Source organism: Balaenoptera physalus (genome assembly GCF_965194825.1).
Source record: "Balaenoptera physalus genome assembly, chromosome: 1".
NCBI lineage: Eukaryota > Metazoa > Chordata > Mammalia > Artiodactyla > Balaenopteridae > Balaenoptera > Balaenoptera physalus.
In genome coordinates, this window is record NC_138882.1 from 94422529 (window position 1) to 94566707 (window position 144179).

Here is a 144179-nt window from a genome sequence, read left to right on the forward strand (position 1 = left end):
CATTGACACTCCTTGATTGAAGAGTGATGTCTATGTTCCCTGCCCTGAGACCTGGGCAGAACTTCGTGACCACCCAGCTAGACTAGGTCATAAGAGGAGATACTGCTTTGCTTGGCTCTTTTTCCTTGTGGGACGTGTGCCTTGGGGGCCCTGAGCCGATATATAAGAGTAGTTGGCCCACGTGGAAAGGAGCTGACAGTCAGCTCCACTTGGCCAGTTTGATTAATTAACTTCCTGACTTCAAATGATTCAGGTCCCAGCCTTAGAACTGACCCAGGTGACACCATGTGGAGCAGAGAAAAGCTTTCCCTGCTGAGCTGTGCCCAAATTGTGAAACAGTAAGCAAAATCAGTATTGTTGTGCTAAGCCACAAAGTTTTGGGATGATTTGTTCTAGAAAATGAGAAAGATGAAGTGAAAAATATTTCTAAAATTATTTTACTTTATTAACGGTACAAAAACCTCTTAGAGTCTTTTAATGTTATAATTCATAATATTTTTAGTGAGAGCAATATAGTTGGATACACGTTGTTAAAAATCAAACAAACAGGGGCTTCCCTGGTGGCGCAGTGGTTGAGAATCTCCTTGCCAACGCAGGGGACACGGGTTCGAGCCCTGGTCTGGGAAGATCCCACATGCCGCGGAGCAACTAGGCCCGTGAGCCACAACTACTGAGCCTGCGCGTCTGGAGCCTGTGCTCCGCAACAAGAGAGGCCGCGAAAGTGAGAGGCCCGTGCACCGCGATGAAGAGTGGCCCCCACTTGCCGCAACTAGAGAAAGCCCTCGCACAGAAACGAAGATACAACACAGCCATAAATAAATAAATAAATAAACCCAAAAGTTAAAAAAAAAAAAAAATCAAACAAACAAACTTGGTTTAACATTTTACAATGCAGTGATTCAAAACGTGGTTCTATGCCCAGTTTATTTTCCCACTAGATTTTTTTTATTGAGATATAGTTGACATATAACAGTATATTAGCTTCAGGTGTACAACATAATAATTTGATATTTGTATATGTTGCAAAATGATTACCACAATAAGTCTAGTTAACATCCATCACCACACACAGTTACAATATTTTTTCTCTTGTGATGAGACATTTTAAGATCTATTCTCTTAGCAACTTTCAAGTATACAATACAGTATTATTAACTATAGTCACGATGCAGTACATCACATCCCCAGGACTGACTTATTCTATAACTGGAAGTTCATACCTTTTGACTTCCCTCTAGATTTTCATGGCAGACATGGCTGAAACGACACCTCACTTTTTGAACAGACAATATACACTATAACTGTACCCTGTGGTTAGTGTTACAAATTTGCTCATTCAAGAGTCTTGATAATTTCTAATTTGGGGGCTTTTTGTCAGAGCTAATCATGTTGTTTTTGTTTTTACCCCATAATGTGGCTGACAGAAAGTTCCAGAGTAGAGGAGTGACCTTGCCCTTCTCCTGTCTGCTTTGGTCTGCTGTTTCTATGCAGGAATCTCTTAATGCCACTCATTCATCTCGTGACGAAGAGTTTGGTTAAATCAGATACAGACTATAAGCACTACTGTCGCAGTGATCCGCTCTGGTCCTCCCTGTTTATCACCTCCAGCGCCTCCTCATCACCCTCAGGATAAATCTCCAAGCCCCAAACCTGGCAGACCACACCCTCCACTCCCGCACATGCACCTGGGTACCAGCCTTTCCAAATCACCTGCAGCCTCTGTTCAGTCTCTCACAATGAACGATTATGGAATGTATTGATACACAGGCATTTAAGTCAAATGGTCAGAAGACAGCAACTCTTTCAAACGTATATACATCTTGCCAATGATGGCAGAGAGAAGGGGTCCAATTTACTTGTATGACTACCTTCTTACACAAAACAATGGCAAAAACCAACAAAACGTTCCTTAAAGGTGTCTGAAATTTTATGGTTGGGAGCTGGGGCAGGGGATCTCTTGTCATAACTACCACAGTATACTTGTCTCTTGTGACTTAGTAGGGACAGTATAATGAGAGTCACCCAACAATTAGCCTTGATCAACTTTCCTTTAAATGCATGATCTTTAACAGCTTTATTATCTTTTAAGTATGGTTTCTATTATCCCCGAGAGCGAGGCTTTTCATCTGGTGCAGAACTTTGGTTTTCAGATAGAAAACCATGGCAAAACAGAATTCTGTTCACCCAAAATTTACATTTGTAGCCAAGCCTTTAAGAACTCATCTATTCTGTAAAGTAGGTATAATTATATTCCTCTTTTCCTTTAGGGATGGAGGAGGGAGATGGGTAGGCAAATGCATTCAGCTCACCAGTTATTAATGTTGTGGATTATATTCTCTGTGGATTATAAGGGGTGTGTTTTTTATTCTGGGCCAACACTGACCGAGGTACCTAGGGAATAAAAACTCATTTTAAAATTAGCCCAAGTGAAAATAAATAATGAGGAAAGAAAATGCATTGTAAAAAAGAACAATATGATGCATGTGAAAGCCAGATAATACAGTTTTGATCAATCACCACTCTGGACTGTCTTTTCCCTGCTTTCCTTTCTATTTACATGAATAATTGAATGTTGAATACGTGATGAAAAGGAACACTTATGAGAAAATATTGCTACCAAGATGATCAAGATTTGTAAAACTTGTGCCTTACTAAACTTCAAGGATCCCCTCTCAGGAAATTTCTCTTGTTTTCAGAGTCTGTGCCTCCTTAGATTTTAGGTCTGATTTGCCTTTCACGCTGATGGACCTTCTAGGGGGTGAAGTAGCTCTCCACACCTCTGTGTGTCCTAGGGATCTCTAATAGCATTTCCTTATGAAGTTTCCTCAGACATTCACAATTCCCAGGAGATTCTAAAATGACATTTCTTAACAACACTCACATTCTCTTTTTAATTTCCACTTCCTTTCTCTTTTTCATCCTTTGGAAAATAGTTTGAAGATGTGGTCTCCTTTCTTTCTTAAGTATATAGTGACCTAAACAGCCTTGGTGATCTCTGTGACTCTCTCCCTCCCTTTCTTATTTTCCTTGTCACAGGAGTGAAAGCATCAGAGTTCACTCAAGAGGAGAAGACAGACTTCATTTTACACAATTTCAAAAGAATGATCAGGCTGTCTGTACATGATGGCAACACGGCTATTGTGATGAATCATTTATTAAAACATAAGATTTGTAATACCGATAAAAGAAAATTAATCGTTTGATGGCAAATTCACTTTCCCCACTGTGGTTAAGAACATCCAATAGCTCAGGCCTGGAGTTAGTGGCGTAATATCCAGTAAGTCTTTCTGATGTATCAGAGCATCAGGAAACCTTGTAGAATAATCCCTTGAGGATGTCCCATTGGTATTCAGGGAGCCACCTCTAGGAGCCAGTCAACCTCAATGAACTGTTCAGGGGAAAGTTCTTAGACCTTCCGGAGAGATGCTTTCCAGGCTTCTGTTGACAAGCTATTGATCTGAAGGGCAGAGGGCAATCTGTTTTCCTGTCCACCACTGGAAATTCCAATATTTTCATAGACTCTCTTTAGGAAGAGTGGGAAGTGCCTTCTTTTACTCCTTTTGTGATCCTATTAATTACTAGGACCTTGAACTTGATGCAAAGTAAGTGAAAACTGTTCTTCTACAACTCCTTACACAGGTGGGTTACTCAGCAGATTTCACTACAGCCAAATTGCTTTTATCCCCTTACATGTTTTCCATTTTTTAATCTAGACTTACAAATACAGTCATTGGAAAAAAAGAAAAACAACACTAGCCTTTGGGCCTAATGTATTTTTTTTTTAATAATGATTTTTTTTAATGGAACCTACATTGGCCTGACTTCCTTTTGTCTGAATAAAAGCTCTAGCACAGTATAAAAGGGTTGCATGTGCTGAAATGTTGCCCAAGGATATGTGTTATTATTCCTCCCCCCTTGACCAGCAGGGTCTCAGTTCTCTTTCCCTTTCAGCCTTTTGTTTGAACAGATGGGATTGGGGAAGCGAGGGAAAGAAAGCCATTCTGTTCTCATTAACTCTCCCCATACACAAACACAAACCTGGCCTTCTGGGACTCAGAAACGGGACAGCTCCCTCTCCATCGCCATTGAGACCTGATGTAGTGTAATACAAAGAAAGCCAGGCCGAGGACCACATCACCATTTCAATGAGACAGCTCACCAGTGAAATCACATTTATATATGTTTTTATAAATACATTTGCAAAAATATGTGCCTATGTAATATACAACACAAGCAAATATTGCGTGTGCAGAATAAATCAATTTACTATGTATGCTATATAGAATATATTATTTTCATAAATCCCTTTATCATGTATAATGACATCTTAAGAATACAAATAACATTTGTGATGATAGATAAAGGTATTCTGTGAGCTATAAAATTCTTTTCCCTTTTGTCATATCTTCTCTCTATACAATAGAGTTAAAATATATTGAGAAGAGGGGGGTTCTTACTATTTCATGCTTTTTGTTCAGTTGTAATGTAAAAAATATTATTAAGGTTTCCAGTTTGGATGGTTTTGTTTGTTAAAGCACTCCTGGCCAAGAAAAATGTCACAAAAAATTTTAAAATATGGTCCAAATATTGAAGGCTCTCCCTTTGAGTCCTTATAAAACATAAGACATATATATATATATATATATATATATATATATATATATATATATATACATTTTACACACACACATATATATATATATAGAGAGAGGGAAAGTGAAAGGTATTACAGAACTAGAGGTTGTTTCCCCCTTGCTGAGCAAATTCTGAGAAGTGCTATCTTTTGTTCTGGATGCTGGATGAGGAAGTGGTCTGGCCTATTTGTTAGATCATATTTGCTTTTAAATCTCCGTCCATCCTCATTACTATGATGAGGGTACTGAGGCAAAGATAAACAGAGCCTGAAAAGATGTCTTCTCATGGCCAGATGCTACCACCTGAGCTTTTGACTCCATAAGCGCCACGTCTCGGGAGGGCAAAGAAAAAAGAACTCTGTCCAGGAACAGATGAATTCAAATTTCATAGCACATTCATACACTCAGAATGCAGTCCCAGAGCAGTGAGATGCTACTTTTATTCTTCTAGGACTTCTAAAAGTGTGGTATATGCAGAATAAAAACACAATGGATAAAACTATGGAGACTGTAAAAGGATAAGTGGGTGCTGGGGTGTTAGGGGGAAGGACAGATGAATAGGCAGAGCACAGAGGATTTTTAGGGCAGTGAAACTATTCTGTGTGATATCATAATGGTGGATACATGTCATTATACATTTGTCAAAACCCATAGAAGGTACACCACCAAGAGCGAACGCTAATGTAAACTATGGGGTTTGGGTGGTAATGATGTGTCAATGTAGGTTCATGGATTGTAAGAAATGTACCTCTCTGGTGGGGGATGTTGATGGGGGAGGGCAGAGGATACATGGGAAATCTCTGGACCTTCCACTCCATTTTGATGTGAACGTCAAACTGCTCTAAAAAATAAAGTCTATTTTTAAAAGAATTTTAAAAGTCTATTTAAGAAAAAATAGATCTTAAGCTGGGACAAAGTGAGAGAGTGGCATGGACATATATACACTACCAAATGTAAAATAGATAGCTAGTGGCAAGCAGCTGCATAGCACAGGGAGATCAGCTCGGTGCTTTGTGACCACCTAGAGGGGTGGGTTAGGGAAGGTGGGAGGGAGGGAGATGCAAGAGGGAAGAGATATGGGAACATATGTATATGTATAACTGATTCAATTTGTTATAAAGCAGAAACTGACAGACCATTGTAAAGCAATTATACTCTAATAAAGATGTTAAAAAAAGAAAAAAAAAAAAGCCATCACTTAAAAAAAAAAAAAAAGATCACCATGGCATCTCTCTAGGTGGAATCCCCAAACATGGGGGAATATTTGTGTCAAAAGACAGAAGCATTTCTAGGTGGTAAACAATCCTTTGTAGGTCTATCAAATACTTCCTTGGAGTTTGTTATAAACACAAATTTGTCAGTTTTCTTTTTTTTAATACTGGAAAAAACTGGAGCATAAAATGGTCCAAGCCTGAGTGAGAAACTGAGTGAAACTTTTACTCTTTATTAGCAATTGTTAGCTCATGAACACAGGATTGCAAAGAACCTGTTGAAAATAAAACATTTCATCAACTCTCTAGATCACATCAAAATATGCTGATATTTAATATCTTGTTAGGAAAAAAAGGACTCTGTTATATACCATAATTATTTCCTGCTGTACAGGAAAAAAACACAGATTTGGACTTCAACTACAAAATTTTGGAATATCTTTCAACGTTTTTATTTTCAAAATCGGTTTAAATTGACTAGGCTGAGGACAGAGGGAGATGACTATAAATTGGCCAAACAACTGCAGGAAAAAAAAAAGGCCAGTGATAAAAGGCAGCCAATCCCAAGGGGGGTTGTCTAGCAGGGCGCTGCAGGGGTCAGCACTGGGTTTAGTCTTGTTTAATATTTTTATTACCAACCTGAAGGGGGAGGGGAGGCTGCATAAAAATGAAATCTGCAGATGGCTACTCATTACAGAGGATTTGCAGACCCCAGGAAGAGCAGGGATGAAATTCAGAGGTTCATTTGGAAAGGTGGTTAGAAAAGGACAAAGAAGGCTGGAAAGCAGGGAAATGGTGAATCCGAGGGCAGGAACTCCAATGCGGTAGGTGAAAGGCATCTCAGGCTGCAAGAATTCTGAAAGCGTCCTGGCAACGGTCGTTAACACAAGCAACCCCTGCATGTCAGGGAACACATCCATCATTTTAGGAGTTTGGACTGGCAAGGCAAAGGTCTATGAGATTGTCTTTAGAATGCTGAATTTAATCATAAGAAGACAAAGGGAATTTAAGTTAGGATCTCTGCCTTCTTAATTGCAGGTGCTCCTGCTGAGGGGTGTTTTAAGGCATATGGATGATCAAAAAGATCAGTATGCAATCAAGTCCGTGCCATTCTTTGATGTGCACAGACAGCCCCTTGTCCTCAGAGCCTGTCACTCTGTGCAGCTTGGCTCCTTGGAGGCACAGTTAGCATAGCACAAAGTCTTTCTTAGGAAGAGCCCTACCCACCAGTCTGGCTCCCCTTTCCAATGGCCCACTCATAGTTTGAATGGCTGCCCCTGAAACTTCTGCAAGTGTTTATTCGGCCTTTCTTATTCACTCAACAGAGAAGTCATCATTCACTGATACGACTTCCCTATTGCTTTGAACCCTCTGTGGCCCTCCACTGCCTGGAGAAAATTGGCATTCATCGGCCTAGGATTCTGACTATCTCCCAAATAGTGTATCAGCTACCACACAACCCCCGGAATCAGACCGATTGGCTTCAAATTGCATGATTCAGAAATGCCCATTGTTTTAGGCACTTTCAGCTACCAGATGGGGATGGTAATAATATCTGCCTTCTGGTGTTGTTCTGAGGGTTAAGTGAGGTAAACATACATCAAGTGCATACATCGTGCCTGGCACGTCATATGTGCTCAGTGATGCCGGGCCCAAATTTCCATTTGACAATTATTCTCAATCCAGCCTTAATCCCATTTTATAAAAGGATCTTTTAGAAGTTATCTTCCTTGGATAAAGAAGATGTGGTACATATATACAATGGAATATTATTCAGCCATTAAAAAGAACAAAATAATGCCATTTGCAGCTACATGGATGGACCTAGAGATTGTCTTACTGAGTGAAGTAAGCCAGACAGAGAAAGACAAATACCGTATGATATCACTTATATGTGGAATCTAAAATACAACACAAATGAACACATCTATGAAACAAAAACAGACTCACAGATACAGAGAACACCCTTGTGGTTGCCAAGGGGGAGGGAGGTGGGGGAGGGGAGGATTGGGAGTTTGGGATTGGCAGATGCAAACTGTTATATATAAGATGGATAAACAACAAGGTCCTACTGTGTAGCACAGGGAACTATATTGAGTATCCTGTGATCAACCATAATGGAAAAGAATATGAAAAAGAATATATATATGTATAACTGAGTCACTTCGCTATACAACAGAAATTAAACACAACATTGTAAATCAACTATACTTCAATAAAATTATAAAAAAATTAAAAGTTTTCTTCCTTGGTTCATCTATGACATATACTTTATCTATCAGAAATTGATATATCCAGGAGAAATATTTGATCTATCATATAAAAGTGATATTTTCTTATAGACGCTTGATGATCTGCTCCATGTTCCAACGGGTGTTGACGCTGGTGACTGCCTTCCTCACAGTGGACTAGCTTATCATATAACATCATTCACCTCTGATCCCAGCCCTATTTTCCAGCCTTATTTTCACCCTTCTCCTTCCCCAGGCCTCTCCTAGTGTGTCTTCCAGGCACAGCTGATTGCTGCCCTTTCTCCACTCACCACGATCGGGTTACCTACCCATGCTGTTTCCCCACCTCACACACCTCGAGTTTTCATGCCTCTGTGTTACTCACAATGTTCCCTCTGTCCTTCCATCACTTCCTTATTTGGAAAAATAAATCTCAGTTACTCTTTAAGGCCCAATCAAGATGGCACATTTTCCATGAAGCCTTCCCAGATCTACTCTGTTCTGTCGTTCTCTGAGAAAAGGAATCTCTTCTCCTGGGCTCCCAAGACTACAACTCCCCACACTGCATATCTGTCTGCATCTCCACTGTGAGAGATCCTGGGGTCACCTTCACTTCCTTGCACAGAAGTTCTCAATCATCGTTTGTGAGTGTGGTCAAGCTTGTTAAATTCACGAATGGGAGGCTGTTTTCACGAGAGTATGTAAGACACACACACACACACACACACACACACACACACACACCCTGCCCCCCCCCCCCCACTGGAAGTCCAAGGATTGCCTAGGAAAGGGGCAGATCTGAGGTCTGTAGAGAGAGGATAGCCTGGTTTAACCCACTAGGACCTCCTGCTGGAGAGAGAAAGCCAGCGCAGGTAGCTTTGAAATTAACGGTGGAACCAGGGAGCCCTTTGTCCCCTGGAACGGGGTCTGGGTTAGCCCCAGAGAGGTGTCGGAAGTGAGACTCCAAGATGCAATTTCACAGTAGGAGCTACCTCCATCCTCCAGCGCGGCCGCGGCACGTCTGTCCTGGGACAGGCACACAGACTGTGTAATCAGGCTCAGCTGGTAATCAATGAGCTGCCAAACAGACGTGAGACGAAGTTACCTCCCTGTCCCAGACAAAGTGGCCTTCTTGATGAGGGTTAAAACCAGCGATGGTGGAAAAACAAAGGAAGGGAAGCGGCAGCTGCTACCAAACACCTGGCCAGTGGACGGCTCCCAATCCGTCCCTACTCGCCTGCAGACCCTCTAAAGCCGGTGCTGCTTAACGAGGATAAGGCGTTTCAGACCAAAGGTATTTGGTGCCAAAGTCATCATTAGACGAGGAAGACAATGTATGACCATGGTGACAACAAAAGGGCAGAACCAATTTCCTGTCAACAGCTATAACACTTGCCAATGTTGGCCAAGTAAACTCACTGGGACAATGTGCCTCAGTTTCCCTCTTTATTAACCGAGAGGCAGGTGCCCTCACTTCCATGCGGATGATGAGACCTTTTTGTGAGAGAAGATTCCATTTCTTTTCCTGCATGTGTGACCTTGAGGGACCAGAAGGGACCTTGTAATTACCGTCAGAACCATACGAGTTCATGAGCTGTGGGATTAAAAAGTGCAAGAGAGGGGCTTCCCTGGTGGCGCAGTGGTTGAGAATCTGCCTGCTAATGCAGGGGACACGGGTTCGAGCCCTGGTCTGGGAGGATCCCACATGCCGCGGAGCAACTGGCCCACGTGAGCCACAACTACTGAACCTGCGTGTCCGGAGCCTGTGCTCCACAACAAGAGATGCCGCGACAGTGAGAGGCCCGCGCACAGCGATGAAGAGTGGCCCCTGCTTGCCGCATCTAGAGAAAGCCTGTGCATGGAAACGAAGACCCAACACAGCCAAAAATAAATAAATAAATAAATTTATTAAAAAAAAAAAAAAGTGCGAGAGAAAGGAAAAAAAGTCCAGGAAATCAAATAATTACCTAGGAAAGGGGCACTTCTGAGGGTTGGGAGAGACAAGAGCTTGCTCTATTCAATTGATATTTACTAAGGCTCTGCATGCCAGGTACATGCTGGGCACGGAGCATGCAGTGGTGAAAAGAAAACAACCAGAAGCCTACCCTTGGCTTCATGAAGCTTATAGTCTGGGGGACAAATAGACATTAAACAAATCAAATGTGAAACTGCACCTCTAAGTGCTCTGAAGAAGCAAAGAGCTACGGGAGTGGCTAGTGGGGGACTTGACTCATTGGTGAAGGCCACTGAGAAAGTGGCAACTGAGTTGAGAGCTGAAGGACAAGTGGCATTAACTCCCTGAGGGAGGGAAGGATGAGCATTCCTGCTGGAGCAGCATGGGCCAAAACAGCTTCTTCAATTGCAGGTATTCACTGCATCAATTATTGTCTGGTTCACACATTTTATGCTATAGGTCTACAGTATACAACCAACGCTGTCTGCAAGGCAAGGCTGCTTTCCACTGAGAAGTGAGGTGATGAGGCAGGGGTTCTTCCTGAGTAGGATGGTAAACTTCCCCCTCTGCAGGGGGCGGAAGGCAGGTCCTGTGTTTCACTCAGTTGTCTGTCTAACAGGAACAAGGTCAAGATGTCCTGATACAGCTCTTGGGTAGCAGACAGTACGATGTGCAGGACTTGCTCTAAGGGAGGGATTTCGACAGGGCCTGTGACATTGGATCGTCTGTATCAGTCAGCTTTTGTCACAATGCTGCTGAAAAACAAGTCAGTCCAGCACTCAGTGAGTCACCACACCCGAATTTATGCTTGTGCTCATGGTCTGCAGTTTTTCTGCAGTTCGGCTGATCTAGAATGGGCTGCCTGAGAGGCTCTGCTGTGGGTCAGCTAGGCAAGGCTCCTGGCTTCAGGAGGGGTTCAGATCTATTCCATGTGTCATCCTAGGGTCCAGGCTGAAGAGGCAATGCTACCCAAGGCATGTTCTTCTTGTGGCTGATCACTGGATGCAAAAATCAGCCATGCAAGCACATTTAAGGCCTCTGCTCATGTTGCATCTGTTAACATGTCAGTGGTCAAAGAAAGCCACATGGTCAAGGTCAATATCAATGGGACAGGATGTATATTCCATCCACAGTGAGAGGGGGGAGGGAATGAGTATTTTCTGAACAATAATCCAAATTATTACCCCATCCTTAAGGCCAGTGTTTGGTTATCTTAGGATTAGAAAACTTGTGCTCTGGAAACTCGCTATTTGTATTGTCTGCTATTATTTCCTTTTTGTTCTCCCTTAGTATTTAGTTAAATTCTTTTTGAAAATGTCAGATTGTCTCAGCTGTGCTGTGAAGAACCAAGGGAAATAATTTTGTCCACCCTCGAGCCTGAGTTTAAATGGAAACTGATGTCCCCTGTGGTGAAAATCCCAAGCGGGAGGTGAAACTCAGGGGAACTGTTTCTGACAATTCTTGTTCACAGCCCCTCCCCCCAGCCTTCTTCTCTGCTCACCCCTTGGAGGGTTCTATGGTTTGATTTTATAAGAAAACAGATCCTTGCAGTGTGCATGACGTGTCAGACTCCAGCATGCTGGATACAGTGTGTTTCCATCCTGGACCAAGATGCTTCCAGTTGACTTGCCATCAGCAAGGCAAGCCTCCATAAGTCTCACTAGTCATTCTGACCACCAAGGCAGGGCTCTATGCACCAGGTTCCAGGCATGTCTTCATGCCCAGCCAGGCAAGTGAAGTTTACCAGTGCTCCTTGGGACCTATTTCTGTGGACAGAAGAGTAGAGTATGTTCTGTGGTGGGCAGAATCCGCTGGAGCCACGTGTCTGGGTCCAATGGAAGGCTGTTATAAGAAGAAGGGGGAAAGAGGAAGGGACAAGAAAAAGAGCAGACGTCCACTACACTTGACATTCACAGCTTTGCTCAGTCTGGGTCCCATGTATGTTCACAGCATTATTGCTCATGAAGGCTGCACACAACCTTCACTCCAGCCAGAATGCCTCTTGGAATAACCTAGCGAAGAGTAGGGAGTCTGAAATATATACCTATAGATCATCTAGCTCATTAGTTGTGTCACCTCAGGAAAGTCACTTAATTTCTCCGAGTTTAAGGAGTAAGCGATAATATTAACTGAATGTGTAGGAATTTGTTGGGGCAGCAAACAGGTGGAGCAGATTATTCGTGGCCAGGGGGCCCCTCTGTCAAGTTGTACAACCTCACCAGTTTGGAAGCTGGTTTTAGTTATGAGTCAGAGTGAGGATTAGCCGTCCTTCTGCCCTTGGGAGGAGTGGCAAAAGAATGCTTCTGGGTGTCACAAACCCAGACCACCCATTGCCAGATAGAGTAGCTATTCCTGGAACGTTGCTGACATGATGGTCTAGAGGGGATCATCCCTGCTATAAAGCCCCCATGTCTCAGGGTGTCACTGATCTGCCCCTGCCCCACTTTGGTCATATGTCCATGCCTCCATTAGGCCTGAGAACTCTGCCACGGGACACAATCCCACAAGAGCTTGAGTACCTCCACCCCATCAGGCTGGTCATGTGCTGAGGATGGACAATCAGGGTGTTTCAGGCAGTGGGTAGCTACCATCACAGGACTCAGCAAACAGGACAGGCAGAAAGAGTAATCAGAGGACCATATTAAAGGATAACCCCGGGAAGACTAAAAGAATCACGTAGGCTGTGATGACTCATCTTGGAACAGCTAAGAATAGAGTGTCCTTCCCAGTTGAAACCTATCCTGTGGCCCATGAGGCAAAGAGACAGAGCTGTAACGAGCAACAAACTCTACAGCTGGGGCTAGAGATGCAGGCAAAGCCAGTGCTCTTGCACAAACAAGGAGTGTGTCGCCTCCTCTTCAGTTCCTGTGCGCAGGGTTAAGAGCACTGCTACTCAAGTCACAAAGACCAAAACGCTAGGGAGGGTCCACAGAGGAGACTGTCAACCAGCCCATCATGGTCTCTGTGTCAGGTTCCACCTCAACACTAGCGGCATTTGGGGATCAGACAATTCCTTGCTGTGAGGAACTGTCTCGTGCATTGAAAGTTCAGTGCACCGTTGGCTTCTGGCTACTAGGTACCAGTAACACCCCGAACCCTTCCGCCAGAGTAGTGACAACTGAAAATGTTTCCTGGCATTGCCAAATGTCTCCCGGGTCTTCAAATCATCTTTGGCTGAGAATCACTGATCGGGCCGTCTGGACTTAAGCCTCAGAAGAACTGCTAGCGCTTGCAATAATATTTCCTGAGACAAGAGCTTGCTGTGAAATACAGGGACCTCTTATGTTGGTTTATGTATAGCTGTGAAGCCAACAGCCATTATTTGTACAAAAATTTGCCCCAAGCACTTCACAGAGGCTTACAGTGTAGTGGTTAATTATACATACTCTACAGCAAGAATCCCAGCTTCTCCGATCCCAGCTTCACCACGTATTGTTGGCTGACATTGGACAAGGGACTTTCATTGCTTTGTGCCTCAGTTTCTTTATCCATAAACTGTGGATAATCACAGGGACAACCTCACAGGGTATCTGAGACTATATATCTGCAGTTACGTGTAAAGTGCTCCCACAGCACTTGGCATGTGGTGAGCCCTAGAGATGACCTATGCTAGCACTTCTCAGCTGGGGGCTATGACACTCTTCGAAGTGTTCGTGATATGATGGCATTAAGACTGCTTTTTCAATTTTGTTCTTTTAAGTATCTAAAATACTAACTTAAAATCTTGCCACATAAAATAAAACTGCTTGGGAGCCTCCAATTAAGTATCAGTGTACATGCCCTTTAGTGGGGTCAGATAAGCCAGCTCCTGACTCAGGCACTCAGAGTATCCCTCAGCTGCCACTGTGGTTTTGGTTATGGCAGAGCTTTCAATAATCTTTATTCTTAGTCATCACCTTCAAATTTGTGCCTACAATGCACTGTTGTAAAAAGACAAGAAATACAAGGGACATTGGTGCTGAAACACACATTAAGAAGAAGCATATAAGTATTCATTAATTCTGTGAATGCATCTGGAGGTGATCTATATATATAACTCCCCAATAATTTATCTGACCCAAATCCTAATTTACATATCCAGACATATCCAAAATTTCTAAAGCTGGAATCCAATAAATACTATCATAATTATGATGAATTGGGGTTTTTATTTATTAGGAATAGACTACTCATACTTATGCTGTATTATTTGTTCCAAAGTACTTATAAATAGCCTGCTGCACACCCAGGTGGACACTGTGATTGCTTCCCCACATTCCTCTGACACTGTTGTTTGGGTATCCCACCCCTTCCTGGCAGCCCAGGGCTTTGAGGAAAGCTGACCCCACCAGAGTCCCAGTGATTCACTGTAAGTGAACCCCCTGGACTCTAGTTTTCAGAGGTGGGCATGTGACCTACTTTTAGCTCAGGAGACTAACGAAGATGGTTGCTGGTGGTTTCTGGGAAAAATACCCACACTGTCTTCCTGGAAGTGGAAGAGAAAGCATGAAGCCCAAGAGTGGTTTGCAGTCATCTATCAACAACCAGGCACAGCCAATAATATGATGAGGATTTAAGACAAGAGAAGGCAGAGCAGAGAGATGAAACCAGAAAAGATCCTGATGACACTGTCAAGCAGATGAATCAAACCAACCCTACAGCCTTCCCTGCCTCCAGTAATACAAGTTAAGCCAGCTTGCATGGGCTTTTTGTTACTTGCACCCTAGCATAATCTCACTGCTATACCTTTAGCTTTTATAATTCTTTATAAATAAACTAAAAAAATTATAAAAATTAATTTGTTGAGATAAGTGCAGTCTACAAGAATGACCCACATCATTATCATAGAAGCAGTTGTTGTCTAGTCTTGCTTGTATAATCCATAGCTAAATTTCAATTTTCAATTTGCTCTGGTTCTGCCAAAAAAGAAAATCTTAAAATTAAGACCAGAATGGATTAAACTGTTTCCAAAAAATTAACTTCATCACAGAACAAAGTTTAAGAAGACTTATACAAAATTTAAAAATAAAGCACTTTATTTAAAAATGAAGATGTATAAACATTTAAAAAATAATTCACAAAGTCTGGCAGCCAATCAAATATTATCAAGCATTCAAAGAAGCAAGAAAATATGACGGATAATGACGAGAATAATAATAATTGAAACTGACCCAGAATCGACACAGATGTCAGAATTAGCGGACAAGGATCTTAAGATAGTTATTATAATTAGAAATAAGATAGTTATTAAACACGATCAAGATCTCAATGGACTTTTTTTTTTTTTAACTTGATGACCTGATTCTGAAGTTCACATGGAAATGTGAGGACCTGGACATCTTGGGGAGTGGATCGAGGGGGCAGGATTCTGCCCGTCACAATCTCCATTTGGACACTTTGACGTAACCTCTATATCCAGGTGATTTTTGGTTTTGGTTTTGGTTTTGTTTTTCTGTTCTTTTACTGTTTTTCCTGAGAAGTCTATACTTCCTTCTAGTTCCAGGACAAATAAACCTTAAGCTTTCCTTTTATCTGCTCTCATGTACATTTTTTTCTGAACTAAATTTCTCATTTTCTTTCTTTCTTCTCTCTTTTCCAATTGTTCCTCTTTTCTCTCTTGTAAAAAAAAAAAAAAAAGCTGGTTTCTTTTTATTTTCTTGTCCTTTAAATTTTCTCTAAGTTTTTCTATTTTTGTTTTTCCCTGAAGGAGACAGAGAAGGGTCCCCTTCCTTATGCAGAATAGCCTGGGATCATGACAAGCCAGACAGAACAGGGTCCAAATCCAGTCTCTGCTACTTATCAGCTGTATTAATTTGGTAGAGTACTTGATCTTGAATTCCAGTCTCCTCATCTGTGAAATGGAAGGAATAATACTTAGCTTGATAGAACTTTAAGTGAGATGATGTATAAAATGTAATGAGCCCAATGACCGGCTCATAGCAAGCACTGAAAACATTAGTTCCCTTCTTGCTTTTCCTCTTATACACACAGAGAGCACAGGAGGTGACTCAGTACAGGGTCAAAACCCAGAACATGTCCACAAATGAGCAGTCTCACATTGTGGGCAGCCATTTATGGTTCTGAAGCAATTTCTGGCTTGTCCAAGTGACTTCATGAGCCCCCTGAGAGAGGCATCTAGCTGTTGTTGCAAGTGGTAGAGAAAACAGAAACAAAGCACAACGTCCACCTTCTGGGTTCAAACCCCAGCTCTGCTATTACTAGCCACGTGACCCTGTGCAAGTTAGTTAACCTCTCTGTACCTCGGCTTACCCATCTGGGAATACTAAAGCTATCAACCTCCTGGGTTTTTAAGAAGAATAAGTTAAATTTTGCAAAGTACTTAAAATAAGACCTGGTACAAAGTTAGTGCTTCACATTTATTTAACAAATATTTAATGCGAACTACTATTGGCAAGGCCAGTTGCAAGGAATACTTTGAACAGATGCTGTCCCGGCTCCTATAAGGCTCAGTCTAGCTGGGGAAAAAAGAATCCCCAATGGGAGGGATGTTCCCAAGGAGAAGTATGGTTGGTACCTAAGGGGAGTGAATGTCAGCTCCTGGTCTACCCTGAGGGCCTCCCTGAGGAAGTGACATTCGTTAAGATCTGGACGGTTATACAACCTAGCTCTTTTTAAACCTAGCATTGATCTTTCTCTGCTCGGTTCTATTTAGGAGTTTTCTGGTGCTGGGGACCAGGGAAGGCTCCTGGAGCTGCCTGATATTCAGAGTCAAGAGGAAAAGGAAGGCCTTGGGGTTGCTGGCAGGACCGTTCTGATTTGACCAGAGGAAGCCTCGAGCACCCGGCTGTAGACACAGGCATTTCTGGGACTTTCTCTTCCAGGCCAGCATGCTGACTCCCCTGGCCCGTGGCGCAGCGGAATGGAAGGAATGGGCTCAAAGAAAGAAAGATGCCATACTCCGCTTTGTCCACTGGGTGGAGTATTTTAGCCAAAGAAGGGGCTTTTGGAGGCGGTGAAGTCCTCTACCTCTGCCTTGGAGGAGACGCAAGCTTGGACTTGTGAGAGTCACGCCCATCAAACCCTCTTCCGCAGGTAACAGTCAACGAACTTCCTCAAACCTGTGGCCTGTGCCAGGGCCTATCCTGGGAAAGAAAATATTCTATGGGCAGAACAAATTCTAGAAGTTTAGAGCCAGAAAGCGGCCATGGGAGACCAGTGAGTCTGACCCTCTTTTCCACAAATTGGAAATGTGAGGGCCGAGAGGTGAGGAGACTCACCAAGGTCACACATCTGGGTTGAGCTTTGTCAGACCAGCCCAGAATCCAGGTGTCCTGACTTCCGGGTCACAGCCCTCTCTGAGCTGCCTCCGAGTCGTTCAGATAGGTTCCCTACCCTGTGGACCCACCCATGTAGGTGTGAGCCCATATGTCTTATTAACAGACAGAAAAGTCTGAGAGAGAAAACTGATGCTTTCATCGGAGGAAGGAGGAGGTGGATGCAACGCCCCCTAGTGGTGGAATCCCCGTAGGTCTCAGCGCGGAAGCACCTGCTTCTCCCTGGAAGAAGCTTGCTCTCTGCCTCACCCCTGTGCTCCCTGCTGCTCCTAGGTTCCCTCCTTGAAGATGCTTTCCTTCACCCCCGGTCCAAAACGGCCACCTCCCACCCACTGTCGCAGGCTCTCCCTTGTCCTTCTCAACTGCTCTTTAGAGCACGTGCCTCTATTTGAAGTCCTATTTTACATGGGTGCACACACATATACCCCTTAAGTACATTGATTATTTATTGCTCATCTCCCCTCCCGGATGTAAACTCAGTGAGTTCAGATGGATGTGTCCAACCCCAGTACCCAGTAGAGTGTCTGGTACATAGAATGTGCCCCATAAAAATGTATTTAATTAACAAATAAATGAAAGATCATGGCTTCAAATCCTGATTCATCTGTAAAATGAGTTATGTGAAGATCCAGTTAAATAATATATGCAAAACGGTCCTGCCACCTGTCAAGGGTAAACAAGTGAAAGGGGGAGGTTAGAATACAGGATTCTAGGGAGTGGCCACTTGGAGTGAGGGACTGGAAATTGTTAGCAAAAACAAGGGGCCTATGTCATATATCGTGACAATAGTTAACATACATTTATATTGATTTCTTTCCTCTGTTTTATCCTTTCTTGTTTAAAAACAAAGACAAAAAATACCTGCTAATGGTACATAAAGACACATGTACAATTCAGCACAGTCACATAAACTAGGCATGTGTAGGTGACACCCTGACCTGGGTAGCTGCTAAAACTGGAATGAAAAGCTGATTTGCTAGATGCCAACTTGACTCAGACATGTCAGAAGCATTCCTTGTTTACAAAATAAATACATTAAGGTTGGTGAGCAAGAAGGCAAAGGAAAAACAAAAACAATAAAAAGCAGTCAGAAAAAAATGGCTGGGACATAAAAAGTCGATCAGGCAAAACCTAACCTTACTAAGAGGGGGGCACGCATGTCAGCCCCCGTGTCTAGGTGTGGGTGGACGGTGGGAAACCTCATCACCACAACACGTGTGAGTGGCCATGCCGTCCTCAGGGCTGGGCTTTGCGGCCCCAAATTGAGCCAGGATTTAGGGACAGGAACTTTCCACACTGGAGCTTTTTTTCTGTTAATACACAGTTGGTCATAAGCCAGACTTGAGGGCTAAACTGAATTTTTAAAAATTATCCCTTTACCCTGGTACTTTTCATCAGTTGCAAGTCAGTGGGAAATTCAAAGACTCTGACTTTAAACATCTCTCAGTTTTTTGGTGACATTTCAAAAAAGCATATATTAAGAGACGTGGAGCAAATTCTAAATAAAGATAAGCCAATGAGATTGAGACAACTGGGAACAGTTTTTGGAAGCTGACCTTGAAAAGACAAGACATACATTGTTTCACTCAAAAATCATTTTCCCCTTAAATTTTCTAAAGAAATCAGAGATCTCGCACGCTTGCAAGTGACCTGAAAAGCTAACCACATCTTAGAATGGCTATTCTTGGCTCTATCTTTAAAAGCCTAGAGAATTCACCATCAGAAAGAACTGAATGCTGTCATGGGTTTCAGCGAGGGGTTCCCCAAGGTCCTGGCTTCCTGGACATGAACCTGTCCTAAAGACAACTCCTGTCAGCCTGACTGTCAGCCTCAGGACCTCTAGCTGCAGTAGAGGGGCTTGCTTTCACTCATGTAGGCCACTGAACTTCTTTTTTCCTTCTGTTCCCTGCAAAGTTTGTATGGGACAAAGTCCTTGCTATTTCCAAAGCTGATTTTCCAACCAGAAGAAGAAAAAATTGTGGCCTAAATCATGGGAGCCATTAGACTACTCTAAAGAGTGGAAAGACATGGGTGGACTGTTGTTTGACCAGAAAAGATGGAGCCACGTAAGAAAAGAGGTGTCTGTGGGGGAACTGCCCCATCAGAGTGAAAACACCCAGGAACACCAGGCTCCAAGGCAGAGCTGAACCCTCACTCAAGCAGTTGGGAATGCGATCTCTGACAAGGTGCTGAGCTCCCTGAAGCTCAGTTAGCTCCCCTGTGCAATGAGCCCTAATCACGTCTGCCCCAGTTGCCTGCTGGATTCAAGAAGGCAGAGAGAAAAGGGTTCACAAACCATTACTATTAGAAACTGAGAAGTAATTATTATAATAACCTATGTTCCACCATCTCCAGGAAGAATGAAGTAACTATAATAGCTGCCGTGTTTGGGTAACTGCTTTGTACCATGCCTTCCCATCTCTGTGTTCCAAGCCTTACAATATAGTCGTAATTGTCCCCATTTTACATGGTGGGCATCGGGGGTGGGGGAGGGAGATTGAGAATCAGAGAGGGTGAGTGACCCTCCAAAGTCTGTTCAGCCATTAAGAGGCAGAGCACGGATTTGAACTCAGATCTGTTCGGCTCCTGGACTCTCTACATCAGTCTGTCTCTAATGAAGAGGAAAGGGGGAAAAATGATACATTGGGGGTTCATGTTAAAAAAGAAAGATGACGGGGATGATAGCGAAAAGCCTAAGAGGGTTTCTGAGGAAGGCTGTTGAACTTTTATTTTATTTAATTTTAGAACGGGTCAGGATCTCCTGGTGTCAGCGGCGTTCAGCTGTGAGCAGGGGCAGAAGGAGAGGAAATGTGACCCCGGGTGGGCTGGGCTCCTGGAGCGCTTTCCGTGGAGAAAGGGTGACCCTACATCCCTCGCCCAGTGACTGGCAGAGCCACGGGGACATGGCGCAACGGGCAGCCAGGGAAAGGCAGGTGCAGAACGTCAAGTCCACCTGGGGGTCCGGCTGGTCCCCAGGTCAGCAGTGAGTAGGTAGGGGATGAACAGCCTGCCGGGAAGGGACAGACTGAAATAGTTCCCGGGGGTAATAGACCGATTCAATAGTGTCTGAGTGGCCCTGTGCATATCCTGAGTGGCATCCAAGCGCCACGTCTCTCTCCTCTCCTTTTCTCCTCCTCCCTCTGAGTGAATTTCTCTCCTCTGACCTTCCCGCCCTCCTTATTTCATGTGCACACGTGCCCCCGTCTCCCTCCCATCTCCTCCTCCACCGGCCTGACAAACTGTATCAGCGAATCCCTCAACGGTGCCATATCTAACTTTTTAATTCATTGCATGATTTATTTTTAGCCTGAAACAACTGCATCCTAAAAATGGAGTTCCTGATGAGACAGGGGCTGGGCAGAGCTATGCGAGGTATCTGGGGCTGGGCCGCCTAGCCTGGCTCTGGTTCTACACACGCATGGGTGTGAGCCTCTGCACGCTTCGTCCCAAGCCCACGATTACAGTCAGCAGCCGGAGGAGGTGAAGAAGGGGTTCTCGGGCCCAGGAAGGGCCAAGGAGAGAGACGAGATCGGCCTCTCTGCTCCCCACTGCTCCCAGCAAGTCCTCTAAGGCACCAGCCTCTTTCCTACACACGGTGTTTCTGGGAAAGAAAAACAAAACTTCGCCCAGATGAAGAGAACCCACCTGTTTGTGATGGCGGTCTACCTGCTGTCCTCCTGCAGGGCAGAGGAGGGGCTGAACTTCCCCACCTATGACGGCAAGGACCGCGTGGTCAGTCTAACCGAGAAGAACTTCAAGCAGGTTTTGAAGAAATACGACTTGCTCTGCCTCTACTACCATGAGCCCGTGTCTTCAGATAAAGCCGCGCAGAAACAGTTCCAACTGAAAGAAATCGTGCTGGAGGTGAGTGGGGGGCCCCCAGACCACGTGGTCCAAGGGAGCGGGAGCTGGCCAGTGGTCGGCATGTGAGGACCTGAGGGCGCTGAGAATGTATCCTGAAGTCTTGCCCCATTTCAGTCTCAGGCAAATCTGAAGATATTCTTGTTGCAAAGCTGGGATGTGTGAAAAACAGGGGTGGGTCCAGACTCTTAAGATGGGACAATTGAATGTGCTGCATGGTGCATAATAGTCTGTAAAGATGTAACGTCTGTCATCTGATGGTCCTCTTGATTTCTCAAGGGCAATAGTTCCAGCTACTCTTTTTCTCAGAGAATGTTAAAGCTATTGTTAAAAAGCCTGACTGAAATGAAATTCAGGGTTATTTGCAGGTTTCATTCGGCGTGCTTATTTCCTACTCCTTGTTCCGTTAAGTCTCCCCATGATCCTGATGAAGCAGGAGTCATTTGACCTTGACTGTCCTCGTGGGTCAGACGGGGAATATCACTAAGCGATGAGCCTCTCTTGTGACTTGGTTTTAGTCAGCATCGCACAGTGTAGATGTGGGAAGATTTTAGCTGCGCGTTCATTAATGGGAATATTTCTTTTTCTCAGAAAGTTCTTGGTGTGAGTTCAGGGAAGATGCTGAAGTCAGTTCTTATTTCATCTGCATTACATGGCCTGTCCGTAAACCTGGCGCTGGGACTCGTTCTCTAATCCTGTGTGAGTGCCCCAGGAACTCCTCCCACAGTTCCTCCTGGACAGTTTCAGATCGCTTACACTCAGGAACACCTGTGAGTGCCAAGAATTCTAATAGGCACCAAGATCCCTTATCAGTCCCCAGGTCCCGCTCAGCCCAGGCACAAATCTGTGAAAAGGACTACTGGAGAACTACAGCAGTTTATTAACCGGCACAGCCAGAAAGTTCAGCTCAATCAGATGCCTTATTTTCTTTCTTTTTTTTCCAGTGTTATTGAGACATAACTGGCATACTTTGTAATCAAAGACTCTGATGAACAGAATTACCATGTAAAACCCATGTGCATTTTAATTCTCAAAAAAAAATTGGCTGTAATAAAATCCAGGAAAACCACCCCAAACACATCAAAATATCTTTGATAATTAAAAAAGTATTGCAGAATCCTGTGTCTCCCGATCATCATACACATATCTATTTTCAGAGGATTTATATATGGCAGTGTGGTCATTACAGAGAGCTCTGGTGGACAAAAAACCTCTGTGGGTTACAAGTGAGGAAAAAGCAGGGACCGTTATCAGGTCTTTGTACTATATATACGGGAAAATTACAGGCTGGGAAAAACCGGGACATACAGCACAGCTGCTGCCCAGCCCATGAAACCCTCACTAACATGATTATCTCCATCTCAAACTGCCCTACTCAATTATAGAGACATATTTATGAAAAGTTAATTGAAGGCATAAGGATTCTACCATATATGCTCATCACTGGCCACTTAGCCTAGAACTCAGAAAGAATGCCAGTGCAAGCAATGACCCCATTTCTGATTCCCTGTTATATTAACACACACACACACACACACACTCACACACACACAAACTCCCCCAAGAATCTGTCTCCCCCAAAGATGAATTCTGTACTCCCAAGGAAAATCCTGAGAAGGAGCTTTGCCCTGAACTCTCCATCCTTCCAGCCACCTTTGATCCAAGAGTGCCCGGCAGAGACTGACAAGGGGGAAGTTCAGCACAGGAGGTAGTCTGATGCCCTGCAGACTCCTAAATCGCTAAGGGAAAGAGATCACAGAACTTGGAGTCAGGAGTTCCTGATTTATATTCTGGCTTTGCCTCTACTGGACACATGACATAGGGCAGGTTACTTAATTTCTCTGAGCCTCATTTTCTTATGTATAAATCTGAAAAAAATAATAACTATCATACAGGTTTATGAGATGATTAAATAATAATAATCAACATCTATTGAATGCTTCCTGTGTGCAGGGATTGTATGTGGTAGCTGGTTTGATCTTTACAGTACTTCTCTGATGTAGATACAGTTACTATCCCCCTTTGACAGATGGGGAAACTGAGGCACAGAGAGGCTAAGTTGCCCAAGATTACTCTACTCATGCAGGTGAAGGCAGTTTTAGCCCCTGTACTGCGTTACTGCTGGAATCAAATGAGACAATGTACAAGGAGTTGGTGGATACCCTGTTCAGTATTATTTCAAGAGTCTTCCTTAAATAGAGCACTCAGCCTGTGGGCCTGGGCCTGATGATGCCAGCTGTATCACCAACAGGGCTGAGAGGCACAGAGCCCCAGAGGCACTGCTTATTCAAATGTCCACACCCTGGGGGAGGTAGGGCTCCCTCCGTGTGGGTCGGGGAGGGGAGGGGTGGGTCTTTGTTGAGATACCTGTCAGGTGCAAGCTGTTCCTCAGCATCTAGGACAAAACTGGTTCCAGGAATCCCATGACTGATAAGAGAGGGTAGATGTGAACCTCTAAATTTTCTTTGTGGTCAGAAAAGCCTATTTTGTCCTCTTAATTCCCTGGACTCCAAACCTACACTAAGGAAAATATCCTGCCCATCCCAGAGCTGTGTCTGTTTGGGATAGAAGGAGGGGAGGAGACAGTGAAATCTCAGCCCTGGGCAGACAGCACGGGAAGGGGTGGGCTCCTTCCCTCCCAATAGTTTGGGAAGGTGGCTTTCTTTCTTCTTTTTTTTTTTTTTGGATTTTTGAATTTTATTTTATTTATTTTTTATACAGCTGGTTCTTATTAGTTATCTATTTTATACATATTAGTGTATATATGTCAATCCCAATCTCCCAATTCATCCCACCACCACCCCCCCGGGGAAGGAGGCTGTCCATGTTTTTTATCATAACTCACTGTGACCTAATGTGTACAGACACATACACAGGTGAAACAAAAGTTTCATAGGACAACACATTATTATTTGGGGAATACTTGGATTTAAAATACTTTTGTCTTCTATTTTATTGTTCTTTTCTATTCTTCTATTGTATTTCATTAAAAAAAAAATACTAATCCCAACCTATTAAATTGATTTCCCTCTCCGGTGATGAGTTGCCATCCTCAGGTTGAAAACCCTGGGGAATTTCTAAGGGTTAGAAGGTTAGGAATTAGAAGTTCATAACTCGTCACATAAGGGCCATCCCATTCTGATAAAAAAATCCAAAGGTACTATGGTCAATGTTGTGTCTGCTGCTGTAAGGACTGACGTTGAAACACCCAGAAACAGCCCCATCCACAGGGTAAGGAGGTCACTGCCTGACTTGGGGCCTTGAAATGCAGATCATTTAGTCATACATCTGTCACTTACTCTAGGTTGGGCCTTGGGGTGCACGCTGTGGATACTGGGAACGTGAGGCACTCAGGTGGCTCATAGCCTGATGTGGAAATTACAGTGCAATACAAATGAAAAGCCACAGTGCAACGGGGTCACTGTAATAGTAGGGCAACGTAAGGTCCTCTGGGAGAGCAGAGGAAAGAGGAAACACGCCGCCCTCTGGGAGAGATGTGGAAGGCATGACAAGGAAGAATTGATTTGTGAAAATGAGTAGAATTTACCAGACAAATAAGCGAGGGTCGGGGAGGGAACCGCAAGAGCTAAGGTTCTGATAGCTCCCAAATCTTTTCCCACCCCACTAGCTTTTTCCTAAAATTTGGCCACGAGGGCCTCGTTCCTTTAGGTAAAATTTTTATCCCTACTTAGTCAAGCCTCTCTGGGAGAAGCCGTCTTTTAAGACATTGCTATTCATTTACACTTCCATCTGATCAAGTTTGAGTTTTGTGTTGAAAGCAGGGTTTGATAAGGGGAAGAGGAGAAAGGGAAGAATATGAGACCATTAAAAGCTTAGGCAGAAAAAGGGCAAATCAAATGGCACCGCGAGGCATCACACTCAAACTTTGCTTTGAGTTTCGTTGGGGTCTAATTCTGGGGGACCCCAGTGTTGGTGCATTGTACGTAGCTCTATACAGATGTTCTGTAAATGCTTGTTGAATGAATGAGTGAAGTGTTAGAGTTCAAAAGAACCTTGAGAACCATCTAGATTTTACTGAACCTCTCATGTCATACATACGGCCTTGCAGTGTTGTGACTTACACAGCTGGTAATCCTGATTCTTGGTTGGGCATTTCATCCACAAAGTAACAACACACTCATGTAAGAATATGTTAGACTATGTGGAAAAGACAAAGCAGGCAACAAGAACTGCCACCCAGAACTAAATATGGTTAATGTTCTGATAGAGTTCTTTCCAGTATTTTTTTTCTATGCATAAAATCACATTTTCCAATTAGGTTTATACCATTTTTATAGTTTTGTTTCCTGCTTATTTTGTTTCAGTATATTGTGAGTGTTCCTATGTCACTAAATAGCTTTAAATTCTTGACAAACATGTTAATGCTGGCATAGTATTCCATTGTATGATCATACATATTTTTAAGATAATTTCTCTGTTTTTTCCTTTTAATTTTTTAAAAAAATTTTTATTGGAGTATAGTTGATTTACAATGTTGTGTTAGTTTCAGGTGTACAGCATAGTGAATCAGTTATACATATACGTATATTCACTCTTTTTTAGATTCTTTTCCCATATAGGCCATTACAGAATTTCTCTCTTTTTGGATACTGACACAATATTCAGGGTTTTAAAAACCTTTGTCTATTTATATTTTTATTGTTGTTTTAATGGACATTCTTTGATTTCTAGTTAGGCTGAATTTTTCATAAAATTATTTGCCATTTACACTTTTTCTTATTTTTCTATGCCTTTTCCCCATTTTTTCTATTGAGGTGTCAACTCAGATTATAAAGGGAGTTGCAATTTTGTATACTATTTCCTTTAGCTTTGGCCAAGTCAGCAAACGTAGTCATACCACAATGGCTGAATCCTGTTAGTACTGCAGGACTCAGAGACACAAGAGAAGGATACGGGCACTGAATTTGATTCTTCCTTGTTCCTTTGTTGCCTGCTTCCACCTTCGCCTTGAAACTGCAGTGCAAGTGCTATGCCTATCATGTTCTATAAATATTGCCAGAGAAAGTCCTCCCACATTCGACATCACTGACCTCTCTCAGGTTGAAATGCTTGAGAGGTGATGTGCTCTAACATGGGCTTCCAAATCAGATAGACCTGGGTTTAATTCCCAAGGAAGTCTGTCTGTGTTCAGGTTCCTTACTTGTGATGTGAGATGCTGGAGACGGTGTGAGGATTCAGTGGGGCAGGACGGCAAGAGCTCAGCTTCTGGCACACAGAAGGTACTGGACAAATGCTGACTCCTTTCAGCCCACACTGCCTTTCAGTCGGGATTTTAGATACAGCCCAGCCTGACCCATCACTTTAGAGACTGAGGACCCCGGGCCACTTTCAGAGAGCTCAGGACTGGTGATGTGATGCCATGTTGCTTATTCACAGCCAGCCACGCCCAGAAAGGTGGAGTGACTTTCCCTGATCACAGACCCTCTCCCTCTGATCGCCAAGGCTTACGGAGCCTGTGTCTGATAGATTCAACAACATTATCAGCGTCAATTCTTAAATTAGGCCCCTTCCGCATTTTCGGTCACACTGCAGCCTCCATCCATTTAAGAAGTTCTTCCACTTCCTTCAGGCTCCTTCTAACTCACTCTTTCTCTCCTTGGAGACATATGTTGGAGTTCTCCCCCTAGATTGGAAGCTTCCTGAAGGCAACTGAATTCAAAGCAAACTTGGTAAGGGGGGAAGTTAAAAAAAAAAAAAAGAAACAAAAAAACACAGATGGAATCAAGTTCCTATGGACAAGGGCAAAAAAACTGCTTGTGAGCCAAAAACACAACTGAATGAATGGCCTGGTTGTGTGACAGAGGATGCCTTGATGTCAGAAGGAACCCCAGCAGTATGGTGTCCACACTGTGAGTTCCTGAGCTCTCTGGAAACGGTGTCATGGTCCTGCCAAATGCCTAGGCCAGGTGTGGGGAACCATTTACTTCTTCCTCTTCCCCTCCTGCCTTCACACAGATCTTATCCCCCAGGCCAAGGCCCATTTCCTTTCCTCTACGCCACTCCACCTCTAGGAAACCAGCATTCCAACCTGAAAAAGAAGGAAGGAAAAGGGGAAAACTTTTCCTAGTGAGATTCATGCTTACGTAGAAATGATTTCATGGCCACTTAAACATCTCTAGAGGGAAAGGAGAAAGGAGGCCTCAGTGTTGGAATCGCTGGACACTCTGATCACATTCATCTCCAGAGCTGAGGCTGTGCACTGTGTATATATGTCCTATGGGAGCAGCTAAACACACCAACCTGTAACCAATATACATTTACAGGATTAGGAAAAACTACAGGGGATTTTTCTCAGGCAAGTTAGTGTGTGTTTCAGAACATGAAAATACGTACTGTGAATCCTTGAATAGAAATACTCATTCGTCAAATATCTGTTGCTCGTAGTGGGACTCTCAGGAATCATAGCATGAATGAATGAGTCACTGAATAGATGGTGAACAAGCAATGCTTTCCACACTGTGAACAGTACATATCACTTGATTTGTTTAGGGTGACTGGTCCCTGGGACTGGCAGGCAACCTGGGGTCCTGGCACAGAAATAGCCACATCACCCCGGTAGCTGCCCGCCAGGTTGACCAGCTGCACCTGTTGTTTCTCGGGAGGTCCGAGGCTGCTTCCCCTCTGCATCCCCTCTGATGCTTCCCCAGAGGATTCCCTCTGCAGGGCCTTCTTTTCCTGCTTACGGAGGTCCCACTTCACTCACCACAAAAAAGCCACTGCCATCCCCACACATGACCTGCCCAGGGGCTCTCTCCCAAGCCCTCTTGGATATCAAATGGCAAGATCACTACCTAAAAATTATTGGAAATGGCCGGTCCACCAGCAGGGAGGGTTATTGTTATGACTGATTGTCGAGGGCTGGTAAGCAGGTTATTTCCCAATACTTTTTAGACAGTGATTCCAGAACAGATCATCCGTTAGCCCCTACAGGGGAGGAGGAGGCTGGTTCCGTCATCTATGGCAGAACCAAGAACCTGAATCCCGTGCAGTGCAGGCTTCTGGGTTCTGCTAAGTGTCCTAATGCCGCTGCTCTCAGTCTGCCAAGGCCCACAACAGACTGAGCTCCCTTCTCTATTCAGGTCTCAGTTTCCTAATCAATCTATATATCAGTGAGAAATCTTTGGTGGGGTGACTGCAGCCTCTTTAGACTCTGCCATATGCCCAGTGTCGTCGACATGACTTTTGTGCACAGCCATCCTCGTGTACCCAACTTCAGATGAGGTTGCAGTGCTTGGGCAAAACAGACAGCTGCGGGTCAGAGTAACTGAATTTCTCTTTCATTTATTATTTGATCCTGGGCAAGTCACAAATATGCATCGCATTTTACTCATCTAAAAAATCAACTGTGTGCTTTCTACCTCAGTGAATTAAGAGAATTCAATGAAAGCAGGTGAATAAAAATTTCTCGTAAGATTATAAGAAGCTGTACAAGTGTCAGGTATTATTACTTTGTTACGTTGTTTACTATTTAGGAACTATGTAGACTGCTGAGTGCCTGAAATACAGCTGGTGCTTATCAAATGCTAATTCCCTTCACCTGTAACTTGAAATGTAACCCCTGTTCTTGGCCTGTTGCAGTAGTTCTCAACCTTGGCTGCACGTTGGACTCACCTATGGTGTTTTAAAAAATCACCTATGCCTGGGTCTTTCCCACCACCCGCCACCCCCTCCCCAGCACTGATTTAACTGGTCATAGGGGAAGGGATGATATCCCGGTGCTACAGTTTTTAAAAGCTCCCTGGGTGGTTCTAATGTGCAGCCAAGTTTGTGGACCACTTGAGGCTTGATGCTCAAAATGTGGACGGCAGACCACACCAGCGGCAATGGTATAGCCAGGGTGTTTGTTACATTTAAACAGGATCCACAGGTGATTCATAGGCATGTTAAAGTTTGCAAGGCACTATACTGGTCTGTTGGGTTGGAGAAATTTTCCAGATGACCATAATCATGTTGCACCTGCTTGACCTTTGGTCTGTTGACTCTCCTGAATGACAATGGACTTGTCAGCATTCCTCTGATTTGGAGGACTGCTGAGACATGAAGTTGGTCTGGGGGCTGCAGGGATTCAGGTCTGCTCTAGGGACTCTGCCAGGTCTCCCAGTCTTCTCCCACGGTCCCTTCACTCACACAGTCAGTGATTAATACTTTGGACCTCCTAAGAAAGGGAAGATCTGGGCCCATGGGAAGCCTCCCCCTCCTTGAGAGGTTTCCAGTGGAATTACAGGGGTTTCTAAGGCCAGATCAGAAGGTGCCTTAAGAATCTTAGGTCAGGGTCCAGGATTTACCTTCAGAAAGGGAGGAAAAGCATCTATTTGGTTGCCATGGCACACTTCCCTTTTCTCCAAAAGAGATGACAAATCTGAGAACCCTGGGGGTATATGAATATGGGATACTAACATGTTAGCATGTTTAACAGAAAAGTATGGGAAAGCTTCTCAGAGAAAACTGGTGAGTGTTCTATAACGTGGAACTAAGTCTTGTGAACACCCAAAGAGAAATATTCATTCTCTCATTTATTTGTCAAATACTCATGCACTGCTTACTTAGAAAATGAAGATGACATGGTCCCTGGTAACTAAGGAGTTGGTCTTCTTTTGTTGATGATGAGAACTCACTTCCTTTAGGTCTATGCTTAAGTGTCATCTCATGAAAGAAGTTATCTTGACCACCTTTATAAATCACACTCTCCAAGCACCCCCCTTATCCCTTCAACCTTACTTTATTCTTCTCCATAGCACTTGGCTGACATAGTGCATATTGTTTTACACTGCTGTAGAGTGTGAAACCCACAGAGGCAAGGACCTTGTTCTCCTCATTGCTGTACTCCAGCACCTAGATCAGTGTCTGATTCACAGTGGGCTCTCAACGGTGTTTGCTGAATGAATGTTAAATGAACAGAAGGGGATGGAGGAGTAGGGAAATGGCACTTATTATGAACTTACCATAAAACATGTCCCATATGGGTGCTTTGCATATGTCATTCTGTTGAATTCTTACAACGTATTCTCACATTATGTACAAAGAAATGATTCCATAGAGTTGAGTAGAAATTGCCCAAAGTCACAAAGCAATAAAATGGCACAGCATGAAGCAGGATTTGAACCCACATCTACTTGTTTCCAAACATCGTGTTCCTTCCACTACACCAAGGAACTGGGATTGCTGAATTGGATCGCTTCCTGTTTGTAAGCGGTGCCAACTTACAAAAGGACAAGTGTCTCTAGTTTGAATTCTGGATTTTCACCCACACTTAAGCAGTGTTTAATTTCACAACTGGACTATGTGTTGAACTGAAGTGACTGGTGTGAGTAGAGGGACTAATGCTTAGCACCACCTACTTGGTATTTAATAAATGTTGGGTGGGTGGGTAGGAGGATGGATGGAGAGAAAAGAAAAAAGCATGGAATTGTAGATACATTGCCTATATTGGAAATCTATTTCTCCTTGATATCTTTTAAAAATTAAATCCGTTTTTAAAAAAGAATTGAGTGGAAATGTGAAAAATCAAACTCAATCTGTCAGATTCAGGGAACTGTTTGTCATCCCTGTTTAATCCTGCTGAAATATGGGTAAAACAGATTTTTTGTTTTTTAACCATGGGACTCTCAGTCCAAAATACATACACAGTATGGGCAGAAACCTCTGGGCTCTCTAAGGCTGATGCTGCCTTCAAACCTATTTAGCACTGGCAAATGTCCCAGTGGTTGCATTTCCAAACCTCAAGAGAGGCAGGCAAAATGAAATTTTTGGAGGCAAGGGAATCCACAGATGGGATGATGGGGGAACACTGGGCAGAGAATAGCAACGCACACAGGATTCAGGTATTTCTTCCAACTGTTCACTGCCCAAAGATGGGATTCTCCAAACTTGCACCTGCTGCACTCGGAAAACTCAGATGAGGTCAGGCTTATTTTGGTTTGGCTTTGAGACTAAATCCTCGTGTAGAGCCAGTGCTCTCAGAAGATGAATGCCCAGGCTCACTGATAAGTTGCACTTCTCCTTAGAGCCCACGTGCCAATGAACTGTTTGACGTGTGTTTGCTCTGCACGTCTCAGTAATAAAACTAGAGCCTGGGGTGAGACGGCGAAAAGACAAGAAGTGCTATGGTAAGAGTGTGGATTGAGTTGATTACAGTTAAATTTTTTCTTCCATACACAGAATTAATACGGAAATAGAGATTTTACAAAATGGCAAATACAGTGTTGATTCAGAAGTTTTTAGACCATTGGAACCTTCTTTTCTCACTCCTCCCACCCGCAAAAGCCCTCGATAATATTCAAGCCCAAATAGGATATCTAGTCACCGTATCCTTGAGGCAGACCTCCTCCCAAAGTTATAAATTTCTAAACGGAGATATGAGAGACCACAAAAGTCACTGTGATAAAAGTATTATAAGGATAATTGTAGTGTAACGCAGTAAAATAGAAACAAACAAAATCTGTTTCAGAATCACAAGAGTTTTCTTTAAAAGCAGCAGCCCTGCTCACTTGCAGTTTGAGCGTCACTGGTTGGTGTGGAGTATTTTTGCATAACTATCAGCTCAGCCTTGGCATCTAAAATGACTTGTTCCAAAGAATCTGAAAAAGGATATATATACATAATATATATATGTTATATATATTATATATCATATACCTGTATAGCTGAATCACTTTGCTGTACACTTGAAACTAATACAACATTGTAAATCAATTCTACTACAATTAAAAAAAATAAAAATAGGATGTATTACAAAAAAAAAATGACTTGTTCCATCAAAAAAGCCAGTCCCCAAAAGTACTGCATCTGTACAATGAAACCTCTGAGGTTCCCTCTTCTGTAGACTGAATGTAGTTTGATCCAGATAAGCCATTTCTGTTTGGAAAGACATGCAGGAACACGGCCAGAGCACCATCTTGCCGTGCGATGGGCTGGGCAGGCCAGAGCCGCTTCTCAGTGCCCAGAGAGCCTGTTCCAGGAGCGCCCGCCTGCTGCCCGGTGCCCCAAGCCAGGCAGAGCTCTCCTCACCATCTGCCGTGTGCTGGGCAGGCAGACGGGCCAGCAGATACTCCTTCACACACTCACCTGCCTCTACCTTACACTGCTCTGGCTCAGCACCCCAAGCCATCCCTTAGCCTGGCCACACACACCCAGCTTCCCTGTGAAGGAACTGAGAGCATTTCCTGAACCCAAAGGAAAGAGTGAACACAACCCGTAAACAGCAGCCCGCCCCGTGGCCTCGCAATGCAAGAAGCCCACGCTTAGGAGGGAGAGCCCGTGGCCTCGCAATGCAAGAAGCCCACGCTTAGGAGGGAGAGCCCGTGGGTCTGAGCCCTTACACCGTCCAGACAGTGGGCAGGTCACTGAGTTGCCCAAGGCTGAGCCCCTTCCTTTGTAAACTAGAGACCACCCACCCCTTGTCCCAGGGTTCCTCTGAAGAGAAAAGAGGGGTGTGTGTAAAGTGAACGGCCCATGTCTGGCGCTCAGGAAAGGACTATTCTCGAATTTACTGTGTATGTGAAAGTACATTGAAAACTCACTCTCAGGTTAGTTATACGTGGCATTTGTTGTCGTTAGCAGATGTTATCAAAATAAACACTAGTCAGACATTTCGTAAAGTTCAGCCAAGCAGCAGCAGGTTTCTCTTCTGCTTTTCAATGTGCGCTATGGGGGAGATGCAGCAAAGTGGCCTGTCTGCCATCATTTTACGTTTAGAAGGGCTCTCCCAGCTGCAGCCTCCATCCTTCCCTCTGATTTTCTTTTTCTGTTTTTTGAGGAAGTGCAGCAACCTATGGAAAGCCTCGTTAGAAGAGGGACAATCTCTCTCTGGCTGCAGGAACGCGGTGGATAATGTGTGGGACTCTTCCCAGGAAGGGGGTTACCAAGGGGTGTCGGCATTTGGGCTACCAGACTGCATTTTCACAGGCTCTCGGGAATAGAACTCTGCTGAGAAAAAATTGGAAAAGGGCATGGCCTCACCCCCATATCGGTCAAATCCATTTTCCCCCCAAAATCCCATTGCAATATTTTTAGTATGAAAAACAGAAAACAAAAAAAAACCCTGGACTCCAGGAACAGCCTCCCTCAATCAGTCATTTTGGACATTACAAAATGCTCCCCAGGGAGATTGTGTTTATATGTTAGAGACAGTTGTAAGGCGGTGGTTCTCAGTGTGTGGACCCAGGACCCGCAGCATGAGCATCTCCTGAGACCTTATCAGACATGCACACTCGTAGGTCCCATCCCAGGCCTGCCTAATTAGGAATCCTGGGTTGGACCCAGCAATCTGGGCTTTTACAAGGCTTCCCTCCAGGTAATGCTGACGCGGGCTCAGATTCAAGAACCACCGGCTTGGGTAATGAGGTTGCCCTATAGTGAATTTATAGGGAACAAACATTCATAAGCACTTGCATACATGTTACTCCTGCAAGAATTAGATCTCGTATTTTCAGATTAGAAAATTGAAATCAGAGAAGTTGTGACCTGCCCAGAGTCTCATACCTGATAAATGGCAGAGCCAGGATTCGGGCCCAGGTCCCTCTGAGGCCCAGATGAAAGGAATGTAATGTAATGGATGAAAGCTTGGGCCCTGGAGCCAGAGTGTCAGGGTTGGAATCCCAGCTGTGTCACTTAAACGCTGTGTGGCTCTGGGCAAGTTGGTTAACCTCTCTGTGCCTCTATTTCCTCATCTCAAACTTCTACTTTCTGTGGGTTTTGTGAAGATTCGATAAGATAATTCATGTAAGGTGTTGGAGCAGTATCTGGCATATAGCAAGCACTCAATAGATGCTATTTTTATTGTTGTTGTTACACTGCTTCTCAATGTGGTGGACTGGAAAGAACACATAGCAATGACCTTTGGGTCTTTTCCTCGGCCTTGACCAAGGTGATAGCCCAAAAGTGCCAATAAAAACAATCAACAGCCTCCCTTTCCCTCAAGGCTCTTTTAGAAGCCCCCCAGTCCAGCCCCAAGAGGCCCCAATGATCACTTGAATCTCATAAAATAGCTGTTCCATTCCCTTGCCTGCCTCTTGCATGGACACATCATGTGCCAACCCCCCAGCTATACATAGCCTGGGCCTCATCTGAGGGCGGTGGAAAGTGACAGATTACCGGAGATAAACGTCAGCTCTCCGGTTTCAGGGGAGGACACGAACAGTAGTTGAATTGCTTGACGTGTGGCCAGATGGTATCAGGGACAGTGGGTGAAAAGAGCCGTTTGGCTCTTGGCTTACATGGAAAGAGCAGGGTTGCAGCCAGGGTATTTTTAATGACTGGCCTGAGGGACATTCACTTGGAGCAAAGATCTGTGACATTCTCCCCCAAATTTCTCATCCCTTGATTTTTTTCAGATTCTTGACCCTGCAGAAAGTAACCCCCCTCAGCTCCCTTTAATAAGTAAACACTCCCTTGTCTCTGCTACCGCACGCCTCCCCAGCTTCCTCTGACCATGAAGCAAATCAGTCTTTCTCCTCCAGGAAGACCATTCTTGGGAAGTGGTACAAATGTATCTTTCTTCCTGTCCGTCCCTGGTTTAGGGCTGAGATGTCCCACAAAGGGACTGGACTTGGAGGGACACAGATAGATAGAGAGGGCATCTTGCATGCCCTGTCCTCTGAGGCCAAAGGGAACGTGTCCCCTGGCACTGTTGTGTTAGTATCCCCTTCCCTTCGTGGTAAACTTTTTGACCAAGTGATCCACACCTGCTCTAATGTGTCCTTGCCACCCACTCATCGGCCACACTCTCACTGCTTTGGCTTCTGTCCCAGCTCCTCGCTAAAGGTCACCCATGTCTTACCATCCTGAAAGGAGAGACCTCACAGTGGTCCCATCTCTGTGACTCCCCGCAACATTTGATCTGATCACCTGCTCGTTCTCAAGCTTCTCATGACTTTGGAGTCACGAGACTGTGTTCCTTGGCCTCCTACTTCTCCCACAGACCTCTCGGCCTCCACACAGCCTCCTTTTCTCACCTTCTACAAGGCGGCCAGTCCTGGACCCTGTGGTTTTCTTGTACACTCTCCTCACTCCTTCACCCCTCACTTGCACAGTGCCTTCAGGACCTCTCCCCCAAGCTCCAGGTTGGCACCTCCAGCTCTTGGCTGGATTTCCGTGGTCATGAACTCATTGCATCTAAATCCAAGCTGAGAAGCTGGCTCGTGGTTCTGGCATGCCCTCCTGACATCTCTGTTTGCCCTTCACTCCGTTCCCTGGCTGGAGACCCTGGAATCATCTTGCCTCCTCCTCTCCTTGGTTCCCCCCAGCTTCTCCAAGGTCATGAAATAGTTACCAGGTCTGAATGATTCTCAGCCTCTAACATTACCTCACAAGTTACTTCATGTGCTGCCTTAGCTGGAGACCAGTCTTCTCCCACTCAGTCTCCCAACTGGTCACCTTCGCTTCTACTCTCCTTTCTATCTGTCTGGTCTATGCCCTTAGATCAACCCTCCCTGAACTCAAATTAGCCATATTGTTCTTCAACACAAACATCTCCCAAATCGGAACTGCTAGTCCTAATATTCCAAGTCCTACGTGCTCTTTTTCTAACAAACATGCCTTAAACACACTACGCCTTTCAGCTCCCCTGAGAAGCCCTCTGCTTGAGGACAGAAGCCTCTTCTCTTACACTCACACTGTGCATTTGCCCCTCCAAACCTTCACCTATTTCTGCCACTTTTTCTTCCTTGGATGTCTTTGCTGCTCTCCTCTGCCTATCCAGACACTCCTCCTCTTTCAAGGTCTAGCTGGTCTCTCCTCTTTCTTCCATTCATTTATTTAATAAACTAATATTTTTTGAGCTCTCCTCTGCTCAGGTACTGTACCGGGTGCTGGAGTTAGTATATGGAGAAAAGCAAACAAGGACATGGAGCTTACAGGCTCGCACGTGGATAGTTGATAGACAAATGCTCGTATAAGTGAACGTGTACTTACAAACTGAGAAAGGGCTGTGAAGGCAAAGCACAAAGCACTATGGACAAGTGTAGAAAGGGCACCCAATTCAGACTGGGCATCAGGAAATGCCTTTTGAGCAACTGACATTTATGTGCAGGCTTCAAGGAGAAGTAGGAGTTGGCAAAGAGTGGAGGGAAAGATCTTTTAGAAAGAGGGAAGGGCATGCACAGAAGCAGAGCATGTTGAGTGTCTTTGTGTGAATACAACCAGGTATCCCTGTGGGCAGCTGCGGCCCATGTCTTGGCCTAGGACATGGGAGCTGAACGAGGTGATCCTGTGCAAAGACCTCCCAATTCAGGAAAGAACTTGCTGTTTTGAGGAGCCGAGGACGAGTGTGTTAAGTAAGAGGCAGAGTGGCCCCAAATGAAGCTGGAGAGGCAGGCAGGCCAAACCGGGCAGGGCCTCGTTGGCTATGTTAGGGATTTTGGATTTCATCTTGAGTGCATGGAAGTTAAATCTATACTCCTTATCATAGCTTATGAAGCTCTGTATGATTTGACCTCCCTGCCCACGAGCTCTCTTGCATAGCCCTTATTTTCTGTCCTAGTCCTTTAACACTTATCAGCTAATTTTTCATTAGTTTCCTCCCTAATGAAATCACAAGGTCCTTGACTCTGGAATGTGTCTCACACTTTTGTTTAGTATGGAACCTTGATTACAGTAGGCCCTCAATTAATAATTATTGTTCTTTTTCCATCCCAATACGTTAGGCTTTGGTATTTCTGAATTAGTACAAGGTTCAGAACCCTATCCAGCTGTCATAATAGTAAGAAGAAAATATAACACTTATTAAGCACTTACTGCATGCCAAAAACTGTCATGAACTTTACACATTATCTCATTTAATCTTCTTCAAAACAGCCTTATGAAATAGATATTGGTATTGTCCATATTTTACAGCAGAGTGACAGCACTTATGACCAAGTCAGGAATCCAGGTCTCTGATGCCAAGCTGTGTACTCTTAACCACTAGGATATACTATTCCTGGGTCATTTATTCATTTAAAGCTGAGATCTATTTCTACCACATCATTACAGAGGTAACAATGGTACAATAAATACCTATACAATGCAAAATTTAAAAAGAGAAAGGACAGGGGGCTTCCCTGGTGGCGCAGTGGTTGAGAATCCGCCTGCCAATGCAGGGGACACGGGTTGGAGCCCTGGTCCGGGAAGATCCCACATGCTGAGGAGCAACTAAGCCCGTGCGCCACAACTACTGAGCCTGCATGCCTAGAGACTGTGCTCCACAACAAGAGAAGCCACCACAATGAGAAGCCCGCGAGCCGCAGCAAAGAGTAGTCCCTGCTCGCCACAACTAGAGAAAGCCCACGCACAGCAACGAAGACCCAATGCAGCCAAAAAATAATAAATAAATAAAATAAATAAATTTATTTAAAAAATAGAGAAAGGACATACTATGAATATCCACATTTTTACTACTGAGTTATGCATATTATTTAATATAACTTTTTTAATATAAAGTTATTTTTGTACTCAAAAGAATCAGCAATGGTGAAAGCAAATCCTAATGTTCTTGGAAAGAATGAGCACTGCACCAATGCCCAGTGGCTGCATGTACCAACTGATGAGACAACTCCATTCTCTAGGATAAGAGGCAAGACCATCCGAGAAGTAAACAACCAACCAACCAACCAACCAAACAGACAAAACCAGCAGGGGAAAGATTATAAGTCAACAGGAGAAAACTGGAGTCCAATCTGAAAAGAGTATTCCAGTTTTCTGGGAATTTAGGAAACATATTGACTCTATCTTTTCTCCTCCTCATGGTTGTAAATTTTAATCACTGTCATTGGTGACAATTTCCTCTTTGCCCTTTGGCTCAAAAGTCTCTTAAACTTTTGAAGTACTTGGCCCAGTCCATTCATTCATCCAAAGTATGCTGAGTGTCTCTAAGGAACTATATGAGATACAAAAGAAGCACAAAATGGGCTTTTTCTCCTTAGGGAGGAAAGATGCACAATACAGAACCCTAATGATTGCAAATAAGTGCCAGAGTGCTGTGTCCCTGTAATGGGCTATTGGGATTCACAAAAAGGAGGCTGGAGTCAAAGATGAGTCTGGAGCTGGGCTTTGCAGCCAAGGCCAGGCTGGCAGCAACTGGAGAGAGCCCAGTGGGATTGTGGTGCAAGAGAATGGAGAATGGAAACTATGAGCTGGAAATCTAGGACCAGAGCATAGCTGGAGATGAAACCAAGTGGGAGAGGCAGACAGTGTCTGATCAGCCCAGCAGGGGTTCTTGGTCCTGGAGAGAATGGTCACGTTAGGAGTCAGCCCAGAAGTTCCCAGTCTTTCGCCACAGCCCTTCTCCCCCATCCATCTCACTGCTCTCTCTTGGGTAGCTGCCAGCCCTGGCCACCCTTGGCCGAGGCCCAAGAAGGGTGCTTGCTAGGGCTGATGGAAGTGATGACAGAGCTCAAGTGGGCAGGCTTTGGGCCTAATCGCGGTGGGAGGCGAGAGTGACAGGACACCACAGGGATTGTGTGTAAGGGTACCAAGGAGAAGGTGGGCAGGTTTTAGCTAGCACAGGTTCCTGGCCCATCTGTGACTGCCAGCTCTGTCTATCCATCCGTGCCTAGGACAATAATTGGCTGTGCTTAAACAGAAAAGCAGAAAAACAGAACTGAGTTTGCCTGAGCTAGCACCTTCCACTCATATATCTTCAAATGTCACATATAAATATCAATAAGGTAATGAGAAGGGCATGCTTTACAAGCCTAGGAAAGGCACACATTGGCATCTACCTAAGAAACCAATAAAATGGGTGATGTGTGTCTAGGAGAGGTCAGAGTTAAATTCTCTGTTTAATTTTCATAATTAATCTCTAATATTCTTACTATTATTAATATTTCTCTCCTACACTTAAGATGAAGTGGCCAACAGGGCTAAGCATGGCCCACGGGTCACAGTTGGAAAATATTATGTCACAGCACTTTTGGATGAACTGACAAGCATTTATAGCAGTGTTGTCCAGAGTGTGGTACAGGATCTGCTGCGTCAGAATCATAGGGCTTGGTAGTGTGGTTTGTGAAAATGTAGATACTTGAGCTCCACCCTAGCTCTATTCTCTACTTTCTGATGCTGAAGCCCAGGAAACCCCATTTTAACCAGTGCTCCAGGGGATTCTTATGCACACAGAAGTTTAAGAACCACTGTTAGAGGCTCATGCTTTAGGAGTTGGGAAACTTACTAATATCACAAAGCCATCAGGTCTCATCATCATTAATTTTTAATGATAGAAAGGGAATATTTAAGTTAATGTTTTGATAGCACTAAATAGGACAGAGTGGCTTACACTGAAAACCAGAAAACTCATTCAAAAATAACCTTGTCTTGGGCTTCCCTGGTGGCGCAGTGGTTGAGAATCTGCCTGCCAATGCAGGGGACACGGGTTCGAGCCCTGGTCTGGGAAGATCCCACATGCCACGGAGCAACTAGGCCCGTGAGCCACAGCTACTGAGCCTGCACGTCTGGAGCCTGTGCTCCGCAACGGGAGAGGCCGCGACAGAGAGGCCTGCGCACCGCGATGAAGAGTGGCCCCCACTCGCCGCAACTGGAGAAAGCCCATGCACAGAAACGAAGACCCAACACAGCCAAAAATAAATAAATAAATAAATTTATTAAGAAAATAATAATAATAACCTTGTCTAATGAATTGAATGCAATAGACTAAAGCCAAGTGACTTTGCAGAAAGACAGACCTGTTTAAGCATTACAGGGACGCTCAGGATGAGTCATAATATAAACAGTGATGATTTCTTTCATCCTAAGCCTTTCCTAGTCTCAGCCAAAACCTAAGAAAGAAGAGAAAACCGCCTGAAGAAAGAGGACAGGGAGCATATGAGAAGGTCAAGGAGGGAAGAATGAAGAGGCAAAGAAAACCCTCAGATAAGTTACAGCAGGAGACGGCCCTTTCAACAAATGGTGCTGGAACAGTTGGACATCCATTGGTTAAAAGCACACCACACACAGCCCTCAAAGTAGATCATGGACTTAAATGTAAAATTAAAACTCTAAAACTTTTAGGGAGTTCCCTGGCAGGCTAGTGGTTAGGACTCGGCACTTTCACTGCCGTGGCCCAGGTTTAATCCCTGGTCAGGGAACTAAGATCCTGAAAGCCACGGGAAACAAAACAAAACAAACAAACAAAAAAATAACTCTAAAACTTTTAGGAAAAAATTGGAAAAAAATTTCAGGATACGGGATTAGGCAAAGAGTTCTTAGATTTGGGCTTCCCTAGTGGCACAGTGGTTGAGAATCTGCCTGCCAATGCAGGGGACACGGGTTCGAGCCCTGGTCTGGGAAGATCCCACATGCCGCGGAGCAACTGGGCCCGTGAGCCACAACTACTGAGCCTGCGCGTCTGGAGCCTGTGCTCCGCAACAAGAGAGGCCACAATAGTGAGAGGCCCGTGCACTGCAATGAAGAGTGGCCCCTGCTTGCCGCAACTAGAGGAAGCCCTCGCACAGAAACGAAGACCCAACACAGCCAAATAAATAAATAAATAAATAAATAATAATTTAAAAAGGTGCTAATAATTAAAAAAAAAAAAAGAGTTCTTAGACTTAACACCAAAAGCACAATCCATAAATGGAAATACTGATAAATATGACTTCATCAAAATTAAAAACTTTTGTTCTGTGAAAGACCCTATTAGGAGGATGAAAAGATAAGCTACAGAGTCGGAGAAAATATTTGTAAACCACATATCCAACAAAGGACTAATATTTAAAGAGCTCTCAAAACTCAACTATCAAAAAATAATCTATTTGGAAAATAGACAAGAGATGTGAACAGGTATTTCATGGAAGAGAGCATACTGATGGCAAATAAGTTCATCATCATTAGCCATTAGGGAAATGCATTAAAACTGTAATGAGAGATCACCACACATCTATTAGAACGGCTAAAATAAAAATTAGTGACAACACCAAATGTTGGTAAGGATGCAGAAAAACTGGATCTCTCATCACTACACTGCTGTTGGGAATGTAAAGTGGTACAGCCACTCAGGAAAACAATCAGCACTTTCTTTAAAAACTATGCAATTATGATACAACCCAGCAATTTCACCCCTGAGTATTTATCGTAAAGAAATTAATACTAACCTTCGCACAAAAACCTGTACATGAATGTTTATAGCAGCTTTATTCATAATAACCAAAAACTTGAAACAGCCCAGATGTCCTCCAATGGGAGAATAATTGAAGAAACTGTGGTACCTCGGTACCACGGAAATACTGCTCAGTAATACAAAAGAATGATCTATTAATATACACAAGAATCTGGATGAATCTCCAGAGAAATATGATGAGTAAAAAAAGACAAACCCAAAAGGTTACATATTATATGATTCAACTTATATAACATTCTTGAAATGAAAAGAAATGGGGAACAGATTAGTGGTTGCCAAAGGTGAGGGAAGAGATGAAGGTGTGGTTGCCAAGGGTTAGGGAAGGGATGAAGGGGGAAGCAAGTGGATGTGACTATAAAAGGACAACATGAGGGATCCTCTTGGTTTTGGAAATGTTCTGTATCTTTACTGTATAAATGCCAATATCCAGTTTCGATACTGTATTATAGTTTTCCAAGATGTTACTTTGGGGCAAACTGGGTAAAATGTACGAGGGATCTCTCAGTATTATTTCTTACAACTGCATGTTAATCTACAATTATTTTTTTTTAAATTGTAAATAAAGAAATGTAATATTAGTATTACATGATCTTTTTGGTAGCTTCTCCACTCTATTCTATTTTAAGCTTCCAGTCAGCCAGATGGCAGGAATTAGATCTCAGGCAACTGAGGGTCTCCCTACTTCCTTATATCTAAGTTTCAGGGAGCTTAACACGATGCCAGTCTTGTGCTTGGTGTCATCATCTAGGCTGGTGTCCACCCAGAGTAGTTTACAGCCATCTGTCCACCTGACACTGTTACATCCTCTTCACCTTCGGGGCTATACTTCCACCCAGGTACTCTGATAGTTCTTCCTCTCAACTGGAAGCAGGAAAACTTCAGAGGCTGCCTCAGGTCTTTCTACCAGATACACTCAATGGGTATTCTTACTCCTCAAGCCCACGGGGTGGAGGGACTTGAGGACTGTCCTGGGTACTGGGGTCACAGGTCTCCTTTGTCCTAAGGTCCCTCAGCCTATCTGGCGTCTCTTGTGACCCCACCGAACCCAAGGTTCATTTGGTAGCTGCGATGGGCTCCAGGCCCCATGTTAGGTATCTGTGGGTATCTAGTAACTCTTTGCTTCCTTTCTGATCCTGCTCTCTCCCAATTCAAATTTTATCTACCCTGAGGGCAGAGAAGGGTGTGCGACAAGGTCTTCCAAATCTTATATCTTAGATCTGGTCCTCACACTTTTCTCTCCTTCTCAGAATTCTACTGAATCATCCTTACCCTGGGGGCATAAGCATAGAATCCCCACGTTGCTGCTTGAACTGGTCACAGAGTAACAGGAAGTATGGAGGAAAATCCTCTTGTCAACATATCAAAATAGTATCCCATGGTATTTTCTACAGTCTTTCTGATCTTGATTCATTTACTCTCCTACTTGTCTCTCCCTTCAGCTTGTGGCCCAAGTCCTGGAACATAAAGATATAGGCTTTGTGATGGTGGATGCAAAGAAAGAAGCCAAGCTTGCCAAGAAACTGGGTAAGTGGGATTTTCTTTGAGATATAGCATGAAGAAACAAATGTGTCTTGCAAAAGAAAAAGTACAGTCATTTTTTCTTGCATGATAACTAGACTATTTTTAAATAAATTTAAAATGATCCTGCATACCTTAGTCTTGGCTTGGGGAAGAGTCTCACAAAAGTAAATACAGGCCTGAATTAAATAATTTCACATTAGTCATCTAATATATCTTTGTATCAGTACAAGGAAGAGGGTTTCTTCCTGGAGAAATGGACACTAAATATTCAAACCTTTATTTCCAGCTTCTAGAGCATGTTAAAAGGCTAGCTTCTCGATGGCGGGTGGGAAGTATAAATTAGGAATTTGGAAGTAACATATACACACTACTATACATAAAATAGATAAACAGCAAGGACCTACTGTATAGCACAGGGAACTATACTCAATATTCTGTAATAACCTATATGCGAAAAGAATCTAAAAAAACCAAATATATATGTATGTATAACTGAATCACTTTGCTGTACATATGAAACTAACACAACATTGTAAATCAAATATACGTCAATTAAAAAAAAAAAAAGGCTAACCTCTCTGTCTCACTGACATGGTGATCTCTTTGAGGGAGATCAAATCTCTTTTTCCATCACCTATTATTTCCTGACCTCTTGGCTGAAGCAGCCAACAAAGAATGTCATTAATAGTAGTGACTCTAGGGCCCAGTGGTTTCTAAATTTAAGTCCAAAGCCCAGCTGGGCATTGTCACCAAGGATGAAAGGGAGGATTTAGATGAGGTATAGTTAAGCAAGCAACTGCACAGTGCAAGTTGTAATCTCTTGTGTCAATATGTCATGGTTAAGTGCGAGTGTGCTTTAAGATTCTTACACCTCTAATCCCAAGGAGAGAGAATATAGGTTACTCCGCTGGGTTGCAAACACCCCCAGACATGTATTGCCCATTTCACTTTTTCTGCATGACCAGTGAAGGATGGCTATTAAAAGAGAGCAGGAGGTTATAAAACAGGACCTTTGAAGAAAGGTTAATTGGATTTGGAGTAGTAAGCACAGGATAAAAAAGATTAGTGGTGGTTCAGTAAATACCTTCAGGCACACGAAAGTGCATTATCTTAGAGAATTTCAAACAACTGTTTCCTATTTTATTTTCAAGAACAGCTTTTTTAAAGAAAGATATAAATTGTAAGAGACAATATTTAGGTTAGATACAAGGAAGAACTCATGACTATAAAATGATAATGAATTATTAAGAATGCCTGGGGTATCTCTTTCCCTGGAGACAAATTAAGAAGTTTTTTTTTTCCCTTGAGCAGGGGAGCAAAGAATGTTCAACTCTTTCCCTAGTCAAAAGCAAGTTGATGAGTTCTGTCCAGCGCCTCTTGATACCCTAGTCTTCTCCCTTCCCACTGTTTTAATGAGAAGTTGGATTTGGGAGAATTTCCAGTAAATTTAGTTAGAGGAAAACGCTGGTGTTCCAGAAATCTAAAGATTTAGGGAGGACAAGCTGGGTAAATATTCATAAGAATGGACTGATGGATATCCTCCCCATGGAGAATGTGATGGGGGTATAAATGTCTACATGAACCTTTAAATGTCTAAATGAACCTCTAAATGAAATGGGGCGGGTTCTTTCTGACTATTCAATCCTCGGAGTTTACAGGACAGTTGTATTTTGTGAACCCGCTCCTTGATCTCCATCCCCGTTTCCATGTGCCTGAGTTTGGTCTCTGGACTGGTGCAACAACCTCCTAACTGGTTTCACTCAGAGAAAAATCTAACAGCAGGGCACTGGCTGAGGTTCCCCATGGCACCCTTTGTGATCAGTCACTGCCTGCTTCAGGGATACCTGGCCCATTGCTCCTTTAGATTTACAAACGGTGCTCCATGGCGTGCCAGGGGTTCTTCAGAAATGCCCTGGGACACGGTGGGCAGTGGGCCAACCTCCCTTTCCTAGAGGTTCTGCAGAAGAGTTCATCTGGAGAAGGCATCCTTCAGCTAATCCGAGAGTTTGAAAACAATATCTAAGGAATTAAGCATGCCATGCAGTTGGACTTAAGGCCAGCCTCAGTTATTTAGCGTTGTTCCTGGGCGGGGGGGAAATGCAGTTCTCCAGCAAGCATTTGTGAAAGTACACAGCATTACGCTGAGAGTGATGGAGGGTAGGAAAGAAGATGAAGAACCTGCCCTTGCAGCATTATCAGCAGACTGGGAAAAGATGTGCAGAATTCAGCTACAATAGAAAAGCAAGCTGTTCATTCTGGCTGCAAACATTTATGGGGAGCCCAGTGTGTCCAGACTCCATTCAAGGCGCTGGGATCCCAAGAGGACAGCAGCTCTACCCTTATAGAGGGCTCGCTGTTATAGTGAATACCTCTAAATGGGGCTGAGAGCAGATCCATAATGGCAAGAGAGATGGGACGGCCTTCTCTGGAAAAATGGGTCGTAAGCTGAGACCTAAAGGATTTGACCGAGATGGGCAAGGGGTGGTGGTGGTGAAGGTCACTCTAGGCCCAAGGAGAACATCTGTGCAGAGAATCACGTGCTGTGATTTTTCCTTCATGTCCCCTTTCACAGCAGCTCTTGGGCAAAAAGCCAAGGGAGTTGCACAGGGATGAGGAGCGCCATTCTCAAGGGAGCACGGGTCCACCCAAGGGAGGATGTAAAGGCTAGGGCTGGCACTAGGTTGTGGAAGGGCTTGAATGCCAGGCTAAAAAGCCAGGTAGGCAGTGGGCATGAAAACTTTTTGATAAGGAGAATGGGGTCAGCAATACTTTTGGAAAATTAAAGCAGTGGTGGAGTGAAGATTAGATTTTCGGTTCTTGACTATTTCATTTTGAGTTTCCACCCTGGGAGCCCTTCAGAGGTGTGACTGCAAGGGTACTGATCCTAGGGTTCATGCTAGTTCCACTGAGCCTGACCCCATGTCACCCAGGGACCCTGAGCCAGACCGTGGCCAATAGGATGGCTCTTCCTACATCGGAATGACTTTATCTGGGGAACTCTTTGTTTTTCTTAGGTTTTGATGAAGAAGGAAGTCTGTATGTCCTTAAGGGTGATCGCACAATTGAGTTTGATGGCGAGTTTGCAGCTGATGTCTTGGTGGAGTTTCTCTTGGACGTAAGCATTTATGCACAGTGGCCCTGTATGGCGCTGTTTGGGTTCAAATACAGGGGGAAGTAAAACCCCAAAGTAAGAACAGAGAAGGTGGATAATCTGACCTGGTCTAAGAAAGACTACTCAAGCTTCACGAAAAACTAAAGCGTGCCTGTATCACGGCAATATCTACGTCTACTGGGAAGCTGGCCCTTCAATCACCTCAGAAACTGTTTTATTAGTGACCAGAGGGTCACAAATCGGGACTGTGTAGTAGTAAGATGTTAATTCTCTTAGCAATTATACACAAACATCCCCAGAATCCCCTTGGCTTTGTTCCAGGGCTTCTGAAGAAAAGTGTAGGAGAGAGAGTTGGGTAGTCCCTGGAAGACGGGGTAGAGAGAGGAGTAACAGTCTGCTGAGTGACCCCTCAGGCAGGATAAAAAGAGGCAGGGCTAATGAGCCACCCAATATCACACTCCCTCTCAGCCGTGGAGGTCCAACACCCTGGGGTCCACGTGCTCAGGCAAACAGAGGAACAAACATTATAAAAACATTTTTCCATAGCTAAACTCACACTTTCAGTAACAGCTGTGAAGTCAAGTTCTTTTGAACACAGGTGCCTGTGCAGATAAAGAACATCCATACTGGTGATTCCTTATCTACCAGCTAGAATACAGCGGCCTATTGCCTTTTCCCCACTGCCTCAGAAACCCAGAGACAGGGTCGGAAGTAAGTTGAAGGTTACTTCCTACAAAAAAGTGCGCGTAGGCTCTGCTTGGCCCTCTGGCTAACCCATACCTACCTATAAGCCCTCAAAAAAGCTGAGGGAGGCAACAGGACGACTGTGGGCCCAATGGCCCTGCTCTGGCTCCATCAACCAGGAGGGGGCTTTTAGATGCAAGTACCTTAAAGAATAAGCAGCGTCATTGACCCACACAAATGGAAGACCAGGACGAGGGCAGATTTTAGGCTTGATCAATCAGGGCTGTAGCTCCATTTTTCTCTGTAAATCACAGATAATGCTCTTTTCGGTGTGTTGGCTTTGTCCTCAGGCTGACTGTTCTCAAGTTGATTATAAGATAGCCAGAAACAGGAGCTGATATATCACATTCCCTCATTCATATCCACTGAGAGGGGGGAAAATCTGGCCTCCCATTGCTCTCTTTAAAGGAAAGTAGAACTTTCCCCAGGCCTTCAGGCTTATCTACCCTGGAGATTCATTGGCCAGAATTGGGTCACATGCCATTCCTGAATCAATAACCGGCAAGAGAAATGGAGTTGCCCCCAGACCGATCAACCTACCCCTTGAGGTAAGGTCAGTTCCTCTAAGGAAAGAACTGTGCTCACGGGGGAAGGTGGGATGGACGTTGAGGCACCAGGACCTAGTCCACAACTTCCCCCCCAAGCACGCTGTACATGTTCCTGATTTCCCCTGTGGGGAGGGAAAAGTTCTCTTATTTGAACGCCTTTTGTGTCGTGTGTGTGGCATTCCAGCTCATTGAAGACCCAGTGGAGATCATCAACAGCAAACTGGAAGTCCAAGCCTTTGAGCGCATTGAGGACCATATCAAACTCATCGGCTTTTTCAAGAGTGAAGACTCAGAATGTAAGTTGTCTGTCAGCCCCAGCCTGTCACTCTAAAGGCTCTTTTCCCAACAAGGTGTGTTAGATTATTCAGAAAGAAGATGAGCCATTAGCACATTATGTGCTGGGTAGAATAGAGGGAGAATCTTCCTTGCACCCTATGGAATGGAACAAACGAGCAGAAATTATGCAAAACAGGCAGGGGAGCTGAAAGAACATTAAGGTTGGGCCTTGTTCACTGACCTTGAAGGGGGCCGAGTATTTGACAGAAGAGAGAAAAGCCCTTCCTCCACCTTTTCCACCTGCCCACCAACCCGTGGGATTCTCTCCCCAGATGGGGCAGAGAGTGGGCTGTCTCTCTGACATCGGCAGCTCCTGTGGTCAGCAGTTGGAGAGCTTCTCAGTTACTTGGACAACATTAGAGGAAAATCTGGGTAGGGATGGGCTTGGGAGCTACAGCACAATGTGAAAGACTGCTGGCCAACCCCCCTGACCACCAAGGCTGCCTGCAAAGTCACAGCCACGCCCTTTGGTACACTCCCTTTGAAAGCTTTGTGGCCAGCTTTGGGGTGGGCAGAGAAACATATCAGACATCACCACAGCCCACACAGGGGTGATTGGCGTAGCGAGTGGGAGTCAGGAAGAGAAGGAACCAGAAAGGCCAACTACTTGAGGACATTTTTTTAAACTGCTTTCGTCACAAGGGCCCTATATGAGTTAAGGCTTTTTCTGGTGTCTGAGCCTTGGAGAGAGAGACAGTGTTAGAAGGAGCGGGCATAACTATGAAACAGAATCTGGTAGCATTTGTACGTGTGGGAGGTGCAAATAAGGGCCGCTCGTGACTATTTCTGGAAACTCCAAAATATTTTGAAATTATTTGTATAGCCGTTTCTGTACCCCATCGGCCAACTGGCATCCTTAGTCATCTCATCAACAACCCACCTATTTTCTCTCTCCCATGACCCAACTGTCTTCTCATTTGCTACATAAAAGCCTCTATTCACCCTCCTTAAGGGTGTGTTTGCGGGAAGGAGCCTAGCCAGGGAGTTTCAACCAAGTTCTTTAGGTGACTTTATTTCAATTTTCACATTCCTATACAGATGCTGACTCCTCCGGGGTGCTTCTCCTGACCCCTTCCACTTTCTCCCCTTCATTTCACTTCCTTCTATGTCCCTTAATCCTTTTCTGCCTTCCCCGACCCCCTCAATTGTGTCTATCCATTTCCATCCTTCTGTTTCTCTCTCTTCCTCCATTAAGCTCAGGATAGCATATAGGGAGGGAGACGAGGCCAAGATTGGGATAAGAAGTATATCTTCCAGGGAATTCCCTGGTGGTTCAGTGATTAGAAATCTGCGCTCTCACTGCCGAGGGCCAGGATTCGATCCCTGGTGGGGGAACTTAGATCCCACAGGCCACTCGGTGTGGCAAAAAACAAAACAAAACAAAACACATCTTCCAGTTTCTACCTTCTCCCACCCTAAATGAATAACAATAATAGCTCCATTTAACTAACATATATCCTATGCCAGGGCCCATGCAAGGAGCTTTCTGTAGACGCCTTAGTTTCATTCTCACAACTAACCTGTTAGGCAGTTACCATTATTATCAGCATTTTAATGATGAGGAAATGAAGGAACAGAAAGGTTGAGTGAACTCACCCAGTATCACACAGCTAGCAAATAAACGGTGGAGCCAGGATTTACACCCCAGACATCTGACTTTAATGCTCATACACTGAACCACTGGAGTCTCACAAACCTAAAAACTTCACTGATGATAAACAAGCTTGGACTAAAGTAACAATCACACTGAGAAGATCCAGTGGGGAAGACAGGGGAGCAGCGTCTCTCTCGCTGTGATGCTTGCTAGTTTTAGGCACAAAATAATTGTTATTGAAACAGAACATTTATAGAGGGAGCCATTGTTTTTATTAATTTTATTATTAATTTTTTATTTATTATTAATATTAATATAATATTAACTACCGTAAAATCTGAATGGCTGTAGAAAACATCTAGAAAGATTTATCACCAAAAAAATTTATGTCTATCAAGCTCCTTGTAACGTACCCGTGGCCATCACACACTGGCTGAAAGCATCAGGATGTTCTACTAGGCATCCCCATCTCTCTGTCTTTTTCTTCTTACCTTTCAAAAGAGGCCAAGGTCAGTGAGTGGGGAAGCTAGGAGTGGATAAGGCACCCAGGAAAGCAGTTGTTGAGAGTCCTATATTTCTGCTGTAGTTTGAGGGTGATTGATTGGTCAAGAAAGTTTAATGGCACAGAAGGCATTGGCTTTGCAAATGGTCCCAAGCTTTTCTATAGAGCAAGAACAATGGAGAGACAGTGGAGAAACTGCAAGGATTTAAAACATAAGTAGACTGGAATAGTCTTAGCAGAAAAGGATGTCTAAGAGATTTGGTACCAGATTAGAAAGGACCTGGAAGAACTGGGAGGCTACATCTTCCAGGGAGGTTGGGCATGAAAGTCCATCTCCAGCTTGAGCATGTAGCTGTGGATGCTAGCGTTGAGAGAGCATGACAAGAACTTCCTAGGGGAACTCAGCTGATGGTTAAGAATGCCAAACTGGGGGAAATGTGGAGCTAAAGGGTCAATAGCCAGTACGGAAAACCCGGAGGGATGGGCAAGAAAGGTGAGAAAATGCTAAGACACGTCTCCAATCAGCTGGAGGTTGAAGGCTGGATATTCGGGAGCCCATTCCAGAGGGGAAAGAGGAAATATTGTATAATATCGCTTATATGTGGAATCTAGAAAAATGATACAGATGAACTTATTTGCAAAGCAGAAGTAGAGACACAGATGTAGAGAACAGACGTATGGATACCAGGAGGGAAGTGGGGTGGTGGGATGAATTGGGAGATTGAGACTGACATATATACACTACTATGTATAAAATAGGTAACTGACGAGAATCTACTGTATGGCACAGGGCACTCTATTCAGTGTTCTGTAGTGACCTAAATGGGAAGGAAATCCAAAAAAGAGGGGATATATGTATATGTATAGCTGATTCACTTCGCTGTACAGCAGAAACTAACACAACTTTGTAAAGCAACTATACTCCAATAAAAATTAATCAAAACAAAACAAAACAAAACAAAAACAAAAAACAAACAAACAAACAAAAAACAGGAAGCGAGGGCAGGAAATATCTAGGGAATCACATGAGATCAAATAGAGCAGAAGAATAGACCGGGTTTTCTGGAAGACAGCTGTTGTTTGGGCAAGGCTAAAGGCTCAACCACAGTTTGAAGCACCAACTTGGCGAATTACCTTTCTCTACCCTTCTTCATCTTAAAAGGGATGTAGATTGGCTCCTCAAGTGAAGAAGAGAGATCTCTGGACACAGATCAGGGCCATTCTTTCTATGAGGATAGGAGTTCATGGAAGCGGGGAGAGGTTCACCTGGAACAGGGGGTCTGGGAAGAGGGGACAGAGGATTCTGATGGAGCCCACTGCTGCCTTAGAGAGACGTAAATAACCTAGGTACGGCTATAACCACTCCACTTTCTATACTCTCCCACTTTCTCTCTGTTCATTCTCCAAATCTCTCACCCACCTTCTTCCCCTCCACCTAATCTTCTATTCCAGCTCTCAGGTTTTATGATATATTTTCTGATGACCCAACTACTTTTATGAGGAATGAGTTTGTGTAAACGTGTATCAGTTTGTACAGCTGTTCTTGTAAAATTTTCAACCCCTGTCTCGCCTGTGCTTATTATGCTTTCCTCTATTCTAGCAGCTATCTCTTGCATTGTGGTTCTTTAAGGGCCCATAACCCTCCTTGGCTGTGAGCCTTTGAGATCAGTGTCCTTGTCTTACTCGTCTTGGTGTCCCCTGAGTCAGCATGATTCTTGAAATGTTTTTCATTGAATATTAGAAAATTCTGCCTGCTCCTGGGATTCTAGCTAAAGCTTATGCCTCTGATGATTAAGGGATATGAAATTCCATGAAATGGAAAGAAAGGGAATCTTGTTAAGAATGAATCATAGGATCATTGACTCTCAGGATTATAGACTTTATGCAGAACAACCACCAACACCACCACCATTACCATCACCCTCACATATCAGAGAGGAATACAAATGTCTTTACCAAACAATAACTGTCTAGGTGTAGTGAGGCACAGCATGGCCACACTCATGTGGTCTCATGCTTATCTTGACCAGTTTAGATTCAAGTTTGGGGCCAGAATCAAGCAAGGGCTTGGTTAATTTTTTTTTTTTTTTTGTCTGCATCGGATCTTAGTTGCGGCATGCAGGATCTTTGTTGTGGCACTTGGGCTCTTCGTTGTGGTGCACGGGCTTCTCTCTAGCTGTGGTGTGCGGGTTTTCTCTTCTCTAGTTGTGGCACACAGGCTCCAGGGTGCATGGGCTCTGTAGTTGCGGTGTGTGGGTTCCAGAGTGCGTGGGATCTGTAGTTTGGGGCATGAGGTCTCTAGCTGAGGTGTGCGAGCTCAGTAGTTGTGGCGAGTGAGTTTAGTTGCCCTGCGTCATGTGGGATCTTAGTCCCCTGACCAGGGATTGAACCCATGTCCCCTACATTGCGAGGCAGAGTCTTTACCACTGGACCACCAGGGACGTCGCTGGGCTTGGTTAATTTTAAGTCATCTCTCAGGAGATCAGAATGGAAAAAGAAAACAAAAAGAGGGAAAGAAAAACTAGGAGTTACCCAAAGAAGTACTCCTGTTAAGAAGTTTAAAATTCTTCTGTGATGTCATTTTTGATTGAGTTGCTTTGCATACTAAGTGAGTTTTCTTCTTACCCAGTGCTCACTTATACAGCAGTACTCTTTAGAGGGCACACGTAACTAGCAGTGAGTTTGAGTGAAAAAATTTCTTTTGGTTTTTCTCTCCCTCGTCCTCTCTTCATTTCCTCTGTTTTCTCCTTTCTGTCACCAATTTCCTAAAACACATAAAAGTGTGTTAAAGAGTTCCTCTTTGGGGTGATAGAATGCCATTCAGTCCAAATTCCTTGGGGTTTAAAATACTATTAAATAATTATCTATCTAAATAATGGCTACTAAATAACTATCCAATCAGAATTAATTGGTTTCCCACTTTCTCTGTGTTATTTAAAAAGAGAAATTTTTGATGCAGTGTGTATCTTGAAAATGTCTCTCCCTTTTATCTTCTTCCTCTTAGATTACAAGGCTTTTGAAGAGGCAGCTGAACATTTCCAGCCGTACATCAAATTTTTTGCTACTTTCGACAAAGGGGTAAGTACCTATGAAACCCCACTTTAACCGCTTTAAAGATTGAAATTCCCACCACTTTTCTTTTGGCCACATTAACCATCCTCTATCCATTAATACTTTCTCCAGAAGTGTTAGAAATATGGCAGTAAATATGGCAGTGAATAAGAGATGATTATGAAGATGATTAATTCAGAAGCTATATAAGGGTATTTCTGAAAGCATCCAATAAAGAGAGATGAACCACTCTTTATCACCTTTAACACTAAGAATGGGAAGTGTGTGAGCCCCGAGTGTGCCAAGACACTGGTCACTGCTTCCTTTTTGTTTAGGGCCATCCTCTGCCTTCCTGGGGTTGCATACTTCCCCCTCTACTGGGTTAGGATGTGGGATGGAGTGGGGAGGAGCACTGACCATGTGAAGCCCTGGTGCTTCAGAAAGTTACTTTCATCCTCAGGAGAAGCTATTGATGTACTTGTCTATAATTCAATGGATCTATATTTTCTGGATGTGGCAAGTTCTTTTTTAAGCCAAAGAACAGCAGAGATAGAGGGATCTTGAATCAATGGGTAATTTATTTGGGGTCTACTAAGGTTGGAGTACTCTACTCTGGCTCCAGTTACTACTAAAATGGCTACTTATTGAGTATTTTCTGTGTGTTGGGCACAATTTGATATATTGCATCTATACTATTTCTAAGCCTTTAAACAACTCCAAAACAACTCTGAAAAGTAAAATACCCTGTTTCTCAGATGAGAAAAGAGATTTAGAAAGGTTAAGTAGTATCCAAACTCTCCAACGAATTAGTAGTAGTGCTGAGATCACAGTTTAGGACAATCTTTACCTAAAACTCATGCCCTTTCTTCTGTACCACACCATTAAGTAGAAGACTCTGTATCTGCCCTTGAGATTCAGGGTGCACACCCACACACCCACATTCATACTCACATCTACACAACACACACAGAACACACATACACAACACCCATATAACCACACACAATACACACACTCACACAACATACAAGTGTAACACATACCTCCTCACACAATCACACTCACACCCACACATATATAACACTCCCAGTACACATACATTCAAACTTACATCCACACCCACTTACACATACTTACCCCAACTAAAGCCCTAAATCACAACATTTACTAGAACAAATAAATCTAGGACAAACTAAGTCCTGGTCAAATTCAGATGATAAAAGTTGAAAGTAAAAAAGGTAAAAGTTACTCCTACTGAGGAGTAAGGCATTGATGAACAGTTCTCATGGGCCTTGATACTATGAGGAGTTCAAGTTTTCTGTGAAAAACAAGAGGAAGCTTGTAGATGCTGGAGCAGGAAAGGAGTATGATGAAAAGAGATTGCATTAAATATATAGACATAACCACTTCTATGGATCTGACCCCAGTCTACAAGCCTATAATCCAGAAGAGAGCTCTATAATCTAAGTAATGTAATCTAAACTTGAAGAAAGTTTACCCTAATCGTTTGGATTAGAGTTGGGAGAGAGCTTGAACAAGAACATCAAAGGGAATAATAACTATCATTTATTAAGTACTTTTTATGTGTCAAGCTTTGTGCTAAGAGCTTTACATAGGTTTTCTCATTTAATCCTCTCAACACCCCTGTATAAGAAGGATTAGGATTCTCAGTCTACAGAAGCTGAAACCAAGGCACCAAGAGATGAAGTGATTTGTGATTTGCTCAGGGTCACATAGTGAGTAGGTCAGCCTGACTTCAGAGTCAACTGCTCTGTACTACTGCACTCCAGAGAAAGAAACACTACATGTCAAATGATTAGCTGCCACCTGGCACATAGTAAGCATTCAGTAAATGTTAGCCAGTACTATTGTTAAGAAGAGGCAGTCATCTAAGCCCAGGAGGATGGAGGTTGGGAGGGGATATTAGTAGAGAAGGGGAGGTCCAGAGAAGCCTAACGTAAATTCATCGCTGGCGTTTGGTTATGATGAGCCAGGAGTGAATAAGGTGGCTCCTGGGTAGGAACTCATCTGAGGAAAGAGAGAGTCAGGCAGGCAAGTCAGGCCAAGCAAGAAAGCCTCAGTTCTTAGAAGGGTGGTCCAATGCTGAGTTCAGGGTAGTGTCTGTTTTTAGATGTGCCTCCCAGCCCAACCATATGGCTTCATATCTGTGGCCCATGAAGAAGGTGAGGTCAGGCTATAATTAAAAACTCAGAAGACTCTTCACTAAAAACTCTGTAAGACATTGAGTCATAAGTGCCCTTGTTCATACAGCCTTGTGGGATTTTATAACATTTATAAAGAGAAAGATGCACTCTCTACCTCTATACAGAACACAGAAGGAAGATCTGTTTCACTGAGCAGACCGGATCATGCCATTTGAGACTTGAGAACTTGCACTTATCAGTTGCGGAGTGGGGGAAATGGTTGGGTCCAGAAGGCATGGGCTGACCCCAGTCCAAGCCTCAGTGGTGTCCAGCAGCGGGTGCTAAAGCAGAAGAGGTGGGTGGAAGGACCTGGTTGTGAGACACATCCTAGGAAATCCCAGAGGGACCTGGGGAAGGGGAGGTGCTTTATAGACGTTTGAAGTCAGGAGAGGCGAGGGCCCAGGAAACCCTAATACAGTCCCAAAGATGAAAAACTGACTGGCAGAGGTTGAGATGACTAGAGGACCTGGCCACTGTTGAGATGAAGGGGAGAAAGACGAGAGAAGACACACAAATAACTTAAGATGGCAAGTCTCTGCTTCAAGACAGCAAAGATTGTAAAGCTACTGAAAACATTAGGAAATCTAGGAAGAAGAATCTATACATAGGAACATAAGATGGGGTGATGAGCTCTAATCTCTACAAGCTGGGAAGACATTCAACTGGAAGGATCTTTCATTTATTGATTCATTCACTCACTTAGCAAGCATTTATTGAGTGCCTGTTACGTGCCAGGCGCTCTTCCAGATGCCAGGGACACAACATTGAGCAAAACAGATTCCTATCCTTGTAGAATTTAGAGTTTAGTATATGGGAGTGGTGGGGAAGGTCTGGGAAAGGAAAAGACGGGAAGACAGAAAGTAAGTAAACAAACCAATAAATATATTATATTAAATGTATTATATGAGTTGGAGAACTGTAAAGAGGATGAGATATCAGGGCCGCTGATGTAGATTTGGGAGTTTAGTAGTTTCCAACCAATGTCCATATTGGTATGCCCCAAGAAGTTTTTAAAAGCAAGGATTCTTGAGTCCCATCTTGGAAATTTGGATTTTTCTAGCATTGCGACCAGGCCCGGAAATAAGCATTTTTCTAAAAGCTCCCTGAGAGATTTTACCTGGCACACAGGTTTGGGACCAGCACTGATCTATGGCTCTTGATCCTACATCAAGCCACACAAGGGCCTAACCTCCCTGAAGCAAACGGAGCAAGAGTCAGAGGGCTAAGGATGGTGTCCACTCTATGGCACCACACAGCCTGAAAAATGTCAGTTCTAATCATCTCATGCTATCTCCCACTGGCCTGTTCTTTTCTCGGAGTGAACAGTGAGAAGCAAAATCAGTTTTTGAACCATATTGGGCCAAAAGAAGCTGTGATTCTCTAAACAAAGTTGATGGGCAAGACAGATGTTGAGAAGGCCTACATTCATTGAGTTGGTTTCATCTGCAACAACCAAAATGGCTTGCTAACTTGTAGAAAAACATCTGTTATCAAAATTCATACACATGCAGGTGTCAAAAAAATTGTACTTTGTAACCTTCTTTTCTTTGGCATACTCCATTCCAACTATTTTTTTTTAAAGTACAAAAGAATTCATTATATGGACCTCTTGAGTTTTTAATTGCAAAATCCATTCTTACCATCCATGAAACAGGTCTCCTCCCAGAACAGAACCTTGGATATAGTAGACCCCACTAAATATTTATTGAAGGAATGAAAGAATCAATGCCTCAATCAATCAAATCTCCTTCAGTCTTTACTATCCAAGATACAATTAAAAGAATGGAAGAAAAGAATTCTCTGAGATTCAAAATGAGGAAATTCTATGGTAGCGAATGGGGATATAGTGAACAGGTCTCTGGAAAATTTTGCTCAGGGTTCCAAAGACTTAAACTTATGAACATCATAATCCAACTTTACATTCATGGTCTTAATACTACAGACCCTAACATACGCACACATATACACATGCACACTCACGTGCATAGGTGCGTCTCCACTGCTTACCTCAATGGAGGGTCTGATGAGCTCCTTTTCACCTTCAGGAAGCCTTCGTTCTAGCAGACTGTGCTAGGGATGAACTGATGAGATCATGTTACAAGAGGAAGAAGGAAACCTCTCACTATGACATGTGCAGTGTCAAGGCAATACTTAAAGGGACATAAATTCCTTTCTGTACAGTGTCAAGGAGAAGGTAATTTTCAGATGAAAGGAAAGTTGGAATGGAGGCAAATTGTTAGTTGAGAATACTCTGCTTGACAAATTGCGTATTCAAATTGTGCCTCATGTTCGTCATTTGTAAAATAAGTATAATAATAGTTCTTACCTCATACAAAGTGGGGATTCATAAAGTAATCAACTGAAAACACTTTGCAGCAGTGCCTGGCACATAGTAAGCCCTCCATATGTTTGCTATTATTAGTTTTTGCTCATCTGCTCACTTCCTACTTCATATAAGCAGAGTTTCCTGGTTCCTAAAATATGTAGCAAGTGAACTCAGAAAACCAGAATCCAATGTCATTTTCAAGCCCATTCTATGATGGGCCCAGATTTGTGAAGAACTGTGTGTAAACCCAAACAGTGGTTGTAGAGTTGCTCTTTCCTCCCTTCCTCCAACCACACTCCTCACCCCCACCCCACTGAAGAGGGAAAAAAGTAAGAAAAATTCCCCACACCTTCTTGTCCTTTAAAACAGAATCAACATGACCATTAAATCTCTTTGACTGCGGCTCTTAACACAGCTTGTTTTCGTTAGCTCTGAGTAGGATGTTGGTATTTCTTTCCTTAAGTCCTTAAGAAATGTCTTTTGGAATATAGTGACCTGGAATGAATAGCTATTGACGACAAAAGCCATAGGGATACCAGTGTGTGCTCAGAATGGACCTCCTTGTGTAATAGCTTATGTAACACCTAGTTCCTCCCCGTCCCCAATTAGTCACGGCTGCCCTGGGCCTCCGCACTGTTGGTTACCACCACAGGGTGTCAACTCTTAGGCAATTCCTCTTTACTTTCAGGGGAACCACTGTTCATCCCTGTGCTTTCTTGGACCACAGCTTTGAACTAGAAAAGAATGGCATTTGGTTTTCTACAGAGTGTTGCACATTCCAGGCCTCTCAAATCATTTCACAAAAGGAGATGAGAGTTCAGCAGCTCTGCAGGCGAACACAGCAAGCATTCTGCCCTGACCAGACCGTGTGGCCACGTTAATGAAGAGCGCAGATGGCTCCCAGGCTATGGGCTGGCTCCCCATGCTTTTTATTTGGTAAAGGGTGAGCAACTCATCCCAGCTTGCTGGGTACTATCCCAGTGTTAGCACTGAAAGTCTGAATCCTGGGAAACCTCTCCACTCTGGACAAACCAGGATAGTGGGTCACCTTCTGACAGGTAACTAACCAGGCAGTTCCCAGAGCCTGAGAAACCATAAAACAAGCCCAGGACTGAGAGACAACCCTTGGGCCAATGCTTCAACCAAAATAGCAATTAGGGTTTATGAGCTGATCGAGGACAGATTACTGGGTTGGCCTCTGATTCTGAGTACCTGTATGCTTTAAATGGTTTCTGTCAATTGCCTGTTCTATCAAAACTGATTCAATGAAATCCATACATCCCAGGACACTGAACATGATCTGTGGACATTTGCTTCCTCCTCCAGCCCTTGGCAAATACAGTAGAGTGATGGTGATGGTGGAATTAAATTTCCTACCTTTCATTCTGACTGCTCTCTGGCCCTGATTGGATCTCATTTGCCAGAGAAGTTTTTTTCTATCTGTCCTTTGATCACAAAAGGAGATCAGTCCAGCCAGGTGGACCAATGAGTTAGGTGATGAGTTCCTATCATTTCAATGTTTAAGTTAAAACCATGCATACACTTTCATGTCTTTTGCAGAGAACACACACACTTGTAGCTGGACAACCCATTGCTACTCTAGACTAGTGTTCAAGGAAACTATTGTCTTACTTCTGTTACAGGTTGCAAAGAAATTGTCCTTGAAGATGAATGAGGTTGACTTCTATGAGCCATTTATGGACGAGCCCATTGCCATCCCTGACAAACCCTACACAGAAGAGGAGCTTGTGGAGTTTGTGAAGGAGCACCAAAGGTGTCCCAGATGGCATGCAGGGGTGGGGGCAGGGGGGATCCAGGGCCTGGGAGATGGAGAAAAGCCTCTCAGTCCTACCATTTCAGACCCCCAAGGGCAACAACCTGGAGTTAGTAACCCAGCAGAACTGAACTCAGTAGTGTGGCTTTGTTGGTCATTGATCAGTGGCAGGGATGTCACTATATTTTCTGAATATGGGTCTACACTTGCAAACAAGGTTAGACCACCTCCCTGCAGTGAGGAAATCACCTCATACAGTAGGATGTAAGTAAATTCTACAATGATAATGATAGTGATTTAGTGACAGCCTCCTAAAGTACTATGCTAGGTGCTTTTGGAAACTATTTTACCTACTCTTCAACATTATGGGGTAATTATTATCATCCTAATTTTACAGATCAAGGAATTGGGCTCAGGGTAGTTGAGTAACTTAGTCAAGGATGAACATTTTATGCATAGAACTTCTGGGAGAGGAATAGTTGATACCACCAGCTCTAGCATGGATCAGCAAGCTTTTTCTACAAAGGGCCAGATAATAAATATTTCAGGCTCTATGGGCCAGATGGCCTCTGTTGCAAATACTCAATTCCGCCATTATAGTGTACAAGCAGTCACAGGCCATATGTAAACAAATGGGTGTGGTTGTGTCCCAAAAGAAGTGTATTTATAAAAACAGGAGCCATTGGCTGGATTTGACCCACCAGCTGTAGTTTGCTGACCCCAGCTCTTAAGGGAGGGACAATACTGGAACATGGAATATGGTGGTGGTTCACCCTCTCACCCACCCACCCTCCCCTCCACATGCTCACATAGGTTCATTGAACCTGGAGCATCATGATTCCATCACCCAGTCAGCTTGGTCCTACAGGGATGCAGCACTTGGAGGAACAAATATCAACATGTCTAACAGTATCTGTCAACATTCAAAAAGAAATGAAACCATGAGCAAAAGATAGATTCAACCTGCTCCTCCGAACATCCCTAAAGGGATTTTGATGGATGACCCTGGTGATAAAACAACTGTAGTTCTGGGCTGTTTTCTATCCTGGGTCTCCTCATTCTGGGCCTGCTCTGGGTTCTCAGGAGTGGCAGCTGTATGTGAGGAGGGAAATGGCTTCTTGGCCTGGGAGTGAGCTGACTCCGTGCCCTCTGACACATTATTTGTAATAGACTTTATAATCCTTGGATCAAATGGGCCCATGAAAAGGCTGAGAGCTTTAGGCCCAGCTCTGTGTGTGACACAACAGGGTCAATCTGCTGTCTCCTTAGGGGAGAAAACAGGTATGTAGACACTCTTGAAAATGGACCAACATCTCATTCTACATTTCACTGTGCTGAGGCTTTGGTGTCAGCCGAGGTAATCCCTACTCAAGAAAGCTTATCTTTTTTTTTTTTTTTTTCAGACCCACTCTACGTCGCTTGCGCCCAGAAGATATGTTTGAAACATGGGTAAGAAAGTAGCAAACTCTTTCTGCTTTGTAGAGATGGGTACATTCCCCAGGAGGAATACCCCTTTGAGTTCCAAAACTCAAACCAAGTCTTATTTGCCTGGAGTGGATGGCTGGATGGTGGAGAATTTGAAATGTGGACAATATCACACTGAGTTACAACCCAGTTCTTCTGGGCTGGCCAGTAGGCAAAATTACTCTATCTCTGAGTTCATTTCCTAGAGTTTCTACTGGCTTTCATTCACTGGCCACCAGAGACCCAAGGTCACATGGTAGAAGGAGCTCAGACCATGAGTTACATACAGACTTGAGCTCAAGCCCACAATCTGCCACCTAGTAGCTTTGCATCCTAGATCAAGTCACGTGGTCTTTCTGAGCTTTAATTTCTGTATCTAAAATCAGGCTTTTTGTAAGGATGAAAGGTGTGAAGAACCCAGACATAGCGGGTACTCCATTAATGCATGGTAGCTGTTTTTGTAAATATCAACTCAAGGCACCAGAAAACGCTGAGTCAGACTGTCCCCTAGGTCTGTGTCACAGACAAGATGTAAGGTGGGTCAAATAGCATTAGAAAGAGGGCCTTGGAGATACACTGCCCCCCCCCCCACCAGCTTTATACAAAATTCTGTAAACAGTAACAACCAAAGTCTATGGAGCATTTTTCAAAGCATTTCATGCATCCTTTTACTTGGATCTCTCAACAGTTCTAGAAAGTGACATAGAACAAGCATTATTTTAGCTTCCTGGGGAAACTGACAATCATACAGATTAAATTAATTACTCACGGATACATAACTAATAAGCATTAGATCTTGGGACTTAAATTTAGACCACCTGGAGCCAAATCTCATTTCTCCAGTATACCTCCTAGAGTGGGCCATGTCCCCATAAGGCAACATTCTGGCAGGGAGGGGGCAGAAAGGGATTAACATGGAAGCATATATTTACTCTGTAATTCAGAGTCTAAAGTGACAGATGAACAGAACCGTGGAGTAACTTGACACTTTCTGTTTTACTGGCACGTAACTTCTTTGGATGTCTGAAGGTAGAACAAACATTTCACACCAAAGGCAAATGATCTGGTTCAGAGGAGTGGACTATTGAAGAACAACACAGCACAATAGAAACATCTTTTCCTAACATTTAAACCTTTCAAAAATTTAACCTTTAGGAGGTCTCATTATTAGATTTAAAAATAACAAAAATCGTATAACAGTGCTTTGAAAATAATATTCTTTTAAAAAATATTTTCACTTTTCACTTAAAACAATTTCAGACTTATAAAAAATAGTGCAAAGAATTCCATGATCTCTTTACTCAGATTCCCCAAATGTTAACATTTTACTCCCTTTGCTTTATCACACACTCTCTTGATAGATATATAGATTTTTTTCCTGAACTTTCTGAGAGTAAGTAGCAGATCCAATTCCCCTTTGCTCCTATATACTTCAGAAGTTGTCTGAAAACAAGAACTTTCTCTTACATAATCATAGTATGCTTATTAAAATCAGGAAAATAATACTAATACAATTCCACGTTTAAATTGACCAGTTGTCACTAATATCCTTTATAGCAAGAGAAAACATTTGTTTTTTCCTGGCCCAGGATCCAATCCTGGATCACAGGCTTATGTTTGGTTGTTACGTTTCTTCAGTTGCCTTTAATCTGGAAGAGGTTGTTGGTTTTTGTCTTTCATGACACAAGGTACCATTTTAAGTCGAGAGTGATTATTACTGTTCTGTTCTGCTATGCCTTTATCTTTACTTCTTATTTTGTTCATTCTTAAGAGATAAGTCTCTAGGCTCCTGGAAGGGAGACACTGCAAAATTGTAGAACCCTTCTCTCAGGCCTTTCCTCACTGACACAGCAGTATCACACCCAAAACCTCCACACCATAGCGGGAGATGTCCTGTGCCCTCCTCCTGACCACAGACACCCCTAATCCTCCACACTGCCCTGAAGAAATGTTCTCTCTCCCATATTGGAGGTAGATGTTCAGAAAGAAAGTTCACTGCCTGGCTTCACTGGAACCCATTCTCTGCTTTCTTTTCACTTAGTAAGTTACAGCTTTTGCTATACTATAAGATGACAGTGATGGCTCACATTATTATATATTCAATTGTTTTCTAGTTGGGAAAGGGCTGTGTATTGAAGTTAACCAGGTAGAGAAAAGGGCAGCCAGACTGGTTGACTCCTTTCCAACACCCCATCATGGGATACCCACATGATTCCCCGGAAGCCCTAGCCAGACCTAGTCGGCCCCTCATCCAAGTCTCCAACTAGGGAGGGAGGGCAAGACAGGTCATCCAGGGTGACCTTCACATCCTGAAAAAGGAGGAGCAGAAATCAGTCTGTCAGAAGGCTCTTTGGGGAACCCCTCTGCCTATCCCCAGCCCATCCACATGTGCCCACATCCAAAGCAGCATCTTCATGGGCTACTTGGCCATAGCAACTTAAACGCCACATGTTGGGGAAAGTGACCAGCTCATGAACTTAAAAGTATTTATCTTCAATACCCACGTCCTTAGACATTGCAAGATATTTAAATAAAATAGTAAAACTAGGTAGAGCTAAAGCAACTGTTGACCTTCTTGTCTCCCAAACTCTACAGGTTTTTAAAGCAGCAAATCATAGAAAACACATAACTTATTATTCCTAAAAACATTATGCTTAGTAATATTTGCTGTGTGAAAATCAGACAGCTATTTATTTATTTATTTATTTAGAATATTCAAAGAATGTCAAGGTAGAGCAGGGCGGTCCAGACCCAATGCTGACCTGTCCTTCCTCTTTGAGACTCTACCTTCCCACCAGTTCTCCATCCTAGCAAGTGGTCAGCCAGAGTCCTTAGCAAAAGCCCACAGAAATGGGAGTCAGCAGTTCTTTCTAAAAGAATCTTCCCTTGGTTGCAATAGGAAAGTAGTTACCAGAGGGGGGCAGAGATCTCCTCCAGATGAGCCCCTACACCACTTCACTGCCCCTTAGTTAGGAAGTCTGACAGCTTTAACTGCTTCTTTTCTTCCTTTGCATCTCTTCATTCAACATGAGAGCAAACATTCAACCAAGACTGGAAAGAAACAGAGTTAAATATGAACAATGGTAATTTATCTGATTGGTGGGTAATTGATGTTTCATTTCTCCTTGGTATCTCTAATATTTGCTAATTTTCTTCAAGCGGTATGTAAGATTTTTATCACTATATTCTTTTTTTTTTTAAGTCAATAAACATTAAGAAGAACCTATTACATTGTGTTAAGTACGGAGGTTATAAAAATAAGCCTTGCTGTCCTGTCCTTAGGAATTCAAGGTTGAGTAGATGAAACAGTCGCAATAATACAACACCAGCCCAGTATGCTTGTTGCTATGACAAAGGGACATACAAAGTGCTAGGGAATCTAGAGTAAGGTATTCACCAAAGTAACTCCCAAATTTCCACTTCTTTGGAGGATCTGGTGCTCAGACACTTTGTATAAAAGCCCCTTCTTGGCCTCTTTCAACTTAAGTAAGAGCCACTGACCAGAGTTTGCAACATCTTCTGCAAAGCCTGTGGAGAGACAATAGATTTACGGAGCCCATTCTGCTGTTGTTCGTAATGTCAGGGAGGAAAATCTTTACCCTCTTAGGTTCATTTCTTAGGGCCTACAAATTAAACTGACAAAAGACAGATTGGCAAGAGAAAAAAAAACAAAACAGATTTAATTAGCTATTTATGCATGCGTGTTCACAAAGAAACGTGATTCAAGGAGGGGCTTATATACCATCTTAATGGGGAATGGGGCGGGTAGGGGCAGAGGAGCACTTCTGGGAGAACGAAATGACTTTTTGGAAAGATAAATGGGCCCTTAGGAGAAGAGATGGCAGATATGATAGTTTTGTGATAATGTCTCTCTGAGAAAAGAAAATTAGAGTGATGACAAGTTCTTTGGGGAGGCTCTACTTTTCGGCAGATAAAAGATTTCAGGAATTCAAATGCCTTCAGCCAAAATAGTTTTTATGCCACAGTGGCTTATTCTGGACCCCTTCAGTGAGAAAGAGCATGGGCTTTGGGGCCAGACAGAACTGGCTTGAATCCCAGTTATGTCACGTACCATCTCATGCCTTTAGGTAAGTCACTTAATTCTTGAAGCATTGAATAGGAATAAGACTTTGATTTGAGATTTCGAAACAATGTATTTACAAAGTACTGATACATAGGGTGGCAAATATTACTGTCTCCATTTTCATCATCATTATTATTTTAAGCCATAATGCCTTCCCTCAGAGAGCTTGCCATCTGGTTGAGAAGAGATTTGTGCAATTAAAAAGGTTATGTCCAAGGCAAGGTGATGACTAAATGGGTGATCTGGGCAGCAAAGGCTGTGGGGTTCAGAGAAAGCCCCTGGGGTGTTCTCAGGCCCGTGGTTGGTCAGCTCGGCTCTTCCTCCCCCCATGCACATTGGATTCTCATTCAGTAACCCTGACTTACCGGCTTGTCCATGGATTCTTGCTCTGTGAGTTTATTACTGAAAACACCTGGCACTGAGCAGCGCCTGCCTCTTTGCAGGTGTTCAATACAGGTTTGTGGGCTGAATCTTTGAGACCCTCAAAGAGAGAGGCTCTTTCTTTGGGTTACGTATGGCTCTCCATCCAGGGACCACCTCAGGCCTGGGGAGTGACAGATGTATTATAAGCAACCTCTTAGCAAACGAATATGGATTCTTAATTCTAAAACCAATTGCCAAATGCATTTTAGAAGGGCACACAGAAATGTACAGAATTAACACTGCTTACTTCCAACTGATGGCAGGAGACAGAGACACGGGGCAGCCTAATGAGAACTGATCAGGATATTCTGTCTGGTGATAATAGCAAATGTAAAATAGTGAAACCTCAGACTCCCCTTCTGGTTGCTGTCAGATTTGTGTAATAAACCTGCACTCAGGCACGCGCGCGCACACACACATGCGTTATCTGTAAAATTCAATTCCCCAGAGAGTCTGACCATGGCAGTGCCTACTCTCTTGTTTTTAATAATAATATTTTCCATTTAATCTCTCTTAGACTATTTGGAGGTTTTTGTCCATTCCAAACTCAAAGGGGAAAAAATTAGCATTTAGATAGGATTGCACCAGCATTAAAATCAATTGAAATGGAAACGGAGATCATGGGAGGGTTGAGATGCCTGGAGTTTTTTTTCTTCCCTAGGATGATTCTGATATGACACATTCAGGGCACCCAGTGAATCCCTCTGCTGGTGTCAGTGATAATCATATTCACTTGGATTTCTCCCCGGTGCCTTGTTCTCACACAACTTCCTCTCCAGGTCTTCTGAGGAACACATTTCCCAAAGAGGGGACCCTCCAAGCTCCCACTTCTCCTTCCGCAGGAATAATCAATGCAGAGGAGACACAAGGCACATATATATGGTCCTTTCTGCCCAGGACGTAGAAACATGGAATGCCACTTGCTTGCCCATGGATTTGAAATACTCTCTCTAGATTCTTTACCTCGTCCCAGCCTTCACATCCACACACACTTTTACTGTCACACCCTCAACCTTCCCTAACTCCAAATTCCAGACTCTCCCTGCAGCCTCCCACTTTCATGACATGTTTTAGAGGCCTATCCTGCTTTGGCAAGCTTGGGTTCCAGAGCAGAAAGGACCCCAAGGAAACAACCTGGAGGTCACAGTTAGCAAGGCGTCCCCTACTGAGCACACAGGTTCTGCTTCTTCAATAAGAGATGGCTTAACAGAGAAGCACTACACTTGCATATGATCCTCGTGTGACCAAAACAGACCCACATCCTAATTTACCGCATAGAGTCCTGTCTGCTGACTGTCTGGGGACAGTTTCAGGATCTGTCAGCAGCATTTGGAAGTTTCCATAATCTGGTATATCGCTGATTATATTTGCTGGCAGTGAATTCTTGAGAACACAGACGGACACGCGCACTCACTGAGCTGTGTCCAGAATGCTTGTTGCCTCCTGATGAACCAGACTCACATTCTTCCTCATTTTGCCTTTTACTGCTGTTCTCCTGGACCCACCAGACCACCGGGGTGAGGCCCCTTTAGTGCTAATGTCTGTGTGCAGTTGGTGTTTTCCTGTCTTGCAAACCCACTGATCAAACTCCACACATTCCTCCCAGGGGCTCGTCAGTATTCCTGTCCTGAATGCATGCCCTGCTCGGCTCTTCTGTGCCCCTGCGTCCACCCCCCTCCACCACCTCCCATTTCCATTTCAGCCTCTGAGTCTGTCCTTGGTATCTCTCCACCCAGGAGAATAACTTTGATTCTTTTCTCCCATAGGAAGATGATTTGAACGGGATCCACATTGTGGCCTTTGCGGAGAGGAGTGATCCAGGTAGGAAGCCCCCTGTCTGCTCCTGTGCACCTTAAGCCTGACTGACCTCTCACCTTTGTCAGCCCTCACCCTCTCTTCTGTCACTTCCGGTTTTTCGCAACCGCAAGGTATCGGGCGCCCCCTGGTGGTCGCCTGTTAGGGACGACTCCACTTTCAAATGTGCACACAGCTAACAGAACGTTGAACCTCATTCTGCCTACCTGCCCAACTAGGAAGAAGCACCAAGTACTGAGGTTGAGGATATTAAAACGTCCTAGCTTTAAGGATGTGTGTGTGTGTGTGTGTGTAAATGTCTGTTCACATTTAAAGTTCATTTACCAATGTTGTGACCTAGCCTATGTGAATCACAATCCTACCTTAAAATAACAATCATGTACCCTTTGGTCTGAAAAATATTGTCTGTGCTTAGGAAAGTTCATGGAAAATATTCCCCCAAATAATGAGGACTGGGCAAAACGAGCAGCTTATTTCTAAAGTACAAAATGACCCTATAAATGGATGTGTAATTTTGTTTTATTTTGGAACTTTTTCCTGGTTTCACTCTTTTTAACACCAGTGGAAAGTGACGTGCAGGAAAAATTAATGTTGCAGGTGGTAAAATGCGGGGTCCCTTCAGCAGTGCTCTGTGAATAAAGGGTCCCCAAAGGGAGGTGTAAGTGGTGATTCTGAAGTGTGTTTTGGAAGACCTGGGACAATCCAGAATGCAACCAGAGAAGGCAGGGAACTTCCTTTAAGATGGCTAAGCAGTCAGGCTTTGGACTATGAGGTGCCTGGGCAGGGGTTCCCACCTGATAGTGCCACAAAGCCACCTGGGGCTGACTGAAACAGGACCTTCAGACACCTGTCAGTTCACGGGGCTCTGAGGCAAGTGCTGATGCACCGTGGGGTTTGGGAACCACTGTTCCAGGTAAGATACAATTGTGTGGTATTTTCCTAGGACCTCAGCCTCTTATACATTCATAGGGACAGATGAGGAAACAAAGGGTCAGAGAAGTTCAACAAACTGCCCAAGAGGGCACAATGAGCTAGAGGGAGGCCATGAAGGAGGGACAGATTGTCTCATTCATCAATATATACCTGGTTCTTGCCCATGCCTTGACACATAGTAGGTGCTCAATAAATGCCTGCGGGCAGATGATTAGATAGGCAGATGACTGACTGAGACTGAGCCCAATTCTTCACTGCCTGACCAGTAGTTTTTTGGGTTTTGTTTTGTTTTGCTTTGTTTTTTGGTACCACACTATCAGCCTCCATAGTTTCTTACAGACTGAAACCCAAATGTTTTATCATGAAATTTTTAAAATTGAGATATAATCCACATACCATAAGATTCACCTTTTTAAAGTGTGCAATTCAGCAGTTTCAGTATGTTCAGAAAATGGTGCAAACATCACCACTCTCTAATTCCAGAACATTTTCATCACCTCAGAAAAATCCCATACCCATTAGCAGCCATTCCTATTCCCTTCTCCCCCACCCCCTGGCAACCACTTAATGTACTTTCTGTCTCTATGGATTTGACTGTTCTGGATATTTCATATAAATGGGACCATGTAATATGTGGCCTTTTGTGCTTGGCATCTTTCACTCAGCATAATGTTTTCAGTATTCATCTGTATGTAGTATGTATCAGTAATTCATTCCTTTTTAGGGCCAAATAATATTCCATTGTTTGAAAAACAAATTTATGCTGCAAATTATCTGAAAGCTTCCTTCCTCCCTTTTTTCATTAATTTTTTTGAATGTCCATTGATGTCCCAGTTTTCCTATCATTGACTTGCAGATTTGGAAAAACTCTTCAAGAAAATCTAGTCTGCATCCAAAAAAAAAAAAATACCAGTATGCTTCCAGCTTTTTTCCACAGATTCTGGCCACCCCTCAGCCCCTGGAGAAGAAAATAGCAAAGGAAGCCAGTTGCCCAAGGTTTACAAGCTATAATCAAAGAGAATGGGGTCCCTGGTGGTGTGTGAACAGAGATGAGATCGCCATGAGCAGCAGCCTGCTGGCCAGACTCCAGGGGGCTTCCTCCCCCGCCCGCACCCCCCCTCCCCTCCCCCTCCCAGGATTGTGGGGAGGCCTGTCTGGCTTTCTGGAACAATGGAACAAAGAGGCCTCCGAGAGGTTGCAGGAACCTGTTTGACCGAGATTGCTGCTGTAATGAATCAAGCTCCTGAAACTACTTCCACCTCCTCCCTGCACAAACACCCCTGGGCCCGAAGCTGTGTCTTGCCCCAAAGGAGCCCAAGCTGGGGCTTGTTACTGGGAAGCTGGAAGAAATGCGCTGGGGGTGGGGGGAGGGGGAGGAGCTCACAGCATCTTTCCTCGGTGGGAGGGAGGGGGGCCTGGCCTGCTCAGGGCTGGGAAAGGGAAAGGCTTTGCCCTGAAAGTCCCTGACTCTGCGACTAGTCAGTCATTACTCTCAGGTCACTGATGTGTAACCGGGCCAGAGGGGCCTGGCTGCAGGACTAGGAATTTCATTCCTACCCAGACAGTACTTCCTCATATACCTTGCTTTTGCTAACAAGCTACATGTGGCCCACTGCGCCAACCAAACCCCTCGCCAAAGCAAACGGGTCATACCTCTAGGAAAATAATACAGCTCTCTTTAAAGAGCTAACAGTCTGGAGGAACTGTGCTGTGAGCTTTATGGAGGTGGTCCTATTTGGTCCCTAAAGCCACCCTGTGATATATGCATAATAATTATCATCTCAGCGTCAGATGAGAAAAGTGATTCCTAAGGGTTAAATGACTTGCCCAGATCACTCGATGTATCCAAGCCAAGATTCAAATTCTATCAGGCTTTCTTGACCTCTGAATTCATTATGATTCTGAGGAAGAAGGTCGTGACGATGATGGTGATTTACTGTATGCTTAGGTGACATGGCAACCCCATGTGGGAGGTGGTACTTTTATTCCCACTTGACAACTGATGACTCTGAGGCCCGGAGCAGCTGACTTGCTGGGAAGCAGTGGAGGCTGGGATTAAGCTGAGCGCTGTCTGGCTCCCCAGCCGCACCCTGAACCACAAGGCCCTGCCTTGTGTCTGCCGGCCCTTCGGCGTAACTACCCCTGAGGACGTCTGAGTGACCATTTAGCCTGCCCTCCTTCCTCTCTGCTGTCCTTTACCACCCCCTGCAGCTCCAACATTTGAAAGACCCAGAGAAGTTCAACGACGCGCTTGAGATCACACGGTTAGAGGCGCAGCGGACACAGCAGCTTAGATTTCTGGCTGGCTCCTTGGTCACTGTCCATCCGACCACACTACCGTCTCCAGGACCCCCCAGCCAGCTGCAGGCTCTGGGCATGCGCAAAGCTGCTGCGAGGAAGTGGGGCGGAGGGAGCCGAGAGAGCACGAGAAACAAGAGGGAGTGAGGAGAGCGAGCGGAGCCATCTGGAAGCTTGAGCGCCCAATCAGTGAAGAAAAGTCAAACTTCCTCCCCACTGATGTTTCCAAATTTGGAATCTACGATTTTTCAGCAGCAGCAGCAGCAATAACAAAGGTCTGAGTGACCGGGGTCTCCCAAGGACTCTCACAGCGGTTCTGACATTCCCAGCCGAGAGCTTGTGTTCAGGGATTGCAGACGATGTCTGCTCTCCGGCCCTGAGCGTAATCGCCAGGTCTCTTCTGCGGTGAGCTCTCATCCCCGTTGCCCCCGCAGGCGGGCCTGGCTGGGAAGGACATTTCCGGCTCTCTGGTCTTGCCCGGTGCCCTGTGGTGCGGCCCGGCTTCCTCTTCCACACCCTCCTCTCAGCTCCTGCGCTCAGAATGCCGCCGGAGCTACTGTTTGACAGGTTTGAAAATGAACGAGTCTCCCCGGCCGCCCCCAGATGTGTCTGCGTCAGGCTGACATCTTCTTTAGAACAGTCGATGAACGGTTCACAAAGTGGCGTTTCTACATGAGCGCATGCTGGATGGATATTCTCCAAGGGTACTGGCAACATTAGCGCTAACAAGCTGGAAATGCGCGAACCGGCTGCCATCCGCGCCTGCGCCTGGGGAACACAGCCAGTGAGGGGCCCCGAGTCAAAGCCCGATATGCAGGTAGGGAAACAAAGGCATGGAGAAGTTAAGTAGCATCCCCAGGTCACGTGACTAATCAGTGGTAGAACTGGGATTCCAGCCCAGGCGGTCCAGCCCCAAGCCCAGGCTCTGTAACTACCACCTATGCTCCTCTGTATTGCAAAGCTGTACCGCTGGACTTTTCCACCAATGCTGGGCCCCGAGAGCTAGGAGACAGAGCAGAGAAGGAGGGCTGTAGTAAGGAGCGTCAGGGTGTTCTGATGTCGCAGGTGCCACCTCGGCACCGTGGGGCCCACACAATGTCCCCCTGCTCTAAGCGGATGTCTCACACTAACAGGTGACTGGGTGACTCGCCTTGTCTGGGAGGTGCCCTCAACCTTGTCCTCCCTAGGCTCCCAAAGGGCCCAGCTTCAGATGCCATGCCGCAGCTTTCTGAGACTTCCACACTTACTGAGTGGGCCTTTCTGCAAGGGACCTCTCAGGTGACAGCCCTCCACACCTTTGTGTCCCAGCACCTGGCCCTGGGTCTAATACATGTGGGCACTCAGAACATACCTTCCCGATGAAAAAATGAATCCCTCCCATTAACACTTGAAATGAATTAAATGTTGATGGAGTGGGAAAGAAAGACAGAAAATCTTTGCAGTTTCTTCTGCAAATGCCACACATGATAACAGTGGTATCATTATTATCATTGAGCCCCCAAGGTAATAAGGGAGCTGTTTTCTCCATCTTCAGACGATGAGATGGAAGCGCCAGAGATGTTAAGTGACCTGTGCAGGGTCTTCAAACTCCAGACACAACCTCCAAGCTGCGTGATGCCTGCTTATCTGTGTCGTCTGCTATAGTAGCAATAGCCACAGGATCGGGCCAAACAGCCCGGCTTCCCAAGCCTAGGCCTGTCTCCAGGGGCGAGACCCCGAATCACATAACTGCACATGGTGTGGCGGCAGGGAGGGTCTTTCAGTGCCTTTATGGAATGAGCACCACCAGTCCCCGAGGTTGGGTCCAGAGGATGGTGTGAGAGTCGGGTGGGCAGCACACTGAGCTGGGCCTGTTACTTCAGGGCCACTGCTTGGTCTGAGACACACGTGTCTCTGCCAGACAGGGCTTGGCTCCTGACGTGGCTGCGACTGGCCTGGAACTGGTCCCCCAGGGCTTGTGCAGCCTCATTCCCACCAGGCTCTCTCTGCCTGGGAAGGAGGAGAGCATAATCACCGGCTTCCCCTCCCACAGGATGTGATTCCCAGAGGTCTCTGGCTCGCCGTGGGAAACCTGGCCCATCCTGAGCCCTCGGCCCCGGGTCGTGGGATCTCAGGGTCCAGGCCCGTGTGGCAGGGACAGAGTCACAGCTTTCACAGCACCGGGCCCCTCTTCTTTAGTTAGGGCCATCTCTGAGATTCCAGGCGCACTCAGGGTAATCGCTGAGACAGCCAACCAAACAGGCTGTAGCTGGGAAGTGTGTGGCTTAGAGGCAGGTTAGAAGGAGGGGAAGGGACCCTCACTACTCCAGGGGAGGGCAGGGGCCGGCCACCAGCCCCCGCTCCACCCGAGTGTCTCCCCATGCCCCTGCCCTTGCTTCCCTCACTTTGAAGCTTTCACACTGGGCACTGGGATCTCAAGCACAAACTTGAGCAAGAAGATGCAGCAGTTTTGGTAGGCATGTGGAGACCACAGATGGATTGTGGAAACGGCTCTTGACCTGAAAACCAAAGATCTGAGTTAGAACCCTGGCTCTGCCACTTGCTGGCGTGTGATGCTGGGCAAGTCAGGTACTCTCCCTGTGTCTCAACTTCATCCTCTTTAAAATGGAGATAAAAACATCTTCCTAACCTCCATCAGGACTAGATGTGAAGATTACATACAAAAGGACTCAGTAGCCAGTAGCCAGGAAATGCTCAAGAAATACTCATAAAATCAAAGCTGGGCTACATGATCGCAGACTTCCTGCATGTAAAGAACAATGTCCTGTGTTCATAAAGGAAGAAGTTGAGAGACGAACTTCTTGAGAAAAAAGGAGATTTCAGCTGGATGCAAGAAAACGACTCTTGTCTGTCTGGGTTATTGACTCTGTAGTGGACCTTTAGGGAGGTCTGAGGGGCTCAGCCCTGGAAACATTCAAGAGAGAAGACAGACAAATGTTCTGGGTGGGGCTATACACCTGCCTGAATCTGTGGGATGTTTGGGAGTCCCTTCTGGCTTTGAAAATGGCTGCTTCTCTAACTAATGACTGCAGAGAATTGTCCTCTAGTTTCAATGGTGAAATAACTGCTAGCCTACAAATTTCAAAATAATATTTCCTCTTTTTTCTTAACCTACCTCTGAAAAAAATTATGGGCTATTCCTTTTGAAAGCTACATGGCCACAATCTTAAAAGGCCTCTTAGCTGGGTATATCACTGATAAAGGAAACAGTCATTAATTTCAAACTCATTCATTCATTCATATAATTGCAACTGTGAACTGTCTTCTGCTTCACATTGAATTACAAAAGCGAAATGTGGCTTCCTACACCTGCCTTCCTGGTCAAAAAGGGAGGGTCCACAGTGGATGTGTCCCTTTTCCAGCTCACCTGTTTTACAAAGAAATAGTTGCTGTCCCTGAGAGGAAACTGAACTTCTAACTTAAAATGTTAGCGACTGAATCCATGTGAGGCCAGTGTGACTGCCTTAATTCCGCTTTCCCAGATGAATGAGAATCCGTTCCAACAGGCCTATATTCAAGGCTGGGGAATAATGGGGGGAAAGGTATGGGGCTTGTGAGCCTTGGATCAGGAATATCCAAATTAGCTGAATGACTTTAAAACAAAGTAATTAAACCGTGCTTTAACCATGTACTGAGGCGAGGTTCTCACAGTCATACCGGCTGGTACAGCCATCCCTGCAGACCTCAGTCACTGAGTCAGCAACAGGGGCCAGAAGGAATCGCTCCATGACACACCACCTCCTGGTGTAACTGCCTAGGAGTATGTCTTCTCTGACACACGGGGCCGAGACTGTGTCTAACCTCCCCCTTGTGCCCAGATCATTGCACTTAAGACATACGCATTGAATGAACAGATGAGTGACCAGGTTCCTTGTATTCAAGCAGAAGAATGTCAGAGCATTTCAGAAGAATAATGGCTAAACCTTACTATGTGCCAGGCACCATCTAAGTGCCACAGAGACACTAACACATTTAACTAAGAGTCGTTCTACGAAACAGGTACTATTATTATCATCCCCATTTTACAGTTGAGAAACCAAGACATTAAATAACTTGCCCTAAGTCACACTCTAAATGGCAGACCCAGGATTTGGACTGTTTGCCCCAAGTGTCCGTGTGTTTAAACGTCATGCTGGGCTCCCTCCCTAAAGAACAGGTTCTGTTCTGTTCTTGGAAATATTCAGGGATGCAGAAGGATTATGCCCATTATAAAATCCATCATCCTGAACACCAAAAAGCTGCCCTTGACTCCGGAAGAAACTTCCCCAGCTTTAATGTCAACTCAATTATTAATTTATTCTGGGCATGTTTTTTGAGCTTTCCTTGCTCCTCCATAGACACAAAGAACATCCTTCTCACAAAAACTTTTTGTATTCTTAAAAACAGGCATTAAGCCACCATTTTGACTTCTCTTGTTTATGTAAAAACTCCAATCCACTTGATTTTTCTTGCAGGATCCAGTTTTTGTTCCTTCAGTCTTTCTCTTTTTATCTCCAAACTTGCTCTAAGACATAGAAACGATCCCTGTATGTACATTCTTATTCATAAATCCCGTTATGTGGGTTTTCCCATCAGAAAACCACAGCGCCATCTTGTGTGTTCGGCTTCCGTTCGGATCTTCTCCCTCTACAACACTGTGCCTAGACAGTTTCTGCCTTCCCTTTACGTGAGTTAGTCTTCTGCACTTCAAGTTTACTTTCTACCTGAATTCGGGTCTGTGTGGTTGAATTTCATCCTCTTTGTGAATTTCTGGTTTGTCACATGTGATTCTCCTCTCCCAGAGTACTGGCAACATCACCTTATTTATTTCCATCCGTCTCTTCCCGGCTGCTGAAAGTAGTCACTGAAGCTGTTGAGGAGAAATCCCCTGCTGCAGTCTGCGTATAATGATACTTAAATCCACAGATAACCCAGGTGGCACCATAGTCCCTGTCCTGTGACACGGCGACACACCCAGAGAAGGAAGAGCCGTAGTGTCCAAGTAGCAGCAGCCAGTGGCACTCTGGAGGGACTTGACTTTCTCGGCCACACATCAGGCAGCAAGAGGAATATCCCTACCTCCACCCCAACCCCTACAGTAATAGATAATGAGCGCTAAAACACGAGGCCTCATCCATCTCTAGTGTCTGTCATACAATCTCATTCGTCATATAGTTCAGAGCATAGATGGAAAAAGCACCTAGGCCACCCGGATCTCTGCTGGAGAAGGCTGCAGGCCATAACGACCCTCTTCTCTACTAGCGGGGTGGCTCTGCCTTCCAGGTAACAAGGCCTGAGGGGGCCTAGTCTGAATCTTTAGTGTGATTTAGCTACAGTTAAAGAGACTACACCCACTCAAAGCAGAGCTCCTAAGAAGAGTGTGCATTTTGCCTAGAATATGTTAAATATGAGGAAGTGCAGAGAAAAACCTTTCCCAAGAGGCCCCAGGTAGCCAAACAAAGGCTAGGGTGCCTGGAGAGAGGAGAGGTGTGTTCAACAGAGGCCACAGAGAGGGGCTTAGAATGGCTGGGGCCCCCATCTAAAGAAGGAAACTTTTACAAAGAAAGAGCAGTTGCCGTACTGAATTTCTAAGTAGTGGGTGAGTTAGTTGCTTATATAGAAGGTAAATTTCAGGCCACAAATTCATCTGTGCAAGAGATACAACTTTATTTTCTAGAACTGAACCTAAGTTTTACCACTGATGGTAGAAACTGGGTCTGACAATTAATGGTCTCCCCTCCCCCACCCACCGTCCCTAGGGATCCGGTGTCTTGCTGGTTCTCAGGTATGATGGGTGAAGTGTGCATCTGGTCAGAGTTACCATCATCACCTATCCATGCTGGCATCTGCAGAGAAGTCCGTCGTTCTGTCTGGACTCTAGCTTTATGCCAAGGTCACCACTGGTCCCCTTCGTCCCAACCGCTGGACTTCTTCAGATCTGCCCCCTCCGCTAGCCTTGTCCGTGTTCCTCAAAACCACAGAGAACTTGGTGGGGCCTCCTTACAATCTTCTCTGCCCTAGTGCTCCTGCACCAGAGGGTTCGCCAAGAGAATCTGAGGTCTTTCCATTTTCATGAGTTTTAAAACAAAGCATGAATCCCCTATACTCTGGGACTCCCTGAAACAGTGGAGTTTCTGTACATGGACACATGGGCTTGCTTTCGTGCACGTGCACATGTACACACACACACATACACACAGGCACAGAGCTTATTCTCAGGGACTTGCCAGAATCTAAACTCTTTATTTCTAGCTGGGAGTGGGGAAGGGATGCTGAGGGTTTAGGCTATCCTTTCTCTTACTAAACATTCTTCCAAAATTTTTGTCTATGATATAAAGTTTATCTTTCTCATTTCTTCAAGATTTAGGCTTTCTGTGCTCTTGAAGCTATGAGTTTGTCTTTTGAGGCTTGTCTCTGCTTTTCTTGTGAATCATCCCTCCCCTGGGGGGCAATGAATGCTTCGAATTGAATAAAGGGATGGCAGAGCATGCAGGGAAATGGTGACGAGGGGAGGGAACCCTATTTACTATCTCAAAGCTTTGAAACCAACTGTCAATCAGAAGCCCACTTAGTCTGAAGGTTATAGGAACTCCAGGTTGTAGAAAACTAAGGATCCAGGCTAAACGTTCTTGCTCCATAGAGCAAATGCTATGGGGAACTCTCAGGGATAGTATCAATAAATTATCAGTTTTAAGAGATGGCACAGAGCACTGAGGACCAGACAGGAGTTTCTCTGTTCTGGGGTTGCACTTTCTGACACAAGGCTGGTCAATTTTCATATGCAATTTAGCAAATGGAACTTAGCTTTCAGTTACAACCAGACACTTCCCTGTGAAACTTTCAATTTCTTTATTCAAAATGTTTATTGTTCCCTTTGAACAAGCTGCTTTGTGGCTGGAGTTCCCATCTGACTCATTTTATAGAATAATCCTATAATTGAGGGTATGCACCAAATGGCCTAAGAAACACTTGTGGAAAAACGGCACCCTGCTCTCCACATTAGAAGCCATATATGCACAGGGCTTACTCAACCTTCTTGAATCCTGCTTCAGATGGCTACGAGTTCCTGGAGATCCTGAAGCAGGTTGCTCGGGACAACACGGACCACCCTGACCTTAGCATCCTATGGATCGACCCAGATGACTTTCCTCTGGTGAGTGGCTCAGACTGGGGCCCCGTCCTTGGCCACCTTCACAGCCTCATGTTTGTGTTTAGTGTGAGACCTGGATGCACGAAGGAGGATGTGAAGTAGGAGGGGCACTTGCAGAAGCTCAGTGGCTGTCCCCACCCACTGTGGGAGATCTTAGCCCCTGGGGCAACATTGAACTTAGGGCCTGGTGCCTACACTGACATGGTTAGACTTATTTTTCTCACTCCCTGGAGGCCAGAAGTCCTTCTGCAGGGCCCACTCAAGGGTGTTGGGTGAAATTCTTCTGCCAGCAGCTCCATAGCTGCCCTTCACCCCACCACCACCCCTTGCTATAACCTCTTTCATTTCCTGGGTGGTGACCATCGCTCTGAAGCAACCTGAGTTACTAAGTAATAAATGTTCAGAGATGAACATTTTGCATAGAGTTAAGAACAACCTCTGCTGGAAATTCCCTGGCAGTCCAGCGGTTAGGACTCCGCGCTTCCTCTGCAGGGTGCACGGGTTCAATCCCTGGTGGGGGAACTAAGACCCTGCAAGCCTCGCGGCCAAGAAAAAGAAAAAAGAACCCTCTGGGAGTACAGAGACCCTTAAAGCCCAAACTCTTGCTGGGTCAGTGATCAATGGCCAGAAAGCCTTGATTATGCTTTGTTTTAAAGAGAATAAACAGAATTTGTACAATACATGAGCCCAGTGGTAATGATAATGAGGGTAGCTAATATACTATCTGCCTAGAACTATGGTAAATTCCATGCATCATCTCATCCAGTCCTCTCAACAACCCTGTGAAGTACAGACTATTATAATCCCTATCTTACAGGTGAAAAGAATGACAGCTGGAGAGGTTAAAGCTGTAAGTGGTAGACATACTCTTCCAGCCTAGGTCTGTGTGATGCCAAAGCTTGGTCTGTTAGTCAGTAGACTTTAGGTTGAGCTAACTGCTGATACTCAGTACAAGTTTAGTTATTATTAGGATATAAATGATAACTCTATCTTCTTCCAGGAATTATCATTTGTTGCATAGGTCACAACTGATCAAACTATGATTAAATAGACAAAAATGAGGGGTTTTATTGATCTCAAGGGTCCTGGAACCCAATCCTACATAGAGAATGAGTGAATCAAAGGCAGAGCATCCCATGTCACCTGAGGCCAATTTCATAATTCTGGGTAAGCGTAACAAAGTCATGGCCTTATAAGACCCTATATATTATAGCTGTTGTTTAGCTGCAGCCTGGTTGTATTTCTCCTTTACCTGAACTATTTGGTTATGCAAGTTTGCAGATGGTCTACATTTCTCCTGACCTGTTCTATATGTTTGCCTTGTTTTTTGCAAACGAGAAATCTTCAGACTATTCTGCTTTCCAAGTTCCTAGCTATCCCCAGTCCCCATGAGACCATATATTTGTCTGGGAGACTTTTTTTTCTTTCTTTTCTTTTTTGGCTGTGTTGGGTCTTAGTTGTGGCACGCAGGATCTACATTGAGGCATGCGGGATCTTTTCCTTGTGGCGTGCGGGCTTCTCTCCAGTTGCAGCACGCGGGCTTCTCTCTAGCGGGCTTCTCTCTAGTTGTGGGGTGCAGGTTTTTCTCTCTCTAGTTGTGGCGTGCGGGCTCCAGAGCACGCGGGCTCTGCAGTTTTGCGGCACGTGGGCTCTCTCGTTGAGGCGTGAGAGCTCAGTAGTTGTGGCACAAGGGCCCAGTTGCCCTGCAGCATGTGGGATCTTAGTTCCCCGACCAAGGATTGAACCTGCACCCCCTGCATTGGAAGGCGGATTCTTCACCACTGGACCCCCAGGGAAGTCCCATGTTTGGGAGACTTTCTACCACTGAATATCTCCATTTCCTTAGCCCCATGGCCCCTTACTTTTTTAGTCCTGTCCCAGTCAGAGATTAGTCCACATGGAACCCAAGTCTGGCTGAATGAAGAAGCCCTCTTCTTACTCACGTGCCCACTTACAGCACACCACTGCTTTCCCAGGCATCTTACGAGCAGAGTGGTGCAAGGTAAGGGATTTTTAAGTGAGACATTGAAAGAGAGGTGGAGGGAAATGGCTCTTTCACCACACATAAACTGTAAAAGAGCCACAAGTAACTTGGGAATCAGCTTTGGACTATCTGTAATATTCTTCCTTACAGCTGTAGAAGCTTTTACATTACATTCTTTCATAGTTTGTGTTATGACATCTTTTTTTTTTTTTTCATGTTTATTTAAAGTGCTGAACGCTGGGGCCAAGTCTTCAATTTCCTCAGTGCCCGCAGCTGTTTTGGAGATCTTTAACCAATGGTGACCTAATTACTGTGATGGGATGGCAGGTGGGTCCAGCCACAAAAAGTGGCTTTAACAGGGAATGCCTTCTGCCTGCTGTCTAATTTTATTTTTTGTTGCTACAGCTTGTTGCCTATTGGGAAAAGACTTTCAAGATTGACCTATTCAAGCCACAGATTGGAGTGGTGAATGTTACAGATGTGAGTATACCTCATGAAAGTTTGCTCGGATACCCTCAGCCTGCCCTGGTTTCTGCCATGCAGCCCAGACTATGAGATCACGTATAGGAGTCTGGCCCCATGTGAAACGAGCAGGACCCTTGGCCTTGCCAAAGCTCAGGAGACTTGCCAGTGTGGCCCAATCCTAGTCTGAGCCAGCCCCAGCCTATTGTTCCATGGTTCTCTTCCATGGGCACATTTCCTTGCTTATGGAGCCAGCCCAACCTGGTTCACTGACTATTTAGAACTTTCCACACAAGTAAACTCTCCTGTATTTTCTTCCAAAGCCCAACAACAAGGTCTCTTTACGCAAGGGAACCCACACCGGGAGTTGTTATTGCTCAATGGGTGATGGGGCAGCTGTGGCCCAGAAGCCCATGGAGGCAATCACCATTGTGTATGTGTGTGTGTGTGTGTGTGTGTGTGTGTGTGTGTGTATTCATGAATATATGGATATATATGATATATAGGATCTATATGAAACTTCTGGAAGGACAGCCATGAAACTACCACCAATGGGACTAGGGATGGGGTCAGGGCAGCCAGAAATACTTTTGCTTTTCACCTTGTATCCTACTGTTCTGTTTTAAAATGTTTTAACTTAAGCAGAATTTTAAATTATTATTATTAATTTAAAAAGTAGTTTACAAAATAAAGAAATGTAGAATTTCCTAGGTGGCTGAACATCTACCAACAGGGTATAAAAGGACATTGCTAACTGGCTATATATACATACAATAGAAAAAAAAATATATATATATATGCAATGGAATACACCTTTCCTTTTATGTTGCACAAACAGGATACTACACACACCATTCTGCAACTAAGCATTTGCATTTAACAGTGTGCACATATTCCTGATAAGTGTACGTGACCTGGAGCCCACTCAGCACAGCTGCTTGGAGCCCCCTGGCCTTGCTGATCCTTCGTGCACTCACTCACTCACTCACTCACTCATTCTGTCTCTGGCCGCAGGCTGACAGTGTCTGGATGGAGATTCCAGACGGTGATGACCTGCCCACAGCTGAGGAGCTGGAAGACTGGATTGAGGATGTGCTTTCTGGGAAGATAAACACTGAAGATGATGACAACGAAGATGAAGAGGATGAAGAGGATGACGACGACAATGATGATGACGACAATGACAATTCTGACGAAGAGGATGATGATGACAGTGACGACGATGAGGACTAGCCCCCAACTCCGGATGCTTTTCATGAAAACAAAACCACAGCTACCCACCACCATGCAGACAGCACAAGGTAGCAGCAAGCAGCCCTGGCGCACGTCCAGCCAGCTCCTTTCCCTTTTCTAACATCTCTTCTCCCACCTCCTTCTCATCAGGAGATGTGCAACTCAGCAAATGCCTTTCTAAATCCAGCAATCCCACTCAGCAAGGACAGTGGGGAATTTTTCCCATGTCGACTGTCTTGATTGTCATGAAAAAGCTCTCGTGCGTTGTCAGATCATCAGTGGCCATGGCAGTGCCCGAATCTGGCAGTCTGGGGAGAGCGATCCCCTAACACCTTGACTCAGATGTACTTGTTGTCTTTGACTATGGCAGTAACAGAATTCACAGCTTGCTAACTCACAAGCATGGTGTGACCTTATAACCAGAGCCCAGGGAAGACACACAATCCATTTAGCCCCCATGCCTACAACATCAGTTAGGATGCCTCCTAAAGCCAAGAAGATCCCTCTTAGGGAAGGCTCAGGCTTGGAAACAAGTTTATAAATCGGCTTCTCTTGGTTCTATTAAACTTATTTTAAGTGTAGGTCAGACCATTATGAACTCAGATCCAAACCTTTGCATGGCTATTGAGAAGTAGGTCTTGAAAAACATGCGTACTGATGTCACCATCATTTCTAGTATATTAGGATACTGGGATGGGAAGTTGATGTGCTCTCTGAACTTCCCTCTAGGTGACCGTCTCGCATAGACACACAGGGGTTTGTTTTAATTCTTTCTGATGGCTTGAGGTCTCTGATTGGGTCAGCTGGCATCCTAGCCCGAGCTGGGATCCTGATACCCCCTCTCTGTTGCTCCTAGTCAGCCTTCCCATTCAGAGTCAAAGTTGGTTTATCCATAGGGCAATTAACTCTCCATCTATCAATGCTCCCACAGTTAAACAGAACAATAATCATTAGAGTTCATAATGATACCCTGAGGTACTGAAAAAATCCCTAAGTGCCTTCCGAACTATCTAAAGGTCATATTGTGCTCGGTAGTTTTAGTGTTAAGTGTGCATTATAATGTTCTAATTTATTTTCTCAATCTTTTAACACATGTGTAAGACACTGCAAATTCTTTGAAAATAGGGCAATCCTTTATGGAACAGTAGCTAACTAACTCTGCCATTAAAGTTATATTTTGAAAATACTGAGACTATCTTGAACATCCTCTCCTGATTTTTTGTTTCTGCTCGTTCTCTCTGGGCTGCTGTTCTTCCTGTCTATTCCTTCTTTGTTTTCCTTTCGGCCCCTCTTCCTCTACCTGCCCTTTAGACGTTCGTCTTCCACAGTATCACTCAGCTCTAACATTCTTCCAAGACAGTTTATCTTCCATGCCCATCAGCTAATAACTTCCAAGTCTGGGTCTCTAACCTTGACCTCTCTCCTTAGTTTTAGACTCACTCATTCAACTGCTTCTGGACATCTTGGTTTGGATGTTGCTCAAGTGTTTCAAACAACATCACAAAAGCCAAACTCATTACCTTCTTCCCTAAACTTCTCCTTCTCCTCTTCTTGGAGCCCCAGTTCAAATGATTAGTATCACCATCTGTCCAATTGCCTGGGTGGTCTGAAGGGGTCCCCTTCCCAACTGCTCCCATGGCATTTTGTGCATACCCCAAATCCTGGCACTCATCATTTAAATTGTAGCACATATTTGTATGTCTGTCCTTTCACTAAAACATAGGCTCCTTGGAGACAAGGAATTTATTTACTATTGTATCCCCAACACCTAGCACTTTGCTCAGCATGAAGTAGATACTCATTTATTGAACTGATGGGTGAATAATTGTTTGATTGGCACTGTTGGATCACAGTGCTTCCAAGGCCTCCTTATTTTTATCCCTTTGCCTCACAAAACAAGGCAGACACTTCCCAAGCTGGGCTATGTTGCCATCCAGACAGGCCCAAATAAGTTCTTGGGGAGGTGAGTCTTCAAAGTGATCTTTGAAGCTAACCTTTCAAATAGCCAAGGAGTGTGCTCTGTCATGAAAGTGGTCTATTTCCCAGCCCAGGAAAATTCCCTGCTTCTTACAGGCCTGAGTAATATGCATTAAGTTTAAATCATGCTATGCTGCTCCTGTGCTAGAAGCACTGAGTGTTAAACTAGTACTATCTGTAAGTAGTAGTGCTGTTTAGTTATTGGTCTAAAACTTTTTCAGCTGATATTTATTGAATGTTTGGTATGTGCCCGGAGCACTATGCTATATGCTTCACATGTATTATCTCGTTTAATCCTTACGAAGATCTTATGAGTTTTGTTATTTTCCCCATTTTACAGATGAGGAAACTGAATGAGGCACAGAGGCCTTGAGTAATTTTCCCAGGGTCACACAAATACTTTAAAGGAGTGTAAATGTAACCCCATTTTTACACTTAAATCAAAGATTTGAACTATATTTAATTCCTTAAATTAAGCAATCAAAGGATTCCATTTCCTTTCTTCAGATGGTATCCCAAGATGGACTCAAGTGAATTTCTCATAATCCTTTTTACTGCTTAAGCCAAGATGCCCTTTCCCCTTTCATTCTGGAGGCAAGTAATCAATTATACAGTACTAGAAATGTAGGCTAATTAGAACTGTGAGATCTGGCCATCCTGCTAGAAAACAAAATAAAACAAAAAATCATTGTGTTATCAAGAATGCACAATCATTTAAATATATTTCTTTAGAATATCATCTCATAGTTGAAATGAGCTTGTCTTTTCTGTAATAAGGTTGTGTACTGTCCAGGCCCTAGTTTGTATTGCCCAGAAAGCCCTTTCTGTTAATGATGTCACCAGTCATAGGTCATTATCGAATAGCTTTTGATCAATAATCCCTGCTACATCCAGACACACACATCCCTTGAGTGGGCCCTATGGCCTGTCTTCGAACTTCCCACTCTCCCCAGGGCTCCTCAACCCTGCTCAGTGAGCGTCAGAATCATGTCTGAGCTTATTTTAGAAAACACAGACTCCTGTCACCAGCCCAGACTTACTGATATACCGTCTCCAGAGTTGGGGCCTGACCCTCTCCATTTTAACAAGAGTCACTGGGGATGGAGGCAAGTCAGCACTGACCACTGCTCTTCCCACAACCCCCAGTCATCTCATCCAGCCTACAGCTTCCAACTCTATCTGTCTCTAGCCAGGCCTCTCCTGAGTTCCAAGCCCCTCGCTCCAGCTGTCTCCCCTGGACAGCATCACTGGGATGTCCCATAGGCACCTTAGACCAACACAGCTTTGGGGCTTTAAGTGGGGGGGGGGTGCCCTTAAAAAGTATTGATAGCTCTCTTTTTCCTGACTGAGATCTGAACCACCTGAGAAATTAGCTCCAAAAGTCAGCAGTCCAAAATATCACCCTGATTACAGAGAAGCAGTAATTTGGAGACTAGAGATTAGGAGAATGGGCTTCCCAGTTTCCAGCCTTCAAGTGCAGGTCATCCAGGTGTGCAGAGAGGACCAGTGCTCTCAGCGCTCAAGGATGGAGAGGCGGGAGAAAAGGAGTGGACCCCTCACACTAACTGCACCCTAAGAACTTCACTCTAAGAAGCATGGACAAATGGCTACCGCCCATTAACCAGGTAACTTACTCCATCTCAGGACGGGAACAAGGACTGGACAAAAGGCCAGCAATGTTTTGGGGAACGTCCTTCACAGAAGCAGAGGAGTGGGGAAGAGGCATCCCCCTCTGACAATGTCCCAGCCAGAAACCTTAGAGCCATTCTGTTGTCTCCCACTTCCGCATCCAATAGGGAGCAATCCTGTCCTCTTCTCTTCATTCACTCTTACTGTGTAATTGAGGCTTTACAATCTCTCTGCTGGGTGACCACAAGTTTCTGACTGTACTTCCATCTCCAGCCCTGCACACTGCAATCAAATGATCTTTTGAAAATGAAAAACTAATCATGTCACACACATGCTTAAAATTGTTCAGTGGTTCTCTATTCCCAATAGGTGCTTAAAATTTGTTGTTGTTGTTGTTTTTAAAGATTATGAGGCCAAAGACCAAGTAATGAATGGAACGTTTTCTGACGGCCAAACGTGGAGTCTAGACTGTGGGGCATGGGTTGGGGAGGAACAATGAGGTAGGGCTTGTAAAACTAAAAGTCCTTGAAGAATCTCTCCTCCACAAGAGGAAAGCGAAGTCTGAGTAGTGTTGACGCCGGGGCTATCTGGGCTCAGGGATGAGAAGAGCACTGGCCTAGCTGGGGTGATCCATGCTGCAAAGGTGGAGCGCCATCTTGGAATGATGGCGTCCAAATGCCTCATCTGGACTATAGCACCCAGTTGTTACTTAAGCAGAAGTGGGGTCAGTACCACTGCCAACGAGCTAAGGGATCAGGACCAGCTTTGTCCTGGGGTAAAAACTGATTTCCTTTACAGGACACCGGCGGTCTATGTGAAGTGTCTCTCATCTACCTTCCATCCTCAATGTCTCATGACACCTGCCAACCATCTGCCCCTTTGCCCCTCTACTCTTAGAACCTGAAGTTGGCCGAAGCTGCCTGGCTGTTTAACACTGCCAAGTCTTGGCTCATGCTGTTCCATCTACTGGAAAGCCTGTCCTTCCCCATCTGTGCCTGCCTGGCAAACTCCCATAGAGATACACTCTGTGACACTTCCAGTCACGCCCCAGGTGAATCGACCACCTCCTCTGCTGAGGCCTCGCTGCACCCCGTGAGGGCCTCTTACAGAACCTGCAATGTATTGTACTTTTAAGTGTGTGTCTCCCCACCCCAACGCCCCTGCCATTAGTCTGAAAGCAACCTTAGGGAAAAGACTTTGGCTGATTCTGTTCTATCCTCAGTGCCTAAACCAGGATTCGTACTTAACCTTTTTCTTTTTCTTTTTAATTTTGTTTTTTTTATACAGCAGGTTCTTATTAGTTATTCATTCTATACACATCAGTGTATACATGTCAATCCCAATCTCCCAATTCATCCCCCACCACCCCCACCCCCTGCCGCTTTCCCCCCTTGGTGTCCATACATTTGTTCTCTACATCTGTGTCTCAATTTCTGCCCCGTAAACCGGTTCATCTGTACCATTTTTCTAGGTTCCATATATATGCGTTAATATGCGATATTTGTTTTTCTCTTTCTGACTTACTTCACTTTGTATGACAGTCTCTAGATGCATCCACATCTCTACAAATGACCCAGTTTCGTTCCTTTTTATGGCTGAGTAATATTCCATTGTATATATGTACCACTTCTTCTTTATTCATTCGTCTGTCGATGGGCATTTAGGTTGCTTCTGTGACCTGGCTACTGTAAATAGTGCTGCAATGAACATTGGCGTGCATGTGTCCTTTTGAATTATGGTTTTCTCTGGGTATATGACCAGTAGTGGGATTGCTGGGTCATATGGTAACTCTATTTTTAGTTTTTTAAGGAACCTCCATACTGTTCTCCATAGTGGCTGTATCAATTTACATTCCCACAAACAGTGCAAGAGGGTTCCCTTTTCTTCACACCCTCTCCAGCATTTGTTGTTTGTAGATTTTCTGATGAAGCTCATTCTAACTGGTGTGAGGTGATACCTCATTGTAGTTTTGATTTGCATTTCTCTAATAATTAGTGATGTTGAGCAGCTTTTCATGTGCTTCTTGGCCATCTGTATGTCCTCTTTGGAGAAATGTCTATTTAGGTCTTCTGCCCATTTTTGGATTGGGTTGTTTGTTTTTTAAATAATGAGCTGCATGAGCTGTTTCTATATTTTGGAGATTAATCCTTTGTCTGTTGATTCATTTGCAAATATCTTCCCCCATTCTGAGGGTTGTCTTTTCATCTTGTTTGTAGTTTCCTTTGTTTTGCAAAAACTTTTAAATTTCATTAGGTGCCATTTGTTTATTTTTGTTTTTATTTCCATTACTCTAGGAGGTGGATCAAAAAAGATCTTGCTGTGATTTATGTCAAAGAGTGTTCTTCCTATGTTTTCCTCTAAGAGTTTTATAGTATCCGGTCTTACATTTAGGTCTCTAATCCATTTTGAGTTTATTTTTGTGTATGGTGTTAGGGAGTGTTCTAATTTCATTCTTTTACATGTAGCTGTTCAGTTTTCCCAGCACCACTTATTGAAGAGACTGTCTTTTCTCTGTTGTATATCCTTGCCTTCTTTGTCATAGATTAGTTAACCATAGGTGTGTGGGTTTATCTCTGGGCTTTCTATCCTATTCCATTGATCTATGTTTCTGTTTTTGTGCCAGTACCATATTGTCTTGATTACTGTAGATTTGTAGTATAGTCTGAAGTCAGGGAGTCTGATTCCTCCAGTTCCATTTTTTTCCCTCAAGACTGCTTTGGCTATTCGGGGTCTTTTGTTGTCTCCGTACAAATTTTAAGATTTTTTGTTCTAGTTCTGTAAAAAATTCCATTGGTAATTTGATAGGGATTGCATTGAATCTGTAGATTGCTTTGGGTAGTATAGTCATTTTCACAATATTGATTCTTCCAATCCAAGAACATGGTATATCTCTCCATCTGTTTGTATGATCTTTAATTTCTTTCAAAAGTGTCTTATAGTTTTCTGCATACAGGTCTTTAGTCTCCCTAGGTAGGTTTATTTCTAGGTATTTTATTCTTTTTCTTGCAATGGTAAATGGGAGTGTTTCCTTAATTTCTCTTTCAGATTTTTCATCATTAGTGTATAGGAATGCAAGAGATTTCTGTGCATTAATTTTGTATCCTGCAACTTTACCAAATTCATTGTTTAGCTCTAGTAGTTTTCTGGTGGCATCTTTAGGATCCTCTATGTATAATATCATGTCATCTGAAAACAGTGACAGTTTTACTTCTTCTTTTCCAATTTGTATTCTTTTTATTTCTTTTTCTTCTCTGATTGCCGTGGCTAGGACTTCCAAAACTATGTTGAATAATAGTGGAGAGAGTGGACATCCTTGTCTTGTTCCTGATCTTAAGGAAATGCTTTCAGTTTTTCATCATTGAGAGTGATGTTTGCTGTGGGTTTGTTGTATATGGCCTTTATTATGTTGAGGTAGGTTCCCTCTATGCCCACTTTCTGGAGAGTTTTTTATCGTAAATGGGTGTTGAATTTTGTCAAAAGCTTTTTCTGCATCTATTGAGATGATCATATGGTTTTTATTCTTCAATTTGTTAATATGGTGTATCACATTGATTGATTTGCGTATATTGAAGAATCCTTGCATCGCTGGGATAAATCCCACTTGATGATGGTGTATGATCCTTTTAATGTGTTGTTGGATTCTGTTTCCTGGTATTTTGTTGAGAATTTTTGCGTCTATATTCATCAGTGATATTGGTCTGTAATTTTCTTTTTTTGTAGTATCTTTGTCTGGTTTTGGTATCAGCGTGATAGTGGCCTCATAGAATGTGTTTGGGAGTGTTCCTCCTCTGCAATTTTTTGGAAGAGTTTGAGAAGGATGGGTGCTAGCTCTTCTCTAAATGTTGATAGAATTCACCTGTGAAGGCATCTGGTCCTGGACTTTTGTTTGTTGGAAGATTTTTAATCACAGTTTCAATTTCATTACTTGTGATTGGTCTGTTCATATTTTCTATTTCTGCCTGGTTCAGTCTTGGAAGGTTATACCTTTCTAAGAATTTGTCCATTTCTTCCAGGTTGTCCATTTTATTGGCATAGAGTTGTTTGTGGTAGTCTCTTGGGATGCTTTGTATTTCTGCAGTGTCCGATGTAACTTCTCCTTTTTCATTTCTAATTTTATTGATTTGAGTCCTCTCCCTCTTTTTCTTGATGAGTCTGGCTAATGGTTTATCAATTTTGTTTATCTTCTCAAAGAATCAGCTTTTAGTTTTATTGATCTTTGCTATTGTTTTCTTTATTTCTATTTCATTTATTTCTGCTCTGATCTTTATGATTTCTTTCATTCTGCTAACTTTGGGTTTGTTTGTTTTTCTTACTCTAGTTCCTTTAGGTGTAAGGTTATATTGTTTATTTGAGATTTTTCTTGTTTCTTGAAGTAGGCTTGTGTAGCTATAAACTTCCCTCTTAGAACTGCTTTTGCTGCATCCCATAGGTTTTGGGTCGTCGTGTTTTCATTGTCATTTGTCTCTAGGTATTTTTTTATTTCCTCTTTGATTTCTTCAGTGATCTCTTGGTTATTTAGTAATGTATTGTTTAGCTTCCATGTGTTTGTGTTTTCTACATTTTTTTCCCTGTAATTCATTTCTAATCTCATAGTGTTGTGGTCAGAAAAGATGCTTGATATGATTTCAATTTTCTTAAATTTACTGAGGCTTGATTTGTGACCCAAGAGGTGGTCTATCTGGAGAATGTTCTGTGCGCACTTGAGAAGAAAGTGTAATCTGCTGTTTTTGGATGGAATGTCCTATAAATATCAGTTAAATCAATCTGCTCTATTGTGTCATTTAAAGATTCTGTTTCCTTATTTATTTTCATTGTGGATGATCTGTCCATTGTTGTAAGTGAGGTGTTATAGTCCCCCACTATTATTGTGTCATTGTCAATTTCCTCTTTTCTAGCTGTTAGCAGTTGCCTTATGTATTGAGGTGCTCCTATGTTGGGTGCATATATATTTATAATTGTTATATCTTCTTCCTAAATTGATCTGCTGATCATTGTATAGTGTCCTTCCTTGTCTCTTGTAACAGTCTTTATTTTAAAGTCTATTTTATCTGATATGAGTATAGCTACTCCAGCTTTCTTTTGATTTCCTTTTGCATGGAATATCTTTTTCCATCCCCTCACTTTCAGTCTGAATGTGTCGCTAGGTCTGAAGTGGGTCTCTTGTAGACAGCATATATATGGGTCTTGTTTCTGTATCCATTCAGCAAGCCTGTGTCTTTTGGTTGGAGCATTTAATCCTTTCACGTTTAAGGTAATTATCGATATGTATGTTCCTATGACCATTTTCTTAATTGTTTTGGGTTTGTTTTTGTAGGTCCTTTTCTTCTCTTGTGTTTCCCACTTAGAGAAGTTCCTTTAGCATTTGTTGTAGAGCTGGTTTGGTGGTGCTGAATTCTCTTAGCTTTTGCTTGTCTGTAAAGCTTTTGATTTCTCCATTAAATCTGAATAAGATCCGTGCCAGGTAGAGTAATCTTTTTTGTAGGTTCTTCCCTTTCATCACTTTAAGTATTTCATGCCACTCCCTTCTGGCTTGTAGAGTTTCTGCTGAGAAATCAGCTGTTAACCTTATGGGAGTTCCCTTGTATGTTATTTGTCATTTTTCCCTTGCTGCTTTCAATAATTTTTCTTTGTCTTTAATTTTTGCCACTTTGATTATTATGTGTCTCGGAGTGTTTCTCCTTGGGTTTATCCTGTATGGGATTCTCTGCACTTCCTGGACTTGGGTGGCTATTTCCTTTCCCATGTTTTGGAAGTTTTTGACTATAATCTCTTCAAATATTTTCTCTGGTCCTTTCTGTCTCTCTTCTCCTTCTGGGACCCCTATAATGCGAATGTTGTTGCGTTTAATGTTGTCCCAGAGGTCTCCTAGGCTGTGTTCATTTCTTTTCATTCTTTTTTCTTTATTCTGTTCCGCAGCAGTGAATCCCACCATTCTGTCTTCCAGGTCACTTATCCGTTCTTCTGCCTCAGTTATTCTGCTATTGATTCCTTCTAGTGTAGTTTTCATTTCAGTTATTGTGTTGTTCATCTCTGTTTGTTTGTTCTTTAATTCTTCTAGATCTTTGTTAAACATTTCTTGCATCTTCTATATCTTTGCCTCCATTCTTTTTCTGAGGTCCTGGATCATCTTCACTATCATTATTCTGAATTCTTTTTCTGGAAGGTTGCCTATCTCCACTTCATTTAGTTGTTTTTCTGGGGTTTTATCTTGTTCCTTCATCTGGTACATAGTCCTCTGCCTTTTCATTTTGTCTGTCTGTGAATGTGGTTTTCATTTCACAGGCTGCAGGATTGTAGTTCTTCTTGCTTCTGCTGTCTGCCCTCTGGTGGATGAGGCTATCTAAGAGGCTTGTGCAAGTTTCCTGATGGGAGGGACTGGTGGTGTGTAGAGCTGGCTGTTGCTTTGGGGGGCAGAGCTCAGTAAAACTTTAATCCATTTGTCTGCTGATGGGTGGGGCTGGGTTCCCTCCCTGTTGGTTGTTTGCCTTGAGGCAACCCAGCACTGGAGCCTACCTGGCTCTTTGGTGAGGCTAATGGCATACTCTGGGAGGGCTCATGCCAAGGAGTACTTCCCAGAACTTCTGCTGCCAGTGTCGTTGTCCCCACGGTGAGCCACGGCCACACCCTGCCTCTGCAGGAGACCCTCCAACACTAGCAGGTAGGTCTGGTTCAGTCTCCTTTGGGGTCACTGCTGTTTCCCCCTGGTTCCTGATGTGTACACTACTTTGTGTGTGCCCTCGAAGAGTGGAGTCTCTGTTTCCCCCAGTCCTGTCGAAGTCCTGCATACAAATCCCACTAGTTTTCAAAGTGTGATTCTCTAGGAATTCCTCCTCCCATTGCCGGACCTCCAGATTGGGAAGACTGACGTGGGGCTCGGAACCTTCACTCCAGTGGGTGGACTTCTGTGGTATAAGTGTTCTCCAGTTTGTGAGTCACCCACCCAGCAGTTATGGAATTTGATTTTATTGTGACTGTGCCCCTCGTACCATCTCATTGTGGCTTCTCCTTTGTCTTTGGATATGGGGTATCATTTTGGTGAGTTCCAGTGTCTTCCTTTCAATCATTGTTCAGCAGTTAGTTGTGATTCTGGTGTTCTTGCAAGAGAGAGTGAGAGCACATCCTTCTACTCCGCCATCTTGAACCAATCTCAGTGATCTCGGTGCTTAATCTTGTTTGACTAAATAGTCTCTAAGCCCCAATGCAAAGTTAATTTAACAACTATTAGCACCATTAAGAATGTGCTATTGATTTTTGAAAGTCTATCTTATCCCAAGAAGTTTTTGGCAACACGGTGTCATCTGTTCAGATTTGCTAAGGATAGCCAATTGCTGAAGAAATAGGAAGACTATCTCCTTGGCTCAGTAAGAAGGTTTCCAATGGGGGATGTTCTCTTTCCTCAGGTTAGCAAAGTCCCCCAGCAATATAGCCATCATGATGGGAAGCAAAGCAGCATGGGGATGATAGCAGAGGTCCCAGGCCCCATTCTCTGGGCATGGAATGACCACAGCCACCTAAGTGTCCATGCATTTATTTTAATGCACCTGCAGACCCAAATGGTTGCAAGGTGAATTAAGGACCTTTTTCAAATTAATGTGGTATTTCATCAATCAGAACTCTTTGGAGCAGTGATGACTGGAATTCTTAATGATCACCCGAGTCACAGAAGATTAGGTTACACCCAGTAGTTTTAGCATTGAGTGTGCTGCCATGTTCTCATTCATTCATTCACTCATTCCAATATTCAGTCAATGGAACGATAAAGCTGGTTACCACATGTGGATCACAGAAGGCAAAACTGAGTGGGTAAGATGGGAGAGCTGAGCAAGGAGCTAGAAAAGGAAAAATGTTTAAAGCCCCTGTGTCAGTTCTACAAATGCATCATCATTTTGTCTGAGACATTATGAATTCTCAGAACCGCAGAAACACGTTCAGATGTAAATATAGAGAACACATCCAGAAGGCAAATACAGTTTTGATTTTCCACGTCAGCATTAGCCTGCGTAACTAGAAGATGCTGCATGACACCAATAGGGAATTACCAAATCTCTCTTGTGCAGGGATACTGCCCATTCCCACACTACTACTGGTGGGTCTTGTCTCTGGCACTGGGCAAGCAGGCAGTGGCTGTAGCTGATGCCATCCTGATATCCCTCACTCCACTTCCATAATCTCATAGTTTATCATCTGACATTCTCAAAACTCTTCCAAAATTCTATATCTGTATTATGGGTAATGAATGAAAAAGAGAAGTCTTTGGTTTATGTTTGCATACACTTTTAATCTTTTCTCTAGTAGGTTTTGCTTGTGCAGGTGTAAATTGTGCCCATCTTGGCCCAGGGAAACAGAGTTTATCAGTAATCTATACAATGAATATCATCAAGTCAATTACTTTCTCTGATCTTTATCCATGCAACAGGTAAGAATCTGACTCTGTGCTACCAGCATTCAGTAAGGATAGCTGAGAGTAGCAGAAGGCAAGCTCCAATATTTCTTTGTCAAATAATCAAGTTCCCTTTAAATAGACCTATCGAAAATAAGAATAATTTAAACTGAATTAGCAAGCCATTTGCAAAAACAATCCAGCATTCACCCTCCTCACAGTTCCAGGGTCTGACATTTTCCTCCCTCCTTACTTGACTCAAAGATCTTTTTTCACTTGCTGATTTACTCAAAAGGTCTGTTTCACCTCCAAGTTTTAGAGCCTAAGAATTTAATTTTCAGTAATCTATTCATTTAAAACATTCTCTTGACCATAAAATGATTGCAACCTGTAGTTTTTCTTACAATGGCAATTCCACTTTCCCATTCAATCTATCATTACAATTATCTTGGTTTTCAGAGAAACTTGACAGGTTATATTTAAGAGGGTATCAAAATTATTTCAAGAGTGAAAATGTTCCTTAAAAAGCAGAAAACACTTATGATTACCAAAGGGGAAGGGGGGAGGGATAAATTAGGAGTTTGGGATTAACATATACACACTACTACATATGAAATATATAGATAGCCAACAAGGACCTACTGTATAGCACAGGGCACTATACTCAGTATTTTGTAATAACCTATAAGGGAAAATATTCTGAAAAAAATATATGTATGTATAACTGAATCACTTTGCTATACACCTGAAACTAACACAACATTGTACATCAACTATACCTCAATAAAAAAATAAATAAAATCAAAAGTAAAACTTTTTAGATTGAAGTAATCACATGAAAAAAAAGTAACAAAATGTAACGGGATTTCAGTTTATTTTCCGAGTTTTACAGTATAAAAAATGTAACATGTAAAATGTTTTACAATTAATTGGAATGGGGGACCCAAAAGAGAACAAAATAACGTGGATGCCAGGTACACTATGCCCCTCATAGACTCTAACATTGTTACTGATGTTACAATGAAAAGAGGCTTCACTGCATACATCTTATGAATATATGTAAATGTACTTGGGCAGATGGTTGCTGGTAGTGTAATTCATTCATTTACATGTTTGCAATGTCTCAATAGAACCCACCACCCAGTTTATGCAGGAAGTCACACTCAGACTTTGTCATACATATCTAGTGATTGTGCATTTTGCTAACCAGCAAAACTTCCCCTTCTGGTTACAAAGTGCAGTATTAACTAATAAGGGAAAATGCAAAAGACCCCTGGCCACATCTTTACACAAACAGTTATGGCCCCATCAGATAGAGACAGATGGTTTTGTCACTGAAGTTGCTGGGTTGATACTGGATTCTAAATCCAGAAATGTAAAGTTCTTTCAACACAAAAGCGACGGTCAAATAAACTTCCCTTGAGTAAGACCTGGTCCCAGCCTCTCTGGTCTTCTCCCAAGCATCTTTGTTGAGGAAGTGGTCATCACAACACGAGTTAATTCACCACCCCAGTGAGCCAGTATCCACCACTGCCCTCATCCTGGCTGGTGTCCTGCATTCCATGCAATAGTTGTCATAAACAACTGCTTGGAAATCAAATTTTGTTAAACATGTCACAATTTAGGAGTCCCAGAGGACTTTGCTATTTAGTTAAAGCCTACTGTGAATCCATTATAAAAATAAGGACTTATCAGCAAAGTGTGGATTTTTTTTTTTAGGATGATGATCAACACTAAGTGAATATTCCATTATTTCTATCACTGAGGGGTGCTGGCAAATGGAAAGCGACCGCCACCTCTCTCCACCTGGCCCCTGGAATGGTGATGGTGTATAACTGTTTAAATTCCCTACAACATGAATTGAACTAGACTTGACACCTGCAGATCAGATGCCCGTGTCCTATTACTAATTCCCTGAGCAAGAGTCTCTGGTCCTCAGACATGAAGCTTTCCCAAGGTGAGGGCTTTTGGGGGTTTAAAAACTCCTAAAGGATGACCTCCTTCAGAATGAAAGCTCATGTCCACAAGGGAAAGCTCAGATAAATACAAGCAAATACAAAACCAGACACTGCACATTCAAATATTTTTATCCAAGCATTATTTCAGTGCCAAAAGAAGTGCCAAAGACACTCAAGATAAAAGCCTGGGAATTGGTCACATTTGTCCCCAAGGCTTGAGTGTTTTTATCCCACTAAAACAAGGACAAAACACTGATGTTTTCAAGCTGAGAGACATATCAATTGTAGATTCCTGGCGCCATATTGGGAGTAACATTTCACCGTGCTGCTTTAGGTGTCAGAAATCTGTTGTTGTGTTGGGGAGACTCTAAAACAACCCACTGAAGACATTTATGTTACAGGTGAAACAAAACAAATTGGGTTATCTAAGTAGAAATGGGACAGGCCTGGTAAAAGGGACACAGAGTACTAAAACCTAATTTTATTCAGTAGTTATACATTCCCTATTTACCCTCTGAAAATGTGTCTTACTCACTCCTAACAAGCAGCAATGCTGAGAGGTGTGTCATCTTTCCTTTCCTATCCTCTACTGAAAGCAAACAGCAGGAGAGAAGGTAGTTTATGCACAACTAAACCAAAACCTCAAGACATTGGAATAGAGAAAAAGTGTGCCCAGAGTCCTGTTTTATGTCTGGTGATTAAAATTCTAGAGGGCAAATGTGGGGAAAACAGTGGGATGCAAAGTGCTTGCTGAGAACATGAAGTCAAGGATGGAGGCCAGGGGCTCCAGTCCCAAACCTCCCTAGGCTGGGCTGCAGGCTGTCCCTCTCCCACCCCAACCAGTGGAAGCTGTTGGGGCATAATGTTGACAGAGCACCAGGAAGAGGCCTCCTCAGGTCAGAAGGAGGCCAGGTCAGCCCCTGCACACCTCCCCAAGGTGCACACCTGCCCAAGCCAGCAGGGTGGGAGTGGAGGGGGAGAGGGGCAGAAGCAAAGGGAGGCTGCCAGAACAAACAGCACCTGAGTCCTACAGCAGGTGCAGCGCTAGCAGGGCTGGTTTTCCTAAGGGAAGGAGGATTCTCAAGTTCTTTCCATCAAAATTCCTGAGAAATCTGCCAGCACGGCGGAGCAGCTTTCCCTGGAGCCACAGCTCTGGTGCAAACCCGAGGTCAAAGAACAGATGTGATTCCACCTCCAACAAACCCCCAATCCCAGGTTTTGATTCAAGGTTAAGTATCCTCAGGTCTCTCCTCCACATCCAGAAAATACCAAATTATTTAGGTAACACTTCAAGGTACAGTGACTGAGGGATTGGAATCAAACATTAGATTTGAAATTTCATTTATTAGCCATGAGATTTCAAGCAAGTTCCTCCCTCTCTGATCATCCCTTTTCTTACCTGTAAAATTCAGATAACGCCTACCTTAAAGGAATTCACATTCTAAGACAACGCCTAACATACAATACCTGATAGATACATCTTATTACCCTTCTCTTCCTTCTTTGACCAAAATATATTTTGTCAAAAATGTGACCCCAAATCTAATTTTCTGGGCTTCCACTTGGTTAAAGCTCAATATGGAGATTTCAATGTAGTGTCTAAGGTACCTTATTCACTACTGCACTGAGTACCATTCAAAAACTGTGCTATGGGCTTAAGAATAACTCATATTTTATTTATAATGGATTATGACCACAAGGTTACATAGCAGTAAATTCACAGTAGTGATTTATTTTTTGTAAAACAAGACTCACAAAGCACAAACACTACCCAGAAATACTTACATCACTTTACAATTGCAGGGTCTCTGCTGGACTATTTGAATACTATGGCACCATTTCTGTGCTACTTTTAGTAATCAATCTTTTTTTAAAAATGAAGCTCAATTTTTAAGTTATATTGAGAAATCTATGGTAAGGCTTCCGGGGTAGTGAAGTTGGAGCAGTCATTATCATGGAGCTTGACCTTTCTTTCTTTGTTTCTTGCTGTTTTCAGGTCATAAAGTCCTGAGGCAAGAAAGTCTAATGGACTTGCCTACAGGACAGCAGGCTCTCCAGAAGCCACTGCTGTGCTAAAGCCATTTACTCATGGGGAGAAGCCAGTGTAACCTAGGGGAAGGAGTAAAGGAGAGGAGGGAGAAGTAACTGGCTTTAGAGTAACCTCCCAGAAGATGGGTGCTGTTAGGGTATCTCTCAAACACAGGGCATATGTAGAAACACATGGACTTTCACACACTCATCTATATAAACACATCCACAAGTTATTTGCTGAGATACACACCCATCTGCTACAGATAACACAGTTGTTCAGATGGCTAACATAAACATGCCGTCCATCTGGTAATTACACTCAGAGAAATGCTCACATATATAGAAACACACATCCACAAACAAATACGCGTCCCAGTGTAGGGAGCCTTCCATAGCAGGGTTCACATAGATGAGAGTAAACCAAGGACTTGATTTTGCTGATTTCACCGAGCGGCTGCTACACTCACTCTCCCGGGAGAAAGTAAGGAGGGGCAGGGTTGTCAGTTTCTGTCAGCCTAACAGGCTCGTGGCTTCCCACAGGGTTACAGCCTTATCTATATACATGCACACCAAAGCGACCAGGAGACACAAGAAAGAGAGTACCCGACTACCACCAACTATGGTGAAGACAGTGGAGCACCTCATGCCCACCCAACACACACCGGAACGGCCACAGTCTCCCCACCGCAAAGGAGGTCCTAGCTCTGGCAATGAGCCGCAGCACAGCACACACACACACACATACTACGGCCACTTTCCTCTATCCATTGGCTGTACAGAATTTGTCCTGTGCGTAGACAGAGGACAGAGAAGGAGGAAGGGAGATGATGATGGCTGGGCAAAAAATGGTCAAGCATCTTCTCTAGGGCTTACTTTAAAAACTTTCGCAAAACTATCACACGTTTTGACTTAACTGATAATGCAAAGGATGGATCAATCACAAAACCTTAAAATCCCTTCTGGCTCTAAGAATGCAGACTTCAATGTTTAGTTCATGGACGATTAAAAATTGTCATTATCTTCAAAAGTACACACTTAAGAACAGAAACTATCTACTGGTTAAAACATCACCAGGGAAGAGAACGACCTCAGACATACACTCCTCATTGTTTTTCTACTCCTTACTGTTTAACGTTCACATTTTAATAACAGGTTGAAAGTTATAGAAAATCTATAAACATTTCAGGCAAACAAAATCTTGTATCCTCTAATGTGAACTTATCTTCTAATTCTACTAGCCCAGGGCACAGTTTACCCCTTTTCAAAAGAAGAGCTTATTGACTGCAAGAACTGAAAAGGACTGTGTCCAATTGTATGATACAGCTTTTCTGAAAACTTACATTAAAAAAAAAAATGCCATTTACATTGTTCCCACTGCACCAGTAACTCAAGCTATTAAGAGTTACAAAGATCCTGCATTTTATTACGTTGTTCTTTCGAAAAGGACTCAATACAAAGTCAGTGTAAAAAAATCAATATTCAATTTAAAACAGAAACAGTAATTTCACAAAGTCTGACATTCTCCTATGCAAAGACTGGGAGAGAGAGAAAAGAAATTCTTTAATTTAAACCTTTCTTCACCCTGCTGGGAAGGCAGGCACCAAAGCCATGAATCCAACTTAACCTCTTCTGGACTGGTAATTGAAGACAGGGTTGTAAGCACAGTTTTTTAGAATGTTGATGGATAGTGTCATTATTAACCATATGAATATACATGTACGGCACTTCTATTGCTGGGTTTCTGATGCAGCAGCCTCTGATACATTTAGTCTGGGACAGTATAACCTTTATGCAGCCAAAGTCTCTTATACATTCACCATCCCTTACCCAGTCTCCCAAAATATATTCCTGAGAAAGACATTATCAAAAGGAATGTCCGGCTTGAAGGGACCTAAAGGCAAAACTAAGAAGAACAAAAGCACCATGGTTACATGGTATGTTTTTCATAAACGGAAGCCATGTAGTTAAATAGTACGTCTTGGCTCCACCCCATACCGACTGGTTCCTCCTTCCTGCTTTTCCAACACATCTTCTTGTTGACCTGAAGGCTGTGGATTCAAGAACACTGTTTACTTGTCCAGGTACAGGGGTGTGACAAATATTGAAAGCCAATTTTGGTTTAAGACAGTAATAACAAACACTGCACCACTTGTGGAATGCATAAACCAGAAAGGGTACATGCGAACACGTACACAAAGAGCATCTGACAGTGCCATCCTTGGCTATAGCAAGGTGACTGGTTACCCTAAACACTGGGGAAAAGCGAGAGTGAACACTTGCAAAGGTTTGCTGTGGATACAGGAAGGCAGATGGAGGAACTGAAGGCCACTGCAGGGCTCTGCCCGTTGGCGCCTCCGCTCGCCCGGCCTGGCTGCTCCCCTGGGCCCAGGCCCAGGCAAGCCCACTGAAACTATCTAAGAAACAGACCAGGCCGGCATCATGCTGGATCACAAGCTCGGCTCCCTACTTTCCTTTCCCCAAGTGCTGCAGCTTGCCCATTCCCTCTCCTCACTTCACTGCCAACTACGAGTGATTTAGCACCAGGACCTAAAGGAGCCCCTGCCCGGGTGGTAAGGGGCGGAGGTGATGAGTGCACAGTGACGGTGGTCAGAAGTCAGGGGCTGGACGCCGCAGCTGTCCCTTGGCAGGGCAGCTTGCTATGGAGCTTTGTGAGGACGTATCTCCCGGGAAATGGAGGCTCCGAGCTGAACTTGCCAGTCCCTGAGTCACAGCGTGGGTCTCCCCCCGGTGGGTGTGGGGCAGTGGGAGGAGGCTCTGCGGGGGGAGGGGCTCCTGCCGCAGCCCGAAAGGGACATCCTAGCTGGCGTGCCCTCCCTGGGACCTACCTGGGGGGTACTTCACCCTTCCCTACGTAAACAAACAATCCGTGGGGCGGACCTGAGGCTGTGCATGGAGCCCGAGGGCACACGTGAAGAGCCAGGTCCTGAGCGGCTCTGAAGGCTGGGCTCCCTGGCCGGGGCTGCCAGCCAGGTAGGGTGTGGTGTGTTTTGGGGGGGTGGGGGTGGGATGGAGTGGGGACAGGTAGGCCATCACAGGGTTAGGAAAGGGCTACCTGCTCAAGCTGGTAGGCAAGCAGGTCAAAACCGGGGCAGGCAGATTCTCTCTTTGGGGAAAAAAATAAAATCATTAAGAGCTGTAAACTGACAGTACATGTTTGTCGTTGTGATCTTTCTCTGCAGAACCTAAGGCAACACAGAACAAAGATGAAGGCAGGCGTTTCGTGAACAGCCCGTGGCTCCCGTGGTGCCGGATGTTTACATATACAAACACGTGTGGACACGTCCTGTCTGGTTCCTTGAAACAGGACAAAGACATGTCCTCAGAGGCCCACGAGTGGGATGGCCTGAAGCCAGGGAAGGGCTGGGTGCTGGACGAAAGGCAGGGACGAGTTGTAAGGCGAGGTTCCCAAGACCCTCCAGCTCCGCTTTGGTTTGCAGCTGTCACAGAAACGCCAGGGAACGGCTTCTCGAGACGTCCCATCCCCAAGTCAGATGTCATCAGTCACTTTCTTCCAGGACGGACATCTTCTGCTTCCTTCCAAATAAAGTGCAGATGGTCAAAGGACCCTGGTCTCTCACCTGCCAGTTCAGTCAGCAATGAAGAATAATAAAAACAAAGATGCCCCTCTGGTATACATATATATCTCTCTATATATTCTTTTTTTTTTTTTTTTAATAAAGCCACAAATATAGAACTTTTAAACCGACGTCTCAGACTGTAAGCGAAGGACAAATTTGTGAGACTTGGGGTCTATGAACTCTTCTGAGAGCATGATGAACGGGATTTTCTTCACATTGACTACGAGGCTGAAGTCTAAGCATTTGAGGACAAAAACGAGTCCATCCCGCAGCCCACTGGTCACGGCCTCATCACTGACAAGCCGCCACTGCATGGCGAGCCAGCGCTCCCGGTCGTACTGCAGCGTGGGGCCCGTGCTGAGGTACCGCTCGAGGAAGGCCTGCAAGGACAAGCGGAGATGCTGTTAGGGAGGGAGCACCTGCTCCAGGCCGTGCTGCTGGGGGCTGCCTGCTCTCACTCCTGGGAAATCATGTCCTCCCAACAAACCAGGACGGCCCCGCAGGTCACACCCAATTCCATCAGGCCTGCCCAACGGAGTCCTTGCTGGGGAGGGGAGGCTCCCCCACTTCCTCACTCTCCAACCAGAGGCTGCCAACGGTGGTAAGCACAGAGGCGAGGAAGGTGGGGTGGCTGGTACCCACATCTGCCCAGAAGCCGTGGCTGAGGCATCAGCCGCCTCTAAGGGCCCGGGTCCCACGGCCCATGCCACGGCTTGTACCTGTTCATAGGTCGGCCTCCTCCCATCCCGAGAGCTCCTCGGGGCAAGTGCCAGGCACGGAGGAGCACTCTGGGAATGTGAGCAGGGATATACCTGCACACACAAAAACACAGGGACACACAGGGATATACCTGCACACACAGGGATATACCTGCACACACAAAAACACAGGGACACACAGGGATATACCTGCACACACAAAAACACAGGGACACACAGGGATATACCTGCACACACAGGGATATACCTGCACACACAAAAACACAGGGACACACAGGGATATACCTGCACACACAGGGATATACCTGCACACACAAAAACACAGGGACACACAGGGATATACCTGCACACACAAAAACGCGTGCTCTGCCCTTACTGCTGTGTGCCTCTGGGTGAGCCGTTTAACCTCTCTGTGGATGGAGGGCATAACAGCGCTAATGCACAGGGCTGCCGTGAGGACGGAGTGGCTGACTCTAACCATCTCATGGTGCCAGGCTGTTTTATGGTGGATGGAGTGTGCATGTGGCAAGTCCGGGGGATGGCCGGACCCCACATCCACCTCCCTCTCTCTCGGCTCCAGCAGGGCTGAGCTCCGTGGGTTCCTCGACGTCCCCCTTGACGTGTGCTGTTCCTCCTGCTGAATGTTGGCCTTCAGCAAACTCCTCCTGGCCCTTTAAATCTTCTCACACCACTGAACCTCTCCGACAGGGGAACATGTCCTCCTTTAAGTGCCTATAATCATGGGCATGACTGCCGGGTGACATTTTGCTTTCTGAACAATTACTGCCAACTTGCTTGTCTGAGGCCTACACTAAACTATACTCTCCTGGAAGGCAGGAACTATTTTTTAAATTTGGATTTTTCACGTGCCTGGCATATGCTGGCGGGCTCAACAGCATGTGTATTGCATCAATAAATACATCCATTTAGCTTTGAGAAAGAAGAAGAAAAAACGAACCAGGGATCCAGGTAGAAAATATTAGGATAAAACATTCTGGTCCTAAACACAGGTCACAGATGGTTTCTAAGTGGTATCCTCTTCCATCCACACCTCACTGCTGCTGCCAGGTACATTAGTTCTCATCTATAAGCATACATTCTAAGGCAGAAGGGAGAGTTGTGCCTCTACTACAACACACACGCATATAAAAATAACTCCTATGTGGGAATTTCCTGGCGGCCCAATGGTTAGGACTCAGCGATTTCACTGCTGGGGCCCAGGTTCAATCCCTGGTCGGGGAATTAAGACCCTGCAAGCCACGTGGCACGGTCAAAAAAAAAAACCAACTCTTATGAATCATAAGGAAAAGAAACAGCTCAACAGTTAGAGAAATGAAATTAATAAGACAATTTATAAAATAGAAAATTAAGATATGAAAAGATGTTCTATCACATTAATAGTTAAAGAAATATGACTTCAAATAATAAAAATATATTTCCTTCCTCTTAGATGGGCAATGATCAAAAAGAATGACAACATCCAATGCTGGCAAGGGTAAGGGGGAAATAAACGGTCTCATATCCTAAAGGCAAAAGTGTAACACCCCTTAGAAGGACAATTAGCAGGATCTGTACCTTTGATCCAGCTGTTCCTCTACTAGAAATTTATCCTTCAGAAATACTTGCATAAATGCACAGACATATGTAAAAAAGAGATATTCACTGCAACACTGTTTAGACCAGTGGTTGGCAAACTTTTCTTTAAATGTAAATATTTTTGGTGTTGCAAAGACACACACTGTCACAACTACTCAACTCTGCTGTAGTAGAGAGAAAGCAGCCGTAGACAATCTGTAAACAAAAGGGTGTAGCTGTGTCCCAATAAAACTCGATTAACAAAAACCACCACCCCCTAGTTTAGACTAATGAAAGATCTTAATCCAAATGTGCATCAGTAGGCAATCCATTAAACAAACCATGGTATTCAGTGGAATAAGACGCAGCTATTACAGGGAATGAGTCAGATCTGTATGACGGAGATTGGGAAGTACTGACATGGAAAGATAGCCAAGAGACAGCTTTAAGAGAAAAAAGCAAGTTTCCAAACTTTACCTATATGGTATGAGATCCCATTTCTGTTTTTTTTTTTTTTTATCCATTTCTGCTTTAAAAACACACACACACAAACACCTGAAAGAATATACCCCTACTCTTTATATCAGTAAGAACCGTCTGGAGCAGGGGAATGAAAACTTCGCTTTGTACATTATACTTTTCTTTAATGTTTGGATTTTTATACAAAGATTATTAGTTTTAATCCAGAAAAGTATACTTTTTTTAAAAAATAAATTTATTCACTAATTTATTTATCTATTTTTGGCTGTGTTGGGTCCTCGTTTCTGCGCAAGAGCCCTCCCCAGTTGCGGCGAGCGGGGGCCACTCCCCACCACGGTGCGCGGGCCTCTCACTATCGCGGCCTCTCCCGTTGCGGAGCACAGGCTCCAGACGCGCAGGCTCAGTAGTTGTGGCTCACGGGCCCAGTTGCTCCGCGGCATGTGGGATCTTCCCAGACCAGGGCTCGAACCCGTGTCCCCTGCATTGGCAGGCAGATTCTCAACCACTGCGCCACCAGGGAAGCCCAGTATACTTTTTTTAAATGAAAAAGAAAGCAACCAGGAAACTTAAAAAAAAAAAGAAAAAAACCTTGAAAAAAGGAAAACCACCACTTCCATTCTATGTGGTACGAGCTATCACTTTGCACATGCAGACATATTGTACTCACTTGCAACCACAGTGTTCAAAGTTTCTTGCATTCTGTTTTTTGTAACTTAATATTCTAACAAAGATTCTTCCATGTTTTAACAGGTGAAATACCGTAATATATAAGCCACTGTTCCATTTTTAAGTTATTTCCAGTTTGGAGTTAATACAGATAATTTTGCAAAAATCACCTGCATATATATTCATGAGTATAGCTGACTGTGCTGAGTACTTTTTCTAGGAGAGGGATTAGTGAGTCAAAGAATATGGGAAACGTTATGGCTTCTTACTGAATATTTCCATATTGCTTTTCTAAGGATCGTTACTGGTTAGTGACAATGCAACCAACAGTTGTATATTACAAGGCAATGTATGAACACAGGTCCTTATACTAATAACATCACTACCAAGTGTTATGTGTGTACTATATGCAAGCTCATTTACTTTCTACCACACGATTTACATGTCATGCTGCCATATTTAATATAATTCTCATACAACAATCCTATCCGGTAGATACTATTATTATCCCCATTTTATAAAAGAGGAAACAAGTGAAGAGTAACTTAGGCAAAGTCACAAACCAATTAGGTGGTGGAGCCAGGATTTGACTCCACTTCTGTTTGAAGAGAGGTCCTTTGCTGAACCCTTCCTCTACTTTGCCTCCTTGGCCACAGCCCTCTATTAGATGCATGGTTGGTTCTTGTAACAGCCCCAAAAGTGTGCTCACGTCATAATCCAAAAGAGCATTCAGTAAAACTAACCCCCTAAGCGCCAAAACACCAAAGTGATGGCACGTTTTCTATTGTTGATAATAATGGCTATTTATCTGGTCCTTATATTATGACAGACGCTGTTTTAAGCACTTCACAGGAATGGACTCTCTTAGTTCTCATGACAACCCAATGAGGTAGATATTAGTATTATCCCCAGTTTACAGACTAGCAAACTGAGGCACAGAGCCATTAGGCTCTTGGCCCAAGGTTTCCCACTAGTTGGTGGAGGTGCCAGGTTAGAGTGAGTCAACTTGGCCCCAGAATCCACAGAGTAACCTGAACTACTACCTGGACTGTCTCTAAGTGAAAGCCTTTCCTCTGCTTGAATCTAGAGGCCTTCAAAGGCACATTTTAAAAACGACTGTACCGAAACAACATAAAATAAGTGAGAATCATTAATTCTTATTAGTTGGTGCTTTAGAGAAGCCTTTGATTTTATCATTCCTGGTAATACCCTAAAGTGGGACTTTCCAAGCTCGGTGACAAGTCGCACCTTTGGGGTCATGCTGTTGGTGATGCAGAAGGCCAGGTGCTGCAGGATGCTCTCCATGCTGTGGTAGTGCTGCTGCCGGGTGGTGCGCAGGTACTTCTGCAGAGCCCGGGCCATGGAGGGGAAGATGGCCTGGGCGGCCTCCCTGGGGTCCATCACCTCCCCTGGGGCTTTCTGCTGCTCCTCAGCCTGGAGACGCTGGATGTGGATGAAGGCCTCCTCCACTGCAACCACCAGCCTGCAGGCGATGCAACACAGCAATCAGGACCGTGGTGCAGGGCTTGAGAACAGAGTCACACTGAACGTGGGATGACTCCTCCCAGTCTGCCACCAGCTCAGCCAAGGCTCCAGTCCTTAGCTGTCACTCCAGATGGTTGGGAGAGGAGGGGAGGGGAAAGGAAGGCAAAGGCAAAAATAATACGTGGGATGGGGGCTCCAGGGTGAGGAGGAAGGAGGCTGGGAGTCGGAGATGACTTCTGTTCTCAATTCTGCCACTAATTTACTTGGGAGACTCACTTCAGTCCCTTTCATCTTTACAATGAAGGCTTAGATGAAAAGAGTTTTAAGGCCCCTCAAACTCTGGCTACAAAAGGCTCTGCTTGCACTGAGAGGTGGCTGGTGGTGCAAGAAGCAGCCTTACAGAGAGCCAGAGCTGTATCCGCGGATCCAGCCGCCCATACCAGCAGCCCCTGGGAGAAAAGAAGGAAGGGGCCCAGCACACAGGATGAAAACCATCTTTGTCCACTTCGGCTAACGTGATCAGATCTTGAAAATCAGCAAGAGCCTGGGGATATAGGGCGGGCCACTCAAAGTGCCGGCTGAGGGCCAGCAGCTTCCTCATCAGTTGGGAATTTTAAAGAAATGCAAATTCTTGGGTGGGCCCCACTCTAGACCTACTGAAAAAAGTGAAGTATCCGTTGCGGGTAGGGCCCCGGAACCTGAGATCTGTGTTTTAACAAGTCCTCCTGGTGATGCTTTTGAATGCTAAAGTTTGAGAAACACTGGAGCAAGATTCCCTCCAAAGGCCCAAGCAGGTCATGTTTATAAACTGAAATTTCATTTTGGTTAAAAAAAAAAAAAGTCTTACAGAGAACAGACTGTGGGTTGCCAAGGGGGAGGGGGCTGGGGGAGGGAAGGACTGGGAGTTAGGGATTAGCAGATGCAAGCTGTTATACATAGGATGGATAAACAACAAGGTCTTACTGTATAGCACAGGGAACTGTATTCAATATCCTGTGATAAACCATAATGGAAAAGAATACGAAAAAGAATGTATGTATATGTGTAACTGAGTCACTTTGCTGTACAGTAGACATGAGCACAACACTGTAAATCAACTACACTTCAATAAAATAAATTAAAAAAAAAAGAGAATTAGTATGCCATTCAAAAGAAAAGTGTTACAGGCATGCTAGTTTTGGGGGGTGGGCAGTGTACCTTGCTCTCCGCTTCTTCACCCGCCGTTCATGTTCCGCCTCCTCATAATACAGCTCGTTGTGGCTCGAGTCCCTGCGCCGAGCAGCTGCGGCGATCATTGCCCGGGACTGACCAGTGGCGTTATTACTGGGGCCTTTGGGGAAAAGGATGATGGAGGAAGGACAGTTTTAATGCCTTGGGGCTGCGAAACAGAGCAGAAATCTAGTCCACAGTCTGTCAGCACCGTCCGCCCATCCCCTGTGAAGCACATACACAAATCCCAAAAGTAACTTCCCCGAAGGGTGAACTGGACCCCTGCTCTGCGTTCAAAATGCTCACAAGAAGAAGGAAATCTCCCAAAACCCCAACTTGATGAGTGGAAATGGAAAAAGAACTCCGAAGGAGATGAAGAATGCTTGACGATTAAAATGCTGGCCAAAAATAGCACAGACTGTGCTGAAGATGTTACTTACCATCTGTTACATAAAGTTCCATTTTGGCCATAAGGGCAGCTGGAACATGCATTTCAGCGACAAGACAATGGGAGAGAATGACAGGGATGGGGGGAACAGGACAGAGGAAAAGGAGAGTCAATGGCCACGGAGACATTGACCACACACGTGCTGGAGTGTCATGGTAGCCACAACTTTTACAGAAAATACCCATGTTTGGGGTCTTGCAAAATGTCATGTTTATTAATACACACCTAGAACTCCTGGTCTCGTTCCCCTGACCACGGACTGTCTTAACTTTTCAGAAGGACGAGGCAGATCGTGTGCTTTCTTATGCAGCATCTACTTAATGGCCTGGCTTGCTAGTGGGATTCTGCACTAGGTTTGTGAAATTTACCAATCCTTTAGGATTCACAAGCAAGTGCACATCTCAGAGAGCCAAAAACAAAAAAAGGGGGAGGATATTGTCACTAAAACTGACACTGCCTATAAATCACTCGACTTGTTAACAACATGATCCTCTTCTAGGCTTTGCAAAGCTCTTGCCCTGACCCAGGGTACCTGGCAAGAAATGACACCGTGTCCTGTTTCTTGCACTTAACCATCTGATAGCCTGAAACACAGCTGTGATGTCTCCAGCCTGGCCTCTGGCCTCCAGCCACTCACTCAACTCTAGTTCTCAGCCAGGACTGACAAATGCCTGTAAGAATCTCGCCAGAGGCCTGAATTATAGTCTTCATGGATTGAGGTAGCTGAATCTTTGGTAATTTATCCAAATTTTGAAAAGCAGCCTTCTTTTCCTATGAGCTTTCAATGTAAGATGTTCACCACAGGAGGCAGGAAACCCACATCACTACTGTTTCATGTAGTTTTCATAAAATCCTCAAATGAATGAATCTCCCACATATGCAGACTATCAATCAACATTTCTCTAAACATATCTTTGTCAGGAAAAAAAAAAAAAAAAAGGAAAGGAAAGAAAGGAAGAAAAGACAAAAGAAAAAGAAAAAAAGGAAAAATTGTTCTGAAATGAGAACGTACCATAAAGGCAGACCCTGAGAGGGGTAGAACCAAATGGAACATACAGTTTAGTCTAAGTACTGGGTTGATCAACTGCTCCCTGCACCCACCAGAGACACCACTTCAAGGCACGTACCATCTACGTTGTAGACTTTCAGCCCGGCCATGTGCTTGGCTGCTCGGAATTTGGAGGCTGTTAGGAGGTTGGGGTTATAGATGGTGAAATCTTTATAGTAATTTTCCAGAACCACCAACGCTGCTCGCTGGATACTGAGAAAAGAAGGCAAAATTAATGCAGTTTTTCCAAGCAGGTCCTATGTGAAAAAAAAATCCTCTTTTGGGAGTCAGGTAAAATAACAGATCACCAAGGATAACCGCACATAGAAGGCTCCTGGGTTTCACCACATCTTTTGTCTCCAGGACAAGAATTTAAAGATGAAACTTAAGTCCCATCGTTCAGTGGCTTCTGTGCCTTCTCCCAGGCTACATCATTAGCCGCATCCCATCTAGCCAATAGGCGAGAAAGGAATGTTACACCTTCTCATTTAGATTTGCTTAGGCTACACAGAACGTTCCTCGTTTTCTCAGTTTACAGGAGAGCAAACTGAGGACCCCCAAAAAGGTCAAGGACTTACAGATGGCTGCAGAGCTACTGAGTGAAACAACAAAGTGTAGATTCAAGTTTGTCAGGTCCTAGGGCAGTGTTTCGACCTACACCTCATTGCCCCTGACGGAAGGAATGTAGGGTTTTCAGTTTTCTGTAGGTCAAAGCAACACCCACACAGGGCAGAGTGCACTGGAAAAATACTGGCTGCAAACACTGGTTAATCCTGATTCCTACTCTTCGCCCCATCCATCCCAGGCCAGCGAGAGCTCCCTCTTTCAGAGGAAACAAGACCCTTTTCCCTGAGCCCCCTGAGGCCTCAGCTGAGACGTCACTCTTCCTTGGTCTACAAGGCCTCCTGCTCCATGGGCTGCAGTCCCCAGTCCTCCGCAGGGGGGTGTGAAGAGGACTCCACTTGCCAGTGTCCTGCGATCTCTAACCTGTCACCAGCCTGGCCCCTCTGAGAGCAGCAGAGGAGCAGAGAAGAGGTAGCAGGGTGGGTGGAGGGGGCACCCATACTCAGCATCGGTCGCAAAAGAACATGTTCTTGGACACAGATACAGGGCGCTCACCACTTCAAAGAGTGACCTGTAATAATACCGCCAGGCATTTTACATACCTCATCTCATTTGACCCTCACAATCATTCAAGGGAACAAAGCCAAGGCTCAAAAATCTATGACCTGCAAACAGGATACATCTACCAAACAGCAGAGCTGCAACTCCAATCTGCGCCTTCTCCCAGATGTGTGGCCGCTGTAGGACAGTGTACATATGCACTGACCTCTCCAGGTCTCTTAGATGTTCACTAACCACCAGTGTGCTAAACGCCACACGGTTATTTGTATCTTGCCCTTTATATTTTTCTTCCTGTTTCCCTGCTAAGTAGGTGAGCTTGTAAGGATTATTTACAATAGCCTGGGCACCAGGATAGGGCTGCCTTCAATTCCTGGATGACCACACTGCCTTCTACAGCTCTCTGAGTGGCTCAGGGTTCCTCACACCAAGACAAGACAGCCCCTAACCTATCAGCTTGACACTCTGCCAACCCACTCAGCTCCCCTTGGGGCTGTGCCCCCAGCATTTAACATGGAGTCGAAAAACAATCTAGAAGTCAATCAGCTAATCTCCTTGAGAGCAGAGTCATGGCAATGCTTTCTTACTCATATCCCCACAACGCCTCGATCCGTGATCTGCATTCAGTTGGGGCTTAGTATCAACCTAGATATGCACACTCATGCGGGGCTGGGGAAATCTGGGAAGACCAACTTCCAATTATAGAAGTATAAGATTCCTAAGAGCAAATCCACATTCAAAAGCCCTAGTCATTTAGTTTTCCAGTCGCCCACTCACCACTCTCATATTTAAGAACCTATGTCAGCCAAGCTCTGGGAGTGCAAAGATAAGGTGGGAGGAGCTTCTCCTTGCCGGCGGCGTATGTGGAACAGAAGCTCTGTGACCACCAACTGGAATACACAGGGGCTGAGGAAGCACAGAGGAGGGCTTCTAACCACCTGGGACTTGGGTAGGCATAAGAGCAACTTCCCGAGGAAGTGAAGTGGCCCTTGAGTTGAGGTTTGTGTGTCACAGACCTTTGTGCAGAAGTCCCCTTGGCTTCCACAGACGCCCCTGCCCAGTGGATCCCCGGCTCAGCATGGCCGGCCTCTTCTCTGTCGCTCTGTCTGTGACATTCTCCCACGGGCGGGGCACGTGCCGCTTCTCTACCTCCTGCTCCATCCTGAGGCTGACGGCGGCCTCTGCCTGCTCACCGGTCACACACGAACACTCCCTCCTATGCACCTCTACCCGCCTGCCCAGGCACTGCTTTTCCGAAGTCTCTGGGCTTTTTGCAGATGAGGAGACCCTTTACACAGCAGCAGGTCTGTTCATGTGCACAGACTTGCCGCCTGCAGGCTACTTCATCCCAGGCTCCTGTGCTGACATGGACACATCTCAAGGGGCCTGGATTCCAGCAGAGAAGTATTTCCCTGATCAAGATTTAAAACTTAAAAAGGCAACTCAGAGGTTATTCTCGGGCCCATCTTCAAAGCAAACCCTCTTGTGGTTGTGGGGTTTGGTTTTTCTGTTCAGCCAGCCCACAAGGAGGGGGCCCAGGGCATCACACTACCTCAGCCGGGGCCTGCAAGGCAGAGAGGGAACGGCTGGACCGGAGCCTGGTGGCCCTGTTTCCCAACCTCTCTACCCCCAAAACCACCGTGCTGCCCGGAGAAGGGGTGTCTGTCGACACCCAGCTCTGGCAGGGGCCTTGCTCTCCAAACTGGGCAAGTCCACAATCAGCATTACGCCAGAGCCCTGGGCGGCCTGGGGAGGGCCCAGGGACTGGACACGAGCCTCCCCAGGCTCAGGAGCCTTTGCTCAGACAACCAAACAAGGGGGAGAGCTCAGGTGATGTTTTCTTCCTCCAGCCCCGTCTCAACAGAGAGGCACCAGAAAGCCCCAGAATCAGCTGTGGACCTGCCCGCCTCCACAGGATGACAAGCTAACATGGGAGCTAAAAAAAAAAAAAAAAAAAAAAAAAAGTTGAGATTTGGATTGAAATCCAATCTGCCTTTCTTCACCTTTTTGAAGAGAGCAGACCATGTAATATACGATGTAAGTCTTGTTGGTCAGTCACGGTGATCACCAGCCCCAATTAAGTACTGGGCTGTGCCTCGTGTGTATCAGAGGGGAGGTGTCAGAGCCCTTAGGAGGCAGGGCCTCCTCCTGGTGCCCACGCTGCAGTCACCTTGAGTACTCACAGCCGTTTTTTCTCATTCTTCACCACGTTCTCCCTCACTACTGGCTACCGAAGTCATTCCTAGCTGCTGTCAACCTAGCTGCCTCAGGCAATGATCCTCTGTTCTTGTACATCTTCAACCTTGGTATAAATACAGAAAATGGGCTTTGCCGCACCGGAGTGAGGAGCTCTGCTCGGGCTAAGTGATATCCGCTCCAGGACGGCAGTCCGATGTCGATTTCAACCCCAAGTCTAAGGGCTTTCTCATTTCTGTTCTGGCTCCTGATTCACGCTCTGGACTGGTTGAGTTTGTTAGATAACTTCAGGATAAAAGAAATCTACGACTACTCTATCATTTGGCATCCACTGAGGGGACACCCTGCAGGGCACTCTAGCATCAGCCTAAGTTACGGTCCCACAATGCCAGGATGCAGGAGCAGCCCTATCCTCAGCCAGGGTTGGGGTTCAGAAGCCCCCTGACTCTGCTCCTTGGCATCTTCCAAATATGGCATCTCACAGGGCCAAAGCAGGGCTGATTTCTTTCAGGAAGCCTTTTCCAACCCTCCGGTCCCCACTGACCTGTCAGGGGAGTCACACGGGCGAGGCTCGCTCTCCAACAAGCCCCAGGAAAGTCCCCCACGCACAGGGACACCTACGGTGGCTTCCCCACGGGGCACGGTACTCGTTGGCTCAACCTGCACATTTAGGAAACCCTAGTAACTGCCACAGGTATAGGATCAGTTCTGAGCATGTATAAAACCATGGAGTTTCAGAGGCAGAGGGGCCTCAGAGATGAACAAAAGCAAACCCTTCAACTAGCCCCAGTCTCTGGACCAGACTGCCTCTGGGGAAGGAGGGAGGCAAGAAAAACCGAGCTGGTGAGAAATTTGCTGCCTCTCTTATGACTACCACAGTCATAGACAAAAGACAGTAACCTGACTAAATGATCCTCACGCAGAAACCCCATATACAGGCAGGCAGAGCCTGATGTCCAGCCTGATTGTGGACATGCCCACACCAAAAACCCATGGCAAGGCACGCTTTCCCAAGATACGGAACTCTGAGCTCAATAATTACTGTGTTCCAATACACCCTCCCAGGGAAATACCCCTTTTCACAGACCACATATATTTGTGGAAAACAGCGCACGGATATGCATAGCTTGTAACAGAAATTCACTTGAGACCTGCACATAAAAACACAAGTATAGGAATCCCAGATACACCTAGAAAAGGACAACATGGATGACGGACTAGCCATGATCAGGACCAGAAGAAGTTGATGCTGTTCCCAGTGGGAAAGTAACCCCCTCAACTCTACTTGGTCCGAACTTGAGCTCGTGGATGAGACAGGGCAGCAATGGATCAGCACAAATGTCTGAGGGAATTCAACAGCCACGGCTGAATCTGAAACTCACCCTTGACCATGTTGCCTTACGGGTCTATTTTCTTTTCAGGATAAAGAGGGTGCAATGTGAAATGCTATGTCTAATCAGCTACAAAACATCTTCCAGTGTCAGTGACAACTGTCATACAAAACTGCCATGGCAATGGAGGAGAGGGCTCACCCTTGTGCTACATTTCTAAAACACATTTGCAGAGAAGCACCTCCGAACACAGTTCAAATTTTAGTTCATAAAACTCTGAAAGACATGTTTTTGAAAAATAAATTCTGAAAAACAAAACCAAACTAATGCCCTACGTATCTGTACCTCCGCAGCCTCCCCACTCTCTCTGACAGTGGGTTTAGGATGTAGACTGTAAATGGTGCAGGCTCAGGGCCCAGAGAGCATGACCCTTGACTCTTCCATTTATTCTTTGACCTTGAACGAGTTAACTCATTTCTCCAAAGCTCAGATTCTTCATCTGTAAGATGAGAATATAACAACACAGAAAACCCCGCTATAACACGGTAAGTGGGCTCCAAAAGAGTCGACTGTATAAATGTATTACTAAAAGGTTAATGCAGTGACTTGGGCCAGCCTGGTGCAGGTAGCTGGTCAGAAAATCTAGTGACAGACTGCAAGACCCAAATATACAGGTTTGGGCTGAGGTCTGGAGTCACCCGTGGTAGTTGTCTCATAAGCTTAATGTCAATGGGGACAATTCCAAATTCAATGACTTTCTGAGACTTCAACAGTTGGCACTGAGGCCAGGAAAAATACTGGAGACTCAGGAGTCCACCCTTCACTCTCCTATTTCCCAAGGAGAAGCTGCCTGCTTGGTTTAGCTTTTTGTTAAAGATTAAATGAGATAATATATTTTAAAGTGCCTGACCCAAAGCAAATGGCTTATGAATGGTAGCACCGTGAGCTTACACATCCGTGTTTGGGGAGGCCAATCTGTCCCCTATGTGTACCTGCACTGCCCTCCCCACCAAGGGCTACCACGAGGGCACTACTACAGGAAATGAGCCAGGACCATTGCTTTCTTTAGGGACTTAGACCATAAAGTCATGCTACTCTCTGTGTTTATGCAGTATTTGCTGCCAACTCTCAGCCTCCTGAAAAAACAAAACTTTAGCTACCGAGAGGCATCTGTGGTACAAAAAGTAGAAAAAGCCCTGCCTTGGAGTCAGAAGGCCTGGATTCCAGATCTGATCCTGCTATTCTGTAAACCATATAAGTTACTTCCCCTTTCTGGGCCTGTCTCTTGGCTGGTGATAGAGAGGGAATACCAACTACTGCATTTGGTTGTTGAGAAGAACAAATGAAATACTGTCAGTGAAAACATTTATAAACTTACAGGATTATACAAATATAAAATAGTATCATATTACTAACGAGTCTGAGCATTTTGTAGCAAGGGATGGGGTTGGTTGTTGGCTAAACTATTCACACAGTTCCTGGACATAAAAGCATGACCCAATCTCCACTTATATATATATATATATATATATATATATTTTTTTTTTTTTTTTTTTAATTTATTTATTTTATTTTTGGCTGCGTTGGGTCTTCGTTGCTGCGCACGGGCTCTTCTCTGGTTGCGGCAAGCAGGGGCTACTCTTCGTTGCGGTGTGCAGGCTTCTCACTGGGTGGCTTCTCTTGTTGCAGAGCACGGGCTCTAGGCGCACGGGCTTCAGTAGTTGTGGCACACAGGCTCAGTAGTTGTGGCTCGTGGGCTCTAGAGCACAGGCTCAGTAGTTGTGGCGCACGGGCTCAGTAGTTGTGGCACACGGGCTTAGCTGCTCCGATGCATGTGGGATCTTCCCGGACCAGGGCTCGAACCCGAGTCCCCTGCATTGGCAGGCGGATTCTTAACCACTGCGCCACCACGGAAGTCCCTCCACTTATATAAATCAGAAAATTTTTGAAATGAAGAGAGTTTTAGCGTTCACCCAAGCAGAGACTCAAGAATTGAAGAAATCAGAGTCCATCCAGTCCCAACAAGCAATCCAAGCACCAACTCTTTAAAACACCCCAGAAATCATTCAGCCTCTGCTTGAAAAGAAAATGTGCTCTCACTTTGTACTGAAATGACCTTATTTTAAGTTCTACCCATCGGTCCACCCACAGCTTCCTTCCGCACCCAAGCCCCTCCTTCTTGTGAAAGCCCATCATATACTTGAAGAAAACAACTGTGGACATAACCCTCCTCCCTTTTAACCTTTCCATTTTGCAGATAAGGGCACTGAGGCCTAAAAAAGCATGTGCACACCACCCCGCCCCCCCCCCCATACAGAGTTGTCTATTTCCTATTCATTCACTTTCCTCGGATCTGATTGTGGCTTCTGCAATTAAACTAGCACATGCTATTAAAATCAGAAATATTAAGGCTATAAGAGCTCACCCAGTCAGAGGCCTCACACTCTGCAGCTTTAAGTTCTCCCAGAGCAGGGAGAAAAGGTGAGATAGGGCCAGGTGGGGAAGCCTTGTTCAGGTTTTAGCCACTTCTTTTCAAATGTTAATTGCTCCCTTGAGCTCTGTCAACAAAAACAGCTTTCCCACTGTGTGAAAAATGGGCAAGCATTTCCTACATGCCAAAGCCCCCACATAAACACTAGCTAGCTGCCTTTATTCTGACTGCCTGGGTATGTGCTGACAGGAAAGCTCTGGAGAGACAGTGTGCTGGTCATAGAGTGAAATCTGCAAAGGCCCCCCCCTTCAGGGTTAGTGTTCATTATCCTGCCAATCAACTAAGGATGCTGACATTCAGAAAGATTCTAATGACCAGCCTTGACCACTCCATCCAAAGGCAAGTAGGAATTATGAGCACCTGCTAAGTCCTGCTACGTCCCAAGTGCTGGGATGGATGTGAACGACACCTCAAGGGGCTCACACTCCCGTCAGTGACAACCACCCAAACAGGTAAGTACAGTTGAGTGACTTGGGGGCCAAGACAGAACATGTGAGTGGGGGTGGGGAGTTTCAGGTGAAGATCCACAGAGGAGGCAAAGCTGAGTCTCAAAAGATGAATAATGGTCACATCACATGGACGACAGCCTATAAAGCCAATTCCAGGCAGAGGAAGCAACGCAGGCAGAAACAGGCTGGTGTTCAACAATCCACCTAAATGGCTACAACAAGAGCAATGGGGTCACAGTGCTGAGTCCTAGGACAGCTCTGAGAAACCTGATGGGGTGGGTTGAAGAGCATCTCCCCCAAATCCGCATCTACCCAGAAACTCAGAATGTGACCTTATTGGTCTTTGCAGATGTAATTACAATTAGTTAATAAGATGAGGTCATACTGGTGTCTATATAAGAAGAAAATAGGACACACAGAGAAGGCCGTGTGATGACGGAGCTGAGATGGGAGGGATGCAGCTACAAGCCAAGGAGCACCAAGGATTGCAGGCAGTGGCCAGAAGCGAGGAGGAGCAAGGGAGGGCTCTTCCCTGGTGCAGAGGGAACATGGCCCTACCAACACCGACATTTCGGACTTCTAACCTTCAAAACTCAGAGAGAAAATTGGTTCAAGTCACTCAGTTTGTGGTCCTTTGCCAGCAGCTGTAGGAAGAGAATACACTTGCATTTAGGGAAAGCAGGATGGAGGCAGGTAGAGGGCAAGGCTGAGCTAAGGTTAGGTGGCCGAGGCGCTGCATGAATGGCAAAGGGGAGAGGGTGAGGAGAGAGGACGAGGGAGGGAAAGGTCGGTGGGGGCGTGGGGGGGGGTAGCAGAGAGGGTGAGCCAGCTGAGAAGACCCAGAGGACAAAGGCCGTAAAGGGGCCTGGGTACCACGGCTCTTTAAGGCATGCCTACCCGGTAGGTGAACTTTAGGCTGGAACCCAGGTCTTTGAGACAACTCTAAAATGCAGGCTCCAAAATGAAAGTTGACTCAGCTTCTTGGGAAAATTCCCACCCTGGGAGACAGCTTGATGCCCTCGGTTTCACCTGACTGCTACTTCTCCCCGGGACAGTCAACAAGGGTTACATCTTCCTGAATGTGTGGGCTTCATGCTCCCTGGACTTGGAGATAAACTGACTTTGTGACCGAGAGTCAGGAGCATTTGCAGTAACATTCGTGTGAGTCCCGGAGACGCACATATAATTAGCCCCTGAACGTTGCTGCCACGTCCTCTGCTGGGAACCGGACACACGAGTGTTGACACCTCCTGGCCCTCCTGTCCTTCAATTAAAATGTTTGTCTTACAGCTGCATTGGGGGCAGTAGCTTACACAAGTCCCACACAGACAACAGGCAGTGATCACCTGGGAACTTGAGAACAGGGAGCGGCAAAAACTCGAATCGGTTCCTGTTTACTGACAGGTCTGAGTTAGGATGCAGGAAGATCTGGGAGAAAGGCAGGACGTTCTGGGAACTTCTCATGACACAGCGGGGGGGACACACGTGGCTGCCTGAGATCTTGAGATACGAGGCCCATCCTGAGAAGGGACAGTGGCCAGCGTCCCTGTCCTGCTGGGGAGGCCCATGGAGGCCCTTCTCCAGGCCACAAGGATCCTCCAGGGACCCAGGCGGGCCGGCTCCTCAGCTTCAGCAACCAAGTTCTCTGAATCGAGATTCGAAAACTGGCAGGTGTCCCTGGACGCGGCTTTGAACACCAGCTGCAGACAAGCGCTGCAGGGGATCCCCATTGAAAGATAGCAAACTGAGATCAGAAGCCGCATAGTCCTACGGGGGAAGGAGGTGAAATGTGCTGTCTAGCGGGGCACACAGGGCACTTCTCCCAGCCCTTTACTGTCCCGCTTTAAGCTCCTGCTAAGAAAGTGTAACCTGGGAAACACCCTCTCTAATAAAACAAGCAAAGTCACACTGGGAGGAGACAGTCTGTGAGCACAGAAGTGGCCAACAGCTACATGCAATGCCCTGGTCCTCCTGGTCGCGGCAACTAAACAACGAGACGTGTGTCATTCCTCTAGGCTGCAACACGGAGAGACCACTGGGCGGTTCTGAGTGTGCTGACAGCACTGATGAGAAAGCCCCCACCTAGGGGATGATCCAGTCAGAGCTGGCTGTCCCGTAACAGAAAGATGCTGGCAGACCCCTTGCACTGGGGGGACCTACGAGATGTGCTTCCCCTCAAGTGGCAGGCTTGGCTACGGCCACATCTGCCCAGAGAGCTCGCAGCCCACTTCCAGGCCAGGGCACAGGCCCCTCCCACAGGATCCAACCTGGGCTGCACCTGCCATGGGAAAACAGCCTTCCAAGCTTTAAATCACTGAGCTAAATCACACCAGATAAACATCAAAGACGACCACCTGTTCTGGGTGCCTTGAAAAGCAGATTTAGATCGGGACCAAGACCAGCTCCAGACCCACCCAAGATGCTCGCTGGCCTGCTCTTATCCAGCCTCACATCCTCCTGACACGGGTACCTCCGGCCCTGGGAAGAACCGCAGGCACCCAAATAGAAAGATCTGGAGGCCAAGGGCAACCAGTCTAGCCAATGGATCTCTGCTCACAGAGACCAAGCGAGGCCAATACGGAGCAGGACAGGGAAAGGGGACCCTGTTCACTTGCCCTCTTGAGTGTTAGCGTACCACACACACTGAACCAAATCACACCCATCAATCTGTGGCGGAGCGTGCAGAAAGCCAGGCAGGCCGAGGGGCGAGTCCCTGGGAAAACGGACCACACACCACTCCAGTGCGGATCCACCACCCGCCGCCAGGGGCTGGGGGTGGGGATGGGACCATGGAAACCAGGTTCACGCCCAGGGCTCCGTCCCCTTACTCTCCGCCTCAGAGCGAGGATCTGTGGGCAGACGCCGTGTGAGGGCAGCCTTCCCAGCTGTAACTGCTGCCAGTAGGCAGCTGAGCAAACACAGGCCCGCAGTGTCCGGCACCTTCCACTCTCATTAAAGCCACTTTTAACAGGCACCACGGGGCCAAACCACAAACGGCAGCTCTGAGCCCGCCTTCGAAATTCTCCCACAGCAGAGGAGAGCGTGAGCAAAAATCTGCACACGCTACTCTTTAGCTCTTACTCGTTTTCATCCTTTGTTTCCTTAGGGAGTGGGGGTGGGGACTGCTAATATCTTTACTGAAAAGCAGCTACGCAAGAAGGCACATTCCCAAAACTGAGACTGCATGGGAAACCATGATCATAAAAAACATGAACCAAGACCTTTGGCGGTCATTTTAAAACACGCCCTCACTTCACAGGCGATGGAGCCAGGTCCCCGACAGTTGGTGCTGGTGCTGAACGTGGGAGGGAGGGGCCCACAGCCCAGCGTGACGGCCAAGCCTCATCAGTGGGGTAATCACCAGCTTTGATATCATTTGACCCAGAATCACAGACGCAAGATTTCCAGTGGAGCTGGATATATCCTGGCATTACTGGAGTAACCTTAACCTCCCCAGGAGACTCTCCTTTTCTCACTTCTAACTAGAAAACCAAAGTGCCATCGAGAGAAACAAGGCCCCCACTCAAGCTGGGAAGATGCAGGCGTGAGCTGGAAGAGAGGACAATAGGAGCTCTGTTTCATGGGGTTAAGCTCTGCTCATTGATCCGTGGTTTCCTGGGGCTTTAGGGTCAAAGGTCACAAGGGTGCCTAACGTTCCTGTCTTAGCTCGGGCTGCCATAACAAAATACCAGAGACCGAGTGGTTTAAACAACAGAAGCGTCTTTTCCTACAGTTCTGGAGCCTAGAAGTCCAAGCTCAAGGTCTGGCCAATTCAGTTTCTGCTGAGGAGTCTCTCCCTGGCTTGCAGATGGCTGCCTTCTCACTGTGCCCTCACATGGTATTTCCCCAGTCTGCGTGCACCAGGGGAGAGAGCGTGCAGGCAAGCTCTCTGGTGTCTCTCCTTCTAAGGCCACTAATTTTAGAAGATCTATGAACTCCCTTAACCTTAATTACTTCTTTAGAGGTCCTATATCCAAACATAGCCACACCGGGGGTTTAGAGCTTCAACCAATGAATTTGGGGGTAACATTCCACCTCTGGTTCCCCCAAAATTCATGTCCTTCCTGCAAAACACATTCATTCCATCTCCACAGCCCCCAGTCTCTTAACTCATTCCAGCATCAACTCTCAGCCTGAAGTCCAAAGTCTCATCTAAATATCATCTAAATCAGATATGGTGAGACTTGAGGCAAAATTCCTCTCCAGCTTCACAGTGAACCTGTGAAACCACACAAGTTATGTGCTTACAAAATTTCATGGTGGATCAGGCACAGGATAGACATTCCCATTCCAAAAGGGGGAGACTGGAAAGAAGGAGGGAGTAATGGGTCCGAAACAAGTCCAAAACCTAGCAAGGCAAATTCCATCAGTTTTTTTTTTTGGCTGCGTTGGGTCTTCGCTGCTGCGTGAGGGCTTTTCTCTAGTTGCAGCAAGCGGGGGCTACTCTTCAGTGTGGCGCACAGGCTTCTCATAGCGGTGGGTTCTCTTGTTGCGGAGCACGGGCTCTAGGTATTCGGGCTTCAGTAGTTGTGGTGCACAGGCTCAGTAGTTGTGGTACACGGGCTTAGTCACTCCACAGCATGTGGGATCCTCCTGGGCCAGGGATCAAACCCGTGTCCCCTGCGTCGGCAAGTGGATTCTTAATCACTGCGCCACCAGGGAAGTCCCTACATAGATCTTAACGCTTGAGAATAATCCTCTTTGATTCAACACTTTGCCCCTGGGGCTCACTGGGGTGGCAACATCACCCTCCTAAGGCTCTGTGGGGTGGCCCTGCCGATGGAGCTGTCTGCACTGGGCGCCTGGCCCACTGAAATCCAGGCAGGGGACCATCCTCTGAAACCAATGGGGAAGCAGCCTTGCCCCTGGCCCTGTGGTAGGAGTGATGAATCCGAATCACCTTAGGAGTCATTCTTCTCTTTTCTTGAAGGATAATGCATGTTCATAGCATTCCCTCACTCCACCCCACTTTCTGTTTCCTTTAGTCCCAGCTGACAGTGTTTCTACTGGTATAATCCCATCTTTATTCCTGGCTTCTGCGGAGATGGCTGAGTCCATCCCTGATTCACACCCATATACTAATCTCCTTATCACATGGCTGTCAGCCACCCCCTTGGTGTTCTCTTTAGTATATGCGTCATCATTTTTTTGCAATATGGATAGGCCGAGAATTTTCCAAATCTTCAAGTTCTGGTTACCGTTTGCTTAACAATTCCTTCTTCAGTTCATCTCTTTCCTCCCATTTTACTATAAGCAATAAGGAGGATCCAAGCTGTACCTTCAATGCCTTGCTTAGAAATCTCCTCAGCTAAATATCCAATCTCATTGCTTCTAAGTTCTACCTCCCACGAAAACACTAAAACATGAACATAAACCCGCCAAGTTCTTTGCCATTTTATTACAAAGATCACCTTTTCTCCATCATCCAATAACATGTTCCTTGTTTCCTCATTTCTAGCTATGAATCTTTCAAGGAACACATTCAGTCTGTATTAGTTCCTTTTCAACACAATGCTACAATCATACACGATCATAAATTTCCACTGTTTGAAAAGCAATCCAAGAATCATTTCTTCTAAAGCATGGGTGGTTCTGTGATCAGTAACCAGAACTTTGATTAAATGGTCCACGGTCAATGCCAATTCGTAAGATACTTTTAGTCTCAATGAATGAAGCATTGAGTTAAAAAACCTGCTGGCTGAATTAGGTACAATGGAGCTTTGGCAATATGAATATCTTACAGAATGGGTCACTGTGAATAGACAAGTTTCCCAGAGGACTGAGACGAGAGTTAAATCTGCTTTTGTGGTTTCTGTCCTTGCTGATGGCTACCAGCAATCACCCTCCATTGATGTTCATGTACCTCCTTATAGCAGCTCTTTCCCTGACTCGAAATATGTTACTTCTGGATTCTTGGAGATCTCAAAGTCAATAATTAAATTTTTTAGAACTATAAGAATATGCAGGCTCTGAGAGTGAGGGCCCGAGGTTGTTGTCGGAGCCTGCCACACAGTGAACCCCAATGAACCAACGCTTCCAATATCCCCCACCTGGTGCAGTCTTTGCCCCTTAAATCTGGGCTGGGGCTCTGACTTGCTCTAAGAAGAGGATGCAGTGCAAGTAGTACTGGGCGAGTTCCAGGCCTAAGCCTTATATATAAGCCTGAGAGCTTCTGCTTGTGTGTTCTTAGGAGCCCTGAGAAGTTGTCTAGCTACACTAATGAAGACACTACTCCCCCAGAGGGAAGGCCCTCTGGGGAAGGAGAGAACCACAGAATACCCTGGACAAGAAAGCAGCAAAATCCCAGTGGATTCACCACATGACTGCAATTACACAGGGACCACTGGCCAGAGCAGCCAAAGAACCTCCCAGCTGAGCCCAGCCCACAGAACTATGAGAAATGATAATAATGTTGCCCTAACTACTAAGTTTTGGGGTGGTTTTAACAGCCATAGATAAAAGAGGTCTTCTTTGGCAGGGGTCCCCAACCCCCAGGCCACGGACCGGTAGAGGTCCTTGGCCTGTTAGGAACCGGGCCACACAGCAGGAGGTGGGCAGCGGACGAGCGAGCAAAGCTTCATCTGTCGCTCCCCATCGCTCCCCATCACTCCCATTACCGCCTGACCCGCCCCCCTCCCCCCCAACCCCACTCATATCCGTGGAAAAATTGTCTTCCATGAAACCGGTCGCTGGTGCCAAAAAGGTTGGGGACCACTATTCTTCAGGACATGTGACAAACAGAAAGTTAAAAATGTTTGACCAGGGGACTTCCCTGGTGGCACAGTGGTTAAGAATTCGCCTGCCAATGCAGGGGATACAGGTTCGAGCCCTGGTCCAGGAAGATCCCACATGCCACAGAGCAACTCAGCCCGTGCGCCACAATTACTGAGCCTGCGCTCTAGAGCCCGCGAGCCACAACTACTGAGCCCACACACCACAACTACTGAAGCCTGTGTGCCTAGAGCCCGTGCTCCACAAGAGAAGCCACCGTAATGGGAAGCCCCTGCACCACAACAAAGAGTAGCCCCCGCTCGCCGCAACTAGAGAAGCCCACGTGCAGCAATGAAGACCCAACGCAGCCAAAAATAAATTAAAAAAAAAAAAAAAAGAAAAAAAAAGTTTGACCAGACAAAGGCTCAAACCTACTTACTACTGTGGTTATAAGGCAGAGGCTTTGTTTGCTGAGCGACTGAATAAAAGAACCAGTGGAGCTAAGGAACGACTGTAGAGCGGGAGCCAGACATCTCTGACAAGCCTCTTTGCACCCTCCTTTCCAGCCCTGAAGCTATGATTTAAATGAGATAGAATAAGGTGTACAAAAATATCTAGCACCCAGCCTGGTTCATGGTAAGCACTCAAAAAATGCTTACAAGTCCACTCATGCGTTCTTAAAGCAGTGACGTGAACATGAACACATCTGTTCAGGGGCACCACGGTGAAACGGTTAAGATCATTCTGGAACCAGCCTGGGCTCAGATCCTGGCTCCCACAATTACAAACTGTGTGGCCATAGACAACCTACATAACTCCTCCAAGCCTCAGTTTCCTCACCTGAAAATGAGGGTAACAGTGCCTACCTCACAGGATTGCTGTGATGATTCAATGAGTTACATGTTAAGAGCTTAGAAGGTGCCTGGCACATGTTAAGGTCTATGTCAGTGTTAACTGGTAAGGTTTCCATTGTTGTTGCTTTGTTCTGCATCTTGGATTCAGTCAGTCAATTACACTGGCTGCTATGCTCCAATATTTACAGGATTTACCTTTAAAGATTTCAAAACTGAGAAATCATTAATAAGGATCATTAAAAGTCATTTTAAGTCTCTTTTTTCTTCTGGGTTTCTCCCCAGATACAGTCAGATCAAAACCTAGTGTTTGGTGAAATCCTGGAAAAGTCAGCAACTCATTGCGAGAACTTGGCCAAGAAAAGTGACAGGTGAGGTATGTGTGGAGAATTACGAACCCAATGTGCCAAGACCCCAGGATGCTGCGGAGAACACGGGGACGGAGTGTGAGGCACAGGAAGGCGCTGGTTCCTTGCGGTCTCAAGCAGGTCCCTGAACCTATGGCTCGGGGCCCTCAATTGTAAAGGGGCGACACCACTACAGCACCTGCCCCCACCCCTGACAGCAGCGAGGACGGGAAAGGGAGACATCCCGAAGAGCCCTGGTAATCCCTACGGCACTGGGCAAAGGTTAGGATGTATCTTAATCTACTTTGGGGTCTCACTTTGTACAACTGGAACCTTTTACATTTCTGAAAGTTTTCAAATAAGCCCAGACCCCCGTTCCTGCCAACAAGCAAGGCCCCTGCAAGTACCTTTTATGAGAGCTAAGGAGAAGCATATTTTAAGACACTAAAGAATAGACATTTTTCTGACTATTCTCAAAAATAGCTCAGTTGACTTTATAAAATCACCTTTGAAAACCAAACAACAAAAGAACTCGCCATTGCTCTGCATCCCAGCCCAGTAGGTCGCTGCTCCGGGGAGGGCCTTACATAATGGGAGAGTAGACTGGCCTGATTCCGGGCGGGTCTGGGGATGACCTGCTATTCTGATCCCCAGGACCTGCTTTGTGTCTATTCTGATTCCCCCTTCCCTCCTGTTTCGACACTTTACAAAAGGGCTTAGAAGTTCTATTTCTGGTCCAGTGACTCTTCCAGCCACCGATGGGTTTAGACCAGATTTAGCCCAAGGCTCGGCGGGTGACAGGCCCACGGGGGCCAGCAGGGAGAGACGGATGCCGAGCCCGCCCCAGATCTCGCAGCCTGGCTGTCGCATGGGTGGTCGGCCCCGCCCGAGGGTTCTGGGAGTAAAGACACCTCTCCTTCCCTGGCCATCTTTCCACCCCACAGCCAGGGTCTCCATGTGAGGGGCAAGAGGGGCCTTATGAAGGCAGGAGAGGAGGAAAACAAATGGCCCTGCAGAGGGGCCGGAAGGAAGATACGGGGCCACCCCCGGGCCGCCTTCCGTCTCCCTGGGGAGCTGGGGTGAGTGGCTTCAGGGATAGCAGGTAAGGACTAGGCAGCTGTTTGGTCATGGTGAGGACAACCCCGAGGGGTCCGCGGCAAGCCCTGGGCCGCACGGCACCGTGGGCCCTGCGTCTCCTGCCCAGGTCTACCCCTGGCTGGCGCAGCCATGTGGTGAGGAACCAGGACCACCCACAATTTTCTGCACATACCGTGGCACACTGCCCTGGGGGGCTGTTTTGTGTGTCCCCTCCCCGCCTCCACCCTGATCCAGCACGCAGAGCAAGCAGTCCTAGAGGGAGGAGGGACATGGGAGCCCACGGAGGGAGTCAGCCCCACTGCCTGGACTACCTAAAGTGGGAAGACTCCCTTCCCCTTTCCACCTCCGCAGGTGGGATTCACACAACTAGGGCTGAGCCAATACACAAAACCATGGCAGGCCTCACAACGGGCCAGGGTATTAGCTACTTACATTTACAGAGTCCCAAATGTCACTCATCTCTCTGTGACCAGAGCTGGATTTCTCTCCACCCTCCTGACCTTTAGCAAAACCTGTCCAGTCCTGAGATAGATGTGTGGCCGGGCTTTATCTCTGTCACTGCCTGAAGTCCCCCACCGTCCTCCTGTGTTCCCGTCGCCCATTCCAAGGCCTGTGTCTGCAACTGTGCACTGCACAGTGTGGCACTGGTCCCCCTCCAAGGAGTTCCGGGATAGAGCTTTGGAGGCAGGCACCCTGTGTCTCTGGAGCCCCCCAGGTCCGGGCTCTGTAGGCAGCAGACGTTTAATACAAGTCTGCTGGTCATTCTCCGATGTAAAATATGGGGAAAGAAAGCTGCCTGAGATGAATAAGCAGCAGAGACTTACTTGCCTTCAGAGCCCCTCTGGCATCTGCAAAGGACTCAATACACCTGATTTCTCTGCGTAGAGCCTGGGAATCAGACACCGATTCCCTCCAAGGATCGGTCAAAGTGGCACAGGCCTTGAATGCGAAACCACCCCAGTCCTCAGGCGGTACATCTGAGCCAGAGGAATGAAAGAAGATTCGTGCCAACACCGAGATGGTTTGGCAGGATCACGGACTCCAAACCGGGGTTGGGCCACCTCCCCGGGGCCCCAGCCAAAAATATGACAAAGCCCATTGTTCTGATCTCCACTAAGGTGCCCTTGCCATCTTGGCTGCTCTGCAGTATCACAGCAGTAATAGCTACAACCAACAAAGTGCTTACCATACGCCAAGCAGGTTACACACGTCGACACACATGTTGATGCAGAGGAGGGAGGAGAGCCCTAGGAGAGGACAATGTCACACATCCCAGGTCATTCTCTCATCCGGTAACCATCTGAGTGCCAACCATGTGCTATGCTCTAGGCCAGGCACTGAGGATGCAAAGAAGAGTCAGACACAGCACCTGTCCTCAGGGAGCCCACAGTTTGTGGAAGAAAACACAGAAAAATAGGCCAATGACGCCACGTGAGAGATGCCATAATGGGGGCATTAACTTAGGTCTGGCTTCATGGCATCTAGTGGATCCTAAACAAAGCTAGTCATGTTCTTTTGTATAAATTACTTAAATTCCCTAAACCCCCATCTCCTCATCTGTAATATAGGGATTAATAGTACCCACACCAAAGAGTTCTGTGAAGACAATCTATACAAAGTGCTTACCTCGGGGTAAATACAAACAAAATAAAATAATGATGATCACTCTTTTAGTTAACCACAAAATAATTAGATTTTATGCACAGATTTAAAATATGACATCTTAATGTATTTCTAACTTCTTCTCATGCGCATACATTTTTAAAACACTCAACTCTTCCAAATTTGTACTTGATTCTTTACTGGAGGATCACTAAGGTGACCATATAATTTATTGCCCAAACCAGGACACTTGTGAGAGTGGGGAGAAAAGGAATGATTAATAATTCCACTGGGACAATGGGGTAAACCAGATGTACCATTATGAACAAAATGGAACCGCTGATTACTCTATCGTTCACAGGCCAATTTCCGGAGCAAGGTCAGCAGCCATCACTAAGGCTTCCTTTCTCCATCATTTTTAAGAGCTGCCAACAACTTTGGAAATAGGCCCAACAAAACTCCAAGCTGGAAGAGAGCCAGTACCTGTGCCACACCATCTAGAAATCAGGAAAGTCAATGCACATGAACAACCCCACCTCCACCCTGCCATACACAAAGACACACACACAGACAGACACACACACACACACACACACACACACCTCCTCCCAAAACCTGAAAAAAAGAGTCAGAGCCCGGTCCTGGCTCTTGGCACCTGCCGTCACCCCTCACTTGTTGAAGACTAGCCGTCTTCTAGCAAGACATCAGTGGTCCTTCCGCCCCTAGACGATCCCCCTCACCTGAGGTGTCCAAAGCTGTAGAAGCGGGACTCGCCATCAGTGGAGCGGACCACCTGCAGCGTGAACATGGGCTGCAGCTGTCTGAGCTCCAGCAGGACAACGGCCAGGTAGTGGATGAAGAGGAGGGCGTCCACGAGGGAGACGGCGTATTGCACGATGCCCTGGTAATTTCGGTCCCGAGAGTCCAAAATGCGGACCCCGTAAAAAAGCCAATAGGAAACCACGAAGAGAAAGATGAGGACCAACAAGAGGGCACGGAACACGAAGATCCGTGGCACGTCAGCTCTCTGCTTGCGGAAGAACAGCGCCCAGGTCCCAATGAGCAGGATGAGGAGCTTGAATGCCATGGAGATGAAGAGTCCCTCGCAGATGGTGCCGCAAGGCTCCAGCTCCTCCCGCCACAGGATGGGGGGCAGCAGGATGAAGGCGATGGGGGTGAGGAAGACCAGGAGTCCGAGCACCGTGGCGACGGTGAGGCCCAGGTAGCGCCTGCAGTCCAGCCCCACGCTGTCCTCCATGTCCTTGCTGATGCGGGCGATGTCCTCCTGCGAGATGCTGTGCTCCGACGTGCCCGTGATGGCCGTGGTGGTCTCCCCCCAGTTGTCATCCTGACAGGGAGAGGACAGTGAGGGTGAAGAACCACATGGCAGGTCACGTGTAACAGCCACAAAGCCCGCGGAGGCACGGGGGACAGGGAGGGCCCACCTCCTTCAACCAACCCACATGCGTGGGCTTCCTGGGAAATGGAGGCTTAGCTCTTTAAATAGCGGAAATTTTTTAACTTTAACAATTTTCATTGAAATTTTTCAAAATGTACTATATATTTACCTTTTCAAACAGAGAAAACATAATTTGACCTGTTTCTGTGTTTGGGTGATTCGTGACTACAACAGTGATTATCGTCCAGTGTGTTGGCATCCCTGAGAGGCTCGGGGATAGACAATCCTGCTGTTAGACTAACGTGTGCGAGCTCACCTACCGCCTAAGGAGAGAACCCTCTGCATTTCCTTCTTGATTCATGGCTGGGCGATAAAGGCTTACTTTAAAGCCCAACCCCTGAGTGGGGAGTATTACTATGCCCTCCAGGAGCTCTGAGGAGGGAAGATCGTGCTCAGGAGGGAAACGTACATGGCTACATACAAATCAAAAGCCACCTGTAGGGGCTGCCCTGGTGGCGCAGTGGTTGAGAGTCTGCCTGCCAATGCAGGGGACACGGGTTCGAGCCCTGGTCTGGGAAGATCCCACATGCCGCGGAGCAACTGGGCCCGTGAGCCACAACTACTGAGCCTGCGCGTCTGGAGCCTGTGCTCCGCAATAAGAGAGGCCGCGATAGTGAGAGGCCCGTGCACCGCGATGAAGAGTGGCCCCCGCTTGCCTTAACTAGAGAAAGCCCTCGCACAGAAACGAAGACCCAACCATAAATAAATAAATAAATAAATAATTTAAAAAAAAAAAAAAAAGCCACCTGTAGTTGGTACACACATCATCTAAAACTCCATGATGTTTTCAATAAGTATCAAGCACTCTGACAACATTTCTCATTGAACAAGCTAAGCAGATGCAAGTATCTCTGGCCAGGACAGCTCAAAAATTCCTCCCTAAACACATGTTCTCAGGGCAAATTAAACATCAAGAGCATAAAAATACTGAGATTACTAAAATGTGTGCCTTTTACTTTCTTGCTTTCACTGTCTCACTTTCTCTTGCTTTTTAAAGTCTGAGGTAGTTTGGAGTGATTGTCTCTTCATTTAACATGATCCAGTTGCCAGGGTTTTAAACAATTTCGCTACTTCTCTAGCAACTACGACGTCGTTCCAAAGCAACAACAGAGCAAGAAGACAATGAAAAGCCACATTGGGTCCAAAGAGGTTTTTGCCTCAGAAATTTGTGTATATGATTTAACTTGGAAAAAACAGTCAGCCATGGTGGTAAGTTGGGTGCAATTAATGCGTAAGATACCAATTTAGAAAAATCTAAGTTAACAGCTGAATCAGCAAGATAGAGATCTCACAGCCAAACAATAACCTCAAATCTAGTAACAATCAAAAAAATTATGATTCATGAAATGTATAAGTTATGGCAAGAAATAGTGGTGGCGGCAGGGAAGGTCTGGACCTGTGAACAATAGTTCTTCAACTTGGAAAGTTACAAGTATCAAGTACTATGAGGGAAGTTACTAGTTAAGATAACAGCCAGAAGCAACCACTACTCTCTCACTGCTGGTGGAAGTTTAAAATGGTACAATCACTCTTGAAAACTGGTCTGGTAGTTTCATATAAATGTAGATTTACACTTAACCGTATGGCCCAGCAATTCTACTCCCAGATTTTTACCCCAAATAAATGAAAACATATGTCCACAAAAAGATTTGAACCAGAATGTTCTTAACATCTTTATTTTCATGCCAAAAACGATGCAACCCAAATGTCTATCCACCATGAGAATGGATAACAAATTGTGGTATATTCATACACTAGAACACTACTCAGCAAAAATAAAAAAGAATGAGTTGCTGAAATACAGCAAAACATGGACGAATCTCAAAGTTATTATGCCGAGTGAAAAAAGTCCAAAACAAAAGAATATGATTCCAATTATATTAAATTCTAAAACAGGCAAAACTAATCTACAGTGACAGAAATCAAAGTAGGGTTTGCCTTAGAGGGGTTTGGGGGGCAGGGGTTGACTTGGAAAGCATAAGAGAACTTTCAAGAGTGAAAGAAATATATCTCAATAGGAGTGTGGGTTATATGGGTTTATTCAGCTATTACAACTTTTCAAACTGTACACTTAAGATCTGTTTATTTCTCTGTGTGAATTTACTTCAATTTTGAAAAAGAAAAAAACACAAGCACAAGAATAAACAGCCACACATCCAAAGATGGACAACTTGCTTTAACATAAGGTGAGTTTACAGATTAGTAAAGTTACTTTGTAACACTCTTAGTGAAGGCAAATATTGGATTCCATGTTTTGCATTGGGCCTAACATTCAGTTGATGACCGGTGTTGAAATAATGATCACTAGTATTGTGGTCATTTTGTTACGTAGCTGATTTAGCTACTCACCCTTTTTCCTGCCAAAGAGTTGCTAACTAAATCCCCTGTCCATTTTAAGAATATGTGCACATCTGTGCCTAAAAAATGAAGATGTCCAGGAATCTTCCCAAGACTGAGGTTCTTAGAAGAGAAAGGATCTTAGATCTTCTATCTCAATCCCCTGGATTTTCAATGAAGAAACTGAGGCCCACAAAGGTTATGAATGCCCAAAGTCAAGTCACATAGCTGCTGAGAAGTACAGCCTCCAAATGCCCATTTCAATGTTTTTCCCTGGTGTAAACACCAACAGCTTCCTAATGTAGCTTCCTAGTGAGCTACAAGATGTAGAGAAGATGACACACGAAATGCCTTCACAGTGGGCCACCAGCACCTCTGAATTCACATCCAGGAGGAAACTGACCCCTGCAGCACTTAAGGGTCTTAGGATTGGCCCCATCCATCCAACCATTCCTCTGGCCCTCTGGCTCTCCATCCCTATGACTGTCCCAGAGCCAAGGCAGGCTGTGCAATAGTATGGACTAAAGACATTTACTTACCACTGAACAAACCCCACATTCAACCACAACTGCAGCTTTGGCTTCTAAGAGCATCTTGCATGCTCTGAAGAATTCCAATGTCAGTCCATATATCTGCTTATAAATGCACATCTGTCTGTACCCATAGGTACACACAGATACATGCTTATCTATATCTTTACAGCTGTGTGGGCACACATCAGTTTATTTGGGGCCAAGGCTAGACACGCATATACTTCAAGGGGCTGTGCAAACATGTTTCTGAGTATAGCTCAGATGTTTGTTCAAATCAAGTAGACTGTGAGACAGTTGGGACCCAGAGAGAAGAACGCACACAATGTTTTAAAAAAATTTATAAATAGTCCATATTTTAAAATTGGATGATTTCACATAAAATCCTAACTTCCAGCTTTTCTTAAATATTGCAAGACCCAGGAACACTGAATTCCTGCATTCCTGCTGTTTCCTTGACAGAGGAAATGCATTCTCCAGGTGCCAGATTCCATCACTCCACGCCACAGCCATGACACTGACATGCCACACAGATTGCTATTTACTCCCAAGCTAGCCTGATATATTTTTGCCTCTTCTGTGTAACCCAGGGTCTATTTCACTCACCTATGTTTCCCTAGCAGGCATCTACGTGTACAGCTCCAGGTTTAGTGAGGCTTCGTCTGGGCTGTCTTAATCTCTCAGCTCTTCTTCCTAACGTGACTTAGGGTCTCTGGAGAGCGAGTTTCCTTCTCTCTTACACTGCTCTACTTTGGAGTGAGTCTCAGCCTGCAGCCTGCAACTTTCCCTTCTCTGCTCTGTCGTCAGCCTTGCTGGCTTCTTTTCAACACCATTCAAAGCAGGCCAACCAATCACACTTCAGAAGAATCCTCAAGCTAGCCAATGGTAGGTCAGGCTGTCCTTAGACCAACAAGAAACCACAGGATATAGATAAACTAATTAACATGCTAGAAAAATAAAGATAAAAACCCCAGAGAACCTATTACAACAAGACTTAGGAAAACATTTACAGAAAAGAGGCTTGATCAAGTGCCAGCGTACTTACAGACTGCCTTTGATCCTTACCTGAGCTTCTTCCGTCCGAGTAGAATCATTTGCCAACAGGGGCTCTCCGGTGGGAGCTTGAATGGTGACAGATTTTTCTGACCCTCTGCCATCTTTATTCCGGGGTGATTTGTGCCTCTCTCTATTTCTTTCCCTGAAAAAAATAATGAAAGATAATCAGCTAGCACATTTATGCCATGTTAATTAACCCTCATCAAAACGTTATAGGACTTCCTTGGTGGTGCAGTGGTTAAGAATCCACCCACCAACGCAGGGGACACTGGTTCAAGCCCTGGTCCAGGAAGATCTCACATACCGCTGAGCAACTAAGCCCGTGCGCCACAACTACTGAGACTGCGTGCCACAACTACTGAAGCCCGCACACCTAGAGCCCATGCTCTGCAACAAGAGAAGCCACCGCAATGAAAAGCCTGCGCACTGCAACAAAGTGTAGCCCTGCTTGCTGCAACTAGAGAAAGCCCATGTGCAGCAACAAAGACCCAACGCAGCCAAAAATAAATTAACTAATTAAATTAAAAAAATATATTGTTAAAAAAAAACATGTTATAAATTTCATTTTGAATTTAAGAAACTTCTACACACACACACACACACAGTGCCAACACCCACCCATCCCACCCCCCGGCAAAGAGTAAGCTGATTTTTTTTTTTTTTAATTGAGTCTGCATTTTATTTATTTTTTTTATTTTCGGCTGCGTTGGGTCTCCATTGCTGCGTGCGGGCTTTCTCTAGTTGCGGCGAGCAGGGGCTACTCTTCGTTGCGGTGCACGGGCTTCTCATTGCGGTGGCTTCTCTTGTTGCGGAGCACGGGCTCTAGGCGCATGGGCTTCAGTAGTTGTGGCACGTGGGCTCGGTAGTTTTGGCTCTCAGGCTCTAGAGCACAGGCTCAGTAGTTGTGGCGCACGGGCTTAGTTGCTCCGCGGCATGTGGGGTCTTCCCGGACCAGGGCTCGAACCCGTGTCCCCTGCACTGGCAGGCGGATTCTTAACCACTGCACCACCAGGGAAGTCCGAGTAAGCTGATCTTTACTCCCTACTTACTATTTTCTTTCTGCCACTCCAAGACCCAAAAAAAGACTATCACTTCTTCTCTATCAACAGTGATCATATTTTTTCAAAGCCTAATACTGTGAACTTTAGAATTTCTGTAGGTAAGGCACATTTCATTGTAAAATTACTGACTTGATTTGATTATAATTTGCCTACACTTATTTTCTAGGATTTTTTTTATTGGGACAACACAGCAAAATACTTAAGCTTGGTCTGTCCAAAAAAATCTGGGACACACTGTCACCCTACACCTTTGGACAAGAAGAGAAGAAAGGAAACCCTAAACCAATACAGAGAATCAGTTACTTCTCATTCCTACAAATTCAAAACTAAAAGTCATTCCCATAGATTCTAGATGAACTTAAAGCACCCACAGAAACAGGCAAAATCTAGAGCAAATGACCCCAAGAGGTACACACACGGTTGTGTGTGTGTGTGTGTGTGTGTGTGTGTGTTTTCAGGCCCCCTAAGGAAAGCAGGCTGTTGCATCATTTTACCCCAGATGAACTTCCTAGGTGGTCTTCCAGGGTGACTATGAGCACACCCTGCTGTGGGTCAATGCTGAAATTAGGAAAGGAATCAACCACTGTGCAAAGCCCAGGGGTCATGACCTGGGCATTACCCACGTATGGAGACTGGCACCCCTACCCCCAACTGTGAAGAGTCAACCCAGGAGCCCCACCAAAGGAACCCCTCAGTGGCCAAGAGTAAGTTCCCTCAAACTCCGCCCCACAGGCCGCGCTGACATCAGTCCTCCTTCCTTCACCCATGTGCCCTCCTCCCCAAGGTCTCCCAGGCAGGACAGAAGCATTGCACGCACACACTACAGAGACAGACGGTCAGATTTTGGTTCTGCCCCTACCTGATGTGTGAGCTTGCACAAGTTACTGAACCTGCCAATTAAAGAATGTCGCTCACCAGCGGCTCTAAAAGGATGAAGTCACTAGCCACTGCAGTTGCTGACCTTCGACACACCCTGAAAGGAGTTCAGGGCAGAGATCAGGAATGAGGCACTCTGTGCTCTGGGAAAACTGGCAGAACAGCCCTTCAGACAGTTAGACATTTTTAGGAGAAAATTTTATGAACCCAATTTCTCGCATCTTCTCATACCTAGAAAAGCACTAAAATCATTAATGGAGACATCTGCTCCTCGTGACTAGCAGCAACCTTCTACCAAGATGTGTACTTGCTTGCATGTACCCCTTTCGTCAAGTCATATATATGCTGACCTCCCCCACTACCTCTTCGGAGCCGTTCCTCAGAGCCATCTGAGAGGCTGTCTCCCAGGCTTTAGTCCTCAGGAAGCCCCAAATAAAAGTGACCTCACAGCTCTCATGTTGTGTGTTTTATTTCAGTTGACAAGCCTCTGAAAAACCTCAGTTTCATCATCTATGCAATGGGGATAATGATCTCACCACACAGACACAGGGATGTGAAATAATACACTGTAGCTATTATTACTGCTATTACTATCCGCACATGGCAAAGAATGGTGACTTGACTTGGTGAAGTAGAGTATGTGTTCCTTGGAGATAGATGAAAAAGAAGCTTTTAACACACAATCAAACCCCCTCCCCCTGCACCGCATCCCTCCTATTAACCTACTACTTAGCCAACAAAGCCACATGCAGACTTTCTGTGGTCAAACTTCTGCTTTATCAGTATCTCCCTCAGATAAGCCCTGGTTAATTCCTTCAAAGGGCAGGGAGGCTTCAGTTGTCCCAGAGACGCTTTCAGTGATACTACCTCTAATCCCTGTAGCATAATTTATCACTACAATCTATTGCTAAATTAGAGTCCAGAAATAGATGTGTTCTGGTCAACTCTGATGTTTTATTTTAACTGGGCAACTAAGGAAACAGCTAAGAGATTTTGTTTGTTTATCCAGGGGTGTGTCTCACTGCCAATCACTCCACTGCCCATCCCAATTTAAAGAGCACTTTACCAAGTGCTTTCTTATATTAATCTTGTTCAATCCTAACAATAACCCTATGTGGTATTACTGTCTGCGTTTTATAAATGAGGACACGGAGGCTCACAGAAGTTAAGTGACTCCCCAAAGTCATAGTAACTGGCAGAGCAGGATGTGAACCCGCTGCCTCGATTCAGACCCGCTATGCTGCACTGATTTGAGGAGCAACTGGAAGATTCTGTAGCGTAAGTATTCCTTACGCTCATTCTCACACCCTGAACTTGAGGAACTTACCAGAGCTATGGAATCTGCCTTTGAAGCCACTGCTAGAAGTCATGACTGGACCATGACCTTGGAGAACACAAAGCAGTGCACCCAACACTCTGGGCTGCCAAAGACAACCACTTCAAAAGGACTCACTGTGGGAAACAATAAGCAATTTGGGAAAGATTTCCCATGTGTCTGATCAGTCTTAGAATGAGCTGTTTAGACTAAATCTGGAATCACTGTTCCCCAGGACCCCACCTTGGCCCGGCCAGACCGAGGCACTCCTCCTCTTACTCTGTTTCCAGTTTCCCCAAGTGCTCTCACATCTATCACTGTCCTGCCATCTGCCAAGTCACTTGCTCCCCTAACCCATCCATCTCTTCACTAGTCCCACGGGTCAAACCCTGTGACAGCACAAATTCCACTGGAAATCAAATTCTTTCACTGAGTGCCAATTCCTGCAGGCTGAACACTACCAGGGCCAGAAGCGGGTAGGGAACCACCCAGGGCTGGAAACAGCCTCTCAGGGGCCAGCCATTCCTCGACCCGACCCCAACTGGCCCAGCCTGGCCCTTAAAGGGCCCAACAGTCCCCAAAGGAGAAGCGATCTCTACAGTTCCCCTGGTAACATCAGAGGTAAACCAGATAAGAGCCTATTACCTGACAACCCCAGGAAGGTTTCTCATCCTCCAAGCCCAAAACCCTAAACCAGTGCTTCTCAAACTTTTATGTGCAGACAAGCCACCTGGGGTGCAGATTAAGTACAGATTCACTGGCCCCATCCCCAGAGAAATAGTCCGGAGCAGAGAGACAACAGGAATCTGCCCTTTCCATCAGCACCCCAGGTGATTAGGAGGCAGGTGGTCCAGGAAACTTTGCCCAAGGCTCTCCCACCCGAATGCTCCTGCGGGACGAGGTTGCTGGAGCGACTACTCAGAAATTTCCCTGTTTGTAAAATGCCCTGTATACAGCGGGGGCTCGATAATGGGAGCTGTGAGTGCAGCGCTCAGCTATACAATGTTGCAATGTACAGTGTGGCTTCTATACTAAAACAGCATTAAGTGGAGGAGGCTGGGGGCAGGAATCAGGATAGTGCATCAGGCCCAGAGCCAAGAGCCTTCCATACACTGTCAAGTGAGGGGCCGATGGAAAGCTCACCCTATCAACTCAGTGTGGGCTGCACGATGGGCTGGTCCTGGTCAAGGGAGAAAGACCTGTTGTACAGCTTTTATAAAAAATCACTGGTCCTGAATTACTGCTCTGAATTACTGTCTGAGCCCGGACTACATAGAGAAGTCCAACAAAAAGGCTGCCTTCCAAGTGCTTTCCGGCATGCAGAGCTATGAGCCCAGTGTGGCTGCTGCTTTACTGCAGCGGTACCCAAACGTTCATCCCCAGAGCTCCAACTGCCGTGATGCCAAGGACGTGCCAAGGACCCTCCAGAGAGGGCCCGCCAGTGGTGAAGACCATCATCAGTCCACGGTGCCTAAGAGCAATAGGAGACAGGGAGTAGGCTACCAAACCACTGAAAGGATTTTTCAAACACATGTGCACTTGGTGTTTTTCCAACTCCACGCGAGTTGTCTGGGTCACCTACGCATCTTTGCTGGGCAGGTGTGTCAGCCACAGGAAATCCTTGTATCTTTATCTCTGAGCCGGTCTCCATGCATCATCTGCCCGTATAAGTAAAGATAAGTCAGGGGTGGGGGGCAAGCAATAACATGCTGGAGGCCTGGGCATGTGTCTGTACCTGCACGTGTGTGAGTGTGTAAATGCTTGTATTCAGGCGATTCTAGAGCTGAGCCCTGGGGGTGCTGCTGTAAAGCCCGTCTCACTCCGACCAGAATCCCCGTCGATTCCTAGACCGTTCCCACTTACAGTCGGCATTTCCTGGGAAGATGATTTTGCCCTCTTTCTGTCGTTTGTCTATTTCTATTTGGGGAAAGCCAGCCCCACCGGTTACTCTTCCCTTTCCTTCTCCACCACCATCCACTACCTGTCCTTTCTCGCCACCAGCTGCGACTGCCGGGGCCTGGCTGCTTCCTCTCGGCCCTGCCTCGGGTGCGAGGGCTGGGCACAGCACAAACTGACTTGGAAGCGGCCTCGGAACAAAAGCACAGATCCCCCTACCGCTCAGGCAGCCTCTTTTGGACAATGCATTTTAGTACATTAGTCACGTGGCCTACCCTCCACTCCCTTTTTTCCCTATCAGTTACTCCTGCCGCTCTCCACCCAGCACAGCCCAGGGAGGAAAGCAGGGCTTCCAAAGGAGGAATAAATGGGGCCTTAAACCTGAGGGTCCCTACCAACCTCATAACTTCAGGCAAATAATGCTGTCTCTCCGCGTCTCAATTGTATCACCTGTTGAATGGGGGTCCCACCTCCCACCGTTCTGGGACTGCTGTGAGGATGGGGGATAATGACCAAGGGTCCTAACAGGCACTCTCAAACTGGTCATGAACAGTACTGGCAGCCGCTGTATTGAACTCGGGGAACTGGTGCTCCAAAACCCAAAGGTTAGGCGAGGTCGGCTGGAGTCTGTGCCGTTTTCCCAGCAAGTTAACTGGATACCCTCTGGAGATGGCAGGTATCACAAAACCAGACCACTAACCTCTTTGTTAGAAAAGAGTCACTTGTCATCTGCTTAGAACCTAGCCAGTCCTCCAAAGATGATCTCGGTGTCATCAGGCATATCAAGTTTGCTGCCCTTCATTATTCCCCTCTGACAGTTCTACTAAGATTCCCAAAGAACAAGCTCCCTCTCCTTTCCTACTCTGCCATTCAAATTCCCAACAAATCCCTGAGCAAAGCAGCCCTCACAGGGACACTCCCGGGTGATAGAGACCCTCTGCTGGGTCCAGGGCACGCCTGTGGAAGGCTACTACTACTCCCCAATACCACCCTGACAAAGGACTCCTGGCACCTACTCTCTATGGATTACAACCTCTGCCCCACAGTCACTATGCCCTACAGGGCTGCCTGTCAGGCAATCCATCTCAGAGGCTGTTGCTTTTCTAAAGATGCCAGGAAGTTCACCTATAAATCTCGAATCTCTCACCCCGAGCTCTTCTGAGTAGGCATTCAGCAACACCCTTGATTAAATTATTAAAGGTCTCAGCTTGTATTATCATTTGCCAAGTACTTTCCGCAGGGGTCCAAGAAGGCCCTCAGAGCTCTGCATGCTGTTTTCATTGAAAGTTATAGTCTCCTAAAGTTACCACAAGAGTACTGCAGTATCAATTTCTGGGGGCCCCAAGGGGCCTGAGGAAACAGCAGCGCAGAGCAATGACAGTGGGGACACGAGTCTAGATAAAGGAGGCCAGAGATGGTTCCTCCTCTGAACACTGCAAGGCGTCCCTCTCTACTCATCCCCAAGCACCAAGAGAACCCCGAATTCCCACTCCACTCATCACAGTGTAGGATGGGGAAGCTTGGCACACTGACAAGGGAATTGCTTTTTCCAGTTAAGTTCAAAGATTGGACATTTTTACACAGCTGTTTCTAGTATTTTAGAACAAATCTGATATGTTTACCCACTGATGGAAATTTGTGATTAAATGTTTCTCACCAGAGGGTTCCTGACTTTCTCAGGATCTGGGCTCTGGCATGTTACTTAAGGCCTCACTCAGCAGCCCTCCTTGCTGTTTCCCATGCTGAATAGAAAGCCTTGCCTGGGCTCCAGCACAAGCTCATTTACCTCTTTTCCCCAGATTGTTATGATTATAAGAGCCATACATGAAATTTAGAAAATAAGGAAAGTTAAAAACACACACACACACAACTATAATCCCAATAGTTGCACACCTAGAGACAGGCATGGTCAATCTGTTACCATTCATTGTATCATAAGAATATATAACCATTATATGTACAAAGTTTTGAATCTTGTTTTTTAATAACATGGCATCATATATATTTTCTCATGTCATTAAATAATCTTTGAAAGTCCTTTTACACTCATTCCATTTCTACTTTTAATCACAAAATATACACTTGTAAAAGACTGAACAAGTGCAGAAAGATAAAGCATAAATGAGAGTTCCTATCAGTCACCATCCTGTGTGGACCCCTCCCCTGTGGATGACCGCTCAGGGCAGCTCGGACACTATCCTTCCAGACCCCTTTCTGCGCGTGTACATCCGTACATGCTCACAAACAAATAAATCAATTAGATATCCATATCTTACTGCTGTTTTACGAAACAAAACCCTGCTCTGCATTCAGCTGCTTGTATGGGGAACTGCTCAGTCAGGGAAACACCACTATAATCACCATTCCCAGCCATTGCAGGGCTGTGACCACAGGTGGGCCTTTGAATGTGGTGCTGAAATGCCAAGGCCATTGATGGCATTAATACAGCCACTGGTTAGTGACCTACTATGTGCTGTGTTAAATGCTTCACAAGCATAATCTCATTTAACCCTCTCAACAGCCCTGCTATACCCATTTTACAGATGAGGGCTCTAAGTAACAGGTAGCACTGCAATTTTATCAACTGCACTCTTCACCAGTACAGTACCACCTCTTCATTCATTTCCTCGTTTCTCTCCTCACCATTCTGCAGGTCTGTAATACTGCGGGTCTTATGAGCACCAGTGCAGACCTGTTCATTCCTCACAGAGGAGGGGAAATTTGGTCCCATCACCGAGGTCTGAGTTTTCAAAACCCAGGCCTGCTCACTTGGGAAGACTAGTCAGAGAGAAATAAATAAGGCACCAGGCCAATCCCGCCACTTCAGTGGATAAGCCTCAGGCACATGCATAACGGACAATGAGTCAGCAGCTTCGGGTGAGAAGCAACAAATTAACACTTTTTTTTTTTTGAACTTTCACTTACATTCTTGGTAAAGCTTTGAGAGAACTGTCATCTGTGAAAAGTACTTAGAAATTAAAAACATTTCCACTGAAGGGAGAAACTTTAATTTAGAATCAACTGTGAGAAATTAAAGTCATCAACTGCAATGGTGGCTATAAAATGTGAATTGGTGGTGTAGCTCCTCCCAATGCCTGTTTAAATGCCCTTAAAGCTCAGCTTCTCACGCACCAGTGGACAGAACCTCCGGCGACAGCTGCCCTGCAGTGGGACTGTTTGAAAGTGAGCAGGCAGCCTGAGCAACCTGCAAGTTTCCCCCAACGGAAAAGTGGAACAAGCAGTAGCTTACATACCCTTGTCTGTGAGATTTTTTCGAATGACTAGAATAGTAAGAATATCCAGAATACGTGGATTCGGTATCCATAGCAATGGAGAGCTTGCTCTTGCTGAAGGAGCAGGTACTGTTTCTCCTTAGAGGTAGAGAATCTCACCTACTGCACTCCTCTTCAGACCTCAAAGGGCCTGGGAATCAAGGACTTACTCTTCTGCAGGAACGAATTCTGGGAAAACAGGAAAAAAAAAAAGATATCAACCTTCAAAGCCAAACCCAAGGGGCCAGAAGATCAGTGACAGTAGTAATCTCCTCTCTGGGGTCTCTGTGATGGAACAAGTGAGCAAGGGTGAGGTTCCTGAGTGCTAAATGCAAGCAGCCAGCTTGCCCAGGTGTCTGGGAGGGAGACAGGTGGGTGCCGGGCAAGCCCAACCCCCACCCCGCGGCAGCGGGAAACCGGAGGTGGGAGAGACCTGGCCCTTGGCCATCTCCCAGACACAGCCCGGCCTTCCTGGTATTCCAGCCCTAGACACCGTGCCCAGCTCCCACTGCCAGTGTGCTGGTTACAAAACAATACCCAGGGAAGCAGCTTTTAAGGGATTTGCTCAGAGTTTCCAAAAGCCACTGGGGGGGAAAAAAAAAAAAAGGTTCTCAATCTCTTTAATCCAGGAATCCAAAGTCCTGAGAATTTATCTCAGGGAACTAATCTCTTTTTTTAAAAGAAAAACTATGATTAGCACATTGTCTAAAATAGTGAAAAGCGAGAAACACTCTCAACGCCCCCCAAACAGAGGACTAGGTCAGGGAAACATGATTCATTCACCCAAAGAAACATCATAGAGCTGTTTAAAATGATAATTATGAAGAACAGAAATTTGTATGATATAGTGATAAATTTAGAAAGCAGGCTACATACAGCTTTGCAGATAGACACTGAAATCTACATTCCAGGTACAATCACAGAAGATCACTTATGTAAGGACAAGGATGACAGAGCATCAGAAAACGAAAGCAGGTGATTTATAAGCTGCAGGTTCCTGGGTCTTTCCCCACACTTTCATTAGATATTGCTATGCAATAAAAATAAATTGGAAACGTTTCCAAGTACATTCCTGAGCCCCATATGCTAAACCTTTACCTCCAGAGAAAGGAGTTCTGCACCCCTCACCCCAGAGCTGGTCTCCACTCCACAGGGCTCCTCCTTCCAGCGCCCCTGGAAGCTGACACTGCAAACAGAGCCAGTGAGATCAGTGTGAAGAAAAAACAAAGAAGCTGCAAATGCCATACCTCTACCCCCACTGGGAAGAGGCCAAGGCTTCTGAGCAATGACCTGCCAGTCTGGAGGGAATCACCCACAAGCCACCACTGGCCAACACAGTCCGAGCCTCAGTACCACCTAGGTTGTGTTTGCCCTTGTCATTCATTCCCTAGGGTCTGTCACCTAGGGCTAGCCTCCCTTGTCCTGATGTCCTGACTCATTATTTCATGTCTGCTCTCCTGCATGAGCCCAAGGTAAGCAGTGGGGAGACCCGGGGTCTAGCCAGGGCTCCTCACTGTCAAGTACAACGTGGGATAAGTCACCTGCCTTCTTGAGCCTCGGTTTCCTCATCTGTCAAATGGGGATAAACCCACCAGCCATGGACTTCACAGGGTTGATCTGGAGATATAAGCTGATACAGTATCGGGAGCTGGGTTCCAATCCCAGGCTTTACTCACCTGCTAGCTATACGACCTCAGTCAAATTATTAAATCTGTCTGAACCCACATCTGTAAAAGGTGAATAAAAGGGCTCATGCGAGAAACAAACAAGCTACAACTGTGACCACTCCCAGCACCGGCTCCGATACGCTGGATAAGGGGCATTTGGGGTTATCAAGACTCCCGTGACCAGTCCCCAACCTAGAGGCTCTCCTTGTCTCTCTCAGTAAGAGAAAGGCATGGAAAGGAGCAAGGCAGAGCGGGTGCCCATGCTCACCTTCCCACCTGAGGCTCACCTGCGGCCAGGCAGCGCTGGGCTTGCATCCCAGTGCAGTCCACGGCTTGCTAACTAGCTGTGTCCCCCCTCGGAGCCTCAGGTCTCCTCATTGGTAAAATGGAAATAAGGCAGCCTATTTTGTGCGGTGACTGTAAAGAATCAAATGTGGAAAAAAAACCCACTGTGGGCACTTTAAAAACATGTTAGTTTTGCTCTTGGACCTTCCCCCACTTTTCTAGAAGACTTTAAGAGGCGGCTCATCTTTTTTTTCTCCCTACTCTTCCTCCCAGCATGTTCACTAGCAATTTCAATGAGCTTTCAGCACCTTAGACTCTCACTGCCTTTCTGCTCTGGGCTATGCTGCTTGTTCTTCTCCATACCTGGCAGACACCAGCCTCAGGAGGTGAGCCAAGATCTCCAGACCTGCCCTGAATGAGCCTCTTTCCCCAAAGGCCCCTCACCCCAGCTCTCTGCTGACCTGCAGGTTCCAACACCCGGCTGCCTGGCCCAGAAACCTGACTGCTGTCTTCTACATCCAGAATTGACCATCCACAACGTCTATACTTTTTTCTGCCCTCCAACCCATTAACTCTCGATTCTCTTTTCCATCCCAGCTTCTAACTATTTCTGGCTAAATGCTGCTGGGGTGTCTCAGAGGCAGGTGGCCCAGGCCCCGAAGACCTGGGCTTATCCTATTCACGCTCCCCGGCCGTGACACCGTGGGGCAGACACTTACCTCTCTGAGCTTATCTCCCCACCCTCCCACCCCCCTGACCACCCCCGTAAAATGAGGCCATTTAAAATGATCTCTTCCTAGGGTTGCTGTTAAGCATTAAAGGAAGCTCCCAAAATAAAGCTTCTGGCACATGCTAATGCAAATTTCATTCCCCTACTGCAAGAGGACGTCATCCTTCGTCCTCATTAAAACCTCCGGCCATCCGTTAAGGCAACTCCAGGCATGTCCCTCAAAGGAAATCATGGATTCCCAAGTGCTCTTTGGGGGAAAGCTTTACCTCCACTCTACCAGCTGCCCTTGTCTGGTTTCTCTCTCACAATTCCTGCCTATACTTATCAAAGGGGTGGTTTGCAAATGCTGCCATTTCCTCCCTCTTGTCACCCCAATCCTCCATCTTCGACACTCAATTGAAACAGCTCTAAGTTGGCCAGAGATTGCCAGGAGCCAAATCCAAAGTTCCCATCCTTGTCCTCCTTCCCCCCAGACCTTCTTAACCCATGTGTTCATTCATCCGCCTCCACGTTTAGTGGGGCTATGAGAGACCTGCTAGGCGATGCTAGGTTACAGCAATGACAACGGCACACAGCACACGGCTGCCCTCGCGGAGCTCCCTGCTGCCTCTCCTCCGATTTGATGGTGTTTATGCTACTACTCCTCCAACAGTCCTTCCCCTCTCCCCCATCAAGTTATCTTTTAAGACTCAAAACTCACCCATTATTCTCCTCCGTCCATGGATTTACTCTAGGATAAGCTCCATGGAGACAGGAGCTACTGTTTACCTACCCCAGGATACACTGAACAGAAGAGGTACCCAACAAATACTTACTGAAAGGATAAATCCCCAACGCACATTTCCTACTCAGATGCCTCTTGCTCTGCTTGGAATTATCATCACCCCCGCGATGCTCTCCCGGTGCCCCGGACTGTTCTTTTCAATTTCCTCCACTGGCGCCATACAAACATCCTACTGACCCTCTAGAGCCAACCCAGCACCATTTTCACAACTCTCTCCCCCCTTCATCCCACACATTCTACTGTCACTCAGTGCCCTCTGTCCCCTGGGATCCACCCCTCACTCTCCCAGGTCTCAGGCCACCCACTTCCTCCAGGCTCCATGGACACAGGGCTAAACTATTACAAAGCCTGCAGGTTTCCTCACAGAATCCAGTCTCTCTAGAGAGTTCGGGCCCCTTCTGCGTCACACTGTCTCTATCAGAGCTATCAATTCTTGTCCAAGATCTCAGTGAGGATTAAGAAGCAGCAACCAGAGGCAGACGGACAAAATCCAGAGCCAACTCATCTCAAAAGCCAATGGAAGAGTTTCGACATAGTTAACAGAAAAACACATCCTGAAGCTTATCATTGCAGCAGTACCTTTACAAGATAGTTCCCTTGTATGCACAAGAAATTAGCAGAACTCAGATAAGGTCAGAGGGAGGCCTTATCAGGAAGATAATAAAGTAATGAAAAGGAATCAGGTTCTCTGGGTAATAAA

General features: G+C 45.2%; 2 protein-coding genes across 6 annotated transcripts in view; one reads left to right on the plus strand and one right to left on the minus strand.

Moving 5' to 3' along the window:
• Nucleotides 1-20680: 20680 nt before the first annotated feature.
• On the plus strand, nucleotides 20681-82011 carry CASQ2 (calsequestrin 2). Its single transcript, XM_082459522.1, has 11 exons — nucleotides 20681-21168; nucleotides 42712-42796; nucleotides 45808-45908; nucleotides 47382-47493; nucleotides 52634-52707; nucleotides 58854-58984; nucleotides 60388-60433; nucleotides 66722-66776; nucleotides 77033-77133; nucleotides 79520-79594; nucleotides 80591-82011. Exons 1-11 carry the CDS (start codon nucleotides 20935-20937, stop codon nucleotides 80807-80809), a joined length of 1233 nt encoding a protein of 410 aa, XP_082315648.1. The 5' UTR covers nucleotides 20681-20934; the 3' UTR covers nucleotides 80810-82011.
• An 11249-nt stretch (nucleotides 82012-93260) lies between these two features.
• VANGL1 (VANGL planar cell polarity protein 1) overlaps nucleotides 93261-144179 on the minus strand; it is a 56167-nt gene continuing 5248 nt past the window's right edge. For all 5 annotated transcript variants that reach the window (XM_082459087.1, XM_082459091.1, XM_082459089.1 and 2 more), the window contains 7 exons: nucleotides 139996-140202; nucleotides 131603-131735; nucleotides 126952-127559; nucleotides 108093-108226; nucleotides 106506-106638; nucleotides 105072-105306; nucleotides 93261-100763 (listed from right to left, as the gene is read on the minus strand). In XM_082459087.1, coding sequence (XP_082315213.1) covers nucleotides 100503-100763; nucleotides 105072-105306; nucleotides 106506-106638; nucleotides 108093-108226; nucleotides 126952-127559; nucleotides 131603-131735; nucleotides 139996-140066 — 1575 coding nt within the window. In that variant the 5' untranslated portion in view covers nucleotides 140067-140202 and the 3' untranslated portion in view covers nucleotides 93261-100502. The remainder of the gene's footprint in view (nucleotides 100764-105071; nucleotides 105307-106505; nucleotides 106639-108092; nucleotides 108227-126951; nucleotides 127560-131602; nucleotides 131736-139995; nucleotides 140203-144179) is intronic.

What these genes read in the sequence shown, in the direction of transcription:
- CASQ2 (XM_082459522.1), top strand. Translation starts at nt 20,935, where the DNA reads ATGAAGAGAACCCACCTGTTTGTGATGGCGGTCTACCTGCTGTCCTCC. An exon ending in CAAGCTTGCCAAGAAACTGG is followed by an intron (nt 42,797 to 45,807) that starts GTAAGTGGGATT and finishes TGTTTTTCTTAG; the next exon opens with GTTTTGATGAAGAAGGAAGT. An exon ending in AAGATATGTTTGAAACATGG is followed by an intron (nt 60,434 to 66,721) that starts GTAAGAAAGTAG and finishes TTTCTCCCATAG; the next exon opens with GAAGATGATTTGAACGGGAT.